The sequence below is a fragment of the Podarcis raffonei genome, chromosome 8 (assembly GCF_027172205.1).
Source record: "Podarcis raffonei isolate rPodRaf1 chromosome 8, rPodRaf1.pri, whole genome shotgun sequence".
Classification (NCBI taxonomy): domain Eukaryota; kingdom Metazoa; phylum Chordata; class Lepidosauria; order Squamata; family Lacertidae; genus Podarcis; species Podarcis raffonei.
This window is the reverse complement of record NC_070609.1, coordinates 39,311,150-39,422,475: the sequence shown is the minus strand read 5'-3', so window position 1 is coordinate 39,422,475 and position 111,326 is coordinate 39,311,150. Positions and strand designations below refer to the sequence as shown.

The 111,326-nt window shown below is 43.6% G+C and overlaps 4 protein-coding genes and 1 long non-coding RNA gene across 7 annotated transcripts; 2 read left to right on the top strand and 3 right to left on the bottom strand.

Moving 5' to 3' along the window:
• The first annotated feature begins 1,309 nt into the window (after window positions 1-1,309).
• On the top strand, window positions 1,310-1,937 carry LOC128419116 (uncharacterized). The gene is made up of 2 exons (XR_008331810.1): window positions 1,310-1,366; window positions 1,678-1,937. It is a non-coding gene; the product is annotated as an uncharacterized LOC128419116 (long non-coding RNA).
• On the bottom strand, window positions 1,859-36,642 carry AMFR (autocrine motility factor receptor). 2 transcript variants are annotated; one of them, XM_053399460.1, is made up of 14 exons: window positions 35,934-36,638; window positions 21,953-22,045; window positions 20,606-20,770; window positions 19,777-19,929; window positions 18,424-18,464; window positions 15,890-16,022; window positions 14,805-14,938; window positions 13,455-13,565; window positions 10,973-11,163; window positions 10,153-10,256; window positions 9,492-9,626; window positions 8,024-8,107; window positions 5,277-5,461; window positions 1,859-4,087 (listed from the first exon to the last, which is right to left on the bottom strand). In XM_053399460.1, the coding sequence occupies exons 1-14, from the start codon at window positions 36,204-36,206 to the stop codon at window positions 3,943-3,945; spliced, it is 1,947 nt and encodes a 648-aa protein (XP_053255435.1). In that variant the 5' UTR covers window positions 36,207-36,638; the 3' UTR covers window positions 1,859-3,942. The 2 variants fall into 2 exon arrangements, with proteins under 2 accessions (XP_053255435.1, XP_053255436.1); XM_053399461.1 differs by lacking the exon at window positions 8,024-8,107 and having other exon boundaries at window positions 35,934-36,642.
• A 4,195-nt stretch (window positions 36,643-40,837) lies between these two features.
• On the bottom strand, window positions 40,838-51,466 carry NUDT21 (nudix hydrolase 21). 2 transcript variants are annotated; one of them, XM_053399458.1, is made up of 7 exons: window positions 51,151-51,466; window positions 49,747-49,947; window positions 48,031-48,094; window positions 45,327-45,416; window positions 43,714-43,789; window positions 43,006-43,132; window positions 40,838-41,102 (listed from the first exon to the last, which is right to left on the bottom strand). In XM_053399458.1, exons 1-6 carry the CDS (start codon window positions 51,264-51,266, stop codon window positions 43,014-43,016), a joined length of 666 nt encoding a protein of 221 aa, XP_053255433.1. In that variant the 5' UTR covers window positions 51,267-51,466; the 3' UTR covers window positions 40,838-41,102; window positions 43,006-43,013. The 2 variants fall into 2 exon arrangements, with proteins under 2 accessions (XP_053255433.1, XP_053255432.1); XM_053399457.1 differs by having other exon boundaries at window positions 43,018-43,132; window positions 51,151-51,462.
• A 144-nt stretch (window positions 51,467-51,610) lies between these two features.
• On the top strand, window positions 51,611-66,792 carry OGFOD1 (2-oxoglutarate and iron dependent oxygenase domain containing 1). Its single transcript, XM_053399459.1, has 13 exons — window positions 51,611-51,972; window positions 53,784-53,929; window positions 54,685-54,731; window positions 55,514-55,614; window positions 55,803-55,919; window positions 57,525-57,616; window positions 58,328-58,456; window positions 58,900-59,013; window positions 59,829-59,908; window positions 62,331-62,620; window positions 63,542-63,664; window positions 65,375-65,433; window positions 65,885-66,792. Exons 1-13 carry the CDS (start codon window positions 51,771-51,773, stop codon window positions 66,044-66,046), a joined length of 1,662 nt encoding a protein of 553 aa, XP_053255434.1. The 5' UTR covers window positions 51,611-51,770; the 3' UTR covers window positions 66,047-66,792.
• Window positions 66,793-67,348: 556 nt separating this feature from the next.
• On the bottom strand, window positions 67,349-91,937 carry BBS2 (Bardet-Biedl syndrome 2). The gene is made up of 17 exons (XM_053399456.1): window positions 91,750-91,937; window positions 87,687-87,914; window positions 86,534-86,659; window positions 85,197-85,259; window positions 84,295-84,372; window positions 82,802-82,906; window positions 81,816-81,902; window positions 80,996-81,131; window positions 80,023-80,162; window positions 78,093-78,240; window positions 76,372-76,543; window positions 74,847-74,976; window positions 72,741-72,872; window positions 71,660-71,797; window positions 70,773-70,885; window positions 69,815-69,963; window positions 67,349-67,869 (listed from the first exon to the last, which is right to left on the bottom strand). The coding sequence occupies exons 1-17, from the start codon at window positions 91,864-91,866 to the stop codon at window positions 67,727-67,729; spliced, it is 2,205 nt and encodes a 734-aa protein (XP_053255431.1). The 5' UTR covers window positions 91,867-91,937; the 3' UTR covers window positions 67,349-67,726.
• Between the last annotated feature and the right edge of the window lie 19,389 nt (window positions 91,938-111,326).

Sequence of the window (111,326 nt, the reverse complement as noted above, 5' to 3'; positions counted from 1 at the left end):
TCCTTGATTCATCTTCACTTGTATAGCAGCCAAAGGTAGGGGCCACTTTGAAAAGCCTTTGAGGTGGTATGAAAACTCTCTTTTGGGAATTAATTAGTTACTGTCTTACTCAGACTTGGAAGTCTTCTCTTGCTGTTGCAGCTTTCAAGTGTGATTCAGGTGGGTGACAATGGAACCGTTCAGTCCTCTGAAAGTGGCAGGTGCAGGCATTTCCGTTCCCTAACAGAAACACAGTAAGAACTTTTGCTCTTACTCTCAAATCTATCCATATAGAACCCTAAGACTCTGTGAACATTCACCCTTGTCCCTGGGATGATTCACTTCCTCTGACTCGTGAAACAGTTTACTGCGTCTTTGCAAAGAACGAAGTGTCCATAGGCCCTAGCTGGTTTTGTGTGTTGCTGCTTGAGCCTTTGGATTATTACTAGATGTAGATAAGCTTTATTGTACTAGACAAAGGCCATGACAAAGCTATTATAAACACTATCAAAGAAATAAGGAACTATAAATCTAGATATCTAGATAAAGTCTATATAAAAACAGAAGGATTATTACTAAGTATCACTGAATTCAGAGTTTTTTAAGCGTTGGTTTTCACAGCAGCTCATGAACCAGATTTTTTATGGGAGGCTCCAGTTGGATGACAGCTGCAAGAGGCAAGCAGTAGAATCGCCTTCCAGCTCTCAGGGGAAACTTCAACATTGCTTGGCTACTCTCTCTTTATGGCTAGGCCTTGTTTTTCAGGGAGCAGAGAAGGAATAAGGTGAGCAGGTGCACTGAGTGCAACACAAGACTTATGCTTTGTTTTCCCCCACTCCCCTTCTCATTTCAGAATCCACACACAACTTCCCACACTCGTTTCAATAATTTAAGCCAGAAATGCAGATCTAGTCCGAGAAAAGGACTTCTTCCAGGATATCCCCGTGCAACCACCTCACAGCTGGTGACAGAAACCGAACAGCTTACACCTAAGCTGGTTGTGTGAATAGGTTACAAAGCAGACTTGAGCTTGAGCTTCCAGCATACACTGGGGCATAAATGACAGAATGAGCACACCCATGTCCCTCCTGAAAGTGCAGCCAGAAAGTAAAAAATACAAAAGCCTCACTTTGCTTCATCCAAAAGAATTGATCTAAAGTTGAGTAAAATTCCCAGTCCCTTTATGTTTCACTCTCATTTTCACCCTTCCGATAACTGAAGTGGGTCAGTCAGATGAAGAATCCAAATATAAAGACTGCCACCATGTGGGTAACGGAGGTGGCATTGATGGAAGGGAGTAAGCAGAGAACGGCTTTTCTACTTTGATGTCTTCAAAGCAATTTGAGGAAGAGCTTTCAGATCAAGTGTCCAAATAGTGAACCCATAGGTCACGGGTGTCAAACACAAGGCCCGCGGGCCGAATCCGGCCCGCCAGACCTCGTCATGTGGCCCGTGTAGCCGCCGCCGACCACCAGCCTTCACCTTTCATTCTCACTTTTTTTTTTTTGACACAAGAAAGCCGCCTCTTCAGCGCATGCGCGACAGCCTATAAGCCAGAGAACGTCTGCCCTCTAGCGGCGCCGGCCGTTGTACACAGGAAACCTCCACTTTACACATAGTCCTACAACCGGCCCTTTGAGGGTGACCAAACTGCTGATGCGGCCCCCGATGAATTTGAGTTTGACACCCCTGCCATAGGTGATCTACCACACATCGGCAACTGTTGTGTAATAACATTACTTCTGGTAGGATGATACAGACCCTCCTCCAGGGTAAGAGAGCTCGTAGTTTGACAAACTCTCTGTATGGATTCACTGATACTTGAGAGTGGTGGGGAGAGAAAATGTGGAAAGTGTTCAAAAAAGAAGTTTGTTAAATATTTCCAACACTGATCAAGAATTTTATTTCCTTTTTTAAAAACAATAAAAACAAAGAGCTGCGCTCTAAGCAAAACTGAATCACAAGAATCTTTTCTTTCTTCTTCCATAGTTTACTAACAGCATTGCAAGGTAAGGCTTCCCAAAGGGGGTTACTGAAATAAGTTATCTTCACTTAACACTTACACAATTCAGTTTTCTTATAGTCACCTTCAAATATTCTAAAAACGGGCTGTGCACGGACTGCCCTCCATCTGCCCTATAGCTCCCAGATTGAGCCAATTCATCTGTACTGCCCACTCCACCCTGGATCTGTCCCCAAAGTAATGGGGGGGGGGCTAAGGGTTTTTTAAACCTTATTTTAAAAAAATAGTCAAGTGGTGGCAGGATCGTAACAGCTGTTGAGCTGTTAAGGAGAAACTGATCCTGCATGATGCTGCTCCTTTAAAAGCAGCTTCCCTGCATCAAATGGGAGCCACACACAAAGGAGCAGCATTGCACAAGATGGGATCCTCCTGCCTAAAAGTCATTACACAGGATTATCCAATCCTACGCAATGTATTTCAGGTGGCAGAATGGAAAAGAGGCAGTGGTGAGAATAAGGAACGGCCTGGCAGGAAAGACCCCCCACTATCTCCCACAAAGATGCAGCTGGCTGGCAGGCCTCTCCTGTTTGCCATTTCTCAGACTTCTTCTCACTCGCGCTGCCCCTTCTTGCCTGCCTGATGCCCCACCCCAGCAGCCCTGGATGGCTGTGGGTCATTCAACCCAACCTGTGGTGATCCGATGCTATTTCAACCTGACTTGAGTGAAGCCAGGATTCCTCCAAATAGGCTTGATTTGACTTGGGATTCAGACCTTGGCCAAATCTGGTACACAGCCCTACTAAAAACCTGCTGTAAAAAGATAATTTGCAATATATTTTTTAAAATACTGGGCGCCTTCTGAAGGATAGCGATACTCGCCAAACACTTAAAAATTACTTGGCTGCCATCATAAAACCCATTTACGGACCTAAGACCAGAGATTTCTAATACAGCTACCAGAGTTTTACAATACCAAAGAAAAAAGTTTGAGCACACCTAGCCTAAGATCTAGTAGCCCTCAATTCTCTCAATTCTGATTAAGCTAATGGGCATATGGAGTATTGCCAGATGCGAGATTACAAAAATAAAGATACTTTTGCGCGCTCCCTTGCCTCTCAAATAGCAGCCAACTTCCATTCCTGAATGGAGCCTTCTCTGCAGATGGCCTCTGAGACCAAACTATGAGACCATCCCAGTTTGCCTGCTTACTGAAATGCTGAATCAAGATGCCGAATATAGCTGGGGGCTCACGCCCCTTTTTCCAGTGCTTCTCCCTTGGCCACATGTCTGTTACTAGCAATGAAATGCATTAAAAACCAAACCAGCCTCCTGGTAGAAAAATAATCCAGGAATGTTCACACTGTCTGTCTGGGGGCCACTGTTCTAAAACTTAGCTCAACATTTTCCACTCTTTAAGATGTCTCCTCCTGTTGGTGCACTCCACTTCCATGCTCCAACACTTAGAAATGCCAGTTTTGTCCAAAAGACTCTGCAAAAGCATCCAAAATGTATTTCTTTTATTTTAAGCATGTCGTTCTCGAGACATGCAATGACTCGGCAGTGATGCTTGCTTACTTAGGAGAGTGCTTTTGTCATTCCTTGTTCAGTTTCCACTTTAAAGAGCTTAAATGGGACATGCCAGCAAGCTCAGTGCACAGAAGCAGCAAATGGACCTGGTGCTTCTCAGCCACTGTCCCTCTGCAACTCACATTAAGCAGCACACCATGCCCAGGGCTTTAAAGACTGCATTTTTTGTTCGCAAAGGGGGTGGGGGAAAGGAAAATGTGTGTCACTCAAAAAAAGTACCCAAGAAAGGTTAATTTGTCAGCTGTCCAAACACTTATTAGATATCACATGCTTTATACAGTGAAGATGCAGCCAGATCAGTCATCCTCGGCACATTTGCTGAGTTCTGAAGAGACCCTCCTTGTGGGCAGGGAGAGTGTAGGATGGCATAAACATTGCTTGTGTGGAAAAAGAACAGGAGGAGACAGGAAGTGTTAAGAGGGATCCTGCTTCTGAAGTCTTCGCTCTGCTGCAGCGGCCAGCATCCTCCGGCGCAGGGTGATAGGGTCTGAAGTCGCTCCTTCGGCCTGCAAGTAGTCATCTGAGCTAGGATCATCAGAGGTTTTGTTGAGGTAACGCCTGGAGGGAGAAAAACTAGATGGCTGAAGGCAAAGTAACATAAAGTTCACTCTGAATATAAAGGTTGCCTAGTTTGCATTCAACCTTTCCAAGCAGGAGGGGAAAGGTCTTAACACACATTTCAAAAAAATGCACCAAGAAAAGCTGGATCTTGTGGCCTGTGTGGATTTTGCAAATTGTGAATATGTGCTTATTATGTTGACCACTTTATTCTGGTTTTGCTGGTTTGATTGATGTCAAAAGCTCTGAAGCTTCATCCTGAACAACTGGAAATGTTGAGCCACACCTCTGGCATCCAATACTTCAGGAGGTAATGCTAAGACATTTGAAAATGTTTTCAGCCATAAAAAGCTCTGTACATTTTATCGTTAATGAAAGCTGATATTCTGAGAGAATAGAATCCTGTGCTCAGTATCATGTTCAGACCATTCATGGTGGCATAAGCACAGCCCTACATGAGCAGCTGATAGTGACCATGAGACCTACAGAATTATTGAATGCTATCAGATAATGCTCTGCTCCTACACAAAGACAGATCTGTGTTGTTATTCTCAGATCCCCTTCTGTTCCCCAGTCCAGTTCCCACCTTCGGCCTCACCTGCTTGCTATGCCTGGGAGAGCCACCCAGCCGGCTCCTTCTGCCTTAGTGACTCGGATTCTGATAGCATTCAAAAGGCCATCCAGTCCAACTCCCAGTCATATGGCCAGCACTATTCAGCTACTCAGTGGCAGACTTTGGGGTCTCAATTTTCAGCACCGCCCTCACCTCTCGCACTCTGTTCTACAGCGTTGTTGTGCTGCCCCCTGCAGCACAGCACCTAGTGCCGCCACACCGGTTGCACCACTCCAAAACTGCCTCTGAGCCACTAGGGGGGGGGGGAATCTATGGCCCTCCACATGCTGCTTGACTGTAACTCTCCTCACCTGTGACCACTAGCCAAGGTGGTGGGAACTAATAGAAGCTGTTGGACTTCGGAGAGTCAAAGTCACAGGTTCAACATCCCTGCCCTTGGGCAACACAAAACAGGCTACTGCATCACGAACAAGGAGAAGTTGCATCAGTGAGAGGTAGCCAGATAGCTATGCAAAAGATCTCTGAATGACTTTCCCTTAAGCACCTCCTCAAATCCTCCTCCTGGGCTATTCCACATTAAACATTTTGTAACTGGAACCCACAAAACATACACACCTGCGAGCTTGTTGCAAAAGGTCTTCCTTCCGCTGTACTAACATCCTCTGTCTTTCGTCAGCTGACTTGGAAAACCGGCTCCCTCTCACTTCAAAGTCTTCTGTCTCAATGGATTCTGCTTCTGCCTCATTGAACTCTGCCACGTCTTCCAACCATGAGTTGAGTTCCAGTGAGTCTCTCTCCGTCTTTCATACAAAAGGAAATTGGGGAAAGCGCATTAATACAGATCTCCATAATCTAATACAACATTACCAGAAGAACTGGGGAGGTCCAAACTAAGCTCATCTTATTGAGGTGATAGGGTGTGCAAACACTGCCAAAGGAAATGGAAAGGCTGCCTCTCTCCCAAAAATATATGCCACAGTGGTGGTGGTGGTGTTTTGGGGGGAGGAGGTTGTCTTCACATTAGCCAGGGGCAAGGAAACTTTTTCAACCTAAGGGCCACTTTCCATGATGAGCAACCTTCAGGGGCTACATGCTAGTGGTGAGTGGAGGCCAGAGGCAAAAAGCAGGCAGGGCAATAGATGTGACTCTTTTTATAGTAGCCTTTGTTCCAGCCAAGAAAAAGTCAGTCAAACATACAGCTCCTTCCTCCATCCAGGTAAGCAGGAAGCACTGTCACAGTATAAAGAGACATTCCAGCCAGGCAAGAGTGCTAAAGGAAGGCATGGAGGACAGCCAGAAACAGGTGTGTCAGACTTAGGAAGGGGTGTGGCACAGACCAAGTCCCAAGGGCCAGAGAGGCCTGGAGGGCCTGGGGTTTCATACCACTGAGATAGGTAATCCAAGACTGGATGGCTGGGGCCAAGGGGAGACTTCTCATGCCCATGGATCATTGTCACTCAATTCTACAATGGAGGCAGCTATTCAGTTGGCCAAAGACTAACTTAAGCAACACACAAAATATTTTCCTATTAACTAACTCCTGTTACACAAGAAGCAGCAAGAAAAAGAGAAGCATCATGTACAACATGTGGAAGGGTAAGCATGCATTTAACACAGATGAAACCAGGAAAGCTTACACCAGAGCTTTCCAAACTGTGTGTCACAACACATTAGTGTGCTGGCTGCAGTTTGCAGGTGTGTCGCGCAAACACTCCCCGCACTCCTCCCGGGACTAGAAAGGGGTTATTTTAACCTCCAGCTTGCTAGTAAAACTGAATTACTGTGTCGCAAAATGATGCATGTCTAAAAAGTGTGTCACCAATGTGAAAAGTTAGGAAAGCTCTGGCCTACACCCACACCCAAAGACTCCGGGTCAAAGCCAATTCTTTTCTGTGCTGGAACATGGGTTTTCCAAGGCCTGACACATGTGAACAAATTACCCACATCATCGCTACCTTGGCTGGCTCTGCTATCCAAACTTTTGCATGTCTGACAGGAGGTGTTGAAGTGAGATATCTGATGAACATGTGGAGGCTGGCTTGGGGTGGCAGAACCAGGAGAGCAATCAAGATGGGGCTAGAAAGTGCAGTCCTGCTCTCCCTGTCCCAATTTATGAATGTGTGGAAGGAAATAAGTGAAGGCACTATTCTTTAGCACATTTGGGGTAGAGATTCAGGTGACAGCCAGGCAGAGACAGTTATCCTTTCACACATGTTATTTTGAATAATACTGTGAAGAATGCACACTGAAAACAAAAGCATAAACTACTAAAGAAGAAAAAGAACACTTCGCCCTCCACATAGACTTTTTCTAGAAACAACTGGACTAATAGATGATAACAGGACATCTGATATTATGGTTACATTATGATGATGTGGAAGGTTTTCTGAAAAGGACTGTTAACATTGATCTGGAGTTACTTATGGCCACTACATATGTATATTGTCCTACGGGAAAAAGCAAGAGAAACCAGAAGGATTTAAGGGTCTCTGGCAAATAACACTTGGGTAAAAATCATTTTACTTTATGAGGAATTGCACTGAACTACAAACACACATTTACTTACAAGTATCTGTAATGGACTGGAACAATATGTAAAACAGTCTTGTCCTTATGTCTTCCCTATGTTAAAACTAATCTACATCTTACTATTTAAGACACTCCGGGGAGAGTGGGAAATCCCATTGTACAAGCAGAAGGTGTTGCACAAGTATCATGACTTTGTTAGGTATAACTTTCTTCTGTGTCCTTTTAAACTTTTGTACCAAATTATTAATATTTTTTTCAAAAATAAATGAGGGAAAGGCAAAAGCTGGAGAAGCTCAAATCCTCCTTATGGTCAGTAGACCACCACTTGAGGAACAAAGACCTCCATGTATCCCCTTTAATAGCCATTAGCTTAACTCAGGAATAGCCAATGCAGCGCCCTCCAGATATTGCTGGACTACAGTTTCCATCATTTGTTAGCATTGACCATGCTGGATGGGGAGCAGGAGAATTGCAGTTCAACTACATCTGAAGGCACCACATTGGCTATCCCTGACTTAACTGCTTGAGGCCTTTGAATTACAAAAAGCACTATTCCCTTTTCTCCAGATCCCTTCCCCATCAAAACACAAGAGAAATGCAAGTAGGACTCCATAGTCAGACCCAGAACAATTATGCTTACAAATGGCAACCTACTTGCACCTTTAAGACAGAAGTTCTTTGCAATGAAGTCTCCAAATGCACTAAGTGACAAAGTTACAGAAGGATATCTACCAGGAGTTCTTGTGAGGACTTTGTGCCAAGGTTTGTGGACATTTAACTATCAAATTTCCCTCTGTTGTGATGCACTTTTTTTTTTCCTTTGCCAAGTTTACCTGAGTAACCTCTTCTGTGTCCTCCTGATCAGTGTTGTGTCTTTCCAGGGGACTGTTCAATGCAGGTCTGATGCTATCTGAACGCTGTAAGCATAAATAAAACTGACAAAACTGATATGAATTGAAAAGAAAACCCCCACAAACAATCTTGCTGAAGAATTTAAGCTGCAGGTCACGTTGGTGGACCCATGTTCAAAACCTAGCTGTCACAGGGGTTTTCTGTGCAAGCCTCTTTCAGCCATATGCTGAAATTAAAAATGCAGCATAAAACTCAAATAAGGTGAAATAAATATGATTTAATATGCACATTTATGAAACACTAATGGGACGGTGTAACCTCAACATTTGTAAGATTTGTGGTCTTGTCCATGAATTCTGTAATGCTCTATATGTATGTTGTGTTTATCTACTTTAAAAAATAAATTACAAATACCAAATGAATTAATAATTTAACTACTTATTTTTATCATTGTGTAAGCTGCTTTTCCTGCTTTTAATTGTATGATTATGTTGTTGTAGCCAACCCTGGGACCCTATGGTGAATTGCAGGTAATAAATGCCATAATAAAAATAAAATAAAGACACAAAAGCCTACTAGTAAGAACTACACTTCATTTAAAATCCTATCAATAAAACGAAAATAGACCAATCCATAAAATCATCTTATTTTCAACAGACTATCCTGCAGCAATCTAGCAACTAGGCTTCACCTGTCTATCTTTGACAGCACATCAATATCTGATTCCTTAAAAACTGTGATCTCATGCATGAAATGGGAACAAGCTACTTTTTGCAGGGCTTTTGACTTGCATATGGGTTTGAGAAGGACTTTGCATATTAAAAATGCTACAGAAAAGCTGTGGTCATTTAAGATTGATGAGTTCATGAAATGACAACAAGATCACAACTCAAGTACAGAAGATACAGAGGTGCATTTTTATCCATTCATCCTCAGGGACAAAATAATTACCAACATGCAAACACCAAATGTAACCAATATGCAGAGGCTGCCATATATACAATTTCACAGTAGACAAAAGAATAATGAGGAAGTCTGGGCTTTTTTTATCCATTCCTTGTTACTGACAGAAGTTTGAAAACTAGACAAAGTAAACTTAAAAACAAAACCAAGACTTTTCTGGTGGCACCTTATAAAGTTGTGACATAAGCTTGTTAGTCTTTGAAGTACCACAAGAAATTTCTGGAGGCCTTTTTGGCTACGACAGACCTCTTTGTTCATATTTTACAATGCAGCAAAAGCTATATAAAATCATTTTTTCAATTTTCATGACCATTAAGTCCATAGAACAATGTTACTTGACGTAACATTGACTTACACGTGAAACACACCTTTAAACATCAGGATAACCATTTCACAATGTTAATGTTGCAAAATAAACACAGCAGGTCTGCTGCTGATGGGTTGCTACTGGAAATATGCCGACTGCCTCAGTAACGTTTGACCAACCTGTGTTGGGAAAGGCACTTGAATACGCCCCTCTAAAATGTTGTCCGTTGTTATTTCTACAGAACGCGTCATCTGCAGATCCTGCAGAATTAGGTGGTAAGGAACCTGAGGAAACATCTCCTGAATCTGATGTGCCTAAAAAAGAAAATGTATCCACTGTTAGCATCTGGGGACCCAACTGTGGCACACTAAATACCTTATAAAAATTTAAAGTAAACCAAAGCCTTTAAAATCTCAAAAGGTCAGGCTTTTGCTACTAGAGCACAAAAGAATCCAGAATGGTGCTTTCATTCCATTCATGTTCACTGATCATCTAAGCACAGTTTATTAAGACAGTGTATGTTTGAAACAGTGTGTGCTTCTTTTTTCAAATCTCTCTTCAAAACTCACTTCTTCCACAATGTCTTTGACTAAACACTTAGTTCTCCATTCTCAGTGAAAATGGGTCTGAAGTACATGTAACTGCATTTGCTCATTTTCATCCCTAGTTGCCTTTTTCTCTTCTTTTCCTTGTCTTCACCACCACACTGATGAAGTTTTGTTTTTATGTTCCTTGGGACTGGGAAAATTTTTTGCACTTACTCTCTAAAGCAGCACACACACTGGTGGTGACATATAAATGAATAAACAGAGCAGCGTGCAAAATAGTAATAGGAATTACCATGGCATTGAGCTGAGAGTTGCTTGCTTGTGCAATACCAAGAATACTGGTGGTATGCATCACCTCCACTGAGAAGCTGGGCAGCCAGCTAGCGATGCGAGAACCTGGAAAAGAGAAAGCAACAGTTAAGGTGTGTGAAATGTGCTTTTGAGTAATTACCCCAATCACCTATGGTTCTGTCTATATTTTTAATGATTCCTCAGTTCTTAATTATTATTACAAGGTTCAATAGATGTCATGAGCATTATCAATTCTCTCCTCCCCTTTATTTTCCTTTCTTGAAAAGCCACTGTTATATATGATTAAACATAATCTGCACATAGTATAAAAATAAAACTTTTGAAAATACTACAGGGATAAAGTGAGTGTTCTTGGTAACATTTCAGGCGCCCAGCACACAGAGCCGGCTTGTGCTTCAAACTTGCTCATTAAATCTCTCTATCTCTTTCACACACAGAGACAGTTTCTTACTCTTACTCCTCCTCATCACACTAAGGCGGATTTCAGGAAGCCTGCTACTGGAGCCAATCTATGGCTTCTTCTTTTTTAAGGTGAAGTATGAAAGTATTTCCAGCAGGGGCGACAGTGTACAGGGAAGGATTAACTCTTCCCCGCATCTGTGACTCATCCTTCCCATCCATGGAAGAGAAAGCAATTATCGTGAAAGAAACCAAAAAGGCTGTTCCTGCTGCACACAGGGACTATTTCATCTACTCATGGGGGAAGGTACGGCTTAAAAGAGAAGAGAAGAGAAGAGAAGAATCCTACAGTTACAAAGATGTTCTGGCCAAGTCAACTAGTAAAAGGCAAATAAACCAACCATCAAAGTGGAAGAAGTGATTGTGTTGGTTCAGGTGAGGTCTGCCTTCAGCTACTGCCACAGGAGCCAAATTTTCATCCAGGTTCTCCCTTTGATGATCTTCCCTGGCACGGTGATTGTCGGTGATATTCAGGGACATTCTACAGGTAGGGCAGGAAGTGTCTTGTTCAAGCCAGGAGCGCAGGCATGAGCTACCAATAAATGAGAGGTTTAAGTAAATTTCTTGGGAAGAAGTTACAAAACGTTCATCTGCTCTCAGGAGAAGAAAAAGAATATGCAGTAATTTAGAATAGAGTCATAGAATTGTAGAATTGGCAGGGACCCCAAGGATCATCTAGTCCAACTCCCTGCAATGCAGGAATCCCAGCTAAAGCATCCCTGACAGATGGCCACCTGACCTCTGCTCAAAAACCTCCAGTGAAAGGAGGGTCCACCACCTTCCGAGGGAGTCTGTTCCAGTGCTGAACGGTTTTTACCCTCAGAAAGTTCTTCCTGATGCTGAAACAGAATCTCTTTCTTGTAACTTGAAGCCATTGGGTTCAAGTCCTGCCCTCTGGAGCAGGAGAAAACAAGCTTGATCCCTCTTCCATGTGTCAGCCCTTTAGATATTTGAAGGTAGCCATAATATCACCTTTCAGTCTCCTCCAGGCTAAACATAATTATAATTATAATTATTATGGTACCCCTGGAAAACCAACAAACTTAAGGTGGTGCAACCTTTTAGGGTAGTTGTTTTGGAGACTTATTGCTGCACTAGTAGTTTCCCATTAATAACATTCTTAAATTTGACTTGCCACCTACAATGCAAATAATTGTTTAATAGGTTATTCTAGACTCCTATGCACTGTGCACTGCAGATAAGATATGCTACCTACCACATTCTCTCAAAAGAGGAGTAACCAAGGCCAAAATGTGTGGGCTCCCATGGATAAGGAAAAGGGTTAACTAGCATTTTTCTCATATTATAACCAGCATGCTACCCCACTCTCAAGGCATATTGGGACTTAAGGCAACCAAAATCACTAGTTTCATTATACTAGAACCCAATAATTTGAAGCATAAGCTGGCTTCATAGAAAAGCAATGCTACCTTTTCAGGTATGTGGAAAAGCAGCTCTGAAGGGGTGTGGCTCAAGTTTCTCAGAGGAGTAGATGTGTCTGCTGGTAGTGGCTAATTATCTTATTAGAGGCTCCTTGAAACGTTGACAAATACTTTTGACACAGCTTGTAATGAATGACAACAAACTGGTCCCTGGTCTATTCTCCTCCAGTTTGTTACTGATGACATAAGTAGAAGCAACTGCCAAAAGATGCCAACCCAAATGACACACCTATAAAGGAATACTTTATATATTGCATAAGACATGTCATGTTGGATAAGACTCAATGTTTACCCAGTCCAGCAACCTGCCTCCAAGACTGCCCAGACAAAGGCTTCCACAAAGCCCACCAGCAAGGTATGATGGCAAGAGCCTGCCATTAAGTTTGCCCCTCCAGCAAGAGGCATTCAGCAGAACCTGGCCAAGAACCACTATCCTTCATGAATGTGGCTAATAAATCAGTTTTTAAAAATCTAATACTGCAGTCCTAACTTCACTTACCTGGAGGTAAGACCCATCTAATGCAATAGGAATTACTCCTGAGCAGACAAGGTTAGGATTGCACTGTAAACCAGAAGGGTGTGTGTATGTCCTTGGTAAACAGAGTTATTCCAGTATCCAAATGTACTGGGGGACAGGTGGGAATACATTGCATGAAATGGTACACAGGATAACCAACAGAATGTTAAGCCCTTTTGAAATCCCAATATTTCATGAATACCAAATCAAGCAACATGCTCTCTCCTTACATGCAGACATAGAATGATCTGATATGAGATCAGGTAAGGTTTCAATCATTAATTTGCTGGTTTTGTTATTAAGTGTGGCTGAGCAGCTACATTGGTTGACTGCTGTAAACCACCTTGTGAGGGTTACAAGGTAGAATGGACTATGTGCAGCCATCCAGAGTCTTTAAAATTGTATCTCCGACCTGAAGTTATTGACAATGTTGAAAATCTGGGCTGCAAGTATTTAGGCGCTGGAGATGTGCCACGTTGGAGACCACTTGTACTATGTAAGATGTAGAGGGAAAAATGTGCATTTTTTAAAGTACTGAGAAGATTGCACTATCAATGTTGGCTTCTGTACATTAAACAATTTTTTGCAGTCCTGGATAAGTATATAAAAATTCTGTCCCGCAAATTTTGTTAGAAGACTACATTCCTATGTCACAGTCTACACTGGGTACAGCCAGAACAGGACAGGCAAATCCTCCATGACTTTTAACAAGGAAAACCAGTATATATACTGTTGAATTGGTTTTCTTAAAAAAAAAGAAAAGATGAAAATGACAAAATAAGTGTCTAGTGAGATTCAACCATTAACTACAGACAATTAGAGCACACTACTTGTTCTACCCTGGTTTGCTCCCCAGGTGCGTACTTATGGAAAAGATGCCCACAAGGGAGTTTACGTGCAGCTTGCATGGAATCCCAGCAGATGGCACAGTCGTCATTGTTGGTTGCCAGCTCTTCAGGTGTTGCCACCGCAAACCTAGAAGAGAAGTGAAGATTATGGTTATGATTGATAATAATAATAGTATTTCTAAACCACTTTATAAAGAAAAAAACCTCACAGCAGTTTACTAGACATTAAAACCTCAGATAAAACATTACTGAAGAAAGTCAAATACTGTAAAAAGTATACATTCAAAGCAATGTAATTAACTGGAAACTAATGTATTATCATAAAGATTTCAAAATAAAAGGAGGGCAACTACAGAATGCACATTTAACACAGCAAAGTTAACAAAAATAATTATCTTTAATGTTTCATAAGTAGAAATTACTAAAGGAAGTTAAACATAAAATGTGCATTTAAAACAGCATAATTAACAAGAGAATAAGATATTATCGTAAGCATAGAACATTGCTTCTGCTGACAATCCTGCCAATGGTGGTTCATGACAGGTGATGGTTTGATGACCTGGGTCTGGCACAAAGAGACAGCCAAGATGGTCACACCACCATCAACATATGGCTCTTTATGGTATCTAGCTAGACCAAAATGCCATCTGAGCAAAGATATCCAGCTGCGACTCAAAGAGGATGCCTTTTCAGTGCCTAGTTATGGTGGAACTGGGAGAATCAAAATACAGGTACCTGCTCAGCTAGTTCACCAAGGGCCTCTTCAGAAATAACACCAGGCCATAGCTGGTCATTACCACAGACCCCGAGGAGCTTCAGGCTCCCACTCTGCCACCCCCAATTGATTTGAAAACAATTAAGACTCATGAAATGAATCATCCAAGGTTAAGTTCATCCAGTGACAGCCTTGAAAGAAACACTGATAAGGAAAAATAATAATAATAAGCCTATCCTCGTTATCAACTACACAACTTTCTGAAGACATCTGAAGGCAGCCCTGTATTGGGAAGATTTTTAATGTTTGACATTCTGCTGTGCTTTTATTATGCTGGAAGCTGCCCAGAGTGGCTGGGGCAACCCAGTCAGTTGGGCGTGGTATAAGTAATAAATTACCATATCATCACTGGAACTGTGAAGATCAGCAATGTTACTCCTCGCAAACCAGTTTTGTAACAGTCAGACGGCAAGGAAATTAAGGGTTGTCTCCAACTAAGTTTTACTTGGAACAGACCTACTGAAATTAATGGGCCTAAGTTAGTCATGTTTCAATGCATCTACTCTGAGCATGACTAACACTGGGTACAACCTAAAAGAGAAGACTGTGAGAATGGACTCCCTCCTAGTCCTGCTAGAGGAACTTGCTCACCTTGCTTCCATATTTCCAACCACACGGAGATAGTTCTTGTGGCGGCGAAGTCTGCGCTGAACCTCATGGAACAGGTAACGGAGCTGCATAAAGATCACCAGGCTGGCCATCGACAACCAGATATTGCCAAACAGCTTCCAAACAAATGTTTAAAGGAGCATTAAGTAATCCAGCAGCACATAAGAGAAGGTGTGGGTGGACAGGGAGAGAAAGAAGAGAATGGCATGAATGGCATGCAAACACACCAGGCAATTAAAAAACAATGCCAGAAATTAGTCTACTGTGCATATAGCTCTCTCTTTGAAGTCCCAATGCAGCCACATCCTAAAAGCTGCCACAGCACTCTTTCTGAATTTACTAGAAACAAGCTGCTCATGGAGTTCTCATTCAGAGTGTTGCTTAGTTTGGGCTTCCAAACAGGAAACCCCCCCCCCCCCGTATTAAAGAAGGAGGAGAAAGACCTAACTGGAGTGACAACAGCATAGAAACACGGAATTGTAGGGCTGAAAGTGACACAATGGGTCATTTAGATAGAAGGTAAAAATGGGTCCCATGTTTCAGGCTGGTTTTAAAGGTAGGCCCAAATAAAGATTATGGCCACTGCAGGCCCCCGCAGTTTACAGAGAAAGTATTTTTGAGCCAGTTATTGATTGTAAAATTTGAACCCTATTTTCATCTCTGGGCTATAACAAGGTGGGCTGCCACTAAATGTTTTATGATATCAATTGTATGTCACTTTGGGAAAACTTTTAATTTTCAAAAGCAGCAGTGTTATCCATAAATAGAGCTACGCTTGCTGTTTTAACCATAGCAGGTCCCACAATCAGAGAGTCCAGAAGAGAAAGTGGCTCTTCTCTTCTACAGCAGGAAATACTGCAGCAAAAATAGCAATCAAAGCCGAAGTTCTCTCCCACACAGTTCTCTCCCCACATGCTCACAACCCTTCTTTAGTATGGCTTAAGGATGCAGGACGTAACAAGCCATAAATAGTAACAATAAAGGTGTTTTTAAACACTTCTATAAAAGCCAGTTCTATATTATTCCCATCCTATACAGGCCATGATTTATCAGTTAACAATGCATACCAGCATGTGAATGTGATGCATCAGATCCAGTGACAAAAGCATTAGCTCCATGATGAAGTCTGTGTAATAAACGTACGTTCCCTTGCTTTCCCAGGTACCTTCATGGTTGAGATCCCAGAGATGAATGACATACCTAAGTGAGGGAAGGAGTGAACACTGTATTATTTGAAAAACATTTTGCCAGTTTTAGAAATATCAACATTAACGAAAGACTCATTATTAACACAAATATGGTATAACCCTTCTTTACAGATGTGCTTTAGGTGAGAAGGTATGCACTAAAGCACATCTGTAAAGAAGGGTTATACCATATTTTTCACTCTATAAGACACACCCGACCATAAGACACACCTAGTTTTTAGGAGGAAAACAAGAAAAGCCAGCAAGAGTCGCAGACACGCTCGCTCGGCACGGCTCTTTAAAGATAGAGCGGCTCTTGCTGACTTTTCCGGGAGGTGGGAGAAGGGACTGACGGGCTGCCCTCCGTCCCTTCTCCCACCTCCCTGAAAAGCCAGAGCAAGTTGCGCAGCTATCGCTGAAGCCAGCAGAACAAGAGCTAGAGCTGCGCAGTGGCTCTTGCTCTGCTGGCTTCCCAGTGAAGCGGGATGAGGGACGGAAGGGGCTCCGTAAGGGCTCCCTTCCATCCCTCGTCCTGCTTCACTAAAGAGGCGCTGCGCAGCTCTTGCTGTGCTGGCTTCAGCGATAGCTGCTGAGTGCCTCTTCAGCGAAGCAGGATGAGGGACGGAAAGGGCTCCGTAAGGGCTCCCTTCCGTTCCTCCTCCCACTTCGCTGGGAAGGCAGCAGAACCAGAGGCGCTGCGCAGCTCTCGCTCTCGCTCTGCTGGCTTCAGCAATAGCTGCGCAGCCTGCATTCACTCCATAAGACGCACACACATTTCCCCTTACTTTTTAGGAGGGAAAAAGTGCGTCTTGTGGAGCGAAAAATACGGTACATCATGTGGGCTCTATTCTCCCCTCTCCCCTTACTTGGCCAGGCTAGGAATGACAAAGGCAGGTGCAATCAAAGCTCAGAGACCTGAATGTCTTTATTTGAGGTAAATAATGTGATCTCAGTATATTACACCAATCCTGGTCTGGAAGGTGGCAAGAGGAGAACAGGCCTTTTCTGCAGTGGCTCCCCACTTATGGAATGCTCTCCCCAGGAGGCTCACCAGGTGCCTTCATTACATATCATTAGGCACCAGGAGAAGACATTTCTCTATAACTAGGCCTTTGGTTGATTAAACAAGCTATGGCCTTTTATATGTGCTTGGGGAAGTGGGGTTATTGGTTTGTGTTTGTTTTTGTTATCTACTATGTTCTCATTTTGTATTTTTATGTTGTGATCTTTGGATGATGGGCAATATACAAATTTAATAAAATAATTGTGGCTAACAATCTAAGTAAATATTTTCAGCTCACACAAGAAGATATACAAGAATCCACTGTATCATGTGTGTAATGCCAGCCCACCATTCCTGATTCAGTCTTTTACATATATATATTTTAAACTCATGTGTTTCACAGAGATTCATATTAAGATGGAAGAGATTATGAGTGAATAGACATGTTTATATTAAACATTTTGATTCAGTTTTGATTTTAAACCCTAGCACTTATTGACAGTTTTTAAATATGAATCTAAATTTTAACACTTTCATTTAAATTAAAAATATCCATTTGGGGAAAAAATAGCCTCCGAAACACATACTGCACCAGAGATATGATCAAAGGAACCTATATAAATTCCATAAACCACTCTGATTTAACTGCATATTTTTTCTACAGAAGTTTAAAGTCCTTAAAGTTACAAAGAAAAAATAGAAAATATTGAGGCAAACAATCTAAGATGTCAAAGGAGGCGGGGAAGGACTCAAGTGCATTATATTTTTCAATTTTAATGTTGATAAAATCAGACATCTTCTTAAGACTGACTCATTTAACTCATTTGCTGAATAAGTAAGAATATAAGAACAGGTGCACCAGCCAGACTGAAGCGGTCACTATACCATTAGAAGAAGAGAGTACTAGTTTTTTTTTAAGTTTAATGTGAAAATCAGATGTGGTCTTCTATCTCATGATAGTCACTCTGAAGTGGCCCTTGGTGTTGATCAATCTGTACATCCGAGTCCTACTGCATGCCTTTTTAAATACTATAATTTAACCCAAAGTTTCAGAATAACACCATTATACTTTAATATACTAATGTTTTATTCTATGCTTTTTACATAAAACAAATCATACCATCCTGCACTTCAGAGGTAACCCAGATATTGGCCTCCAACTCTCATCAGCCCCAGTCAGTAGGGTCAAGGGTCAGGAATGCTGGGAGTTGAAGTCCAGCTACTTCTGGAGGGCCAAAGGTTGCCCAATCCCCTTCAATAATTTATTGAAAATAATTGCATGGGTAAATAAAAAACAGAAAAGGAAGAACAGTTTGACAACTGAAGCATGCTCCTCACAACAAACATGCTTTGTATGTGAAATCAAACACATGCCCTTTGTTACCTACCTAAACCCCAATCTCTTACTTACCGTAAAATCACATGCACAGTTCTCACAGTAACAAGTAGGGACTGTAGGGAACAAAAAGAGGAAACAATTCACTGGAATTGTTTGAAATCTGATAAGAGAACTAGAAACCTGAGGCAGAGAACTAGAAAAACAAGAAAACTGATTTTCCAGACAGACAGGACAAAATGTGCTTCTTAAATTTCAGTATTAAACTTTTGCTAACAAGTCTATGCTGTCTTCCTGCATATGCCCAAGATGCGAAGGAATAAGCTCCAGGAATTAGAAAGGCTCCTTCAGAAAGGAACAGAATGGCACCATACAATAGATGGTCTGTAAACCCTTCCCCTTGGAAGACTGATCAGGGCGGGAAGGGAGCTTCTTGCAAATGGTTCTCATTGTTCTAGGGAACAAGCTTAAGAATGGTTAGAGATGGAAGTGAAAATTGATATAATCATTTGTCATAAGACATAAGAGGATTATATTTCTTTCAGATTTCCATTTATTTTTTAAAAGGTCAGAGCCACAAGTAGTAGCTTGTTGTATAAGAAAATAAGAAAATAATAAGCCACGTATAAAAAGAGATGTCCTTGATGGCTGAATTTGGTACAACTCTGGTGGTGGTGGTGTTAATTAATTAAATTTTCATTTTAAAAACATTGTCTGGTGTCTTTTTTCAGTAATTCCTCCTCTGCTCACCAAAACTGCTACTACAGGCATTATTGGGCAACTTGCCTCCTCACAAGTTATGGGAGGAGAGCATTTGCATGTGCTACTGTATTTTCAAATAAGCATAATTCCATTGGTTATGATGGTTGAGACTGATGGGAGTTGTAGCCCAAAACACCTGAAAGGCACTAGCTTGTAGAAGATTGCTCTTGCAACCATTATTTCCTTTTCTATACAACTGGTTATTCATTTAAATTTAGATTGTTCTCTTTCCTTTCCTGCTCTTATACTCATTTAGTTTAGGAGACTCCTGGAGATCAAAGGGCTCACAAACTCAGTTATGAATGAATGCTGTAAATCATCCTGAATTAAAATATATTTTAGAACCCTTAAGCATATTAGCACTTAATACAGATGGCAATTATTTCAAACAGGCTACATTCACCAATTTTTCATATAGTGGCTTGAGTTTTCCTAAGCCCAGACAACAGAATGTTAACTGCTCACACTGCTTTCTGCAAAAAATATTCATAATCTTGAGCATAAAAATGCAGTAAGCCCTATTCAGTGGATACTCTATGAATCAAAAATATATTCTGATATATTCTGCTAGAGAATTAGAGCATACACAAACAAGGTTGCACAAATAAAACAAGGCTAACCAGAAAAAGTTGAGCACATTAATCTCACACTAACAAGAAATCTCACCTCTGCTGCCATGAAAGATAATGTGTGCATTCCATGGGTATAGCCAATAATACCACACACAACTGCTAGTCCACAGCAGGAAAGAAGCATAGCTACTAGCAGGGTCAGGACTCTGATGTGGCTGTTCATTGGTGTGGTGGGTGAAAAGGAGAGCTGAAATATACAAATGAAGGCATTGGAAAACATCAGTTGCGCCTATTTACTTCCAAAACACAATGAATTCCTGCAGAGCCAAAGTATGTTAAAGAACTTAAAAAAAAGCACAGACTGAACTCTCAAGCGCAACTTGAACAGAAGGTATATGCTGAAAAGCCTTCCAGTATTTATTTGTTCTTTACCATAGATCGACAAGCTGAGGTGATCGACAAGCTCAAGCAAAAATAAACAACTCAAACTGATTTCCATCATTTAATCTACGTATCAACTTTAGATTTCTTTGGCAAGAGAATAATAAAGGTAAAGGGACTCCTGACCATTAGGTCCAGTCGTGGCCAACTCTGGGGTTGCGGCGCTCATCTCGCTTTTCTGGCCAAGGGAGCCGGCATACAGCTTCCGGGTCATGTGGCCAGCATGACTAAGCCACTTCTGGCAAAACAGAGCAGCGCACGGAAACGCCATTTACCTTTCTGCTTTTATCTACTTGCACTTTGACGTGCTTTCAAACTGCTAGGTTGGCAGGAGCAGGGACCGAGCAACAGGAGCTCACCCCGTCACGGGGATTCGAACCGCCAACCTTCCGATCAGCAAGCCCTAGGCTCAGTGGTTTAGACATACACTCCTGTATAAAAGAACTCTCATCCTCAACTTCAAACCACCAGCCAAAACTTACATATTCAAACCTATCCTTGCAGAGCTGAACCATAAGATGCAGAAACACGAGCCCGGAGAACCAAAGGCACCACATGACCACTTCTTCCACCGTCTGAACATTTAGTACACCAAAAATAAAGATGAACTTGTAGAAGATGAAGTTCCAAAATTTATCCTTGAGATGCTGAAAGAGATTTGTACATGTAGTTAAAAAGAATTCTTCAAGAATGGAGCTACTGACACAAACATGAAAACAGCTGTTAAAGTTATTATGCTGAGGGGTTATCCCCACATTCTTAGCTAAGAATCTACATTAAATGTGGAGCGTTGTCATCTAACCCTCAAAGCCATTGATTCTTTAAAATGCAAGAGGTCCTTACTAGCAAGTAAGAGATAGAAAAATATGGTGCAGGCTATACTCTTAAGACAGGGTTAGTCAAAGTGTTGCCTTCCAGATTGTGTGGACTACAACTCCCATCAACCCCAGATAGCTTGGCCAATGGTTACAGATAATGATAGTTGTAAGCTACAAATTCTGGAGGATACTACAAAAATGGTGGATTATTTAAAAAATCAGTCAAAAACCTGGTCTACACAAACCCCACAAGGGTACGTATTGCTACTCAGATTGCACATGTACATGCTGCAAGTTCAAGAACTATTGAGAAATTGGGTGTTTTCCTCCGTAATCAGGATGTTGGTGCTTGTTAGGCTGTTTGAAAAATCTAGTCTATGGCTTAATGAGGGTGGCCAAAGTCTCTTAGGTTTCATTTTCAAACCCAGAATTCATTTTAGAGTACATAAGCATAACTCTTCTTCCTCCAGTAACATTATTTTTTAAAAAAATATATTTATATACCATCCTTCATCAAAATATCTCAGCAGCAATTTCTAATACAAGGATGGTGAGCCTGTGGTCCTCCAGATGTTCTTAGATTACAACTCCCATCAGTCCCAACCAGTGTGGATAGTGGTCAGGGATGATGAGAGCTCTAGTGCAACAACATCTGGAGAGCCACAACATCTGGAGAACCACAGATTCCCCATCTGTTCTCTAATCTAGTATAATCAAAGGCCTCTCAACTTTGGAGCTGAGCCAGTACCTCTCTAAGCAACACAGCCTACGTTTTGAATCTCTGTACTATCTATAATTACCTGAATTGATCTGCATACCATGGTCAGATCAAGATATACCTGTAAGCAAGACTTTATTTTCTATATATATAGTGAATAAGGAGGAAGGTTACGTACGAACATATGCCTGGAAGTTAAATATTCCCAGATGAAAAATGAAAATCACAAATCCACCTATCACAAAGTTCTTTGTTAAGTCTACCCACCAGCAAGACCTACAGGCCTTTCTTACCTGTCTTTCACTAACACGGAGGGGACCAAACACAACACCCTGTATTAGTTTAGCAATCAGCATCAAAATACAGCAAGCCGTATTCACCAGTACCTGGAACAAAAAATAAAATATATTTCTATGTTATGCCTATCCTGTCTTGAGTCTCAACATGAATTCTCTCCCATTAAAACTCACTGGTTTGGGACCCCCTGGCCAATTTGCCCAACTGATCAAGAACCATGTTTCTCCCAATTGTTATTCGCCTTTGCCTCCTTCAAGTGTTTAGCGGTGTAAAATGGTGGTTATTAGGTTCTCTCCCTCCTAAGCAGATTGAAGAATGTTAATTGCTCAGATAAGCCTTGGCGTCCAGCCCGCTTCGGCTGCGCAGTTCTGCTAGGCCTCCGGACTTCAAAGGCCACATTCCAAAGGCTCTGAGCAAACGCAGAGTTTAACGCAGCGGTCAGAGAAAGCTGCAAGCTCCAATGCGTTCTTCAGTGTGCTTAAATAAAATCCACTCAGGATATTAGCAGCTAGAAGCAGTTTTTATTGAATGCTGCTCAACGTTCCCAGCTGAGCAGACCTCAAGACTCAAGGCTGTGGTTTGTAACCCAGATAGCGCAATGTGAACAATAGTACAATGCATTTCCAAAATGTCCAATTCTGAAAGCAAAGAGCTATGTTTCTTAAAAATTGTGCAACCAAATTTCTACATTTAAAAATACAGTCACACTTACCAGCAAGATGTGTATATAACTAAGTTTACTGCTTCATTCATAATAGCAGAATTAAACAAGATTTTACATCAATTAAACAAGATTTTACAACAGCCTACAGCTTTCTCAGTCAGTCTCGGGGGGGGGGTCATGGGGTAATGCAGCAAGCAGAGAGGAAAGGCTCCAACTCTCTCATCCATCTGCAGTTTGACCCTTGCTCACTGACTGCATTAGTGCATCATTATAGCCAGTGTTGCCAACTAATCATGTGTTCTCATGCACAATGTCCAGTTCCTTCTGGTGTGAGCAGGAGAAACAAGTCAGAAAGCTGCATTTAAGTTCTGCTTCCCACGATATCTAACTAGGGATTGTGGTCTGTTGCTCACTAACAAACCAGGGTCACTAGCTGACCTCCAACCATGGTTTGCTGTCCTGGCTTGTTTTTAAGAAATAAACCATGATCCTGGGGAATTTGAATTTCAAGGGAAGCCAAGCTGAATTACAGCTTATTGGTTGGCTTTGCCAGTGGAGGAGCAAATGGGAGCAATCAGGCTGTGTGCAGATTTCTGCCTGTGCAAAATAAACCACAAAAATTCAGCAACCCTGGTTTGTCATAATGTTACAACATGACCAATTTCTATTGCAAAGATGAAACACAAGACTCCCTTTGCAAGACATAGTAGACGCTGAGATATCTTTGTCAAAGTTATCCTACTATTGTTATTTATGTCGCAATTCATATTTATGACTATTCATAAACATTGAAAAATGTTTAGGAGTTATAGTATTTAAAGTAAATGGTGAGAAAAAGAAAAACATTTTTGCTATAACTTTTTCTTAAAAGACTCTTGATACTCCCCTTTTGATGCAGGGGAGGAGGGGGGAAAGGATTTGAACGGTATTTCCCTGCTAAAAGAGAGTGTAAGAGCAGTTGAATCCCGCTGCTCAAGTCCCTGAGACCGGCTCCTAGTGAACAGTAAAAAAGCCGTATTGGGAAACGTGCTGTTGCTGAAAGTACTTTCTCTTTTGACAGTTAACTCTGCGTCTGAGGATACAATTAAGATACAATATTACTGACTGATTTCTCCTGATTTCAAAGTATCAGGAAATAATTGGAAACAGAAACTGTTGTCCTTCTGAGATACTGGGGGATGAAAGGGAAAAAGTAAGCTACTTTAAGATATTATTGACTGTTGCTGCTACTGTGTCCCCCTAGACGAACTTTGAAATTCTTGCAACTGCAGCTGGACTAAGGGGAATTTTCCATTTCAAAACAAACTCTGACTCTGAGTGTGTGACCGGCCTTGATAGACTCTGACTCTGACTTTGAGTGTGTGACTGACCTTGACTTTTATCTGGAGGGTTATGGCAGATGGGAAAGACAAGTTAGAGTCTCTACAAGCAACCAGATCTGGCAAAGTACTTCGCACAGATGGTGGGCTCCAAAGGAGAGGGTCGACACCCGGCCCTGCTGGCTTGCCAATAACAACCCCATTGGCACAATCTAAACCTAAAGGTATGGCTGCTGACGATGCCCTGACCCAGGCACTTAGTAAAATAAATGAATCTTTGGATAAAATAAGCAAACAAGTAGCCGAGGCATCGAGTAAAATTGACCAGAACACCACAAGTATTAATCAAACTACAACAAGCATTAATAATCTGGGTCAGAAGGTAAACACTAATACTGAGATTATTCAGAAATTACTACAGGAATAAACATTGATACGAAAGACAGCTGATGAGGCAAAAGAAATTGGAACCACCACAGCCACCGTTGTAGAAGAGAAGATACCACCGATACACAAAGAACTACAAGACCATAGATCGATATTGTCTATGATCGAGTTGAGGGAGAAACAAGCAAATTTAAGGGTCAGAGCAGTTCCAGAATTGGAGAAAAATAATTTGATTGAATTTCTTACACAGGAATTTGCAGACTTTTGGAATCCAGATTTGGAGAAGGACAGCTTCAAGATAGTGAGTGCTTTTAGACTTGGACAAGGAGGAAGAAAGAACAGAGTGAGAGACTGTTTGATCACCCTCCGATCAAAAGAGGAGAGAGACAAAATCTTGAGTCTGCATTTCCAGAAGACTTTGGTGATACATCAGTCAAGAGTGGAAATATTTAAGGATATTCCGAAACATCTTTTGGACCTTAGGTCCAATTACAGAGATTTGACTGCATTGCTGAGAAGTAACGGAATCTTTTTCAGGTGGGAATTCCCCCAAGGCCTGTCTTTTAGTTATAAAGGCAAGAAGATAAAAATAAGATCAGAGGACGACAAACTTACATTTTGGAGAGACCACGGAGAAGACCTGCAGAAGAAAGCTGAAGGAGAGTTAAGCGCACTTGTAAGTGAAACTTTGAATATACCAGATCTACCTCCTGAATTAAAAGACCGCCTGAAGAAGGTGATACCACCAACAGAACAGGAACAGGCACTGGGTGCTGTTGGAGGAGAAGCATAGTAAATACATCATGGCTCTGCAACTATTAAGTTGGAACTGCAACGGTTTGAACTCCCCTCAGCGAAGGAGATCTGTGTTTCATTTATTAAAAAAGGAACAATTGGACTTGATTTGTTTACAAGAAACACATATAACAAGGCTACACAGGAAATTATTGATTAATAAAAGACTTGGTCAGGAGTTCATTTCATCGGACAAGGTAAAAAAAAGAGTTGTGATTTATGCAAAAGAGAGATTACAACCAAAATTTATCTTTAAAGATGACCAAGGAAGATTTGTGGCAGTTGAAATTCAAATACAGGGAGAAAATTTTTTGATAGTAGGTATTTATGCACCAAATGAGGGGAAATCTGATTTTTTTAAAAAGTTGCATGAGATCCTGATGGACTATTTGGATTACAATGTAATTTTGTTGGGAGACATGAATGGAGTGGTATCTACACATATGGACAAGGCACAAAGACAGGTAGTCACCAAGGATGGTAGACTACCAAAAACTTTTTTTGAGATGACAGACAACTTGGATTTAGTTGATATTTGGAGAACAAAGAACCCCTTGGCTAAGGAGGGAACCTTCTTTTCTGAAGCCAAAATGACATGGACTAGAATGGACCAAATATGGGTAACTAGAGGAATGGCACCAAAGATTAGAAAAGTGGAAATCTGCCCAAAAACCTGCTCCGACCATAACGCTGTCAAGACGGAAATGAAACTAATACCAACTGGTTCCTTCAGATGGAGGATGAATGACACCTTATTTAGAGATGAAGAAGTGTTAAAGAAGGCCCCAAAAACCTTGAGAGACTACTTTGAGATAAATATGAACACCAATGTGGAAAAAAGAGTAATCTGGGACGCTAGCAAGGCTGTTATGAGAGGGTTCTTGATACAACAGAACGCATTAAAAAAGAGAATCCAGAATGAGAAGGATAAAATTTTGGAGAAAATAAAGGAAGGTGAAAAAAAATTGAGAGCAAAACCCAAGTCGCAGGAGATTCTGAGAGAAATAAAGTTATATCAAGTACAATTGATGAAAATGATGAATCAAGAGATTGAATGGAAAATTAAACAAATGAGACAAAAGACATTTGAGTCGGCTAATAAATGTGGGAAACTGTTGGCTTGGCAAATGAAAAAAAGACAAAAACTAAATACAATCACTAACTTAGAAGTGGAAGGAAGGAACATACAGAACCCAGCTGAGATCAGAAATTGCTTCCAGAGGTACTTCAAACAACTATATACACAAGGGCCACAGAGAGAAATCGAGGTAGATCGATTTTTGAAAAAAAAATGGACTACAAAAAATCTCTCAAGAAAATAAATCAATGTTGAGCTATAAAATAACTGAACAAGAGATAGAAGGTGCCATTCAGAATATGCAATTGGGTAAATCTCCAGGACCGGATGGACTGACTTCTAGATACTACAGATCTATAAAGGAATGGTTAGTACAACCTTTGAAAGAGGTCTGTAATGAAATAATTGAGGGGGAAAAGGCACCAGAGTCGTGGAAAGAAGCATATATCACACTGGTACCGAAAATAGAGACTGAAAAGACGCAGCTCAAGAACTACCTTCCCATATCACTGCTTAATGTGGATTACAAAATTTTTGCAGATATTTTGGCTAAAAGACTAAAAAGAGTGTTAGTGGAAGAGATACATAAAGACCAAGCAGGCTTTCTCCCAGGAAGACATTTATCTGACAATGTGAGAAACATAATTAATATTTTAGAGAAACTACAAGTGAATATAAACACTAAGGCAGTTTTAATATTCGTGGATGTGGAGAAAGCGTTTGACAACATTTCTTGGACTTTTATGAAAAAGAATTTACGGGGTATGGGGGTAGGCCAAGGTTTTGAAAACGGTATAAGTGCAATATATTCAGAGCAAAAGGCTAAATTAATTGTAAATAATGTGGTGACGGAAGAATTTAAGATAGAAAAAGGGACAAGACAAGGTTGCCCAATCTCCCCATTGCTTTTTATATCGGTCCTAGAGGTTTTGCTGAATATGATCAGAAGGAACCAGTTGGTTAAAAGTATACAGGTCGGAGCCAAACAGTACAAATTGAGAGCATTTGCAGATGATTTAGTATTGACGTTACAGGAGCCAGAATCTAGTACGAAAAGGGTCTTAGAACTGATTCAAGAATTTGGTCAGGTTGCAGGGTTTAAACTGAATAAGTCAAAAACCAAGGTTTTAGAGAAAAATTTAACACCAATAGAGAGAGAGAGGTTTCAGAATATGACAGGTTTAACAGTGGTTAAGAAAGTTAAATACTTGGGGATTAACATGACAGCAAAAAATGGGAATTTATTTAAAGACAACTATGAAAAATGCTGGGTTGAAGTGAAAAAAGATTTAGAAATATGGTCAAATTTGAAGCTTTCATTGCTGGGCCGTATCGCTGCTATAAAAATGAATGTATTGCCTAGAATGTTGTTTTTGTTTCAGGCATTGCAAATTGTGGACAAGGTGGACCGTTTCAAGAAGTGGCAGAGAGATATTTCAAGATTTGTCTGGCAGGGCAAGAAGCCTAGAATAAAATTTAAAATATTAACAGATGCAAAGGAAAGAGGTGGATTTGCCCTGCCAGATTTTAAACTTTATTATGAATCAGCAGCTTTTTGCTGGTTGAAAGAATGGCTACTTCTTGAAAACACAGATATTTTGGATTTGGAAGGTTTTAACAATGTATTTGGATGGCATGCATATTTGTGGTATGATAAGGTTAAAGCGCATAAAGGATTTAAAAACCATATTGTTAGAAAAGCATTGTTTAACGTTTGGATAAGATATAAGGATTTATTGGAAAATAAAACCCCAAGGTGGCTGTCACCGAAAGCTCAGAAAAAGCTCAATATGGAGGTTAAATGGCCAAAATATTGGGAAATTTTGGAACAAGATGGAGACAGACTAAAACTGCAGAGTTTTGAGAAACTAAAGAACAAAGTGTGAGACTGGCTTCATTATTATCAGATAATGGAGGCATATAATTTGGACAAGAAAATTGGCTTCCAGGTGGAAAAATCAAAATTAGAAACAGAACTGTTAGAACCCAAAACTAAGACTTTGTCAAGGATGTATAACTTGCTGTTGAAATGGAATACTCAGGACGAAACGGTGAAATCCGTTATGATTAAATGGGCACAAGATATTGGACACAATATTATGTTTGCTGACTGGGAACAGTTATGGACCACAGGTATGAAGTTTACGGCATGCAATGCCCTAAGAGAGAATATTATGAAAATGATATACAGGTGGTACATGACCCCAGTCAAGCTAGCAAAAATCTACCATTTGCCCGATAATAAATGTTGGAAATGTAAAGAAACTGAAGGTACATTCTTTCACCTTTGGTGGACATGCCCAAGGATTAAGGCTTTCTGGGAGACGATATATAATGAATTGAAAAAGGTATTTAAATATACCTTCTTGAAGAAACCAGAGGCTTTTCTCCTGGGCATAGTTGACCAATCGGTGTTAAAGAAGGATAGAACTTTCTTTATGTATGCTACAACAGCAGCAAGAATACTTATTGCAAAGTATTGGAAGACACAAGATTTACCCACTCTGGAAGAATGGCAGATGAAGGTGATGGACTACATGGAATTGGCGGAAATGAATGGCAGGATCCGAGACCAGGGAGAAGAGTCAGTGGAAGAAGACTGGAAGAAATTTAAAGACTATTTACAGAGACATTGTAAAATTAATGAATGTTAGAATGATGTTGGATTGAAATTAAGTGGTTTCTAGCTGAAATGGTATAAAAGAATATGAAAAAATGTTTTTTTATAAGTACAAATTTAAGGCTATAATAATTTAAGATTAAAGATCTGGGTAGAATAAAGAGGGAAAGAAACTGCTGAGCTAATAAATTGAACTGGAATACAAAAAAGGGAGGTATGAGGAGGTCCGAGAACCAAGTAAATGAAAAATAATGTGATGAAAAGATTGATTGTTCTTAACTATTTTTATTTTGTATTTCTTCTTTTTTCTTTTTCTATTTTGTAATGTAAAAATCTTAATAAAAATTTTATTTTAAAAAAAAAGACTCTTGATACTGTTAATACTGGGGCAGCTCACAGTTTTAAACAAGTGATGAGAAATAAATAAATGATGAAAATCTCACTGAACACTGCAGACTTCCCCAGAGGCTGTGAGAAAGGAAAGAGTTTGAATGACACAATTGTAAGGATGCGGGTAATCCTGGTGAGTGATTAATGTCTTCAATTAGCAATTGTTTACAGAATCACCACTGTTCAAATATCAGACAATGATCACATGTGGCTCCTGCTGCGCAAGAATACATGCCACTGTTGCAGGCTGGCCAAAGGCACCTGGCATTTCAGGTGTTCATAGAACTCTGCTGAATAATATTGAAGACTAACAAGACTAAGTCACCTCCCCGGGATAATACATGTTGCATCTGAAATACCCCCAAAAGACTCATGTGCAAGCTTGCCTCTCCACAATGATTAACGTCTTTTTAACTTGCTTATACAGTTTTTAAAATATGCTTTTGTGTTTTATTGCTGTAAACCACTGTGATTATTTTAATTACATAGCAGTATATAAATATTTTATAAATAAATAAATATATGAAGTGCAGGATATTCAAGGCTTACAAACTGTTTCAAAAACTGAAATAACTGAAGTGTTCTATCCCTTTATCAGTTAAGTGATATTTTGGGTCAAGTGTGTAATTTCAATTCAGCAAACATTACAGCACAAAATAATCAGATTGAAATAGCTATACAACGTGAATGGGTCTTCAGTCCTAACCAAGGCAAAGTCAGAATGTTTTGTTACTAGACAGGGGCAGTGATGAGGTTAGATCAGGCTTCCTCAACCTCGGCCCTCCAGATGTTTTGAGACTCCAGTTCCCACCTTCCTTGACCACTGGTCCTGCTAGCTAGGTATCATGGGAGCTGCAGGTCAAAAACATCTGGAGGGCAGAGATTGAGGAAGCCTGGGTTAGACCCTGAACCTAATGGTCATAGGCCCCCTCGATGGTAATGTGTATTACTTCAAATGTGATCAGCCAGTCTTGCTGCATATTGTGGCCCTAGATTTCTGGCCCCAGATCCTGCCATGACACCACAAATGGACACAGGAGCCTAAGCAAAAGCAATGGATGCAACTCTTAACTTTGTACAGCAAGGCCATTACAGACAGAATTCTGCAAATGTTAGAATTCTGTGTGTGTGTGTGTGTGTGTGCGCGCACACACACACACACACACTTATCTCTCTATCCAGACAAGGAAGTGGCATTATCACAGTTCAAAGACACATTCCAGAAAGGAAAAATCACTTGAGAATGTTGCAGACTAGGCCTGGTGAGTGTGTGGCATAGAGAAAGTCCCAAGGGCCAGGCAGAGTGGCCTGGAGGACCACATTCAGACCCCAGGCATGAGGTTCTCCACCTCTGATGTACAGAATTGAACTCTAACTGAACTGAACTCTACCTGCTGTTTTGGCATGAGTTTTTATAGGCAATTATCAAATGCATCGAGTTCGCTGTCTTATTTCACTTACAAAATCAGGTAAAGCAGATTAGAACTGATGTGTACAATTTCTGAATGTTAGCTTCGGAATGCAGGCAGCAAAATCTAAGTAACCCCTGTGTATTTCTCCACACACTCTGGGCAAACATGAAATACATAGCTCAAGCATAATCTTAGCCTGTAGCAATAGGACTGAGGCCACTGATCAGGTTGCATAAGCATTAACAACAACCCCAAGGCAATGACCTTGCTCTACAAGTTTAAAACTGGCCAGAGAATGTTCTGGAAGGCAGATCACTTCATTGACACCAAGGAACTAGCCTGCTCATACCATGCTTGAGGTGTACGTAAGATATATTTCCTGTGTCACAAATTGCCAACACTGAACTTGTGTAAGAGCTGTGGGAGATTATGCTGGGGAGATCTAGGAAGCACTGAGTAGGACAAAACTCTATGACCTATGACTCAGGGGCCAAAGTCATTTTATGCAGCTGTTGCTACCTCCTGAAGCAGACTTTACTGCCTCCATTGCATCTTCAATGTGCCATCTGGCAGAGCTTTTGCAGGTGTGTGTCGGGCCCCTTACAGTCTGGTCCAAATGAGGTGGGAGAACTGACAGTAGCTTGCTGTGACTTGTTTGCAAAGCATTTGAGGATAAAATCACTTGCATCCACTGGGATCTTGACTCTGCTGTTACATCAGATGAATCTCAAGGAATGTCCAGAGCACTGTCTAGTCCTAGTGTTGGATGTGTTTCGGTTAGTAAGGCTCAAGGATGTGGACAAAATGCTTGAATCGGTCAGGGCAACCACTTGCGCTCTGGACCCTTGCTCCTCTTGGCTGATAACAATGACCATGACAGTCTTCTAGAACAGCTTTCCGATTTAGGGCTGGGTGGCACTGTTTTGCAGTGGTTCCAGTTCAACTTGGATTATTATTTCCAGAGGGTGATACTTGGGGAGGCCCTGTAAAGCATTCAATTTGGGGCTCTATTTTATCCCCTGTGCTGTTTAATCCCCACTCAGTGGTTTCTACATGAAAGCACTGAATGGGGTTATCCAGAGTTTTGAAGTATGTCATCAGCAATATGCTGGTGACACACAGCATTACTTCACCTTTAGATTTACGAGTGTGGCAATGGATGTGCTGGACTGTTGCCTTGTCTCAGTAATGAAATGGATGAGAGCCAACAAACTGAAGCTCAATCCAGGTAACACTAAGTAACTGTTAGTGGGTGGTTTCCTAGATTGCATGGAAGGGAGGTTGCATGCTCATGATGGGGTTACAATCCCTCTGAAGTACATAGCCTGGTGGTCAGGTATCCTCAGTAGTGCAGAGTGTCTTCAATAAGCTTTGGCTGGGGGCCCAATTGCATCCTTATATGAACAGGGATAGCCTCAGGTCTGGTATCTATGCTCTGCTAACCTCTAGCTTAGATTACTGCAACATGTTATATGTAAGGTTGCCTCAGAAGACAGGAAAATTCAGCTGGTGCAGAATTCAGCAGCCAGGTTGCTCACTGGGGCAAGTTGGTTTGAGCATATACAGTAACGCCAATCCTGGCCTGACTGCACTGGCTGCCAATCAGTTTCCGGACCCAATTCAAAGTGCTGCTTCTGACCTATAAAGACTTAAATGGCTCAAGACCGCATTACCTCAAGAACCATCTATCCCCATATGAACCAACTTGGACCCTGCAATCATCTTCTTAGGCCCTTGTGTGCTTCCTCCACAAGAGGTCTGGAGGGTAGCAACACAAGAATGGGCTTTTTCTGCGGTGGCTCCTCATTTGTGGGATGCTCTCCCTAGCAAAAATCACCTGATGCCTTCATTACATATCTTTAGGTGCCAGGCAAAAACATTTCTCTATAACCAGGCCTCTAGCTGATTAACATTCTATGGCATTATCATCATCAATGTCTGGGCCCAATTCCTCCCTGTGGAACATCCTCCCTTCAAATGTCAAGGAGATAAAGAATTACACAACTTTTAGAAGACATCTGAAAGCAACCCTGTATCAGGAAATTTTTATGCTTGACTTTTTATTATGTTTTTAGATATGCTGTAAGCCACCTAGAGTGGCTGGGGAAACCCAACTAGATGGGTGAGGTATAAATAATAAAATTATTAATTCCTAAATGGTTTAACCTGCAAAGTCCTAAATGGTTCAAGACTGTATCATCTAAAATGAAGCCTGCTCTCATATGACTCTACCTGTAAATTTAAGAACTGTGTCTGAGGTCCTCCTTGTGTGTCTGTTGGTGAAATTATTATTATTATTGTTAGCTGCCCAACTGACTGGGGCTGGATCTAGACACATCAAAGAAGCGTTTCAGTTTAAAGTGTTGTAAATTTAAACAGGGAAAACAGAGAAAAATGAGACTCCAGCTTGCCATCTGGTGGTACAATGTTATATCGCACATAGTAAAAGGTAAAGGGACCCCTGACCATTAGGTCCAGTCATGACCAACTCTGGGGTTGCGGCGCTCATCTTGCTTTTACAATGCATATAAATCACTTTTTCTTTTCCAGTCTAGCTGAGTCCTAGGTTGCCCCAGCCACTCTGGGCAGGAAATCAATTAGGGTGCTGAGCACACAACACAGGATCTTTTCAATAGGGTTCTGTAGTTGGAGAACTGTCTTCGACTTACCGTATTTTTCGTCCCATAGGACGCTCCGTCCCATAGGACGCACCTAGTTTTCTTGGGGGGAAATAAAGGGAAAAAAAATTTCCTTTATTTCCCCCCCAAAACCAGGTCGGGGAAACCGAACCAGGTCGGGGAACAGCGGGGTGGTGGCGCTGCGCCTCCCTGCTGTCCCCCGAGCTTGTGGGGCTGGCCGATGTCTGCCCGGCGCGCTGGGCGCTCTGCTTCAGGGCGCCTCTCGCCCCGGGTGGCAGGCTGCTATCCGCAGCGTGGGGAGCCCTGCGGGGAACTCATGCAGGGCTCCCCACGCTGCGGATGTCTGCCCGGCGCGAGGGGCGCTCTGCTTCAGGGCGCCCCTCGCGCCGGACGGCAGGCTGCTCTGCTTCAGGGCGCTCTTCGCGCTGGGCGGCAGGCTGCTATCCGCAGCGAGGGGAGCCCTGCGGGGACTCCCGCAGGGCTGCCTAGGCTGCGGATGTGTTCCCAAAGCGCCGGGTGCTCTGCTTTCAGCGCGCCCGGCGCTCCAGGAAGCAGGCTGCTATCCGCAGCCTAGACAGCCCTGCGGGAGTTCCCGCAGGGCTGCCTAGGCTGCGGGTGTCTTCCTGAAGCTTGGAGAGCGAGAGAGGTTGGTGCGCACCGACCCCTCTTGCTCTCCACGCTTTAGCGAAAGCCTGCATTCGCCCCATAGGACGCACCCAGATTTCCCCTTCATTTTGGAGGGGGAAAAGTGTGTCCTATAGGGCGAAAAATACGGTAATATTTGCTTTGGCCCCTTAAGTTCTGACATTCAGGAAAGCCATCAACTTATATTTTTACTACTGCCTTTCCTTAAGAGAATTTTGGTATCTCCAATACATCAATTTGTCTGCATCCTCTCAATGCTTCATATTCTGCCTGAGGTTCTATTGTATTTCTTTCTCTCTGTCATTTTGTGAGGACTTGGTCCTGAAAAGCAATTCACAAATAGCCGAAATAAAATTAAAGTCCTGAAGTACCTTGCAAATCCCCTGAACCAGACAACTATGGAGTCAAGATGCTTTGAAATTAGGGATACCCCTTCAGAACAAGGCAAGAAAGAGAATACAAGGCAACCAGACAATGTTGGAATCAACATTAAATGAATTCTCTTCATTAGCACCATCACGTTCTAGTTACTACACTGCCCCCTTATTCTTCTAGGTGCTGTCTATCATGTATCCCCAAAACTCCTAGGCCAGCATCCCTCGCTTCCCTAGCTACTCCTTAAAGAATCAAAACCACTTCCAGCAACTACTTTTTTCCACTAAATATTTACTTAGGGACAATGAGTAACCCTTAGTACTCCCTAATCTGCTACTCTGTCCCCACACTTTTTGACCCTTAACGATCTTTACATTTGCCTTTCAGATGCCTTCTCCTTCTGCCAGCTTTATCACTCTGCCAAAAAATGCTCCCCCCACCTACGCAGATGTGCAAATAGGAACAGAATGTCAGGGAGCAGTGGGTGACTAGCACCCTCTTCCCCAAACAAGCACATGTAATCCCTGCACTGATCCTTAGGCATACATACCCTATTCCCTGTCATTATACCCACACCATGCCATGCAGAGTTACTCTCATCACCCTGATGCTACCTTGAACATCCCCTACAACACACACATCCCATAACGTGGGGGAAAGAGAAATCTATATCCTCTTTCCTAATATTTTCACCAGTGTGTCCCACTATGTCGCTACACCTTGCAAGACCCAACCCTCTGGGCCCATCCCACAAGGACCACATTTCTTTGGGCCTCTTTGAGAGGGAGGAGCATATTGGCCAGGGAATTACTGCTGTGAAGGGTGTCTATGGAGAATAAGATGGGAGATACACCCTACTCCATGGGTAGGCAAACTAAGGCCCGGGGGCTAGATCTGGCCCAATCACCTTCTAAATCCAGTCCGTGGACGGTCCGGGAATCAGTGTGTTTTTACATGAGTAGAATGTGTCCTTTTATTTAAAATGCACCTCTGGGTTATTTGTGGGGCATAGGAAGTCCTTCATTCCCCCCCAAAAAAAATATATGTATATAGTCCGGCCCCCCACAAGGTCTGAGGGACAGTGGACCAGCCCCCTGCTGGAAAAGTTTGCTGGCCCCTGCCCTACTCCCTCCAAACATCAGGTGCCCACTCCCCACAATACCCTCCTCTCCTGCAGGCACCTTCTCTTCCTTAAAAAAATAAACAAACTCACCAATGGGGCTGGATCCAGACTCAGACATGCTTAAGTATTAGCGATTTCAGTGGGCCTAGTCCCACAACCTTGCACCCATTAATTTCACTGGGTCTACTCCGAGGACAACTTCGTGGGATCCAGCCCACCGACCTGAGTGGGGTTGTTGGCTCCCACCCCACGTTGCCCAGAGGTGTTCCTCCTTCACAGGTGGGCCACTTGTGCCCCATGACTTCTCTCCTTCTCCCCCAAATCAGGCGCCCCTTCCTGCCCCCTCTCCTAATTCGCCCTCAGCAGCTCCGTCCTCCTCGCACCTTTCTTCGAAGTGATCCCCCTCGCACACCCCACCCGGGGCCTATTCCCCAGGCCGTCTATCTCCCCCTGACCCCGGGGATCACGCCTCCCCACCTCCAAGGAATCCCCTCAGGCCCCGCTTCGCCTTCCCTTCCCGGGCGGCTCACCCAAACGCAAAGGCTGTCGGAGAGCAAGTAATAGGCGACGTCCAGGGCGGCCGGCCCGGTCCGCGGCGACAGGTCGCCCTCCTCTCCTTCTCCTCCTCCTTCTCCTCCGGTCTCCTGCTGCAGCCGCACCCCGGGGGGCTCTTCCGTGCGCTCGGCGGCCTGGCTGAGGGCGCGGTAGGCGCTGAGGCTGCTGCCCAGCAAGGCCAGGGCGCTGAGCGCCGTGTAAGTGCGCAAGCTGGGCCAAGGGAAGCGCTCCAAGAAGAGCAGCGGCATCGCGGAGGCCTGGCGGGCTCCAGCCCGGGCTCGCTAGCGCGGTCCGCGGGGTCTCCCGGCAACGGCCTAGCGCCCGCAGGGAGAGGCCTACTCCCGCTGACTCCGGCCCACACGCACGGAACTCGGGAGCGAAAGCCGCGCAGTCGCCCGCCCGCTGCTGGCCGCCCCGGCGCCTCTTCCCGAGCGAATGAGCGCCTCCCTCAGGAGCCCGCCCGCTCCGTCGCGGCAAGCGGAGCGAATCCAGCCCACTGACTCGGAGGCGGAGGCCTCTCCGGCCAGGGGCGAAGGAGACGCTCAGCTTCGGGCTGCGAGAGAAGGCGGACGGCGCTGACTTGGGGGTGGAGGGACGAGACAGGCCGCCCAGCTGAGCCTTCCCCTCCCCGGCAGTGACCGGCGGGCGCGGAAATATGGAAGGGGAAATACAGAAAGGGGACGGACAGAGGGAAAGGTGGGTGGATTTGTGGGGAACAGGCCGCGCGGGGCGGGTTTCTTGTCGGAATAAGCTGACACATCTAACACAACACACCCCCTACATATATTTTAGACACCTAGACACAGGCAAACACGCACGCTCTGTGCTGTGTGCATATATTACCCACACAAAATATTATTTTAGACACACAATATGTTAGACACACACACTACGGACAGTATACGCACGCTTTATTATTATCATCAGGCATAATCTATGCCAAAAGTTATACTTCTAATTAAAGTGTATTAATTATATACGCAATGTGGGTAATGCATGCTTGGGTGTATAATGCTTAGTTTGTTTAAATGTTTAAAATACAGCTTTAGATTTTAACATTGTAACCTTGGTGGTGTCTTGTAAACATGAAGAGCAGGCAAATTTAAATAAATATATTGTGTGTGAGACATGGGTTTGTATGTATATGACACAATATATTCAAACACATTTCTTGCAAACAGTTCAGAATACAGTAGTCCAATTTTCTCTGCCCATCTTATTAAAATATAGTGCATACCTGTTGACCAATAGTTAGGTTTTTAAAAATTGAGGTTTCTTTCTATTGCCAACTAATCCCCTGCCTTGTAACACAATCTTTTACATTTCCAGTCCTTTGTAAAACTCCCCTGGCCTCATCACGACAGATGAAACTATGGGTTTTTTAAAAAATAATAAAATTAGCAGGCACCAAACACAATAGAGAGGTGGTTGTCTAATATTAATGAGGAAGGAGTTCCAAAGGGCTGGTGCTTCCACCTTGAAGAAGCAATTCCTTGCAAGTGCAGAACGATTGTAAAAGAGCCAGTTGTGCAGATCAAAGTTGGGTGGGTACAGCACATACTGTATCTCCTGGAAGATATCACCATGCACATCTTCCATCTGTTGACATCAGGGTTGGAGCCCTCTGCAAGCTTTATGAATAATAAAATTCCCATAGCATGGACACATTTTGCATATTTCAGTTCCACCCCCGCCCCCACATTTTTCAAATACTGTCAAAAGAACTTGCATCAGTATACGCCACAGTTGCGACGAGAATTTTAATGGCCCAAAAATGGAAGTTACAGGAGGTACCTACGATTGTGGAGTGGCAGGTGAAGATGATGGACTTTGCAGAATTGGCCAGACCGACCTGCAGGATTCGAGACCAGGACCATCAAAAATTTCAAAGGGATTGGAGTAAATTTATTGTATATTTGAATAACAATTGCAAAAATGTGAAGACACTAGCAGGATTGAAATAAATCCTACAATGTGGACAATGGAAGTTAAAGAACTAAATTGCGAGACAGGACTTGAAAGTGGAAAACCTGCTGAAGGGAAGGAGGGGAGTCATGTGCTCAGCAGAGCAAAAAGTTTTTGTGTTATTGTATTATCGAAAATATTGTTTAAGGAGGAAAATAATAAAAATATATTTTTTAAAAAAAGAACTTGCGTCAGTATGGACTATTTATTATTACATTTACATCCCACACTCCCTCAATAAAGCATCTAAAATAAATTTAAGAACTTCTGTAACCAATTCATGTGTCTGGATTGTCCCACCAAAACAGAAAGGTTTTTCTGATCCCTCCCTCACAAGTCGTGTTGTAGGTCTGCATTTGTTTATAAACAGCAAATAGCAAACACTATCATAGGCCCTAATTACGTCAGCCGCAATGTTATGAGTTTGTTTGCCTGCTCATCTCCCAATGTGGAGGCCAATCTCCTTGCAAGAGAGAGGTTATTGTTTTTGTTTTGTTACTATGTTATGTATTCTGGTGTTCGTGTATTGTAAAATTTCCTGTGATCCTTGGATGAAAGGTGGTATAAATATTGAATAGATAAATCCATAAATTAAATTAATAAAATGGACACAGGGCAGAAATGACAATACTGTATCCAGAAACTAGCAGAACGGGTGGGGCCAAACTTTGAGGTGGTCGAGACCAGCAATGTAGTGGCATTTGCCAGCACCCAGAACAGGTGCACACATGCCAGGCGGGGTGGGGGGCACCCCAGCCCTCACCGCAGATGCTGCTGGAGGGACCCCACCAGAGCAAAGCAGGGCTGTGCTGAGCTGCCTGTCCACACAGTGGGGAGCCCAGCCAGTCGACGCAGCCCATAGGGGGTGGAGAGGAGCGCCAGGCTGTGCTGGGCTTGCCTGCATGGGGGCACCTGGTTCATGCCACCTCAAAAATTGTGCGCCTGGAGCCCTGGCACCCCTCACACTACGCCCGTTTGGGACAACCAGCCTGTCAATCAGCTATTCTCAGCACCACCTCACATGACTGACTAGTGCAGAGCTTTCCAAATCGGAGTTACCGTATTTTTCGCTCTATAACACGCACCTGGCCATAACACACACGTAGTTTTTAGAGGAGGAAAACAAGAAAAAAAATATTCTAAACGAAACAGTGGATGTATGATTTTTGTGGTTCATGCTGTGGCCACAGACGTGATCTGACGGTGAGTTTGGGGTAGCCCAATGCAAAAATCCTGAGGATCCATGTGGGTCCATGCTTTGTAACCACGTTTTTGCGTCATTGCAGTCCCATGAAACAGTGGGTGCGTGTGTGTTTTTTTGGTGCAGGCTGTAGCCATGGATATGCTATGTGATCTAATGGTGAACTTGGGGTGACCCAGTGCAAAAATCCTGAGGATCCATCTGGATCCGTGCTTTGTAACCACATTTTAAGTGGGGAGGGAAGGAAAAGCATTCAAGGGACAAGGAGCACGCATGGGGTGTGTGGAGAAGGATGCTGCTAATAATGCAGAAGAGGGGTTTAAGGGAAGAAGGAACACGTGTGGGGTGTGTAGAGAAGGATGCTGCTAATAATGCAGGAGAGGGGTTTAAGGGGAGAAGGAACACGCGTGGGGTGTGTGGAGCAGGATGCGGCTAATGATGCAGGAGAGGGGTTTAAGGGGAGAAGGAACACGTGTGGGGTGTGTGGAGCAGGATGCGGCTAATGATGCAGGCGAGGGGTCTATGGAGAGAAGGAACACGCGTGGGGTGTGTAGAGAAGGATGCTGCTAATGATGCAGGAGAGGGGTTTAAGGGGAGAAGGAGCTCGCGTGGGGTGTGTGGAAAAGGAGCTTTTCGGCGAGCTGAGCGGGGAGGGGGGAGGGAAAGAGCACTATTGCTTTAAAGGAGCCAACCGGACAGCAGCCACTTACAGCAGTGTAAGCAGCTCCTTTCCTCTCCCGCTTTGCTCCTTCTCTCCCTCTTTGCTGCTGTACACAAGTCCTGCTCAAGTCCTGCTCAGCGGATCAGCTGAGACGCTGGGAGAATCGTAATTTCCCCCTCTCCCTCATCCCGTGCCCTCCTGTCCCCAGCAGCCTTTTTAAAAACTTTTTTACTGGTTTTCACTGCGCTCGTGGCTCAGAGCCCTCCTGTGCCTTGCCGTCCCTCTGCAGCCTCATTGCTCCGTTTAGAGAGCGCACGGACCTTTGCTAGCTGAGGCTGCAGCAGCTGTTGCTGGCTACGCGGCGCTTTTTCCGGCTTGCTATGGCTCCCGTCTGTCCCTCCTCGCGTGTAAGCGGCTGCTGGCCGCTTTGCTGCCATGGCTCTCCTTCCCTCCCTCCTCCTCAGCTCCTCCCCCTCCTCCTGGCTGTAAAGCAAGCAAAGCTAGAGCCGTGCAAAGCCCTGCAAGCGGCTCCCGCTTTGCTTGACTGGCAGCCATGGCTCCGGTCGAGTGCATTCACTCCGTAACACGCACAGGCATTTCCCCTTACTTTCTAGGAGCAAAAAAGTGCGTGTTTTGGAGCGAAAATTACGGTATTCCTCTTGCTGATAAGAGTAGCAAGCAAACTAAAACTGGGAACTTTTATGTGACAAGGCAGCATCACCTGAAACACTGCCCTTTTATTGTTCAGACACTTCCTTGCTAGCCTAGCTTAGTTCCCTCCTTCAGGCTGCACTGAGTGATAGAACAAGTTATCAATTCCCTCCATCTGTTTCAAGACCTGCTGTCAACCTGAGTTCCAACACCTGCTATGTTTCCTGTGCACAAAAGACCTTGCTTTTAGTTAGTTAACAACTAGCCTACATTTCCAAAGGTATATTTAGATGGATGAAGATAGTACTCTTTCATTCTCACATGCAATGCTGTGGTATCAATCAGTGGGCAGGTATCTCTCATCAAGTCCCATTGGGAAAAGGAACACACAAAAACAGAAAGGAGATCATTTTGTTTTAATGTTATTTTAAAAAAAAGTCAAGTGACTATTACAACATAGGTGATTAAAATGCAAATACACTCATCATTCCACTATCTAAACAGTCAAGATTCACTTTCCTATTCAGATGGTAGAGAGTTTGGGAAAGGGGGAGACATAAAAAAAAAATCTTTGTGTCAGGTTCTCTCTTCTACATTTTAAAGCTGTTCTCACAGAGACGGCTTCTACCACATACTTCAGGAATTCAGTTGTAAATAAAATTGAACCTGGCAGAGGGGGAAAAGAAGTAATGATTACTCACACTGAAGATCATGAACTACACACTTAATCGGCTGGATAACAGATCTGCTTTCTATGAATTGCAAAAGATGCTCCAGCAGGTTATAGGTACACACTTGGATCACTGGCCAGAGGTCCTCCTGCAATGGTAGGCAACCTCTGGCCCATGGATTTTACTAGGCTTACTGGGACTCTCCATTTGGACCCTGAGGTCATTTTGGTCAAATCACATCCACCTGTCCATCATGTGACATCAATCCCAGTTACCTTGGCAAATTCAGAGCAATTGGCTCGTATGCAAGCCACTGCTTGGGAATTGCTCTCTTGACATGAGGCAGGCATTTTATTAAATAAAATACTGACCTGCTTTTGAATTTGCTATGATCTAGGAAGGAGGAAGCTGCTGTTGTGTTGCTGCTTACAACACTGGCCTGTTTAGGAAGCAGCAAGGAGTTGCTGCTTCTAAGGATGTTGCTAATAGCCTGAAATTGCCACCCACCTTTGACTCACAGTATGCAGAAGCTGTGCACCTGCTTCCAGCTCCTCCTTCACCTGGCTTAACAATCTCAAGGGGTGCAGAAAGGAACAGGAAGCCCACCTCCACACCCCCTGCCACATCCAGTGGGGAACTTGGTTTTCTGTTTGATCATAGCTTTGTTGAGGTGCTGGTGGCTGTGTGTGTGCTTTGCTCCCCCCACCTTTTCCCATTGTGTTGATTTCCAATACAGTGGTACCTCAGGTTAAGTACTTAATTCATTCTGGAGGTCCGTTCTTAACCTGAAACTGTTCTTAACCTGAAGCACCACTTTAGCTAATGGGGCCTCCTGCTGCTGCCGCGCCGCCAGAGCACCATTTCTGTTCTCATTCTGAAGCAAAGTTCTTAACCCGATGTACTATTTCTGGGTTAGCAGAGTCTGTAACCTGAAGCGCATGTAACCTCAAGCATATGTAACCCAAGGTACCACTGTATGTTTGAAGATGGGTGGCTAGGGGACAAGTGGTTTTTCTTTATTTGGGTTTCTGCCCCACCTACCATTGGAATGTGCACCCTGGAAGTTTGACTAGTTTTAATCCACCCCACGGGCTGATGGTTTTTTCTTCTTCTACTCTACTGAGCCTAGCATTGCCCTACATAAGGGTAGCCAATGTGGTGCTCTCCAGACTACAAATCCCAGCCTCAGCCAACATGACTCCCATCAGGGATGACAGGAATTATAGTCCAAAATCTCGAGGGGACCACATTGACTACCCCTGCTCTACATGCACCCAGACAGTGCTTACTAGAACTTTAGTTTTCTAAGAACACAGCTTGAAAAACAGCCAGCCAGCACATAATACATCAACTGGAAGCCCAGCAAGCAAGCAAAGTTCAAGAAAGTACATCAAGCCTGATTCTCCTGAGGTAATGTACTCATACGATAAGGCAGGCAATGACTATAGCAACAGAAGGAAATTTTTGTAGGGTGCCTTCTGTTGGCTTTTGATAAGCAAGGAAAAGTGAAAGGGAACATATAAGGAATGTGAAGTACTGTTTGTAATTCAAAACTAATTTAAAGTACTCTGCTGAATGATATGATATAAATACAGTGTCTTGAATCCTAAGATAAATTAAGGAAGTTTGTAGAATTTCCTCCTGGCAACCCAACATACATTTTCAGGAGGCCCAACCCATCAGGGGCACCTTTCAGGCAGCTGTATGGAGGATGGAAACCTTCCTTTTGTGGTTTTCCTTAAGTCAATTTATCCTATGATCCAAGCCAATGTGGATACATAAGCACCACAATCCTCAGAGCACTCAGTCAGCTATTCCCTACAGAAGCAAGTGAAAGAGCTAAAGAAAGCTTTTCTGTAGCAGCTGCAGCAGTATGAAACCACAACATGGAAACTCACAGCATACTCTACCTGCTCAAAAGCTGGGGGAGGCTTGAAATGATAGGCCCATAACCTGGTGCATTGTCATAGAGCTCAAACAATGGAGCAGCTACCAGCTTGTAATTTTTGGGGACCGCAAACAAAGCTAGAACAAATCAAGAGAGATCAAATCAAATAAAAATCTGCTTCAAGCAAGGACAAGACAAATATTGAGTGAAGCTTAGTTTTCTTAATTCCTAGGTTGCATCATATGAAGAATAGTAATATTTAGAACTTTGGTTTGCACAGTCTTTGGTTTCCCCAGCCACTCTGGGCAGCTCACAGCATATATCAGAACATACTAAAAGATCAAACATTAAAAACTTCCCGATACAGGGCTGCCTTCAGATGTCTTCTAAAAGTCAGATAGTTGTTTATTCCCTTGCCATCTGATGGGAGGGCGTTCCACAGGGAGGGCGCCACTACCAAGAAGGCCCTCTGCCTGGTTCCCTGTAACCTCGCTTCTCACAACAACTCTGGCTTGTTTCATCCATGGCACAGGAGTGGGGGAGGAGCACCACTGGAGCTGTTGAGCAGCATATAAACCACTACAGTGGAAATAAGTTTTCAGAATTTTCTTTTAAGTTTAGATAGTACAAACGACCTTGCCCAGGATTTTGTTGCCATCTCTCAATAAAACCTATATGAAAACCTATATGAAAATTAAAGATGTGACAGAATGCCTACCCTTTTCCTGAAGCTGAACCAAAAAGAGCTTCTTGTGCTCTTTTGGTTTCGTAATGTGAGCTGGAATATACGGATACTGTGGGAAACAATAAAAAATAATGATTAGTTCGTGTCTGTGTACAGCTTTCCTGAAATTGAAGTACTTAACACGTTATGAGAGTTCATGGGGTTGAACCAGGACAGTTAGAATCTACTTGCTTTGAATCATATCCACAGCCAGAGCACTTCAGTTATTTTCCAAATATATTTCAAATGCAAAATATACGTAGATTCTAACACAGGTCAAGGGCCAAACTAGACATGATGCCAATCATGCCACTGGATCATGCACAATTGCTTTTTTTAAAAAGTCAGATTCAAAACACTTGCTTTCAAATTCTAGGTTGCAAATTCTAGAAATGTGCTTGTATCTATACCACCTATATATAAAACTAAATCATTTACAGCTAAAGAAAAATATATTACAAAAATGTACACTAATAATACCAGTTACTAAAGATTGCAATAAACAGTACAGGTGCAATAAAGCATTACAATGTGCAAAACAACAGGATCCATCTTTAACAAATTAGGTAAAGCCGGGGGGGGCGGGGATGAGGTATTCAAAAGATTTCTAAAGCTAGTAAGCAGTGATGCTTCCTGCATGGCAGGGTGAAGACTGTTTTAGAGAACTGAAGTGACAGCAGAAAATGCACCTTTGTGGGTCCCCACCATGGTCTGCAATATGAGGTGCCACTGATACGAGTTCCCCGGGTTATATGCCAGGACTCCATGGGGGCTAGCAGTCTTTCACAGGTTCAAAGCTGTTCAGGGTTTGGCACAGAAATTTCACATAGCTACAATTTGTGCATTAAAAAAAGTTAAGGCTCTGTGGTAAAATAAGGGCCAGGACTAAAAGGCTGTATGCGTGAACATGCACACAGTAGGTCATTTTCCGTTCATGTTTTGCAGTAGAATGCAATGTTGCTAGCCAGGGAGGAATGGCACAGGGAGAATCAGCAACCTTTCCATGCATGGACAGAAGTGGCACCAACATTGGACACAACACTTATATTTCAATGTTGTAATTTCAGAACAGCATAATGAATCAATTGATGAAAAAAATAAGTCTAACTTTAGTATGAATTGACAAACCAAATATTTGAACAAAAAGCCAAAGATCTGCAGAAAAAAGGAAGCATGCAACATTGGCTGTTTAACTATCAACACCCTGAGGAGAGAACAGCTGAGGCAGTCTCTTCTCTTACATTCCCTGGGGCTGCTTAAGAAAGGCCTGCATACCGTGAAAGAAGGCAAAAGAAAGAAAATTCAAGGGCAAGTGCCATCTGCTCCTGAAAAGGCCATCAGTTGTTCTTGGAGGAGAATGCCATTGCTCCTTATTTAATGCACTTTTTTGTTTTTGTATTTCAAAACCTCTCATCCTGTTCAAAGAAACTATGCTGCTCCTAAGTGACTTAATTCTATTTCTCTGACTTACAGAAGCCTGAGCCTGCCAGTCTTCTACCAGCAATAGAGTTGTGTAGTAGGATGATTAATTAGTTCTTGGGAGGGGTTTTGTTGTAAGCCCAAAAAATAAATCAAATGAAAATGCTAGTGGCAACTTCAATTCTCACCTGTGGGGGCTCAAAATTCGGTCGCCACCAGTTACCAATGCAGTCATCAATGACCCAGTCTTGCTGCACTCCATCCTGGCGACCCAGGATCTGCCAAAATTGAAATGCAAGGAAAATCCTGACATGCTCTATGCCAGTGCTTCACAATAGCAGAATGTCATATATTAAGAATGCTAGCCCAACAGTATAGTCTAAATTCTTAAATTTCTTTAATCAATATAGAAGTGCAAACAAATACTGTTAATTGAATGATCTGATTCATATACAGTCATACCTCGGGTTACAGATGTTTAAGGATGCGTTTTTTTGGGTTACGGACCACCGGGTTTCGGCGGTCGCGCACGCGCAGAAGTGCTAAATCACGCCTTGTGCACGCGCAGAAGCACTGACGTGCTGCTGCAGGTTGTGCGCAGACGTGCTGCTGCAGGTTGTGAACGCTGCGGGTTGTGATCGTGCATCCCACACAGATCACGTTCACAACCCGAGCGTCCACTGTATGACACAAAGCCATGGTTTATTAAACTATGATTTAAGTCATAGTTTGTTTGATCATTCAAACCCTGCCCAGTGATTTAACTACTATTTGTTTTTTGTCAAACCACAATTGTTGTTTGCTTATGAACTTTGGTTTGTTTTAGCATTATGTGAGAACCCAGCCCCCTTCCTTAACTATGGCTTCTTTGACCACCCCCACCCCAGACACTCATCAAGCAACAAAGGAACAAGGGTGGAAAACAAAACAAGCTTGGAGGAGCAAGCTGTTAAAAAAATAGTCTGTGGGACAACTCATGGTTAATCTATGGTTTCATTAAACAAACCATGATTTAGCATTAAATGCAAACCAGGCCATTAATTTACAGTGTATCATTTACAGTATGACGCTAAGAAAATGCTATTTATAAAGTGGTGTATTTAAAAAAAAGTAATAGGTTTCGATTAACTTTTTCACTAGTTCACAAAAGAGTAAGTACAGAAATATAAGCAATGGTGCTGTTACTTAAAAGATTGTTAGACTAAGAAAAAGTATAACAAACAAACAAACAAAAAAAGATGCATTCTTTAGTGCTAGCCATACTTTGTTTACAGAACATTATGCAACAAATATTTCTCCCCAACAACTGGTATTCAAAGGTATAGTCCCTCTTTAAGTGGATAATCTCAAGAACTGTAGCTAAGAACGACCTTGCTCAGGCAGATTAAGGATTCCTATGTTCGAGTAGCCTGCTCGTAACAATGGCCAAGTATTGCTTTTGAGGAGCTCACTAGCTTAGCTTCACCTGTGTCTCCTGCAACACTCGGCATTCATCTGCTTCTCTTTGTGTAATGGAATCTGAAATGACTTTTGGACCAGGGAGTGAGATGGGGAGAGAAGAGAAGGAAGTTAAGAAAGACAAAGTGGCATTAAAGGAGCAAAGCTGCAGCTGCTGCCACGTTTGCCTGCATGCACCTTCCCAGCATTGGTCAATGCCAAGTACATGAGCTCCTGTCTCCTAACCCTCCCACTCCCTTCCCAGTATCAACTGATACTGCTGAGTATGCAAATATCTATCAAAGGGTGCAAAATTTTCAATATAGCTGGTGCCCAGCATGCAAATCTCCACTGTTCAATGCCACCCCCGCCCCATGGGAATACTAAGACAGTTTATATGCTGTCTTTCCATTTCCAAAAAAACCAGTTAAGTGGTTTGCATAACTAAAATAATAAACAAGCTGAGCACCAGCTGTGCAGGAAAGGTGGAGGCAGATGAAGCTCACACACAGTGAAGGGAAAAGAAAGAGAGAGCTGAATGAAAAGAATCCAAAACAAAACATAGTTAAGGAAAATGCAACTAGCGCCCAGTGTTCCAAGGAGAAAGACAGTGAGCTGAGAGGCATGGAGCTGTCATGACCCACTTCTTCAGGAGGTGAAACTGATGACTCTGAGTCAGAAGCGGAATTGCATCAAAGGTCAGACCCAGGAACAACTGGTGAGCACATTAGTCTGAAGAATATTCCATTGTCATCCATTACAGAAGTCTCCATTACAGAAGCCCCAGAGCCTTCCCTGCTTCACTTATGGAGAAGGCTGGGCCCCTTTAACTGAAGAGGCACTTTTCAGTAAACACAGAGTTTACAACTAAGATAGAATTAGTGCTCCTATGTAAGGATCAGTCAAAAGAAGCAACAGATGTTTGCACCTTACCCAAAGCCTAAACTCTACACAAGCCTCAGATGAGGCCAGCACCAGTACCAAATACTGGGAAAGAGAGGCGCTGGGTGCCTTACAAGCTTGCTGAAAAGAACAGGAAATGAAATATTAATATGACATGATGTTCTGCTTGGCAAGGTGATTGACGGGTGAGCAGCTCTGACCACCAGTCAAATTTGGCTCTCCATGAGTGGGGAGAGAAGGATCTTGCCAGCTAGCTAGAAAAGGTTCGCCACAGCTGCCTTAGAGTGAAGGTCTCTTAACTTTCATATGGAAAACCAGAAAAACTCAGAACTCAAATACATACTCACTGGACTTTTTCATGGATTGGCAAAACTGCAAACATACTTCCGCACCTAAGAGTTTATTAAAAATTAAGGTGTTTTAATTCCTGAATTTACCTTACAGGTGTGTTGAACGCTATTCACCTTTGTTCATGTGAATGCAACCATAAAAGGCTTATTGTTATCCATCCTAAAGTCTCAGGATAAAAATGCAAATAATTGTGACATCTACCTCTGTCATTAAACGTTTGAGACCTTCTACCTCATCTTCTCCCGGATTAAGTTCACCACCTGGCCTGTGGAAAAGAAATTCATGATAAAGGATGTGTTTTAGGTACAGTCATAATTAAAATATTTTTAAAAGTAACACTGCAGTAAATGTCCAAAAAGCTGTTTTGAGAATGTTTTACTACCTCAGCCAAATTTCACCTTCTCAGGATAGTAAAATGTGTCGAAGCAAATCTGGACCAGGTCCCGTCCCCCCATTAAGTGGAAGGGCCACAGCTCTGCTCTGTTGCAGGGTCAGCTAATATGAGGAGAGACAGTCCTTGAGGTATTGTAGTTTACTACTGTGGAGGTGACAATATCCTAGAAGAACTATGGTGTTGCTTTACTTCTGTGCAAATTCTGCAATCAAAAAAATGGACCCAGAAATTTTGTTCCAGAATTAGTTGGCTGAGGGCATTAGAAATGGCTTACCTATTAACTTCAGAAACTTGTGAAACTATTCCCAAGAATTTAGACTAGCTAATGCTGCAAAGAGATTAGAAGAGTCATGTGTGGTGCAGTAGGATCACCATCACCTTTTAGTTTTCTAACAGAAGCAGGAGGAAGGTAATGAGCAATATTCAGAAAGGACAGATGAAAAAACGCAGCATTTTGTTTATTTCAACCATTTATATACTGCTTTACATTGTAATTTGTAGAGGGAATAAAGCTGAAGTAACCCAAATTACCTGAAAGCCCCACTGGAGTTGACTACTTGACCAACAACAATCTATTTAAAATGGAAGACCATGGTCTGTAGCTAAGTATTACTCAGACAGACCCATTGAAATCAATGGACCTCAGTTAGGTATGATTTACCCTCTTCAGATTTCCCCAGTAGGCTGCAGTCTAAAGCTACTATTATGGCCAGCTACAAACACAGTTAGTTGCCTAAACTGTGTGTGAACTCCCCAGAACTGGAACTGGGAATCAGCATGCTACAGAAAATACACAGGAATAGTGGCTACATTTTTGTATCAGTTTGGACTGTATTTGGCCATCTAGGCTAGTACTGTCTACTCTGACTAGCAGTAGCTCTCCAGGGTCTCAGGTAGAATTCTCTCATGCTACTTATTACCTGAGCCTTTTAAGGATCTGGCAAAGTTGCTTTTTACATTCCTCCATATTTACTTGAAACACTGATACTTTGTTTTTCCGGTTGAAACACTTGAGGTGGTTCACAATTTAAGAAAAATTATGTACAAACAAAGAGAAATGCAAGAAAAATAAGCAAGTTCTAGATAGGAGCAACTCTTTCAAACCCTAACAATAAGGAGAAATGGTACTGTAGAAAGCAGTTCTGGGAGGGTAGGAGCCAAAGAACATTGGTTGCAACACAAGGCTGAAGGACAGACTTCACTTTCTCACCTCTCCCTGATAGAATGAAAGGGGGAGAGTGGTGCTTCCCAGGCCCAGCTGCTTCTCCGTTCCAAATTCCCCCTCCACAGTGATGGACCAGGGCTCTCAAATTGCAGTGGTGCTCTGTGCAACGTTAAAATCCCACACACACCCGTCTCTCACTCAGTTTTACAGCATTGTTATGGCGCTCGCTGCAGTGCAGCCACACTGGTTGAGCTACCCTAAAACTGCCCTTGCCCTCCATGCACAAGTCATTTACTTTCTCTGTGGAGCTTCAAACATGTATCATTACACATTGCTTGGTTTGGTAAAGCTCACTTACAGTTTGAAGAAAGTTGTGCCCAACTGCAAAAGCAACACATGAGGCAGCCTGTGTTCGTGCACAATGAGGACCCCCTCGACAGTCCGCCTCATTCCAATCTTGTCAAATTCCTCCCTCATGCGCTGGAACCGGGCAGCCACTGAACTGTCCTTTTCATATAGGGGTTCCTTGGTCCCAAAAGTGTAATTTGTGAGTGGATACCTAAAAGGAATTACACCTTAAATACAGTATTTTAATGCAAACTGACAATCTAGTTCAAACATTGAACACAGAGCACGGTATGGACAGTGACTGTGAGCTGTGTTACACGGTCCGTTTCCACTGTATGCTTTGGAGCTGCAGCCCCCCGTGCACAAAACAACGTGCACAAAACAGACAGTTGCCCTACACTGAACCAAGACAGTTGCTGCATCTAGCTCAGTCTAGTCTACAAAATGACTGGCAGAACCTCTACAGGGTTTCAGACAGGGGATCTACTCCGGCTGGCAGTGCTTCTCCGGGGTTTCAGTGAAGAGTATTTCGCAGCCCTACCTGGAGTCATACATTTAATATATTTTCTGTTTTCCCCCCTGCCCCGCCTTACGTATCGGCTGGAGGTCAAGATCTTTTTCCTCCTGTCCTGCACGTACTGAAATATATACAGTATTCAAATGACAATGCCACATATAGACTCAATGTAAAAGGAAATCATTGGGTCTATTTTCTTACTCAGTTGCTTATATTTGTAATTTTGTGTTACTAGAAGTTTACAAAAAGCTCCTTAGCTGGCACAGGGATCCAGACTGCCCTCCCCCGCCCCATACGATTTTACTACTGAAAATCCCCCAAGTGATACATGCAGAAAAGAAATGCATCAGTAAACAGATATTCATCCTTTAATAAAAAGTGGGGGGTGGAGAGAGAATGTGGTCTGCAAGCTGCAAAACCCTTTGGGTGGAGGCAGATTAAGGTGTCCCCGAGAGCGGAAGTGTGGGCGACTGAGGAACCTAGGGATCTACCTTAAAGCAAAGTCAGACCTCATCTAGTTCACGGTCGCCTATACTGTTTGGCAGCGACTCTCCAGGGTTCCCAGGCAGCAAGTATTCCCAGTCCGACATGCAACGGCAAACAGCTACTCTACCGTTGAACTACGACACATGCACAAAGGAACCAGGTGCCGATAATAACCAAGCGCAAGGAAACCGCGCGAATCATGCACGTGTGAATGGGACCTCGACTTTCTTTTTATCGCGCGTGGAGGGGAGCAAGACAAAGTGCTGGGAAACGGCGGGAGAGGATGCTGGGGGGGACGACAACCCTATTATAGTAAAGACGCGGGAGAAAGGGGCGGAGGAGGCGTGGCGCTGTGGCTCTCCGCTGCTCATGGGAGGGGAGGAAGGAGGGGGGACACCGAGCGCCACTCACAGGTTGATGGTCCGCTCGAGCGTGAGGGGTTTGCTTTGCTGGATGTATTTGTTACCGAACTGGTTGACCCCACGGGGCCAGCCGGTCTGGGAGCGGTTGGGCGGCACGACGGACATGGCGAAAGCGGAAAGCGGCTCAGAAGGCCACGAGCATTCCCCGGCCGCGCTGAACCTCCGCTCCGTCCCGCACACCTCTCGCCTCACACCCGCCGAATCCCACACCGGAACCAGTAGGCCACACTTCCGGGAACCATAGAGACGAAGGTGGAATGAAGCCGAGTCCGCCCATCTGTGTCAAACGCTCCTGAGGAAACCGTACCGGCCCCTCTGGGCGGGCCTAAGCACCATAGAGAAAGCAAACATGACTCGAGAGCGAATGAGAAACGCCACAGCCAATGAAAACATCCCGCGGCAGCCCCGCCTCTCAACTAACCATCCTAGCAGTTGGTGCGTAAGAGTACGTATCCTATCTCTGCGTGGTTTTCTTCACCCTTTCTCGCTCGTTCGCGCTCATTCCCGCTCTCGCCTCGCGCCCACCGCTACGATTGGCTAGACCAGGAATAAGGCCCGCCTTTAAGCGTGAAGTATGACGGGAGACGTAGTTTCTTGCGTAGTGTGCACATGCGTGCGGGGAAGATGAGTGGAAGGCGCAGCAGGAGCCACTCGGCTCGTGTGGAAAACTCTGGTTCTCCCGTCAACGGAGAAGCGGCCAAGAAGCGAGTCAAGCAAGAGGTTCGCGCGGAGTTTTCTGCAGCCCTGAGAGAGCCGGCCCTGAAGGAGAAGGTGACCGCGGCTTGGGCCTGCCAGAAAGCGCTTGACCACGGTAGGCTCACGGGGCTTGGAGGCGAGGGAGGCGAGCAAGTAGCGAGGGAGGCGGGACCGGGGCGGGGCTCTCCGTCTTCGGACCCCTTTTCCATGGGCGCCTCCAAGACTCTAGTCCTCATGGAAGTAGGAAGCCAGTGCCTGCGTTGTGCTGCCCCAGACTGGAAGTGCGGGACTGGGCGCGCCGACAGAACCGGTTTCACGAGGTGGTGTGGTGGGTTGGGGCAGAAAGTTGCGCTTGGACCCGAGTTCCAACCCCCCGCTCGGCCGTAGACCTCGCTAGGTGGATATTCGGCTGGTACCTGTCTCAGCATCACATACCTTAAAGGGCTGTTGTGAGGGAAAAATATCGGAGAACGGTCGAGAACTCTGAATTTGTAAAAGAACAGCCCTTTGCCTATCAGAAGCCAAATTACTGTGTTTATGCCTTGCTGTCGGCTGCCTTATAATTAATAGCCAAATTGGGTTTAATAACTTTTGGTACGATCTGTATCAAGGGTCTCTAGCAGCTCCTTATGGGAAAGGCTGCAACACGTGGGATTTGTTAGCTTAGAAAAAGGGTGGGTAATGTGTACAGTACAGTGGTACCTCGGGTTAAGTACTTAATTCATTCCAGAGGTCCGTACTTTACCTGAAACTGTTCTTAACCTGAAGCACCACTTTAGCTGCCGCACCGCCGGAGCCCGATTTCTGTTCTCATCCTGAAGCAAAGTTCTTAACCTGAAGCACTATTTCTGGGTTAGCGGAGTCTTTAACCTGAAGCGTATGTAACCTGAGGTACCACTGTATTTCTAAAATTACACATGTGGAGCGAGGGAGACAGCAGGTTTTTTCCCTTCCTCATAATACTAGAACTCAGGGCCAAGCTGAGATTCAGGACAAACTAGAGGATATACCTATTCACGCAGACCAGATTTAACTGTGAATTTCACCACTACAAAATGTGATGGTGGCTGCCAACTTGGATAGCTTTAAAAGAGGATAAGACCAATCCATGGAAGTTAAGGCTATCAGTTGCTAGTGGTTGTGATGCCTGCATACTACTTTTTGGATCAGAGGTAGTGTGCAGTTGCTGGGAGTCATGATTGGAGTGTTCTATGGGCGCATGCTTTTTTGTGGGCTTCCCATAGTTTGGCAGGTGTGGGAATATAATGCAGAACTAGATGGGCCTTTGGCTTGATCCAGCAGGGCCTTCCATATGTTCACAAATTGATGTGGGAAGAGTCATCTGATGGTACAGTGTTCAAAAACTGTTTGAGACTGCAGGGACAAATGCTGTCCTTGAAAGCAAGCTCTGGGACTCAGCCAGACTCTCATTAATCCCTGAAGTTGTCAGTGTGAAAATAGTTGACAAAGCCCTACAAATTGGCCTGAAAGGAGGATATGCAGCATTCCCTGAGCCAGCGATAATGTATGTGGGGTTAAGGGATGCCTTGCATTCCTAAACTGAATGCCACTTGGCCCCCAACTAATGAACTTCATTATTTATTACATTCATACCCCACCTTTCCTCCTAGCACCTCAGGTGGTGTTCTCTCCCCCTACGCTATTTTTTTATCTTCACAGCAACCCCGTGTGAGGTAGGTTAGACTGAGAGACTCACTGACCCAAGGTCACCCATGAGAGTTATTTGCAAGGTAACTATAATCTAATATGCTGTCTACAATTTGGTTTAAGTATCAGAACTGAAGATGAAAAGGCCAACTTTGTCAGGATTAAGATTTACATGCCTGCAGCTAGATAGCACAGTAAAATGTATACAGGGCTGTGTTATGTGTTTCAGGAAACTGTTGTCTGTTTTGTTTTCTCCAGAGGCCATTGTCTTAGATCCTGTTCCTTTCCATCACTGTGTCATCCCAAACTTCTTCCAGAATGAGGACTTTTCAGAAGGTCTGCAAAAGGAACTTTTGAGCCTGGATTTCCATGAAAAGTGCAATGACTTGTACAAATTCAAGCAGGTGCTTTATTTGGCATATTTATTTTTTAAAAGTTTTTTGTTTGTTTTTTACTCTGCTCTAGCCAAAGAAGGTTGCTAAAGCATCTTAGAATGATCAACAATCCTTACCCTCCAGGCTTAGAAGACATGGCACCAAAAGAAAAGGGAATGGAAGAGTGGAAGAAAAAGCAAACTCTGGCACTAGTTATTTAGTTACAAAACTCCCTACTTTGGATGGATTCTTATGGTCATTTTCCTATAGGGCATGACTATCGGATTCATACATCTATTGTTCAGAAGCAATGTCAGTGGTGGTAATGATCGAGAGCTCAGATCAGTTTTATGCACAACCTGTCAGGCTGGTTGAGCTTTCTTTACAGCAGCTGCAGCCACTGCCCAACCTCTCCACTAAGAATGTTGATGGGAGACCAGGATGGCCTCAAGTTCTGTTCATGTGTTTGGGTTCTCCTTTCCATACTTTTTGGGGGGGGGGAAATCAGAAGGAAATACTACTAGCTGTTGTATAGTTGTGGGGGTTTTTTGAGTGACCATACCGAGGAGGGCAAAGCTTACTTGGTCAGCTCCCTCTTCACAGGGGACTCTTCACTCTCCTTGCACACCTTTTAGATGACATGCGGTGGGAGTTGGGGACTGGATTTGGCAAGCTGTTTTAGCGAGATCATCCAGATATAAATGAAATTTGCTGTTACCATAAAAACCATTTGGAGTGTAGGGTAAAAGTTGTAACTCTTGTTGCTTCTTGTTGCCTATGCATAGTCTGATGACCTGAAGAACAGAGGAGGGCCTTACATCGCTGCTTTAAGGTAAAATTCTGCTTTGTAATGTGCCAAAGACTACTGTGGATTATGATGGCCAAGTCAAAGATGCAGGGGTGTTCTTGTGTATGCTGAGAACAACAGCAACTGCTGCGACCTAATTTTCCGTGATACTTAAAAAGATAGTGGCAATTTGGCCTGCTTGCTTGTGTTATGCTAGTTATATCCCCTCAGTTCTAAAGCAATCATACTTACTTGGAAGTAAGCCCATCTAATTTCTTTGGGACTTATTTCTGGGTCCGCGATCATAAGCCATGCTTCAGTGTTGGATTTTGAGCACTAGGCATGTCCATCTTAATTGTTTTTCCTTTTAAATGTGAAGATAACTCCAGTATTGGAGGCAGTATGTCTCTGAATACCCATTGCTAAAGAGCACAAGAGGGGAGGGTTCTGTTGCTCTCATGTCCTGTTTATGAGCTTTATAGAGGCATCTGGTTGGCCACTGTGAGAGCAGAGTGCTGGATCAAATGGACCTTTGGTCTGATCTAACAGGTTTCTGTGCTTAAGACAAGATTTGGGGTGGGGGTGGGCTGAAGAATGTGTGGGTTGACTGAGATATGTGCTGACTGGACTTCTACTAATTGGCCCCCACACCCTACTCAACCTTTGCTTGCTTTTTAACATGTATTGGGAGTATATGGAGACCTTTCAGGTGGATTCTGGTCTTTTTATCAGTAAAGATAGATGCCAAAAGGTCAGGTTTTATTCCACATGCAACATAAATGGTTGAAGTTTAGCAGCCTCACGTTCCATGTTGTTCCTCTTTTTAGAAAAGTTCTCTTTGAAGAGTTCCAGTCTTGGCTTTCTGATGTAACCCAAGTGGAGCTGGAGCCAACCATTGATCTGTCCTGTGCCAAATATGAATATACAGGTAAGCAACCTACCTGCAGGACCTGTTGCAGAGACGAGTTCACTGTACTGGTAGGAGGGTCTGGGAACAGTATCTGATGGGTCCTGTTGACCTAGGGTTGGGGCAAAAGAATGAAGCCTGGTAGTTTATCTGGAACATCCAGTACACTCAGCACTGATCTTGCTCAACTAAATCATATGCTGTTGCAGATGCCTTGCTCTGTCACGATGACGAGTTGGAGGGACGGCGAATTGCTTTCATCCTTTACCTTGTACCACCGTGGGGTAAAAGTGATGGAGGTACCCTGGATCTGTTCAGCACAGATGGTAGGTGCAATACAGTAATCCAGTTCCGCCTGCAGTATTTACTGTTGTGGGTTCTAAGCAAGCAAGCTATAAAAGTAAAGTTTCCATGCTACTTTTAGCTGGTTCTTTTGAATAGCAGTATTGCTATCTTAACTCTGCATTAGAGTGCTGCCAAAATAGTGCTTGTAAGGTTTTCCTTTTCTGTGACAAACCATATTTTCTGTGAGAAACATAATTTTAATGCTCCTCACCTCTCCAGCGTTTCCCTGTAACCCCCTCCCCCATGCTTGGTATCCTGAGAACCACCTACCACTTCTCATGAATACCACACAATCCAGGTTAGCCTTAAGCTCTCTGTGATTCTCCCCTCACTGCCGCTCTAACTCAAGGGATCTGATTCCATCATAGCAGTTGCACTGATTGCCAACCCTGGTTGATCACAAGTTAGAGTGTATGTGAACATTCCTTGATATTGCAGCATCTGGATGGCCAGCAGACCGCACAAGGGACAAGCAGCCATCTAGGCATTTTTAAAGCCTGGTATTACAAAAAAAAGATAAAAATTCACAACCATAATTTAAAACATACAGAAAGTAAAAACCACAATAGACTAAAACAAATTAACTCATACAAATCTTCTAAATATCTGGGTAAAAAGGTAAAGGTAAAGGTACCCCTGCCCATACGGGCCAGTCGTGTCCGACTCTAGGGTTGTGCGCCCATCTCACTTAAGAGGCCGGGGGCCAGCGCTGACCGCAGACACTTCCGGGTCACGTGGCCAGCGTGACGAAGCTGCAGCTGGCGAGCCAGCACCAGCGCAGCACACGGAAACGCTGTTTACCTTCCTGCTATAAAGTGGTACCTATTTATCTACTTGCACTTAGGAGTGCTTTCGAACTGCTAGGTGGGCAGGAGCTGGGACCGAAAGATGGGAGCTCACCCCGCCGCGGGGATTCGAACCGCCGACCATACGATCGGCAAGTCCTAGGCGCTAAGGTTTTACCCACAGCGCCACCCGCGTCCCGTAAACATCTGGGTAGGCGTGTCTAAATAAGAATGTCTTCAGCAGGTGCCAAAAAGGATATAGTGAAGGCGCCTGCCTGATATCAATAGGCAGGGAGTTCCAAAGCGTCAGTGCTGCCACGCTAAACAATCAAGTTCTTAACAGATGTGGTACGAATATTATGTGGTGCCTGTAAAAATACTGCAGTATCTCCTCACCTGCGAAATACTGCCAGGCGAAACAGCCATTATGCTCTGGCCCTCTTACTGGTCCTGGCGATGTTTTGATACATCGCCCAGGCCTAGTTGCTAATAGGTCACGGTCTGTAGCTTCAGGGCAACACTTGAGTCTTGGAAGCCTGATCGTTCCATCTCTTTCAATACTTTGGATTGGATGCCATCTACCTCAGTGGGTCATGAATGCTGTCCATAGTGAGAGTCTGCACAAACACAGATGTTGGTTAATGGCCTGTAGGAGCAGGAGGTAAAATATTGGTTCAAAACTGGCAATTTCTCCTGGCTTTGTGGTTGATCTGGAGATGTTGTGGTAGAAATGTGACTGCAGTATGGTGCTAGAACTGCATACTCAATGGTGTATGTTGTGTGATACTTTCCCCCCGGCAGATAACTTCCAACCTTTGGAGATTGTCAAGTCTGTGGTCCCTTCATGGAACTCGCTCACTTTCTTTGAAGTATCACCAGTCTCTTTCCATCAGGCAAGGAACTTCTCTCTTTGTTCTTTACATCCTCTGTGCATGTGTCCATAATACTCCTCCACATTCTTCTCCTAGCGTCTGATATACCCTATGTTCCAGGAAACTCGGCCTTGCAGTTTACTTGAGGCCCACCCTCTTCCTGTGATTTGTGGGCCTGGAGGTAGACCTTCAAGCCAAACTCATTGTGAGCCCAGCTTTTAGGCTTCTGTCTTGACTCTCCAAACCTAAATTTTCAGCTCCTCGTTCTGCTTTGACAGCTGCCTTTGGCGTAAGCCTGACAGTCCATAGGTAGCCTTCTCCCTGTGCTTTGTGGTAGGTTTGCCTTTCATCAAGAGCACCTGGGAGCGGGAGGCAAATAGGAATACCAGACAGACTCAGTGCCCTAGCCAGATCCTCTAGTGCCAGGGGTGCTCAAGATCTCCGCGGCCTCAGCTGCATATAATAGTTTAGTCACCCCACAGACATGTTTTATTTATTTGGTTTGGAACTTGAGTTAATCTGGCTCGGTGAAGCTTTGACCTATGACATTTCATTTAGCTGATGCTTCATAATTGATGCTAGATTTATTTTCAAATCCTGCTATGGCCCAGTCTTCAGGATGGTGTAAGACACAATTCTAAATCAGTAGGAGTCCCTTTGTGATTTCTCTTTGGTCCCTGTGCCAAAGACAAAAGTGCTAATAGCATGTCCTTTTGATTTCTCCCATTCCAGGTGGCTGAAGTTATTTCCGAAGGGAAGTGCCGCTTGTCTGTGAGCGGCTGGTTTCACGGTCCCTCGGTGGCAAGGCCAGTGCGCTATGTGGAACCACTTTTGCCACGGAGCCCTCACCTCCCTCGTGATGTAAATAAATGTTGCTCATTCTATGACCTAATTCAACAGTATATTCACCACTCAGTTGCTGCATGGGACAGGGGAGCACAAACACCTACTTTTCAGATTCCACACTGGTCTCTGCTTTTCTTCTGCCACTAGGTTGCCACACAAGAGAGAATCCTTTGGGGCTGAAGTTTAATTCCACTCAAGTGGGGGCAGGAAATTCTGTGCCTGTAACGGGCCAAATGAGGGGACACCAGTTTTATCTTTCCTGGCATCCATGCCAAATTTTTCATCAAATTTTAGCTCAGAGTAAAGGGGAGGGCACGTTTTTCAGATATAGAGTCCACACAGTAAAATTATTCCAGATTCTTGTCCTAAAGGGGGTTCCTGGTGAGGGAGATTTCTTCATAATGGATATTTTGTTGGATTTTTCTTTCTTAGCCTTTCCTTGTTTCATTTTTCCCTAGCACGAAATTTTATATGATTGGATCAATCCAGTTTATCTAGACATGGATTCCCAGGCCCAGATCCAAGAGGAGTTTGAAGATCGGTCTGAGACCCTGCTAAAGGATTTTCTCAAGGTGGGTTTTGGAAAGTCATTTCCTACCTTACAATGTTGTTCAGTACAATGGGGTGAGCAGAAGGACGGTTTAAAAAGGGAAAGAGAAAAGTTGAAAATGCCATGGAGATGCCTGCTTAATAATGTGTTGGGAGTTCCCGAGAGGAGGAGGTATCTCAATTCTTGCAAATGAGATACAAATATTACATGACACTTGTCAAAGTGCCAGTTCTGCAGATTGACATGGTCAAGTGGGGATATATGGAATAAGATCCTAATCTGTTAAGGGTGTGATATACTAATAGTAATGCCTTGAATTTGGCTTGGTGACAAATCACAGCCAGTGCACATCTGAGCAGAGATATTATACTCTGACAGGGTCTCACTCCTGTCGGTTATCGTACTGCAGCACCTGTGTGTAAAAACCTGTGACTTTTGTGTGGCTGGAATGTAGCCTGTGGTATAAAGGTAGTGCAGGTCAATTTTTGTCCCCATTTTGCTTCTTGCCCCTCAACCACTAAGGCATGGTCCAGAAGGTTGCCCATAAGATGGTGCAGTCCTTGGGCTGAGTAAGGTTCCTCACTGCTGGGAATGCCATTACTTTGGTGCAATTAATCAGATGGAGGCCCAAGGATCAGCTACGTGAGGCATTCCCCTGCAAGAAAACGAAAAACCATGTGTGATTTAACTAAATCCCATTTGGACCAACTCGCTTTCTCTAGTTTTCTAGAGAGAGCCTGGCATGCAGCACTCAAACTGAAGCAGAATGGCTAGTACTGCTTAGGCAGAAATGTGGGACTTGCTTCAAAAGCTGTTTGAATGTGCCTTGGTTCCTAGAGAGAGAAATTTCAGCTCATCTGTGAGGCTCTGAAGAAGGACGGACTCAAATGGAGCAGCAGGGGGCCCCCTAACAAAAGGTAGGACCAATTCAGGCTGCTTCTGTCTATATTGCATCTTGCTTCTTATGGTCAACTGTGTTCATGCCATCTCACTCATGCTGTGTGTTTTGAACTCATTTTGTTCTGCGATTGTAATTTGACTTGCTGAGAACTTCAGTAAATCCATTTGGTAATCTTTATGTTTACAAGAGAGTGCCTTCTATATTTTAACGCTGCATAAAATCCCTGAAGACAGATTGGGCTGAGCAGGACTCCTTTAGATTTGGATCTAGGGCTTCAGCATCCTGCCTTGTTTCATGTCCCTCACCCCTGGTAACGTTGGAGGCAGAGAACATAAAAGTGTATTCCAGTTGAACCGTTCTCCCACTCTTTCTCCCCCACCCCTTTATATGTAATTCATGAAGGATGGTGCTGTCAGTGGCTACTAGCCACAATGACTATGCTTTGCCTCCATTGTTGGAGGCAGTAATGCTTGTGATTGCTGGTTGCTGGAAACCACAGGAGGGGAGACTGCTCTTGTGCTCAGGTCGTGCTTGCAGGTTTCCCACAGGCGTTCTGGTTAGCCACTGAGAACAGGACGCTGGACTAGATGAGAATTTGGCCTGATGCAACAGGCTCTTCATATGTTCTTATCTGATGCCAGCTCCTCTCCAGTAAGGCTGGTTGTTTTGGTTTCGTTTGAGGGCATATGGTTCTTGGTTAACCTTTTTTTTTTGTATTAAAAAAAAGTTATTAGACATTTTGAGGACTCCAGTGAAAAAGTGGGATGGAAATCTACAGATACAATAGTTTTGCTTTTCCCAATGGGGGGATTACTAGGCTGGGGGGGGGGCAGAACTGAATGCTAAGTGCAGGCTGCTGCAAAAAAAGTCTTCCTGCACCCCACTCACTTTTCCTGTGTTGTGATGTCATTGTCCAGGGAAAACTCACCCATGGCAGCCAGTGATGTGGAGCAGAGACAGGGGAAGCATACAAAGCAAAGATGTCCTGGCACAAGTAGCTTTGCCTACAGGTTATGGGCAGAGTCCAAAGAACAACTGTTTTTGTGGCAGATCCATGCCACACATAATGCATAATTCAGCCCTTTTGACCAGGAAGTTTTGCATTCAAATCCCTTCTGAGCCATGAAACATTCTGGGTGACCTTGAGCCAGTCACCTTCTCTCAGCCCTAACCGACTTCCATAGGGTTACCAGGAGGATAAGTAGAACAGAAGCCCACATACTCCTCCCTGAGCTCCTCAGAAATAAGGCAGGATACAAGTATGAAAGTCTCCTCTCCCCATGATCTGTGCTTTGAAAACCTGCATCATAAAGTGGAATCAACGTCACAAATGAGCCACCATGTGCTTTATTTGCATAATGTAATCTCTTTGTATAACTGGGGTTGCCTTAGTTCAGAATTTGAACAAGCTATCTTTGAGGTGTGCAGAATGATGTAGCCCCTCTTAAGAATGCTGCTTGTCGTTTATTTATTTTTTATAAAGATATTTATTAAGTTTCCAATTTTATACAAACAAAAAGAAAAAAGCAAAAAAAGACACATACAGTTCTCAATACTTAATTTTCAATGACATATTTCCCTGACCTCCTCATACCTCCCCTTCTTGTATTCCAATTCAAATTATTTACTCAGCAAATCCTTATCTCAAAACATTACAGCTGGAAACCCCTTAATTTCAATCCAACATCATTCAACATTCTTTAATTTTACAATATTTCTGTAAATAGTCCTTAAATTTCTTCCAATCTTCTTCCGCCGACTCTTCTCCCTGGTCACGGATTCTGCCAGTCATTTCTGCCAATCCCATACAGTCGATCATCTTCATCTACCATTCTTCCAGAGTGGGTAAATCTTGCGTCTTCCAACTTTGCAATAAGTATTCTTGCTGCTGTTGTATAAAAAACGTTTCCTCAATCTGTATACAGCTTCCCTATTTTGCATAGTTCCTTCTGATTTTGCTAGTCAAATCATCAGGAGGGGCAGAAAAAACGTTCTGTCCTTCTTTGGCACCAATTGGCCAACCATGCCCAAGAGAAAGGCCTCTGGTTTCTTCAAGAAGGTATATTTAAATACCTTTTTCAATTCATTATATATCATTTCCCAGAAAGCCTTAATCCTAGGGCACGTCCACCAAAGGTGAAAGAATGTACCTTCGTTTTCCTTACATTTCCAACATTTATTATCGGGCAAATGATAGATTTTTGCAAGCTTGACTGGGGTCATGTACCACCTGTATATCATTTTCATAATATTCTCTCTTAAGGCATTACATGCCGTAAACGTCATACCTGTGGTCCATAACTGTTCCCAGTCAGCAAACATAATATTATGTCCAACGTCTTGTGCCCATTTAATCATTGCAGATTTAACCGTCTCATCCTGAGTATTCCATTTCAACAGCAAATTATACATTTTTGACAAAGTCTTGTCATTTTTAGGCATTATGACAAAGCTGAAGAGGAGAGCCTGCCGGACATTTTGAAAAATTGCATGGAGCTATTCCGCTCAGAAGCCTTCTTCCTGCTCCTTTCCAACTTCACAGGCTTGAAGCTGCACTTTCTAGCTCCTGGGGAAGAAGACGATGAAAAGGAAGGGGAAGGAGAAATTGCTGCAGGCGGGGATTCTTCCAGATGCACACAAGGAGAAAGCAGCCAAGAGGAAACTGGCAGTCAGGAGTACACAGAGGCACATGGGAGCATCTCGGACAACAAGGTCAACAGAGTGTGTGGTGTGTAAATCACTGCTATCTAGTTGCAATGACACCTTATTTTTCAACATAGCCACTGCTTTATGGTATGCCTTAACGATGAAGTGCTCAGGGCCCCGTTCCTAGACAATTCAAACCACAGTTGTTACATTCTACTTTGGCTGGGTTAATATTCTTGGGTTCATTTGTCGTCACCAGACTAGCTTCTGCTAATCAATATTCTGAAAGTTGTGAGTTCCTAAGAGGAAATTTGGCCAAAAACTATTAAGTCCTGCATATTAGAGGGTCTTTGTGGGGTTTTTTAAATATGTTACTATTAAGAGTAGACAATGAGTATGATTCCTTGGGAGTACACAGATTTAATATTTATAACCTAGTTTGTATCCCTTAAAGTTGCCTGGATATGTTTGAAGCTGCCTAGGCAACAGCTGCTGGAATCTCCAAAGACAGAAGTGTGACTGGATGTCCCAGATAACTTCCTGCCCCTCCTGATGATTTGACTAGCAAAATCAGAAGGAACTATGCAAAATAGGGAAGCTGTATACAGATTGAGGAAATTTTTGCACTTCATTGTGGAATTGAGCTTTCCTTGGTACCGCAATTGAATTGCCTGGGCAAAAATAGTAGTTTGTGTTACCTTGGAGTATGTTGAAAGGGACTCTTCAGAGCTCGCATCCATTTCTTTGTTGCCTTCATGCATGTGGGGAGCAAAAGTGCACATAACTGGAGAGGTTTTTTCCCAAAGCCTCTGGCTATTCTTACTAGATCTGGAGAGGGTTAGAGTGTGTTTTGCCTGTCATTTAGCTTGGAGGAAAGCTGCTGGGGTGCACAGTTGAATGGGGAATCCTTGGGATCTGAAGCTATGCTAGGCTCTATATAGGAGACTTGTGGGGTCTGTCACCTGCTCACCAGTCATGTCCTTTTGGCTATCTTCCCCCTCAGACTCAAGTGTCCCTCTGTGTACTGGAGAGCTGAGGCATTGGACCAAAGGTTGCTACACTCTAGTCCATGATGCTGAAACAACAGAGTTCTCCCTAGATCTGCTGCTCTTCTGTGGGTGTGAAGGTTAGTTTGGTTTTAAGCTAACAAAACAAAAGCAGAAATATATCTTGAAGATGCCAATTTTTATTGTTCAATACGCTCAATGAATTTTGGCAAGAATGTCTGAAGGGCTTATGTGCAAAGATAATGCTGTAAAGATTCTAAGCTACATAAAATAAAACTTTTATAAATACTTTAAAATGTGACAATATATAATACAAACCTGTATGCAAGTCAAACGGCCAATAAGTTATGGCCCATATATAAACACACTCACTTGTATTTCTTAGTGAACCCAATCGCAGAACCTTCTGTTATAAAAGAACTTGGGCAAAATCTTATGGGAGGCCCACCTCAGATTGCACAATTAAATAGGTGTCTTTCTTTCCTTCATTAAAAAAGAAAAGGGATCACCACTAAACTGTTTGGTGTTTGATGCATTCAGCAAATGTTTCTAGAAGGCCACCTTTTTTCAGCTTCAAGATCCATGTATTTATTTTCTAAGTAATGTTTTTTTCTTCTGCCTGATGAATTTGTTTCACTGTCCACTGTCCTGTAGTTATATCATTAAATTTAAGATAAGACCTTCTTAAAGGCATTCTTCCTCAAATGCATTGGTGTGCTTTCTTTTGGTTTTAAGCTGCCTTGAGCATTTATGTGAAGCTGGGTAGAGACCCATAAATAGCGCAAGATGGGTCTGTTCCAGACTTGCATCTCCCACAGTGTTTCTTGAAGTATGCCCAGAGGGAGCAATCCAAGATGTCATAGCACACAACTTTCAGCACAACCCAGGTAGGGACAGGTGTCCTTTTCCTGTGGGTGCATCTGTGCTTGAGCACAAAAGTCAGCCGGCAAACAGCTCAGCTGAGCTAGTCTCATTCAGCCAACGTGTGTATTGTGGGGACTGGAAGCAAGAATGGTCTATTGGCATTTCCCAGAACTCTGGTCCTCTTGCTTTGTCTCTTAGTAAACAGGGTTTTTCTTATATTAAAAGGAAGACAACGAATAGGAAATACTTGCTTAGCTGCCTGAGACAGAGGAGAGTAATGAAACTTCCTTCAGACATCCAGGAAGCACCACCCCCTAAAGCAACCCTTGCCAACCAGACGTTCCTTAGAAGTTTTGGACTACAACTTTCAGCCAGAGCCAGGCTGTAGTCCAATACATTGGGAGGGCACGTGGTTGGCAAAGGCCGCCCTAAACATAATGAAAAGTTAAAAGGCAAGCTGTGAAACCTTTGTTCCATCATTTTAATGCTAAGACTTGGATTTGGGCTTTTTATACTGCTGCATTTCTTTATGTAGCCCATGAATATGAGTACAGTCATACCTTGGGTTAAATGTGCTTCAGGTTGAGCATTTTCAGGTTATGCTCTGCGGCGACCCAGAAGTTAACAGAGCACATTACTTCCGGATTTCGTCGCTCATGCAGATGCTCAAAATGACATCACGCGGAAGCGGCGAATCGCGACCCACAGACACGGGTTGCGTTCGCTTCAGGATGCGAACGGGGCTCTGGAACAGATCCTGCTCACATCCAGAGGTACCACTGTATTTGTGTTAGAAACCATAAGCTGCCCCTAGAATGTTCTTTTGAGGTAAATTTGACAAAATCTACATCTAAAACAAGTCATATGCTTGGCATACAACTTTTCTTAATAGTTCAGTGGGAGTGAGCAGTGACTTTGGAAAACTTTACAAAACAAATGACAACTGCTCATTTCTTTTTTTCAAGATTGGGACGTGGAGTATGGTGGCTTTACTTCATACCTTGCAAAAGATGAAGATGAAGAGGTAAGCAGTTGTCTCTACCCCTCTTGTGCTTTATCAGACCATTTTGAAAGCAGTTTACTCCATGCTCCCCACGCCCCATACATAAGTTTGGGACATGCACAGGGCAACTGTGCTGAAGTGAATTGCTGAAGTGTCAGCAATTCACGTTGCCCATTTCTTTTTTCTTATAGCAAAACAGATTGGCTTAAGCTTGGGGAGGGGGGGCAGTACAGTGGTCTTCTTGCTCACACCTCTAATTTGGAGGGCTGTGTAGTGTTGCTGTTTTCAAGGAATCTGCATTGAAACCTTTCCCAATTTAACTGGAGCAGGAATTTGATTCACTTATTCTACACGTGTACAGAGTAAGTTGTTTAACCTGACCCTGATACCAGAATGTCTCCTCTCTGTCTTCTGCAGAAGTAAATTGTATCAGCTTGTTTCCTTAACACTTCCTTTGGTTTTTTTCTTCAAGCTGCTGCTGATCACTCCAGAGATGAACTGTTTGGCCTTGGTTTATAGAGACCCAGAGTCGCTGAAATTTGTGAAGTATATCAACCACCGTTGTTTGAAGCAAACAGGCAGAGAGACAGAGCAAACTAGATTCTGGGACATTTGCTTTGTTTACTATGAATGACAGTTGCCACATGGACTCAAAGAGTTGTATAGTTGGGTCCCGAGGGTCATCCAGTCCGATCCTCTGCAATGCAGGAATCTCAACTATGACAGATGGCCATCCAACCTCTGCTTAAAAGCCTCTAAGGAAGGAGAGACCACCACCTCTCATGGGAGTCTGTTCCACTGTCAAACAGCTCTTGCAGTCAGAAAGATCTTCCTGAAGTTGAGTGGGAATCTCCTTTGAAGACATTGGTTCAGGTCCTAGCCTTTGGAGGAGAAAACAAGCTTGCTCCATGTGACAGCTCTTTAGATATGGCTATTGCATAATACCCACCTCCCTCAGCTGTTCCTCAGCAGGCCTGGCTTCCAAACTGCTGATTGTCTTGATCATCCCCTTCTGCACATGTTCCAGCTTGTCAATATCCTTTGTAAATTGTGGCACCCAGAACTGGACAGAGGACTCTTGGTGCAGCTGGTTCTTCCCAAAGAGAGGTAGGAATGCTGCTGGTCTACCTGCACTCCGTAAACAAATGTGGTATTGGAGGAACCTAGGACAGTACCCCTGAGCAACTTCAACGTTTACATTAAGGCTGCATCAAGTTCTCACCAGTCCAATACATAGGATAGGGAGCAAAACCTGCACCTCATCTTTGCTGCAAGTGGAGAGGGTGGTCTGAATGAGCTCTGCTGTCAGAAATCAAGTTTGCAAGCTGAAACCGTATAGGGAAACCAAGATTATGAAAAGAGGGCTTCATTTTCATCTAATTACTGGTGATTTGGAATGTGTATTTCATTCTCTGTACCATTACCTCATCCTATGCAAGGGCTGCAAACGCATTCTTCTCAGTGGTGGGAGGGGCAGGGTGTCCCTCCTGTCATTGCGTACCACTGTGTCATCCTTTTTGGCAAGTGTGGTTACTGTTGTATGGAAGCCCAAGACACTTTTTTCTGGGAAGAGGGTCAGCCAGTTTCTGCTGCTGTGGTGCTTGGGGGTTGTGGGTTGTTGCATGGAAGGGCAATGCATAATTGTTACATCAGGCAAGATAAGAGTGATTTTTAAAATAGAACTTAGGGACGTGTCCTAGCAACTTAAAACAAGAGGGTCACAATAAAAAGCTGTAGTGTTGGGATTTCATTATATAACCGACCTTGAGACTGAATGGGGGCTTAAAGGTAATTTTAAAAAGGGAAGTACCAGTATATTTTATTTTATACGTGAAAATCAAATATACTTCCTTTTCTGCTATTTACAAGGGTGGATTAGGGCTCAAGTATCACAAGAATATCAAATAATGATATTTAGTCATCACAAATTTCTCAAGAGCACAGAGAAGAGGGAGCTTGAGGTCTGTCTGTTTTATTGAAGATTATCGATCTTAAGTGCTGCAACATACTATTGCTTTCATCAATAAAAATACTATACATGGCTATATAAGATTCATAAATAACCAACATTCCCTTTTCAGACTTTGGTCCTCTCTGACAGTGTAGAACAGTCAGTTGTTTCTCTGTTCTCTTCCCACTACTATAGACTTCAGCTCCTGGCTAACAGTTTCATAGTAATATTTCTATACAGGAGCACTATATGTGCATCCTATTCTGCTGGACTTCCTTTACCCAAGCAGGCTCCAGGGTGTGTGGTACGTCAGCTGCTACACCACTTTGCCCATCTCACTGAGCTGACTGCCTTTTAAAACGTTCATCCCACCGCAGTCTCTGTCAGTCTTTTCTTTAATAAAGAGGAAGTGACTCCCACACGCATTATCTTGATGAGTGCATTAACGTCGTTGTGCTTAATAGCCTCACGGCATGCAGCAATCACCTGTGTCTTGGGCCTACCAACTGCAGGATGGAAAGAAAAATAATAATTAAGACTGTTCTAAGCACTTGGTAGTACATAATGAACTGTGCAACCTTCAACAAGAATAATGTGAGTAGGTTGAATGTGCATAATAATTTTTGATGCAGCAGTCACCATTTCCTCAAAGCTCTGTTCTGCAGTATGGCCTAGTAACAGTCAAAGTCCTTTGATCTTGTTACAAAAGGGATGAAGACATATAAAGGGAAACAATCATCACACTGCCATTTTGCCCTAAGTCCTGATAAAATCAGGTATTTTCTTTAGCACCTGAAAAACTCAATTCTTTCTCAAATTGCAAAGTGACTGCAACAAGTTCAAGAATCCCGTTAACCAGCTTCTGCAATACCACTGAAATGTGTTCAAGAACAGAGACCATCCACTGACATTTTCCCATAAAGAACAGGGACAGCTTATTTAGAAATACCTGCTCTCATCCATTTTGCTACTTCATGATTTTTCTATAAATTCTAACTGCCCTCTTTGACCAATTCTATCTGGGAAGAATGCTGAACCGGCACTTGTGTGCAAGTATCTCTCCCCCCCCCCCGGAGGAATCCAGGATGCTAGGAAAGGGCCACTGGTAATGCAGAAGAGGCCAAGGATTAGGGGGTTTACATCATGCAACAGAAAACCAAAGCCCTGCCTAAAGGCAAGGGAAAAGACCCTCAAGACTCCATACAAAATAAATGGAGTAAAGGAGCATTTCAGTGTCATAGCATTTGCAACTCTGACAAATGTATCGCAGGACTAGACTAATATACTGTGCCAATAACAATTTTTTGTACCAGCTATATTCTATGCCCCTCCCACACATACACAATGGTTTAACCCTTGCAGAAAGCATACCCCATTCAGCTGCTGGGGAGGAGGGGATAGCCCAACATTTGCCTCATAGTGCTATGTATAGCAATGCCAATCATTCTGCCAAGAGGGAAGATATAGAAGACACTGCGATCAGTAGCATGGTATGGGGAGCAAAATCAGATCTTCCCCTAACCTTTGCAACAGAAGGAGCAGATTGCCCTCTGCCTTTCAACTGTCTTAGAGTGGCTACTGCAGCTGCTTTAAGAAAGATGAACCACAGGTACAGGCAATGTCCAGAAGAAACCAGATCCTTCTCTTTGCAAGTGCTTTGTTTCTAGTACAGCACTGTTCTTTCAGAGAAACAACTTCACACTTCCCAAAATGTTACCCTCACTGCAAAGCAGAAGCTCTGCAAAAAAAATATTCAGCAAATTTCCCTGCTCTTACCGCATGACAAACTAACACAGATTTAATTGCCAGTAGAAAGGAAATGCCAGTATGCCCTTCCCTCAAGCAGCTTGGTGAGTAAGTGCTCTACCTTTTTCCTTCCTACATCCTTTCAAGATACAGTGGTACCTCCGGTTACAAACTTAATTCGTTCCGGAGGTCCGTTCTTAACCCAAAACCATTCTTAACATGAGGCGTGCTTTCACTAATGGGGCCTCCCGCCAGCACGCAACTTCCGCTCACATTCCAGGGCAAAGTTCACAACCGGGAGCATCTACTTCCAGGTTAGCGGAGCTCATTACCCGAAGCGTTCGTAAGGAAGACTGTACGTAACCCGAGGTTCCACTGTATTTCAAACTGCCATCCCATACTCTAATCCTCCTTTTTCACATTCCTTTTGCATAATTTGGGAACACCTCTGTGTTGGAAGAAGTCTGAAGTCTGTTTGAACTACAAATAAATACATCTCTGGAAAAGAAGGCATGTAGTGGGGCAAGATAGTGGACCTTTGGCTATTTTCCCAACTGAGTATCCACTTCCAAAACCTGTGGCTTGCCAAGCTGAGATAAAAAGTAGCCATTGCCTGAAAACACCCTCATTTTTTCATCTTTCCAGCAAGCAGGACATGAGCACAAGGAAAATGCTGGTTCACCCCACCCCTTCTCAAGCACATACCGCGCAAGCGTCCTGCTCTTTGGATAGCCTGGTTTACTGCCTTGAGGTTATTTAGAAGTTCTGCGTGATTGCTGCAGCGAATATTGTACTGGGACTGCAAATCCCTGTTGAGATAATATAGGTCTTTGTATCGCTTCTTCATATTTTTCCTGTGGGAATAAACACAAAGAGTGTAACTTACAGGCCTTGGAAATCAATCACTGCCCAGAACCAATCCCATTCAGTTGTTACAGGGAATGTGACTAAGATGACAAATATATGATGAAAGAATAAAAAAATGGGCTCCCAAATGCATGTTTGGGTTAAAAGTGGGTCCTGGCTCTGAGATGTGTGTGTTACAGTAACCATTTATTCACACTGGCCAGGATGCTCTCCAAGAACAGCTTCTGCTGACCTAGGAATTTCAGTACCAAAAACCTCAGCAGATTTCAAGACTCCTCAATCTTCCCACCCACTTGATCTGTATCCACCTTCAGTCTTCCTGGAGGTAATAGGTTAGAGCTACATCATCACCCTACCCCTGGCATACATAACGGGTCTGCTAAGGAGCAGAACAAGCAAACTTGAGCCAAGGCCGCATGAAGAGGAAATTGTCGTGTTTTCTGAAGAAGCTAAACAAGCAAGTGGGACAGCCAATAGCACTGGAAAATGCTTGGTACTCAAAGCACTCTTGTTTCTTACATTTATTATGATTGTTGTTTTAAATTTTGCACACTGCTTTAGTAAATTTTGTGAATTAGATAAGAGAATTGTTTGCATAGTATTATTATTAACAAACAATAATGTGATTTATTACCTGCCGTTCACCAGAAAATCCCAGGGTGGCTCGCAACAATACAGTATTTAAAACAGTTTAAACAAGTTACAGTCACAAAAATAGGCTGTGCACCCTGGAGCCAGAAAAACAATAGCTAGTCAGAAATATTTATGGAGGGGAAATGACACAAAGCCAACTTGCATGTCTCCCATGAGGCGTGAATCTTCTGCTCGAACCAACATGCTGCGAATGAGATTGAAGTGCTCCGCCATGTCAGCTGTGAGCTTCTGAGAGAATGTGTGAGAATTATCCACCTACAAAGGAGCATCAGTCACATGTTAGGGCAACTAAGGTACACATCAGGTAGACTCACAAGATTCAAACAATTTTTTTCTATGGAACCCCTGCTAAATCAAGGGTAAAAATACCCTGCGAAAACACCCGGAAATAAACTCTGTTTCAGCAGGGAATTGCAATGCAAATCCCTTCCTGATTCTGGAAGAGGTTTGCATGGGATCTGCTGATGAGCAGGAGTGAAATTTTGTTCTGTTTGCTTGCATGCTGCTATTCACTGCTGGCAACAGGGACACACAGCAAGTGCAGGATTTAAACCAACCCTAGCACCCACTAGTTGGCATCATGAGTGATGTCAGCTGATGGGCAAGTGGGAATGAGTTGGGGAAAATGGCCTCATGAGCTGACAGGCCAGAGGTTCCTCAACCATGTTAGAAACTTGTTCTCTTGTTAAAAGCAGGTCTCAAATTAGACAGAAACTCTCCAAACAGAAGGCATGGATCTGAATAGCCTGGCTACTGTGAGAGAAGCATTCGATTCCAAAACATTGGGGGAAACTAGAGCACGGTGCTGTTTCACCTACTATCTAGATAGACCAGTTCCCCATTTCAGATCGCCCAGTTTTAGGCAAAAGGATAAACAACATATTCTGCATGCAATTCCTCAAAAACATCCCTTGCACAAGGCCTACTGAAACCAAGGATGTGCTTAGCTCCTATCCATTCCAACTTGTGTAAGTTTATTTCCAGGGTATTGTATCCCTCAGCAGCATTTGAAAACTCTTTCTCACTTACGACAACTAGGGCCTTTCGCATCTCTTCAAAATATGCTGGGAAATCTGCTTCAACCTGCAAGTCTTCAATTGCCCAAAAGGCAGCCATTGACTGAATAATGTCACCAGCCAAGTCAATGTTGTCGGTGTTAATGGAGATCTAACAGGCCAGAAAAAGAACAAGAGACATGTCGGATTTGAACCACTCTCCAGTGCTTCAAAGGATAGTATGCAAATAAATAATTCCGCAAGCACAAGGGTTACTGATAGTACAATAGGACTTCTGCCACTACATCCTGCTGCAGGCCCTATACTGTCCCAAAATCAGCTCTGGAGATTTGGGGGGGGGCAGAAGAGGGGGAGAACATTCTGCTGCACAAGGAAAAATTCTCACACCAACAGAGCCTTGATGCCATGCTGAATGAACCCAAACACTTCACAACACTAGGGATAAGTGGATTCTCTTGATCCTGAGACTGAATCATTGCTGAGAGCTGATGTAGCCCTAAGCATTCAATTGGGTGGGAGAGTATTGACAGACCCATGTAACAGCAGCAGAGTTTAAAGGGGAGGAGGGAGAAAGGCAGTGGTTAAACAGCCTTTCATTAAGAGGACCCCACAAAAAGCACCATCCTTGTTTGGGACAAACCTCTTTGTCCACTTCAACCCTTATGTCTAGTTGTCCACTGTGAGGCTTCCAACACATTACTTAAGAATCAACACCAAATAGATGAAGAGGCAGCAGAAAAACACTGCCTGGCCCATTTGAGCAGATCTCCCCATCACTTTCTCTGTCACCAACTCCGGTGCTCACCTGAGAATCTTGCCACATAGTTCCAATAATGCAGTATGGCAGAAAATCTTTTGGGGGAGGGCAGAATTTCCCTTCCTCTGCAAGTAAGTCCACCAAAGTAATTAACCAAAAATGTTTTTTACTAGCCTACTAGTCATTTGTGGTACACAAAAGAAAAAAGAAAAGAGCTATATTTGCTTTAACTAACATTTCCCTGCTTGGGCACCTTAGGTGAGATTTTGCATTGCCCTAAGACCAAGCCAGTGCCTATTAACAAGACTAATTGCAACACCACAAAGCAAAATGTTACCTCCCCACTGGGCTTCATTTTGATGCACAGCTGCCCCGCGTCACGCAGGGAGGTAAAACAGACTTCAAAGGACTCATTGTGGATCGCCATGTCCTCTGGTAACAGGAAATTTTGTTTCAGCCACATGATGACCTTGGAAACATAAATTCACAACATGAGTAATCTACAAAGGCTTCAAAGCTCTTTTGATGTGGTACGTATACACCACGCCTGGCACAAGGAGCCAGAATGTGCAGCTTTCCATGTCCTGCAAACTGTGAATGCCAGCCTAAGGCAGAACATGCAGCTGCATTCATTCTAAATAGAGAGCATATGAGGAATCTCAAGCGTTTTACCTACCAGGGCATCATTAAGGATTCAGGCTGTATTGCCCCTACCAACACCATCAATGCCTGGCCTTTTCTCAGATTATGCTATGCTCTGGATACAGTGGGATGGAGCCTTAGCTCCTAGTGAGGGCTCCTAGTGAGTGGGTAGGGCTATTGGAAAAGGGAGAGGAGCAAGAGGAACAATAGCTCCTTTTATGTTGATGAGAGGAGCATCAGTGGCAGATGTGGCACCAGGATCAATGGATCCAGGACCAACTCCTTGCACTCTCACCACTGGCTGTCAAGTGCCACACTCAGACTAGATATTTTATGTTTATCTAATAACCTGCTCTGAGTCTTGCAGGTCAATGACAGGAATGAAAATTTTGCAGTTTAGGCAGCATTGCTGCAATGATCACCTGCTCCTCCAGACTGCCTTGTACCTCTGGGGTGATGCTAGGAATGAGCTTATGATACCAGGTTTCAGCTCTCAGCCTGACCTACCTAAACTGCTTTGTATTCCTGCTCCCAAAAGCTGCACCTGGTCACCCTGATACATCTCCAACCAGGTTTGTGGTACAAGGTGTGCATCTGACCTACACCAGTGTCCTGGGCACTCCCCTCTCTCTCTTTTGAATTATCCTCAATGGGCAAGAGTGCTGCTATCTGCTGCCACCCCTTTTTGCCTCTTTTATAAAACAGGCTATGCCGTTTCCTCAAGCAGGAAGAAGCAGAAGAGTTTGGATTTGATATCCCGCTTTATCACTACCCTAAGGAGTCTCAAAGCGGCTAACAATCTCCTTTTCCCTTCCTCCCCCACAACAAACACTCTGTGAGGTGAGTGAGGCTGAGAGACTTCAGAGAAGTGTGACTAGCCCATGGTCACCCAGCAGCTGCAGGTGGAGGAGCGAGGAATCGAACCCGGTTCACCAGGTTACGAGTCCACCGCTCTTAACCACTACACCACACTGGCTCATAAACTGGAGGCAGATAAACGGTAGAGCAGGAATGCCCTTGCCCAGAATGAAATCTTCCATTTGGTCCAGAGACAGGGACTTCCCCATTCTCCCAATTGTCTCTCTTCCCCCGCAGCAAAGTATTAGCACCTACCAATCAGGTCCTTTCCCAGTGCCACAAAACAGGAGGCAAAATTAACAGGAAGACATTTAAAGAACCAGAGAAAAGGTTAAATTCATAACATTTGTATATCGCACTGAGTGAACAGATATGAACATATGAAGCTGCCTAACACCACTGGCCTACTGTCTACTTGGGCACGGTACTGTATCTGCTACCCAAGAACTAAATGTAGCTTGAGATGCCAGTAACACAATATTCACACCATGCATATAAAGCACTATGATACCACTTCAAACCAAAGAATTCTGAAGCTGTAAGGGTGCTGAGAATTGTTAAGACAACCCTTTTTCCTCTCAGAGCTAAAATTCTCAGAGTTCAACTGGGAATTGTAACTCTGTGATGAGAACAGGGATCTAAATAAGAGCTTTATTCTAAAAAAAAAAAATCCCAGTTAATCTCTGCCTTGGATTGGAACTGATTTTATGTATATGCTACTGTTGTTTCAAAGTGTTCTAATATTTATAATTGTTTTTTAAACTGATGTTATATATGCAACTGTTTTAACTTTCCACATATGAAACTATTTATATATATATGTTACTGTAAATCCCTTTGGGGTGCCTGATGGGAAGTGATTCATAAAAGAAGTAAAATAATTAATAAATACACATTTAAAGTATTAACTACATCGGGGTTGAGAAAGGAATTGAAGACTTACTGTTTGCACCCTCTCACTGATTGTGAATCGTACAAAGCTTAAAGGACCAGGAGCAGAGTCTGGACTACTCAGAATATACATTGAGAAGCGAGGGAGTTGCCTTGACAGCTCAAAGACATGGAATTGCATGCTGGAAAGACACACAACAGAACAATCAAGAGGACTCAGCTGGTATCACATGGTTTCTGGCATAAAAATGCACCTAAATAATTCATGATCCCTGCTACAGAATTCTCCAAAGCCCCAGTTCCTGCACTGGCTAGCATCACAAAAAGTTGATCTGGAAATGAAAACAATGATGAGCTCCAGCTTATTTTTCTTTTATTCTAAGTTACATGCTAGTATCCACTTTCATGTTAGTATCCACAACAGTTTGCCCAATCATGCACTCTACAACAGAAGTATACAGAACTACTTAACAAAGTTGACCAGGTAGAATACAGAGTAATGATTTAATAGAAACTATTGCAGAGTCTCTAATATGTATCAAAGTCCTGGAAACCTGAGCTTTTGTTTTTTTAAAAAAGAGCAAGTTTCTAGACCTCAGGGATACACAGATATATTTTAAGGGGTGATGGGAGTATGTGTTCAAGATTCTGAGGCAAGCAGGGGTTCTCACTGGTCAAAGAGAGAATTCTGTTTTGCTCTTTACAACTCATTATCCCTTCCTTCTCCCCATGTGCCCACAAACCGATTCCAACTTCTATAATCCTTACTGCTTCCTAATGTGTGATTATGTCCATTTCCTTCCTGTACTGTCAGGATTGTATATACCTGGCACTAAAAACCCAAGCCACACCCAGGCAATGCAAAGCAGCAGCAGAACAGAGTGCTTTATACCTCACAGATCTGACTTTTCTGTATCAAAGAAAGTAGGATTAGAGCCAATTTGCTTCTGTGTTAAAGATGCTGATAAGTCAGTATCTCATATGAGACTGCTATGGCAGAACATCCAAATGAGGGGGGAGGGGCTGTTGCACTTTACTGATGCACACATTATTTCCAAAACTTTCATTTGGATTTGTACCAAATTTAGAATATTTTGGAAAAGACAAGACAAACGAAGGGGCAAGGGAGAGATAGACACAAGGATGTTCAGGACAGAAGCCTTCTCAGACTACTGTAAGCCATGACCAAAGCTTCCTTTGAATCCTAATTGTCAAGCAAATAGATTCCACAAGATCATGAGCATGACTTTGCAGCAGGGGGAAAGGTTGCTTTGACTTCTTTAACACCAAAAGAATGAAAAGATCCAATATACATAATCCAGTTCTGTACTGATTAATTGTTCAAAACCTTCCCCATTAAAATATGCATATAAATTGAAAATGCTGAAGCTGGTATTTGTGGGCTCAAAGGACTAAGCACCCACATGATTTAGACTGTACTGTTCCCCAAGCAGAGAGCATGAGTGAAGATGCACCCCATCAAAGTGATAGTGAACAGGCAGCTCAAGCAAATGTGTCAAACACACACACAGCTAGATAAAGCCTCTTTTGTATCTACCTGCCAGCATCACCCTTACCTATTCTTGTAGCCGACAAAGGCCTTGATGTTCAGCTCCACTGGAACATCTTTGGGAGGGGTGAGGGGAATTTTAATGCGGCTCGAGAGGTTCTGAAGACTAGGGTGGATCACATGACTCTCACCTTCAAATATTCCTTCAGCAAAGATCAGCACCGCTCGGATGATTGTGTCTTAAAAGGGAGAAAAGACCTGACCAATTAGTGGCTTTTCTTTGGCATGGCTTTGAAAATTAAGCAAGGGGGAGGGGGGTACTATAATGTAGATTTAATGGTGCACCATATTGTGCCAAACTCTGCTGCATAGTTAAAGACAATGAAAGCAACACAGTAACTGACAACTATGAAGGAATCCTATAAAAGTACAATAGGAGCCACTGTTATTGGAATCCTTCATAATTACCAATTATTTTCTCTTCTTTCTCCAATACCTTCCAATCTTTGGGCTTGCAATAAATATACTAGCGCTTAGGTGATGAGGGTGTGTATGACCCAGATATTATTAACCTTCATAAAACAGACACCATATGAACACACTCCCCTTCAGGGTGCAATTCACAGCATCTAAGATTCACTGAAACTCTCCAGTGAGTATCAGAAAGACAGCAATAGCTATTTATTTAGAGTGCTGAGTGATTTTAAACATCCCTCTCCCAAGGCCTGAAGAGCTTCTCTAGGACAGGGCAGAAACAATTAAAGGGAACCAAAAGAGAAGCAGGGTCACTTTCTGCTTTTTTAGAGTGCTGCTGTCCAAACATTTGCAGAGAAAAGAAAAAAGCAGGGCTATTCCAAGCCTTATGCCTCGTGCCATTTATGCCTTTTACCTTATGGCATATATGCCTTATATGCCTTGTGCCTTTTATGCCATATATGCCCCTTATGCCACCTAGTGCTAACCATATATCTTTGCAACGTGGGATGCCTCCCAAACAATCTTGCTTCTTGCCAAAGAGTAGTTCAGTGTAGTAAGGTTTCAGAACCCTGTATCTTCGAACACAAAAGGATGCTAAAAGCTTAAAATAGTGAGCATTCTTCAGACCAAGTAGCCCAAATATATGTACCGTATTTTTCGCCCTGTAGGACGCACTTTTTCCCCTCCAAAAATGAAGGGGAAATGTGTGTGCGTCCTATGGGGTGAATGCAGGCTTTCGCTGAAGCCTGGAGAGCGAGAGGGGTCGGTGCGCACCGACCCCTCTCACTCTCCAGGCTTCAGGAAGCTCGCCGCAAGCCGTGGGAGAGCTGCGCGACTTCGCACAGCTCTCCCACGGCTTGCGGAGAGATGCCTGCACCCAGAAGCCTGGGGCACGCTGAGCTCAGCGCCCCCCAGGCTTCGGGCTTCGCGCAGCTCTCCCACGGCTTGCGGAGAGCAGCCTGTTCTGGGGACTGGGGTCGGGGGAAGCTCGGGCTTCCCTCGCCCCAGCCCCACGCCTGGGGGGGAAATAATTTTTTTTCTTTATTTCCCCCCCAAAAAACTAGGTGCGCCCTATGGGCCGGTGCGCCCTATAGGGCGAAAAATACGATATATTCCATGTATGGATAGCTGAGAAAGCTTAAAGGCTGAAAAGCTGCTCTTCCATGTATCATGGAGGCCTCCTGCATGCCAATCTGAGAAATGATCCAAACAGAAGGAAATATGCACCTCAGGACTGGAAAGAGCTGAAACAAGAGCTAGAAAGCATAGGTTAACCTATGGAAATAAGCTTTTGGACTAAGCCTTTCTCACCATTGGACGTGGAAATACATAATTCAACGTGAGCAGATTCACTATCTGAGCCCAGATTGACCGAGAGTGCTGTTTGGAGTTGAGTGTTTGCAGGAATCACACCCCTTTGTCCATCCATCTCATTCACTTGGGTGTTCAGTTCCACTTGCTGTAAAACATGATTCCAAATTCAACCATTTCAAAAGCTGGATTATTTGCGAGTGTAATTTCAGAAGTGATTAAACAAAACACATCCAAAACTGGATTATGTGTCCTGGAAAGGCATTGAATTGCAACAGCTTTCATTAGTATTCACAGAATATTTTAGCTTTGCTTCTATTTCTTTTACTGAGGCATATAGCTCTAACATCAGGGTTGGATGGTTATTAAAGCTGCCTTCTGGAGTTCCCCAAAGGAAATGTGAACCCAGGAAATGTAAACCCAGTCAATACTACCAAAAGTTGCTGCTTCTGATCTGTTGTTCTGCATCAACAACCCTTGTTTAGATGGCCAGAAATTCCACATTTCTTTTTGGTGTTGGAATACTGGTCAATTGACCACCTGTTTATCTGACTGCAGACAAATACAGTCATACCATGAATACACTTCGGGTTAGGCAAATTCGGGCTGCACTCCGCAGCGACCCAGAAGTAACGGAGCACATTACTTCCGGGTTTCGCGGCGCACGCATGTGCAGACCATCAAAATGACATCACGCGCATGCGCAGAAGCGCCAAAACGTGACCCGTGCACGCGCAGATGCACGGACACAGGTTACGTTCGCTTCGGGATGCGAATGGGGCTCCGGAACGGATCCCGTTCGCATCCCGAGGTACCACTGTACTCCATGAAGTCACAAATACCCTTGTGAAAGCAGCTGCCTGTTTCCTGGTGCATCATGAGGTGCATCATGTGGTCACTGGACAGCAACAGCAAGAATGCCCAGACCCAACCAGTAAGTGATATCCTCTCTCTCTTCTCCACACACCCCCAACTCTCCATTAGGAGAAAGCACTCCTGTTCTGCAACTGTCAGCAGAGAGCTTCTTCTGTCATCTCCTCTCCCCATTAAGCCATAAAAACCAACTTCTTCTTCTGACCTGACTATAACTGAAGTATCTCTGAATAGAGACAAGACCACAGAAAAGTTCAGGAGGAAGAATGAAGCAAAAGGACACGAGAGCCATTACAAGGACACAGGTCACCCAGTGTGTGTGGAAGGTAGGACTACTATCATAGTGTTCACTGCATTTGAGGTGGAGAGGAAGGCCTCCATGTGACCTGTAATAATGCTCTGTAATGTTTATGGGAGCCGCTGAGCACTGTCATTTTCTAGAATATGGCAGGTTTTGTTTATGTAATCATCAAATTCTGTTGTTGTTTTTTTGTTTTGTTTTTTACTTTCTAAGAAAATAGTGCTAACATTCTATTTTTGACAACAACCCTGTTCACATCTAGTGGTAAGCCACAGTCAAAAACAAACAATAGGTTACCCAGAACATGTACTGCTCAAATTGTGCCCACCCTGCTCCACTTTGTGGGGAGACAACAAAGGACAGCACTAGTTTAACGTTATGTGCAAATGAGGGTTTGTAGTTTGTTTCTGTCCAAACATATGACCATGTTTTACTCTGCATTGAAATGCTAAGTCAAGTTTAAACTGCTTATTAACCTCAGTTTAGCACTGGACTTGTGAGGTCTTAATTCACCTCCCTGATCAGCTAAATTTAATCAGTTGTTCTAGATGTTTTATCACTCATTCTCCAGTCCCTCTCTACAAAATGGGAAGAACGTCTAAATAAAGTAAGAGGCAGGGTCGTCTCTACTGTTGGAATACAGTAGATGATTAGTCGGTTCTCTTTTAAGTTGTACCCAACTGCTTGTGCTAGGGATAGTCAGGTTTTACTCTGAACTGCGATCAGAATCAGACCCTCCCACTCACTCAGTAATACCTTTGTGTTTTCTTCATAATTTCTTAACTCAAGCAGGAGATTTTGTTTCTTTTGACTAAGCTCTCTAATCAGGTCCTGGTCCACACTGGTGTCCATCAGTTTCCCCTTCATCTCTTGGCTAGCTGGCAGGTAGCCTCGCACTGCACAAAAGCAAAGCAAAAATATTTGCCGGGCTCCCTAGAGGGGCTCTTGACAGAGAAAAGTTGTCACTACACAAGAACAACTCATTAGAAAAAAAGGAAAACTAAAACAACTCCTTCTGAAGTACAGAATTCATGGAAGTCAATGTATCAGTCCAAAGAACACCATCATAAAGCAAGCCCCTGTTCCAAAAAGGTAGCAGGCTGCAGACTTCATTTCCAACCCATTAAGTTCCTGCCCACTGCCACAATCACTCTGCAGTATGACAAGACCTGGTCCAAGGCCTCCCTCCCACACATGCAGAAAGTGAGAGACTCCAGTTAAAGAGCAGAATCAAAGTAAATAACATACAACTGCGTGGTATCCCCAAGTATCTTATGTATAATGTTTGCCTGCATAAACACAACCAGACTGTCAGCTAAATTTAGGTGTCACATGAACCAATGGAGAAAGTTAATGGTGAGTTAATCTGTCCCATTGATTTCAATGGGAGCTAAGTGCAAGTGCATCCAACTTGTGGGGTTTTTTTTTTCTCTCTACATGCTAAAGCATACAACTTGCAGCTGTGCACCAATGTTCCACACAGAAAACACAGGGATGAGTGCTTGCATGAAACAGCTGCATGCTGCAAGATCCAGTGTAAATTCTATCCAATTTCATCCCTAGTCCTCTGTACTCCCTAAGACTTAGAAAACTGGTTTTGGCAGGCTAGACAACATATCTGGTTGCTCTGGGAGCAACAAAACATTTCTAATTTAATACAAACAGTCACACAGTTCAACTCATATTAGACAAAAGGCCTTAAACCTGCAAAGGAGATTGATGCTCTTACCTTCACCATCAACCGAACAGCAGATTAACTCTGTATTGCCATCCTTTCGATAATCACCCTGCACAATTCCTGCAATTGAGGAAGCAAAATTATCCTTGAAGATGACCTCTCCAGTTCTGTCACTACGTGCATCAACCTGTAACACAAAGCATTCCCCAAGTCAGGATTAAAAGAAAATGAGGGGGTGAATTAACCATGTTAATTCTATCCAGAAGTAAGTCCTACCGGGTATAAATGAGACTCTAAGGCTTAGGACTGGAGCCTAAAATATCTGGAGCCTTAATATCAAGGCTGCATGACTACCACAAAACATTGCCTGTAATAAAGAGCCTGAGAACCCCAAGTTTTAATGTATTTTTAAAAACCTCTAATTCACATTGTTATAGAGGAAAGGCTTTTTTAAAATGGGAAATTTCTGTTCAAAACTACATGTTTTACAGGGTTTCTAGGTGTACAGGGTTTCTAGGTATACAAAACTTCAATCAGTTCACATCAAAATCATTCCTGAGGGTCATTTGCCCTTCTGCATATGTACTTCAACAACTTTCCTCTTCATAATCTTTAACAAAAAATAGTCACTTTTTTTTGTAGGGGGGAAGCAGCCAAAAGAAAAAAATCCATTTAAAAAGTCTATGAAGATTTGCCTACTACATATTCTAACTGCAGGAGATGATTTATCTAGCTACAAAATTCCAAACAATGCCAGCAGTATCTTGTAGTGGTCTCTGGATAAGGCCTGGTGACATCTAGCTGGAAGGAAGTATCACACTCGTAAAAGGGAGGGAGAATTGCATAAATGACAACTGTTGCATAAGCTCACCTTCCCGCTGGACCAGCCAGTGATCAGCTCACACACCCCGTCAGAGTTGATATCATATGCATGTATACTCATTGCCTGATTTTTAGACTGGAGGGAGGGGAAAATAAAACTATTAAGTCAAGCAAGTTCCTGGAACTAACTTTAAGCTTTTCACACATCTAATGGTGGGGAGCTGCTAATGTAGCATAGCAGCCAAGGCCAAGAGAAATCCTAGGTTCAAATTTCGCCAACTACCACAAGCTCACTGGGTAGCTCCAGACAAGCAGCACACATGCGCTCTCCTCCCCACCAACCAGACAGAGTGCTACTATCCTGCCCCACAGAGTTGACGCATGGATGACTGAGGTAACATATATAAAGTGCCTTGAACATTCAGAAAGGACTATACAAATGCACTGATAAATTATATAGCACTTCTCAAGTGTTCAAGTGCTCCATATGCATCATTTCATTTATCCCTGCTGCAACCCTGTGGGGTAAGTCAGAACTGCTGTGGTTACACTAACAGATATGCAAAGCTAAACTATTAATGTGTACAGTCATACCTCGGGTTGAAGTAGCTTCGGGTTGAGCGTTTTTGGGTTGCGCTCCACAGCGACCCGGAAGTAACAGAACGTGTTACTTCCGGGTTTCGCCGCTCGCGTGTAGATGCTCAAAATGACGTCACACGCATGTGCAGAAGCGGCAAATCGCGACCCACGCAGACATGGGTTGCGTTCGCTTCAGGATGCGAACAGGGCTCCGGAACGGATCCTGTTCGCATCCAGAGGTAGCACTGTATAAGCTAGATGGTTTCTTTAGTTACTTCACAAGATTTATATACCACTTGATTGTAATAAAAGTGTTATAATCCAACATAACATTTTCATGATGAACTTGACAAGCAGGCCTCAATAGCATTCATTCATTGCAACTGGATGCCCCCAAATGCCCCCCCTCCCATTTCTGACTTTACCCCTTCTTGTTTTCAGTGTGATCATACTAACTTTAATTCTCCAGTAGCGGGCTGTCCGATTATAAATGCCAACTGTTCCATTAGAAAGGGCATAGCCAAAATGACTGCTGCACATCGGGGTTAGCGCAGTAACAGTCTGGGAAAGGAAGGGAACAGTTTAGCAACACCTGCTAAGGCAAAACAGAAAATAGTTGGAAAAGCCAAACCACTTCTATCAAGCAGATACCCTTCAGCTAAATTTGTAGGATATTGGCGCTATTCACATTCATTAACTATGCTGTTTCAACAAGCCTATCACAGCAAGATTCAGTTTGCAAATGCCAACAGTACATTCAAAATGCATTCTGCTAAGGCTAATTCTGCCAGGGGTGGGCAACCTTTTCTTTTCCTGTCAAGAGCCACAGGCCCTCAGAGGTAGGAAAATATAGTGAGTCCACTGGGTCCCTAGGTCCACCTAGCTCAGCGTTGTCTACACTGACTGATAGAAGCTCTGCAGGATTTCAGGCAGGGGACATTCCCATCACTACCTGGAGATGCCAGGAATCAAACCTGGGACCTTCTATTTGGAAAGCAGTTGCTCTATCACAGATCCACAGCTTCTCCCCATGTAATCTGTTGGAGGTCATATGCCAACTGTATGCAGGGCCCAAGCCAAAAGTGGACAGGGACATTCCATTCCTCACCTGCTCCCCCCTCCTCCTCCCTTTCTCTCAATCTTCCCTCCATCTTTCTCCCTGCCTAGTTGGCTGCTGGGGAAGAGACAGACTGCTCTTGCCATAAGTCTGATGGCTTGCAGCTCTTGAAACTAGACTACCCGTTTTGTATTCTGCTGAGTTTGTTCTTTTTTTCAACCCCTATTTTAAATTGACCGAAAGCAGTTGTATTAGAATCATCTGAGTCAGACTCCAAGGTGAGGGCCAACCCACTTGGGCTTGAAAGAAAAGACATATTGAATAAGGATCAGCTGCCAGTGGTTCCTGGTCAAATCCCGCCCCTCACTCCATCCTGATTACCAACTGAGATGCAATGATTTGCCTGGGGGTAGGGGTGTGAGAAGAACTGAGCCATGAATCTTCCTCCAAAAAGGACAAGATTGCACCAAGCCACTTTGTAGTACAATGTCTTCCTAGGATGAAAGCTACATATCTAAACTCTCAAAGTAATACCTGCTCAGATCAGGCAAGTTTCCCACTTTGTTACCAGCCTTGGGAGAGGGAACCAATCAAAGTAATGATGGGAATTTCCACCCCAAATCCCTTATTACTTTCCTCCAATAAGACCTCAGGCAAAGCAACTACCTGAAGGAGGTAGCATCAAAGGAGCCTGTTGAGGCAGGAATGATTACCATGGAAGTAATAAATAAAATAAGAATCTTAAAACACTTCTCATCTGTTTGAAGAAACTGTTCTAGAGTCAAAAATTGTGTGGCCATCTTGCAATACCACATCCACATATTTCTCTTATTTTCCTATTCATATTAAATCCTTTGGCACATTTTTTTCCCAATTTACTATTTCCCTTTACCTCAGTCTCTGACATTTCTGCCACAATCTCATCTTCTTTAAAAACCCTAATGTCAAAATCCTCAGATCCAACGAGCAGCTAAACAAAAAAAAAAGAACAACAAACATTTAATACATGGTATCACCTTCCCACAAGAACCAGTCTCCCTGGCAAACCAACCCAGTCTTAGAAACCCAAGTCCAGAAATCTGAGCCCACTTTCTCTGCAACTTTAAGAGCCTGTGTGTGCTACCTCATTTTACTCACATTTTTACTCTATTTTACTCAAAAGGACTGTCTACTCACATGGCTAATGTAATATGTGAGCTGGGATCTTCTAGATCATAGCTTCAGCAACTTCTTAAAACATTTAGGCTCTGAAATATATCCCTGATCTTGGCTGCAGCAACTGCTGGAAGTGGTCAGCTCAACATGAGGTTCATTACATCCATGAATGAAAATGCAGTGCAAAGTAACTCATAACCAGACTTAAGGTATTTAGGGAACCAATTTCTGGACAGAATTCTTCACTGACCCTGAACCTTAAGTATTACAACCAATTATTAAAATACATGTCAGATCAGGAATGTCAGTTCTAACTACCAAACTGCACAGCACAGGAATAAGTATAACTTAGTGCATGAAAAATGTGGCTTTAGATTACAAGGATACACTCCCTTTGCCTAGGGAGAGATCAGTGGGGTGCTCTGCCCTCACATGCATGGCTCTTCCAGCAAGTCTGCTTGCATTCCTGCCCTGGGAAGGGGATAGGCTGGGAAAGTTGTTGAGACACACAGTTCAAAACATTACCACTAGGGGCGCCTCAGCAGGTCACATAAAGCAAGGGCCATAGATGCAAAATCTGCTTCTTCAAGAAAAGATATAAGCAAGTTCCTGCAACACACACAAAACAAAACCACTAACCTCTTTCTTTCCATCACCATCAAAGTCACACAGTGCCAGTGAGCGGACATTGTCACCAGTGACCTATAATCAAAAAAATTAAAATGCCAGTGTCTCTACTTATTTAGCCTCACACTAATTCTTGTATTAACAACATTTTAAATGCTGCTAGCTAGTATCTTGGACTGAGTAAGGGTTGAACATCCAGCAACAGTGTCTCTGCCCAATACAAGTACAGTGGTACCTCGGGTTACAGATGCCTCAGGTTACAGATGCTTCAGGTTACAGACTCTGCTAACCCAGAAATAGTACCTCGGGTTAAGAACTTTGTTTCAGGATGAGAACAGAAATTGCACAGCAGCGGCACGGCAGCAGTGGGAGGCCCCATTAGCTAAAGTGGTGCTTCAGGTTAAGAACAGTTTCAGGTTAAGAACAGACCTCCAGAACTAATTCAGTTCTTAACCCGAGGTACCATTGTATAGGCAAAGTCTTCTTCCCCAAAAGGGGTATAGGCAGAGCTTCCCCTTATTATACACAGCTACACACTCCAAGATACAGACAAAAGAGGTATTTAATCTCCACAAACCCCGTTCCCCCCCCCTCTCTCTCTCACACACACACACAGATTAACAGCCACAGAGACTATGTGCAGGTTCCCCTCTTCAACATTTCAGCCAGCTAATTTTCATGAGCACTAAGATGCATGGTGAAGTTTCCAGTAGTCTCCAGTAGCTATTCTTGGGAGGGGGTGAGAGAGTATAAAGAGCCGACTGCCAATGTCTCTACTTCATGGGTAGGCAAACTAAGGTCCAGGGGACGGATCTGGCCCAATCGCCTTCTAAATCCAGCCCGCAGATGGTCCAGGAATCAGCGTGTTTTTACATGAGTAGAATGTGTGCTTTTATTTAAAATGCATCTCTGGGTTATTCGTGGGGCATAGGAATTAATTAATTCATTTATTTTTTTCAGAATATAGTCCGCCCCCGCCCCCCGCAGGTCTGAGGGACAGTGTACCAGTCCCCTGCTGAAAAAGTTTGCTGACTCCTGCTCTACTTGGCCAGGTGAAAGTAGCTAAGATGCATAATAAGGGAGAGTGGGCCACTTGGGGGGAGAGGCTGGTGAAAAGCCCCAATGGGCTGGAAAAGAAGCCGCTAATGGAAAGGAGCTGCCATCTCCGTGCACAGGTTCTCTTACTGACTGGGCTGAGATGGGCTAAGGCCACTCCCCCTCAGAGAGGCCTTCAGTTCCGCCAGAGGCAGTTTTAGGGTAGTGTGACTGGTTTGGCCACACTGGATGCTGTGTTGCATTAAGTGAAATTTAAATATTGTCCAATACCGAAAACATAAAACTGCCCTCACCGTCCAGAAAAGGTCTTTTCCTTCATGATTAAAGCCTTGCAAGGAACAGTTCCCACCAATAATAGCAAGAGGTGAAGAAATATCTCCTAAGGTTCCAAGCACTATCGTGTTTGCTCCATCAGGTACCTTCAAAGAAAAAAATATAGAAATATAGTAACTCTGCCCCCTCTGCAAACAATGCACAGAGAAGCATATTATGTAAACGAGAATGTTCAGAACCAGGCAATTTCAGGTTTCAAAAGAAAACAGTAAAATCTATGTTATATTAAATGATACATGGTAAAAAGGGAATCTTTAGGTACCGCAGCCTTAAGAGTGACTGTGAGTGACCATGTCATGCCCATGTTCTTGGGCTTAAACTCTCTGACTCCAGAGCGACAGCACAGCAATCCCAATTAAACTGTGTTTCAGAGGATTCCTAGGATCCCTTTGAAGTTTTTAGAGGGTTCCTAAGACAGACAATCAGTAATAGTGGACATTCTTCCCTGAAAACCTTATGCCCATAGCGACTAATATTATTTTTCAATGTACAACTACAGGGAGTGTACTGGATGTGTTGGGTGTGCGCTCAGTTCACACAGAGCAGCAGTGAGGCCCAAAGGGCCAGACTAGTGTTTTCTTTGAATGTATGCCTTAGATCAATGGTAGGGGAACATTTCTGGGGACCACGTACTAGTGGTGGGCAGAGCAAAAGGCAAGAAGCAGGCAGAAGAGGTACAACTCTTACCTTTGTATTGTGGGAACATCCCAGCCACACAAGAGGCTTCTACACACACCTTCCTCCATCCAGGCAAGCAAGAGGCATTGTAAAGGTTCAATAACACATTCCAGCCAAAAATACTTAAAGGCACAGCTCAGGACTAGTTAAGAGTGTGACCTTGAGAGAGTCTTAAGGGCTGGAGGGTCACAACTGGCCCCTGGGACTGAAATTCCTTACTCCTGCCTTAAACAATGTCTCCACAGTCTGTGCAACAAGTTGGAGTTTCTCAGCATACAAGTCAATGTGCAAAGTGTAGCCCAAAGACTGATTAAGTTTGAAAAACACTGGTCCAGTCCCACTGCATTCTATGAATAAATTCAAGTATTCAAACTTCTTAAACACTGAGGGCGGGAGGGCAGGGGGGGAAAGGACAAACAAGAGGAATTAACTTACCCCTGCATAAAACAAGTCAGCATTGTTGTGCACATCATATGCCAACAAACTGGTCCGTGTGCCAATGAGAAGGGAATCGCAGCCAAGGTCGGGGTTCAGTTGTCCTGCAGTTAAACAGCTGACTGCCTCATTAATGTTCAGAAGAGAAATATCAGCATCCTGGGCACTGGGCACTAAACGGTTTGCACCAATACGCTGGCCACGTGCATGAGGATTGTGAATAAAAACCTGGGGGTGGGGAGACAGAAATTTGAAAACAGTAAACAATGGTGTTGTTTTTTCATGATGCAAGAAGAGCCCCTCTGGTTTTTTTATATATATATATAAAATATTTATTAGGGTTTTACAAAAAACAGAAATTTACAGAATAAAAAATAAGAAAAAGAACAAGAAAAAGAAAGAAAAAGAAAAATACAAAAAATACAAAAATACATAGAAAGAAAATACAAAATACAAAAAACAAATAAGTAAAAAAAAGTTAAAAACAAATCCATTTTTTTAGGATCTTTAAGCTCGTTTGCTTGTTTCCTTGACCTCCTCACACCTCCCTTTTTTGTATTCCCATTCACATAGTCAGTTCAGCAAATCCTTACCCTCTTTCATTTATATTAACTCTATATCTTAACATATTATAACTATATATTTTCATCCATTATCAATCCATTTTTACATATTCTTATTAGCCTTTTTGCTAATACCACTTAATTTCAATCCAACATCATTTTAACATTCATTAATTGTACAATATTTCTGCAAATATTCTTTAAATTTCTTCCAATCTTCTTCCACCAACTCTTCTCCCTGGTCTCGGATTCTGCCAGTCATTTCCGCCAGTTCCATATAGTCCATCACCTTCATCTGCCACTCTTCCAGGGTGGGTAGATCTTGTGTCTTCCAATACTTTGCAATGAGTATTCTTGCTGCTGTTGTAGCATACATAAAGAAGGTTCTATCCTTCTTTGGCACCAATTGGCCGACTATGCCCAGGAGAAAGGCCTCTGGTTTCTTCAAGAAGGTATATTTAAATACCTTTTTCATTTCATTATAGATCATCTCCCAGAAAGCCTTAATCTTTGGGCACGTCCACCAAAGGTGAAAGAATGTACCTTCATTTTCTTTACATTTCCAACATTTATTATCGGGCAAATGATAGATTTTTGCAAGCTTGACTGGTGTCATGTACCACCTGTATACCATTTTCATAATATTCTCTCTTAGGGCATTACATGCCGTAAATTTCATACCTGTGGTCCACAACTGTTCCCAGTCAGCAAACATAATGTTATGTCCAACATCTTGTGCCCATTTAATCATAGCAGATTTCACCGTTTCATCCTGAGTATTCCATTTCAACAGCAAGTTATACATTCTTGAAAGTATCTTAGTTTTGGGATCTAACAGTTCTGTTTCCAATTTTGATTTTTCCACCTGGAAGCCATTTTTTTTGTCCAAATTATAAGCCTCCCTTATTTGATAATAGTGAAGCCAGTCTCGCACTTTGTCTTTTAATTTCTCAAAACTCTGCAATTTCAATTTGTCTCCTTCTTGCTCCAAAATTTCCCAATATTTCGGCCATTTGGCCTCCATATTGAGCTTTTTCTGAGCCTTTGCTTCCATTGGTGACAACCACCGTGGGGTTTTATTTTCAAGTAAGTCTTTATATCTTATCCAGACATTAAACAATGCTTTCCTGACAATATGGTTTTTAAATGCTTTATGTGCTTTAACCTTGTCGTACCACAAATATGCATGCCACCCAAAAACGTTATTAAAACCTTCTAGATCCAAAATGTCTGTGTTCTCAAGAAGCAGCCATTCTTTCAACCAGCAGAATGCTGCTGATTCATAATAAAGTTTAAGGTCTGGCAGGGCAAATCCACCTCTTTCCTTTGCATCAGTTAGTATTTTAAATTTTATTCTGGGTTTCTTGCCCTGCCAGACAAATCTAGAAATGTCTCTCTGCCACTTCTTGAAACAGTCCGTTTTGTCCAAAATTTGCAATGATTGAAACAAAAATAACATTCTTGGCAATACATTCATCTTTATAACAGCAATTCGACCCAACAAGGAAAGCTTCAAATTTGACCATATTTCTAAGTCCTTTTTCACTTCTAACCAACATTTCTCATAGTTGTCTTTAAATAAGTTTAAGTTCTTAGCAGTCATGTTAACCCCCAGGTATTTTACTTTCTTAACCAATGTTAAACCTGTCTCCTTCTGAAACCTCTCTTTCTCAATCGGTGTTAAATTTTTCTCAAGAACTTTAGTTTTTAACTTGTTCAACTTGAATCCTGCCACATGACCAAATTCTTGAATCAGTTCTAATACTCTTTTAGTACTAGATTCTGGCTCCAAGAAGAGCCCCTCTGGATCAGACCAAAGGCCTGTCTAGTCCAACATTCTGTTTTCCACAAATGCCAAGCAGATACACTGATGGGAAGCCCATGTGCACGGAAATGAGGCAATAGCCCTCTCCAGCTGTTATTCCCCAGCAAGTGGCATTCAGAGACATACCTGGAAACAGCTTACAGACATCATTAGTTAATGGCAAAAATAAGGCACTCTAAATGTGCTCAGAGGTACCCACACCTTGTAGAGTCACTTCATTGGGGACAGAAATAACCCCAATAGAAAGTTCCTTCTTCAAAACTGAACTCCCTTCCTAGCATCTCTGGGGCAGGGATAGGGAACACGTGGTCCTCCAGATGCTGTTAAGACTCCATCAGTCTCAAGCAGAGTGGTCAGTGGTTTGGGACGGAAGCTGTAGTTCAGCAATATCTGAAAGATCACAGCCTCTAGCATACATCTCTGTAAATGAATGTACATGAACACCAAGGCACAATAGTACATATCCTTAACACATTTGACAAATTACAGCTGCTAAGGTGCATTTTGAAGTGCTTGGCAATTATGCTTTGGGGATGCATCTTTAACCTAAACAACATAAGATCTCGTTGGTTTTAAACAGGGCCACACAGGTGGTTGCCAAGTAAATAAAAACAGCAGCACCAGGGAGACCTTGACAACGTGTAGCAGTTAAAAGAGATGGCATTCCTAAGTGATCTGTGGGATGATGTCAAGGCACTGTAGAGTAGTGGTTATACAGTGCTGGTCTAAGACTGGGGAGAAGCAGTTTCAATTCTCTCACTTGGCATGCTGATCACTGGCAAAGACTACTGTTAGTGATTTCACAGCACTTCCAGAACAGGGGCATAATAGCATACAACAGGTTGTTGAGAATTACAAATGGGATGCTGGCAACAGGTCTTTTTTCCTTACTGGATTTTGTTCAGAAAGGATAAACTCAAAATAATTTGAGGGTTGCGGGGGAGCGGGAATGACAAGGATGTTTTGGGAAGGAACATAATTCAGTGGTAAAGCATCTATCTGACGTGCATGCAAAAAAGCCCAGATTCAACCCCAGGCATCTATAGGTAGGGAAAAGGAACACTTCTGCCCGAAACCGAGAGTGACTGCCACTCAGCAGATACAAGACTGAGTTAGATGTACACAAAAGGTCTGACTCACATAAGACTGCGTCCCACGTTCCTTTGTGGACACTATAAAATAAATATAGAAAGGTATGCTTAAGGAGCACCGATCCCTTAATGAACACTTGCCTGGAAGCCCAGGGACTCTAAATTCCATGACCTTAAAGCTACCCCCACACTTGAAAAGGGATAAGCTAGCCCTGCTGCATTTGGGACTCTCTTGCTCATCCTGCTGCGTGAGGCTCATGACTTCTGCCTCTGGCCCAAGTCCTGCCCACGGCCACCTAACAGGGTTGTTGCAGGAGGAAAATGGAAGGGAGGAATTGCATTCTGCCTTGCATTCCTCGAAACTGCACACACAGGATACACATATATCAAGTACACGCTTTGCATTTTCTTCTGTGAAACAGCCGCGGGGCGGGGGGAGGTGGGCGTTTTTGCAGAATATGAGCCCACTTCACAGGCTTTCCAAAGGAAAAGGGCCATCCGAAACGGAGGAGCCTCGGCCGGGGGAAGTTAAGCCCCGCAGCCCGCACCACCCACCAGGCGGGGGGCGCCGGTCCTCGCGTTACCTTGCCGGCCTGCGTGGCCGCCGTCAGACACGGGTGGGTGCCGTCGTACTTGCCCACCGCCACCATGCGCGGCAGGATCTTGTGGTTCAGCTTGAGCGTGAAGACGGGCACCAGCATGGCCGCAGCGAAGGCAGGCCGAGCCGACCCAGACAAGAAGAGGGGCCGCCGCTGACAGGCCCGGTCGCGCTTGGCCGTAACGTCACGACGTCTACGTGGCGGCCATGTTGGGCCGTTGCTATGGAAACAGCGGTCGCGAGCGAGAAGGGTGTGGGCGAGGCCCAGCTGACTCGTGGGTGGGGAGGGGGGCGCGCCTGGGCAGAAGGGCGAGGAGGTGGGGCTCCTCCTGCCGAGATCACAAAACCCTTATGCTAATCCATGGCGTCATCGCATATGGAATACCGTTTGCGGCCTCGAAAAGGATGTTGTTCACAAGTGACGCTGACACTAAACCCCACACGTACACTAAGTAGAAAAATAGAAGCGTTGCCGCCGCACCACATGCACCATCCCCACACCGTCCCCCTTTCCTTCCCAGCCTAATACTGCATGCAACACTAAATGTCTCACAACAAATGTAGCTGATCTGTAGAAAACACAACTTGGGGGAAAAAGAGAGACAGTGCGGGAATTTTTGAAAGCTAAGAAAGCTTTAATAAAAAATATTTTTAGAAAATAAAAAAGGATATTAGTTATTGTGAAACTGGAAAAGCCTCAGAAAAGTTCAACCAAAATACCGGTTATCGGGGGAACGGGTGGGGGTAGAGCAACTTTCCTGTAATGGAAGTTAGAAGCGTTTAGGACTTTATAGTTTAAAAGCCGAACAAGAAGTGAGACAGTAGGAGTTTATGATGCATGGGCTGGAGAAAGAGGACAGATAAAAGTCTTTCTCCTAACAGTAGAGATCCTGGACATCCAACGAGGAGGAAGCATATGAAATTCAAGACAGAGAAAAAGTACTTTTTCACACAGCACATAGTTAATACAGTGGTACCTCGGGTTACATACGCTTCAGGTTACATACGCTTCAGGTTACAGACTCCGCTAACCCAGAAATAGTGCTTCAGGTTAAGAACTTTGCTTCAGGATAAGAACAGAAATCGTGCTCCGGTGGCGTGGCAGCAGCAGGAGGCCCCATTAGCTAAAGTGGTGCTTCAGGTTAAGAACAGTTTCAGGTTAAGAACGGACCTCTAGAATGAATTAAGTACTTGACCCAAGGTACCACTGTACTATGGAACTCTCTGCCACAGGCGGAAGTAAAGGCTACCAACTTAAAGGGCTTTGGAAGAGGATTATAGTTTACCCCTTGCAGAATGGCCTTTCTCAGACCCTGGAAAACTACAGTTCCCAAAATTATTGTGGCATGGTGGTGGCAATGTGCAGGGCCGGATTTAGGTTTGATGAGGCCCTGAGCTACTGAAGGCAATGGGGCCCTTTATATGTCCAGCTGTCCTTTGTCAACAACAAATTGTTGCTGTTTTTTGGTGAATATATGGTATATGGTAATTTATGGGCATCCTATATTTAGAAATGAGCAAACCGGTGATATTTTAGGGAGCAGGCTAGCAGGCAGGGCCCATTATCTTACATCATAGGAGCCTACATAACACAAAACACTGTTGCTGTATGTAGGTTTTATTTTATTTGTTTTTTGTGTTATATTTTGGAAATGTAAATCCAGTTTGTTTGTTTTTTGTTCCTTCAAAAAAAATGGAGGGGGGGCAAGAGAGTGGGGCCCTAAGCTATTGCTTGTTTAGCTTATACGTAAATCTGCCACTGGTAATGTGCATTAAATATATGGTGCAATAGATTCTAGTTCAAAGAAGCTGTGCACATAAAAAGGTGAACAGTAATGTGTGTGTGTGTGTGTATCTATATCTATAGCTAAAAGGTAAGTGACCCCTGGACAGTTAGATCCAGTCAAAGGCGACTATGGTCATCTTGCTTCAGGCTGCGGGAGCTGGCTTTTGTCCGCAGACAGTCTCCTCACGCCTGGCCTATACTGACCGGCAGCGACTCTCCAGATTTCAGGCAGGGTCTCTCTCAGTCCTGCCTGGAGATGCCCTTCTGCATGCAAACCATGTGTTTTACAAAGGAGCTACAGCCATTCTCATGTGAGTTCAATGGGGTTTCCTCCAAAATAAGTGTGCACAGGATCGCAGACTTACATTGTAGTCCCATGCATATTTGTTCAGAAGCAAGATCAAACACATTCAATAATGCTTACTCCCTAGTATGTTTATAATTGAAACCATACATTGCATTTCTAAATATCTTTACTCAGAAGTAAGTACTGATTTTAGTGGGGTTTATACTCTCAGACTTAGGAATGGAGCTTTAGCCACTGTGCTACCTCAACTGCTGCATCACACAAAAGTGAATTACATTCTGGTTACAACAAACAAATCAAAATCAGTTTCATTCACCAGTTATGTTAATCTAGTTTAAAACATAAATAATAATCATAGATCATAAGCTACAAGTAATGTGTCATTTGCTATTCACATTCAACCTTTTCAACAGGCAATCTTCCTCATACTGTCTGCATTTGCTTAACTTAGTACATGCATAAGGCATTTATCTTGATTTTTAATAGCAATTTCTTAGGAGACAAACAGGTAGCAACCTGAGTTTCCTCAGATTGGCAATAGCAGGTCTTCCTGTTCCTCTTGTCTGCAACAACTATTGCACTACTAATAACATCAGTTGTAGCTTCAAGGATTTATTCCACCTGCTCATTCTCCTCCCAGCGTGGTATGCTACCACCTGCCAACAGTGTCTGTCTGCTGTCTACCTAGGAGAAGACACTTCAGATTAAATGGGCATAAATCTGATATGAAAAATGGCACCATCCAAACACCCGTGGGAGAACATTTCAGTCTCCCAGGATACTTCAGCAGCTGAAAGTCAAAGTAACAATACTTCAACGAAAGGACTTTGAAAGGAAACTTATTCCAACAGAACTCACATTAATCAGCAAATTTTCTTCCATTCAGTTTGGACTTAATCAGAACTCTTTTCCATCGCGTGTATTAAATTTATATAGCATAGCTAGAAATATAACTCCTGTTGAGAATGGGTCAGTTTGCTCTTATATACATTTGAAGTCTGCACAGAAATGGCATTGACCTACTATTGCCCCCTACATATCATATCTCTGGGATTCCTGCCCCCAAGATGACCATGGGCACCACTGCACCCTCAGACACCCCCTTGACATTCACCAAAACTCCCTGCCCTCCTCAATTGTTTTTAATCAAGGTTTTTTCTTAACCTTGGGTAGGGGTTGTTTAATGAGAGTGATGCCTGAGGTTTGTTTCTTTATTGGCTTTTGTGGGTTGTTGCCAACTTTTTTGTCTCTGTTTTACAGTGGTGCCTCTGTAAGGGAAACCGTGCCTCGCAAGACGAAATTAATTCGTTCCACAAGTTTTTTCTTCTTGCGAGTTTTTCGTCTTGCGAAGCACGGTTTCCCATAGGAATGCATTGAAAATCAATCAATGTGTTCCTATGGAAACCGCCTTCAGACCAGGTCCGGGGACAGTCTGTCCCCCGACCTCTTCTGAAGGCTGGGGGGGGGGACAAGGGCTTTTCTTCCCACCGCCAGCCTTCAGAAGGCTGTTCTGAAGGCTGGCGGTTGGAAGAAAAGCCCTTCTCCCCACCTCCCACCCCGCAAGCTCCGGGGACAGGAGGACTTTCCTCCCGACTGCCAGCATTTTAAAAGCCCCCAGGACAGCGGATTCTCCGCTGTCCTGGGGGCTTTTAAAATGTTGGCGGGCGGCAGCGCAGCGTTCGCTGCCGCCCGCCAGCATTTTCAGATCGCAGCCATCCGACGGCTGCCGGTGGGGCGGAGAGACCTCCTCCCGCCGCCAGCCTTCGGAGCAGCCTTCCGAAGGCTGGCGGCGGGAGGAGGTCTCTCCACCCCCCGCCTGCCTTCGGAGCTGCCTTCCGAAAGCTGGCGGCGGGAGGAGGTCTCTCCGCCCCCCCGCCTGCCTTCGGAGCAGCCTTCCGAAGGCTGGTGGCGGGAGAAGGTCTCTCCGCCCCCCCCCCGCCTGCCTTCGGAGCAGCCTTCCGAAGGCTGGCGGCGGGAGGAGGTCTCTCCGCCCCGCCGCCAGCCTTCGGAGGAGGTCCGAGGACAGTGGGGAAGAAGCGCTGCGCTTCCCCGCTGTCCCGGAGATTTCCCTATGGGCTTTCGTCTTGCGAAGGAAGCCCATAGGGAAATTCGTTTTGCGAAGCGCCTCCAAAACGGAAAACCCTTTCGTCTAGCGGGTTTTTCGTCTTGCGAGGCGTTCGTCTTGCGGGGCACCACTGTATTTGTTTTGGGGTGGGTACAGTTGTTTTGCCCTTTTACAGTGGGGTTCCTCTGTGCACCACCAGTTTTTCTTTTGTGAAATGGGTATTTTGTGGTGTTCACAACAGTTTTTTTAAAGTTCCAAATATATCCTCAAGCCCAGAAAGGCCGATGGGGCTGTCATAACCTTTTCTTTCTACTTTTTATAAACACACAACTTTCTGTATCATGTCCATGTGTCATGTTGAGGGCCACACTCCATGGATGAGAAACAGCACCTTCAGGGACAGACAGAAGCCAGAAGTGGGACAGGCAATTTTGGGCAGGAAATTGCCATAAGACATGCCTTGGATTGGCGCCCCATTGCCAAGTAAATAAATAAACTAAAAGTAGCCAATTTAATCAGGCTTTCATAAAAGCATGAACAGACCTACCCATAGCTCCATAATGTCCATAACCTGTCATTCCACAGGACTCATGAAGTACACACTTCCCCAGGCCAATTACAATGCAGCAGAATAGCCAAATCTCATATTGCAGCAAAGCCCTTGTAAGCTCTATAAAGTTTCAAAAGTGAGGCTACCTACATCTGTGTGAGCATGACAAGTAAACTGGCACTGAGCCAAATCCAGGCAATCACTATTTTGTGGGTGAGATTCAATAACATACTGGCAAATTCAGGCTGCACAGTCAAAATGGATTTCACTCTTGAGCAACAAAGCCACTTTCAAATATCAAGCTTTTTGTGGTAAGGAAAGGGACATACCGGTAAGATTGCACTTGAAAAGGTGGTGTAACTTGACCCACCCACCCACAAACAAATCAGAACAAATGCTTAATACACATTAGATGCCGTATAAACTTCCTGCAAATTCTTGTCCAAAACGAAACAGGATGAATTATCAAAAAACAGGTTGTCTGGAAGATGATGGTCACACAGGGCATTAGGTTAATGGGGCCTACCCAACCCATTAATCTTCATAGGACCAACCCACTTGGAAGGCTTCATAAAAACACAGTTTCTTGGCCAGAAATTACTAGGAAGAAGAAATATATGTAGTGCAAAGTAATGGGTAATTGACGCAAAGAGTTACCTTGTGTCAAGCAGCAAAGGAGTGTGAGCCCCTCCTCCCATGAGATTTAGGATTTCAGTGTTTGGTGATGTAAACTGGGAGGGGGAGGTTGCGAGGGTAACAGAAGGTGTGATGTCACCACAGGCAAAACGGTGTCCTTTTAAAACAGAGGTTTGGAGGAAGTGAGGAGAACTCCATGTGGAGCTCACTGTGAGAGGTTGCACACAGAGGCCAAGGAGCATGGCTGGTATTCACTGTGGACCCAAGCTTGCTGAAGCTATGAGGGGAGCAACAAGAGACACCCTTGGGGTGTAATGCTCTGTACGCCATTAAAACCTCAGTCGAAACAAAATAAAAAAATTCCTTCTAGTAGCACCTTAGAGACCAACTAAGTTTGTTATTAGTATGAGCTTTCGTGCACATACACACTTCTTCAAATACATAAAAACCTCAGGTGTAAATATGTATAAATAAACCTTTTTTAAAAAAGAAACTACAGTCTCTGTCATGCAGCACTCCAAAGGAACAAAAACCCTGGTTAAGTGCCAAGAACCCTGGAATCTTGTGCACTTCTCAGCAGAAATTAGGGTGGCCAGTAACAATATAATCAATTATTTTACTTGTAAAACAATAATTAGTCATGTTGGAAAATTCCCTCTTCATCCTTCACCACCACCCCTCTTTTGTGCCATTTTGGCTTTTAGATTGTAAACTTGCAGGCAAATCTTGTTTAAGCCACTCTGGGGACCTTTAAATTGTGTTAGAAAAATCAGGGGGTTGCTAAGCTGTGGCACTCCAAATCCCATCAGGCTGTAGACCAGGGATTGTCAACCTGGTCCCTATCGCCCACTAGTGGGCATTTTAGGATTCTAGGTAGGGGGTTCTACGGTACAAGCTGAGTCCTTCTTCCATCAAGCACTGGTGGGCGGTAAGGAAATTTTACCATCAGGAAAGATGCACTAGTGGGCAGTAGGTATAAAAAGGTTGACTACCCCTACTGTAGACTCTGTAGCAGTATGTGATCAGACAAAGTTGCCCTCCTGACACCACTGTTGGTGCTACTTGCCTAGATGGGGCTGCGATGGGGCACTGGCAACGTCAAAGGCCACACAGTTACACCAAGGAGACCCCCCTCTGCCAATCTAGTGCTGGTGCCAGTGCCAACCATGTGACTCCCAACCCCAGCAGCCTGCCCCACCCATATAAACAGCAATCCTGGTGATGTCAGGAGTTCAGCTCTGCCCCACCAGGTGCACCAATAGTGGTTGCAATCCACAAACATTAACGCAGATTAGCAACCTGTGAAATAAATGAAGGGTAGTGCAATTTTATACAGTTAACTCAGGCAAAGGACTGATAGCCCTCCATACACTTCAGGGCACCCCAGCAGGATTAGGACACAATATCTTAAACAAGTAATCATATCTTACCTACTTCCGTAGAATGAGATTTACTGATGTTATTCGCATTTTTACTAGCATTCTGTTTTCCTTACTAAATAGATTTTCAAACAAAGCTAAAGAACCTATAAAAACAAATAACATATTTTAAAACCACTCAGTAGTCTGGGGGAAAAGCAACTTCAAAGCTGTTTTTGCGTACATGCAGCTTTTTGTGATGAACCTATTTAGTCAGTTTTTACAGAACTATTCTTTCCCCCAGATGTCAAGGGACATGCTGCAAATCCAGAACACGTATGCAGAGAGCATGCATATCCTATGATGTAACACTGGTGAATGCTCCTACTGTGCATACTTGATTGGACCTGCCATCCGTCTACTGCAGCATTCATGTTCCACTCTTGCCAATGCCAGATGGTGCAGGAGACAGTTCTGTAAGAGAGCACTGCTGTATCTTTGGGCACCTCTAGAATGATTGTATTCTGCAGCATGCCATTCACACAAAAGCAGTGCATTAGTAGTGGATCTATAATGCACCACCCACCCGTCATTCCATCTTATTAGTTGTTCTGTGATGCTTCTGCAATGTTAATGCATTGTTGCTATCTGAAGCAGCGCTCCTGTAGCCATAGTGCAACAGAAGCAGGAACATTTGTGCTGTGAAAAGTTACAAGGTTTTAGCAGGCAGGCAGTTATGCGCTTGTCGCAAATGAAACAGTATGACCACCTTGAAATGTTTGCAGGCAGAAATAGTATTGAAAGCATGATCACGCATAACTGCCCCAATAACATCAAGGGTAGTCATTGGACAGGAGTAGGAGGGTATAATCATAATCAATTATACCAGAGGTTGCCATTCGCATGCCTTCATTGGCACCCCCAGCAGGGGCCTCAGACTCTTAACCTTTCATTATTATTATTTTTAAAGTAAGTCTCTAGTCTTCCTAGGAAAGAAGTTACAAAGCAAAATGTGCAGGTACCTTTCCAAGCAATTTCTGTGACATTAGACAGCCCAGCTGCTCCCACCTATCAATGTTTTCAGAAAATGTCAACCTATAGACTTATTTTTCCTTTTCCTATATAGTTAACAAATGCAATATTATTATTTTGCAAAGTTTTATTATCTGCCAACACAGATCTACTGCATCCTAAGTTGCTCATCCTGGTGGACTTTTTCACAGGTGTGCCCCCAAAGCCAATTATTGGCACCATGCCATCAACCATAGCATCATAGAATTGTAGAGTTGGAAGGGACTCTGAGGATCATCTAGTGCAATCTTCTGCAATGCTGGAATATGCAGCTGTCTCATATGGGGATCAAACCTGCAACCTTGGTGTTATCAAAACAATGCTCTAGCCATCAAAGCTATCCAGGCCTCTATGTAGGGCATATTACAGAGTTTCACAGAAAGAGACAGGTGTCTGCCCTCAAGAAGCTTACAGTCTGAAAGACAAATCAGACAAGCGGAATAGACATATGTTATTGCTTTCAGAAGAAAGATTATATAATTATGTGTTCATATACCTAGTAATTAGATATGTTCCTTAGTTTAATTATCAGTAACTTCAACTCTGGTACAGTTTGGAAAAGTGTGTGAGAACAGTACAACCCTGTAAAAGGTTGAAGGCAGTTTTGAACAGAAAGTTTAAATGAATTCTAATATAATTTAAAGTAAAGACCATAAACACAGGGAATAATGTCCCTATGGGAAATGTGATCATATTGAAAGAAAGTGCAGAAGCAGCCACTGAAGTTCAGTTGTAAATTGGCAACTTCATTATTGTTGAGTTTGAGACTGGGAAACATAAAATAAAATTTGTTGGCCAGGTGATGCAATATTTTATTCATTAGTATGAAATCTTTTTGTTTTTTTTAAAGCAGGACTTCTGTGACATTTGTCTTCCCTGCAAATGATAAATCATTAGGGTGTTGCCACAGTTAAGTAAAAATTCCCATGGGCATTACAACCTTCTGTATGGACTTAATGCCAACCTGCAACTTATGAAGGCATAGTAAAGTGTAATGTGCTCAGGACCTTGCTTTGGAGGCATATATTTGTGCATGTCTGTCAACGATTTGACACATATTACAACGATCATGTTAGATTGGTCACAGCTCATGTGCCAGAAACTTTCCCCCCAGTTTATTACTAATTTATTATTAAATTTGACAATTGCTCATGATACACAAGCTGCTTATGGCCACAGATGAGGGAAATGATTTATACTTTTAGAGAAAACATTTATTCAAGTTACAAATTCTTGAGGTTGCAAAACTGTTACATTAGACATGTATTTTGAAACACACTGCGGGGAGGAAGTATTCCATCTTACTGTGGTATATTTCTTGATTGTTTTTGTAGGGAAGATCAATCCAGTTAACAAACAAATTGTTCAGTGTTAAATGGAGTTCAAATAATACTAACTAAAACACAAAATATGTAAAGAAACTTACAAATGTTGCATTGGTCACTATGGAATTATCCTGAAGTCAGAGCTGTAACTGGTGAGTTTGGGCACCAGGCAGTAGGAATCCCATTCTCTCAAATCCAAGAATGCTTTACGATCTGAGACATGGTGGGTGGGTGGGGTGCAATCAAAGATTGATAGAACACAGCCCTGCAAAGTGTTATGCCTGTTAGATAATGCACCATGTGTCATCCCATTAACTTCAGATGTTCTCCACAAGCAGAAAAACTTGTAGCTAGAGCTTTGTTGGGCCTGTCTGCATACTCTACACCTACAAACTCATTCAGATCAACTGCTGAGTAAACATGCATAGAATTCAACTGTTTGTTATTTGGAGAACTGGAAAGACATAACAGTTACAAGCATAATAAGATGAAGTGGCTTTCAGAAAAGAAAAAAACCTCATTCAGAAAGAGTTATGAGGGGAGAGCTGTGTTTTGCTTAACACATGACAAGAATAATAAAATCTGTGCAGCATTGTACTGCAAGATTTGAATCAACAGAACCTTCACTGTTCAGAATTCCAATTGTATGGTCTCAAAGGAAGCATTCAGAGAGAAGTTGGGGAGATGGGGTGAGCGGAAACAGAGTAATAGGTTCGGCTTCAGTCCCCTGGCCTAATTAAGAATATCAGGATGCCAATGTTGACATAAAGGTGGATGGGAATTTTTAAAAATAAAAATAAGAACAAGCTACCTTGATTTTGGAACCTCATATCTTTTAATAATGCTGTTTGGTGGTGGCGTTTTGTTGTGGGTAGATGCAAGTTTGGTCTGACAAGCCGTAACTGGGACTTCTCTTCACGTGATTGAGGGAAGTCTTATGTAACAGAGTGCCTGGGCACAATGCCAGTCCACACATAAAAACATTGGCAAGTTTCTAGAGTCGAGAAACTACTACAGGCTTCTCAGACATCAGCATAGCAAAAAGATGAGCCCAAGACGTAGCAACTGGGAGTTCTGTTTTTCAGATTTGAAGCACACAGTGTGAGATAAATGAAATCTATGGAAGGAAATGTGACACTCATAAAATTGTAAAAGTGCCAAAGCTCACAGAAACCAAAAAACAAATATCTTCCTGATACTCTGCTACCAATGTACCTCACTCACGTCTCACACTTGTACGAGGTGGCCTCTTCTCAGATCACAACTTTGCTTTTTCATCTTGTTTGCATCTAGCACAAGCTCTCTGTCTTTGCCTTTGAATTATTGCCTGCGCATAAATGCATAAATGACTTCTTGTAAATCTCCATTCTTGGGATAGCTAACCTCCAGTTTGGGGGCCTGATCTGGCTCACCCCAAAAATATTTTTTCTGCCCATCTCCAGGCAATTTGCATGGTGCTGTGGTTGTCCAAATAAGTGAGCCGTGCTGTTCTTCCCAGTTTGTGGGCAGGGAAACGGTGTGGTGGGTGGGGACCATTTCACTGAACTTCTTTTGAGAGGAGGATAATCTCCAACAGTTTCTCAAGGATGGGACTCACCATTAGCAGTGCCAAAAGTTTACTGGTTTGGGGGTTGCTGTTTTTTTACTACAGCTGCCACTCTTTTAGCAGCAGGGCTACCATTTTGCATCCTTTGCCATTCCCCAGATCTAGCACTGTGGGGGAGAGGCAAGGAATAGTGGCCACTGCAGGGATGGATGGATGGTAGCAGAGAATATTATGTGCACACAGAAAATAGCAAGCGTTCAATGGCATGACAAAAAGAGAACCAATCTCAAGAAGCTTAAGAAAGATTAATGCATTAAAAAAAATCATGCTCATTATTAGAAGAAAATAATGGTGGCATGCCCCTGAACGCCAAGAAACACAGGTAAGGAAAAGGTTGTTGCAGCAGGCATCAAGAAGCTTGAGGGTTTCCAACAGGCATCTGCTTGGCCACTGAGAGGAGGGTGGACTAAATGGGCCACTGACCCGATGCAGCAGAGCTCTTCTTATGTTCTTAAAATTGTTCAAGGTGGCCTTCTTTTTCTAGGATGTGTGAAAAAGAAGACTTCTCAGAAAATGTCTGTGAAATTCCAGCCCTAACACTGCTCCCCACCCACCCCAACCAAAAAGAAAATCATGAATGTCTTACAGTAAGGAATGTGATAGGAATTGTGCATAGCTAAACTACAGAACTTGTGCCTGCAGGAGGCAGTGATGGTCATCAACTTGGCCAAGAGGATTGGACAAATGGAGGATATGGCTATGCTCTGCTTCCACAGAGGTCGAAATGGTTCTGGATACTAGTTGTGGGAAGCACCTGCTTTCTAATTTCCCACAGGCATCTGGTTGGACACTGTGAGTAACACCATGCTGGACTATACAAACCATTGGTCTGACCCAGCAGATTCTTATGTTCTTAGGAAAATGCACTGGAAAGTGTTGGACAACAATTGCTTGGCACAGCAATGTCTTCCCATAAATGGTAAATGGGGATTGTTGCTCAATAAATAGGTTGTCTAGACGTTACCTAGGTCAAACTGATCTCTCCAAGTTTAACATTTCTCAGAGGGTTGTTGTGCTGATAAAATGAGATAACTTGACACACCCAGAGCCATTTAAAGGGAAAAGTGAGGCAAAAACAGATACATTAAACAGCTATCCCTAGGTAAATGTTTTGTGACAATTCCATTCCTTTTTTAAAATCTTTACCTAGCTTTTCTCATGATCAGTGCATTAAGATATTACTGCAGATCTTGTAAATCGGGTGCCAATATATATGAAATACCGAAGTGGTTGGATGTTACAAGCCCAGACAAGCATCTCCTTAGCATCACTGGCTTTCTTGAAAGCTTCCCTTTAATTCTGAAAATTAGTAAGCAACAAAAACTTAAATACCTTTCTCCAAGGCTTGACGATGCTTAGGGCCAACGTCAGCCAAGAGGAAGGTTTAATGGGTTTCTTTTTACTCACGCTACGAGTAATGACAGCAAGGTCTCTAAGGAAATGGTTTGAAAAATCACGAGACTGCTGCAGCTAGCAGGAGTGGTCAGCAGGCTAGCTTAAGGAGAGGGCAAGTGACACACATAGCCCTGTCCTCCATGTCACTGCCACACCTCAGCATCTCGTGCCTGAGGGAGTGGCTTCACTTTGCCCAGTGGTAGTGCCATGCTACCGAAGAATAGCAATACTGTTGCATGCCACGCCAGTCTCCAAGCCATGCAAGATTCAAGGCTTCCAGGTGCTTGCCCAGGGTTCAGTTTCCTTGGAATGAGGGACAGCAGAGACTGTGGCATCTTTAGGATACAGTATATGGTTTATTTACACCTGAGCCTACAATGGAGAGGCTCACAGCAGTAACACCCCAAGAGGGTCTGGCTTCTCTCATAGCCACAGCCTTGGATTCCAACAAAAATCAGGCATGGCTCTGGCTCCTAGCCTACAGCCCACCCATTTGGTATCTAGCACAGAGCTACTTCCTTTGTTACCTTAATGGCCTGTACTTAGAAGACCATTACCTAACCAGAAAGCTAGCCTGACTATTCCAGGAACTGAATCCGTGCTACATGAATTAGAAGGATACATGAATTAGAAGGCGGCTCAGGCATACAGCCTACCCCTCCAACTCACATCAACACATTTTTGACTCAAAAGCACTTGCTGGTATTCATTTTGCATTTCCCAGCCTGAACTGGGAAGTCAGGGGAAGGGCACTTTCCCCATGTTGTTGGATATTAACCTGTTAGATCTTATCTGGAGGCTGATGGTCATCCTGTCAGAATCCATGCCTGCTAAGAACAGAAGTGCCAGGGGATTAGTGGGAACATGGTGGTCACAAGATGAAGCAAGGTAAATTCTAGGTATACTTTGTCAACTCCAGCCCTTCCTAGCTCTGAGGTTCCTCCTTCCCAGATTACTCAGAGAAGCTGGAAGGGAGACAACGGTTGGTTCCCCCCCCCCCATGTCTTATGATCATGTTGTACCTTCTATTAACATTTATAGAAGTTACCGATGTACATCAAAGGGAAACAAACTCCTTTCATCTTTCAGACAGGCCCAAACACACATCGGCACATTCAAAGACATACCAATTCCTACTAGAATTATAGCCAGAGGGCATCACCCCACCAAATTCATCTTCGTGTGAGCTCAATAAAGGGAATGCTAACCCAGTTTGTTGGCCTTATGAGACGATAGGAGACCTATAGGCACCTGAAGTTTTGGGGTGGGACAAGTTGTTGTTTTTTAAGTGAAACTGCATGTTCGAGTGCCAAATATCCAATTTCATAGTTCTTCAAAATGCCTAATTTCAAGGGTGGAGGCACTTAGGCTCTCACATATGTCAGTCTCTGACGTGATGTACCTGCACCACTCACTCCTGTCTCCTCTGAGCAATACTGGGTGCTTGCAGGTCCCTCCATGCAGGCGTTTTTTTGGCAACAGGTTCCTGACACAATAACTATTTATTGATGGAAGATTCATTCTGCTTCCCCATTGCGATCATAATCTTGCTGTCCAGGCAGGCTCTAACACTAAAAAGCAGGACAAAAAAAAGAAAAAAACTACTGAAATTATGGAATAACTAAGAAATTATGGCATGTCAGCAGGAAGCTACAGGGCATTGTGCACTGACTGTAAGTGCAATAGTATGACTGCCCCAAAACTGTCGCAGGCACAAAAAATAATGAAAGGAGGATCGCATACAGCTGCCCCAAGAGTATCATGACCAATAATCACCATGAATGTGGGACTCCTCCCACCCCAGTGTGTTTTTGACATTGATAAAATCAACAGTTGTGATCTGTTCATGCTGGCTATTGTGTCAAAGGCACACACAGACATGCATACACACCACCTTGGGGCGTAATGACACCTCTGGAGCAAGCTCAAATCTTGCTTTTACAGATGTAAACAGCACTAAGCAGGTAGTAATAATCTGGCCAGGGGGCTACTTGCTGGTGTTGGTTTGGGTCTTATTTGAAGAAGATGGGTTATAAATGTAATAAATAAAAGAGTTCTCCTTTTTTCTTTTCCCTTTGACTGCCTAGGATTACTGAGCATGCTCAGTCCTCATGGGCTTTTGGTTAAGGGAATTGCCCCTTTCAGAGTTGTGGTTTTAAATTACTTATATAGGCTTCAGATTTCCCTCAAGGATACTAATACTGTCCTCTTCTTTTGTAGGGATTCTGCTTTAGCTCCAGGCCTGTCAGCACTCAGCACCTAAGCTGACGCAGGTTTGCAGTCGATACTCAAATGAAGAGCTAAGAAATCATTGGTTCATTGGTTTGGGGCTGGATCCACTAGGAGCCAGGCTTCAAGGGAGCATGTCTCTGGGTCCCAGGAAGGGCTGTCTGTCCAATCCAGTGGGCCTAGAAGCGAGCTGTCATGAAATCCCAGTTAGCTCCCCAAAGTGGCAACCAAGCATAGAATCATAGAGTTGGAAGAGACCACAAGGGCCATCGAGTCCAACCCCCTGCCAAGCAGGAAACACCATCAGAGCACTCCTGACATATGGTGGTCAAGCCTCTGCTTAAAGACCTCCAAAGAAGGAGACTCCACCACACTCCTTGGCAGCAAATTCCACTGTCAAACAGCTCTTACTGTCAGGAAGTTCTTCCTAATTATGGTATCAGGAGGCCTAGAATAAAAAGAGAATACTTGATGTTTGTGATTTCAAATGTTCAAAGCAATGCACACATACATAATCTGGTCATAAATTGGGGTGGGAAATGCAGTCTTCAGCCTAATTTCATGCAGCGGGGAGCCTGGAGGGAGAGAAGGGGGGCATGGGAAAATGGAGAAAAGCCAAGACAGATTGGCTGAAGCAGAAAGAAAAGGGAAGCACCCTGCAAGCAATCAGGCCTGGCAAGAGGTATCTGTCCCTCTTCTGGCAGCTCATGGAGTGGAAAAGATGAGGGAGATGTGTTAGAAAGAGAGTGAGAAGGGGTGTCAGAAAGAAAGGATGGGAGAGTAGGAGAAAGGGAAATGGGGGAGAAAGGGAAGCCAGTTTGCATCCCCCCAAAAATGTATATAACAGTGTATACATCAGGGAGAAGTGTGCATATAAATGCATATAGTAGTGGAAATAACACAAAAATGTATTAGAAAAAGAATTCCTCACATAAATTTGTGCAGTAGTCAAAATTGCATACAAAAATGTTCATATTAAGAGCAATGTGTACTAAGATACTGGTTTATTTTCATGAAGAGTTTTACCAAATGCAAACTGATGCAGAAATGCGGAGAACAGGACTTAAGGCTGGGAAAGTGAGAAACTTAAGAGAAGTCCAAATTTACAGATTCATCTATCCCTGTTAAAAAAACTGAATTACCACAAGCTAATTGCCCTACATAACAGTGTTGCCTTTTCTGGCAGTACCCAAGGTAGATGAGTCAGCAACTGGGATTGGTTATATAAATCTGAACATCAATCAGAAAATAATTTATTGGTGATATTGGAGTGAGGATGTGCCAATGATGCCTGCTTGTTTATTAGTTTGTAGAGATAATATATATATAGGTAGGCATGAGAACAGATGAATTCATGGAAACTGGCTATTCATAATATGAGAAATATCTCACAGAAAATTTCCCTTAACAGTGTATGCAGTGTTCTGCAGAAATAGTAAAGGTAAAGGGACCCCTGACCATTAGGTCCAGTCGTGACCGACTCTGGGGTTGTGGCGCGCATCTCGCTTTACTGGCCGAGGGAGCCGGCGTACAGCTTCCGGGTCACGTGGCCAGCATGACTAAGCCGCTTCTGGCGAACCAGAGCAGAACACGGAAACGCCGTTTACATACCCACCAGAACGGTACCTATTTATCTACTTGCACTTTGACGTGCTTTCGAACTGCTAGGTTGGCAGGAGCTGGGACTGAGCAATGGGAGCTCACCCCGCTGTGGGGATTTGAACCACTGACCTTCTGATCGGCAAGTCCTAGGCTCTGTGGTTTAACCCACAGCACCACCTGCGTCCCTGCAGAAATAGTAAATCTGGATTAAATCATGGTGGGGTGATACAGGATGTCATTTGAGGATAATGTCTTATGTGGATGTGGCACCAAACTTTCACACATGCACAGCACTAAGCCCACAATAGCCCTGCTGTGCAGAAGCAACCAGCATCTAAGCATCACTTGTCTCACATCCATCTTCTACATGGTAATGCAGCATTGGCTAAACTGGCACCCTTCAGATGTTACTAGACTGAAATTCCCATTAGCCCCAGCCAGCGCTCTATGACTATTAGCACCCATAGACTATTGTTTTCAATATCTAATCTGCTAGTTTCCAGAGCACACTGATGAAGTCAACAATATCTAATCTTCTGGGGCACCCAACCTAGGGATCAGGAGTATGTATTCCCGTTGTTCATTGGGTGGAGGTGTTGTATGTGTTTTGTGAGGCACCCTCCCTAGCAGATAAGAAACTGGAAACTCAGCTACCGTAAAGCCTTGCCTCAGCCTTGCCCGGCATGGAGTCCACTAGATGCCTTTGATTACAACACCCATTAGCCTCAGCAGGGGGAACCTGTGGTCTGCAACTCCCATCATCCCCAGCCATGTTGGCTAGGCCTGATAGGAGTTGTAGTGCAAAACATCTGGAAGGTGCTAGGTCAGGGAAGGATGTTCAAGTAACAGAGATGGGAAGCATTTCCCACCTCTGTGGTGTAGTGGTTAAGAGCGGTAGTCTCGTAATCTGGTGAACCGGGCTCGCGTCTCTGCTCCTCCACATGCAGCTGCTGGGTGACCTTGGGCTAGTCACACTTCTCTGAAGTCACTCGCCTCACAGAGTGTTTGTTGTGGGGGAGGAAGGGAAAGGAGAATGTTAACCGCTTTGAGACTCCTTCAGATAGTGATAAAGCGGGATATCAAATCCAAACTCTTCTTCTCTTGTCTGAGACTCCTGCTAAGCCATTTTGAGTCTGACTACGGCATATGGCAGCCTTGAACCTGTAGTTTCTGTGAAGGAGTTTCTCCCATCTTCATTTTTCCTTTCGTTTGGTGGCCTGCATGGGTAAGGAAAACAAAAGCACTTTCATCATTCTTCCAGCTTGCAAAAGAGTTTCACATCTCCTTGCCCACTAGGTGCTAAATTATAAGGCGTGCAAGTGCTAATGTGCAATTTTCAGGGATTGGCAATAAATGCAGATGTCTTACCCACAGCCTGCCAGCTGAGCCACCACAAAGTGAAAGGCGTGCACTCCGCCTAATTTAGGTTTTACAAGGCACAGTGGTCTGGAGGCAACAGCTAGGGAAATAGAAAATACACATCACAGGTGCCGGTTTGACCACTCATTTGCTCTGTGGCTTGGGAAGACAAGTTGTTTAAAGCACTATGTCCAAATTAGAGCAAGTGGTAAAGGCTTCTACTTCTATACTTAGCTCTCTCTCTCTGACCTAGTTTTAAAGTATGTTGAGCACAAAGGCTTTACTTTAAATTGAAAAATTGCAAGCACTAACAGGCCTAGGCATGAAATCACTATGTTGCCTCTCCTTGCCTTGAGGTCTGCATCTGTAAAATGGGCATAGGGACAACTCCATTTGTTCTGTACAATTCATTAAAAATAAGCTGTTGGGTAAATTTCAATTATTAAATTAGATTACGATTTATTTAACAGATTTTTATCCTGACTTTCTTCCAAAAAACTCAGGTGCAGATACAAGGTTCGTCCCACTCCTAGTGTTATCCTTACAACAACCCTGTGAGGTGGGCTAGGATGAGAGATAGTAAGTGGCCTGAGATTGCCCAGTGAACTTCATGGCTGAGCAAAGAATCTATTTTATATTTCATCTTTCATATGCAAGAATCCTCCAGGAGTTCATTCGACAGTTTCACCCCAATTTGTGGGCTTGTGAACATTTGTTAGAGAGGGGTGATTCAGGAAACCATTCCACCAGCACCCCCACCCAAAGGGTTGTAGTCACCACACTGTGGGAATGAAGTAGAACTAAGTTGGCTGAAGGATGTTCAGTATGCAAAGTTATTGGCAGCCACACAATGCTCTGGACAAGCTGGCAAGCCCTTTGACACTGTGGTGGTCCAGCATGGTACAATTTGTACCACAAATTGGTATGTGGCTCAGGAAAGAGGAAAAAATGCTTCTCTGCATCTGGGCTGCTTTCAGACGGAGCTATTTCCAGGTGGGATTCAATAAAGTACAGTCAAATTCAGGGTGTGCAATTAAAGATGACCTGGCACTGTTGCACAACCTACCTGCTCCACCTTACATGTCAAAAGAACAATTTGAGGATGAAAAGGAGAGTGCAAAATAACAATTGCTTGGCACAACATCAGGGGCTTCCTTGCCTGTTTATTGAGCATTAACTATGATTTGTTTGCAGAGTGTTTAGACGACGTTGCATCAAGCAAACGCCCCCCCCCTTTCCTGCGCACTTTGCCATCACTTTCTTTATGCTAACAGTCGGCGGGGCTGGGAAATGGGGGTATGTCTGTTGCGCAAGATTGTCCAATTGCGCACTTTGCATTCGCTGACAATCTGGAAGCACTGGATGTCCTCCAAACTTTGGGTAAACAAATCACGATGGATGCTCAGTTGAAAGGTCTTCTGGAAGGGACCACGGTGACAACAGCTTTTTAACCCCCCCCCAAAGTAAATCCAAATTATATGGGGGGAGCCCTTTTGATGCCGGGAAACTTTTGCACGCATCACCAAGACAACCCGCCCCCCCAAGCCGCTCTCTGCAAGCACCCACCGCTTTGGAGGATGGCCGCACCCCTCCCACCTGGGCTGCACACGGCCATGAGAACCCTCCGGTGCGCAAAGCGAGGCGTGTCCGCGCCCGCCAGCCCACTGATCATCCCGCATCGCTCCGCCACGCAGGCGAGCGCCCGACCAGCCGGTTTGTCGGCGGGGGGCGGAGCCGCAGGGAGAGCGCCGTGCGCACGGGACGCGGGCAGAGGCGGAGCCCGGCCGCTTTGCACGCGGTGCCGGCGGGAAATAAAAAGCAAGCGGGCGGACGGCACTGCGGAGCTCAGCTGCTAACCGATCACCCGAACGTCGTCTTAGCTGCTGGAGAGATCGAGCCCAGGAGATATGGATTCTCAAGACTGTCCCTGTTCTAGTGGTGAGGAAACCTTCCTTCCTCTTTCTATTCATTCCGCTTGTTCATCCTTCTCTCCTTACATCTGGATCCCACCCGCTTTCCCTTCCGATCTGCCTCTCTCCCTCTTTCCCCTGCTTCTGCTGCTTCGGGCCACGTGGAGCGCTCTGTTTTTGACTTGGATTCTCTGCGTCCCTATCAACGAGGGACGCTCTTTCCTCTTTCTGACTCGGGGGCGAATAAGGCCGGTTGTGTTACAGGCGAGGGGAGGAGACTGACTTAAGATGATGTCCGCTGTTGCCAGAATGAGTTTGGGTCAGCCTTGTCTACCACCCTCACACACACGTGGCTTGGACTACA

Coding starts and splice junctions, on each gene's coding strand:
- AMFR (XM_053399460.1), bottom strand. CDS start 36,206: ATGCCGCTGCTCTTCTTGGAGCGCTTCCCTTGGCCCAGCTTGCGCACT. Junction 13,566..14,804: donor GTTGGAAATATGGAAGCAAG/GTGAGCAAGTTC, acceptor CTTCTCTTCTAG/GTTTGCGGTGGCAACACCTG. Junction 11,164..13,454: donor TGTGGGCATCTTTTCCATAA/GTACGCACCTGG, acceptor ATTTATTGGTAG/CTCATGCCTGCGCTCCTGGC.
- NUDT21 (XM_053399457.1), bottom strand. CDS start 51,266: ATGTCCGTCGTGCCGCCCAACCGCTCCCAGACCGGCTGGCCCCGTGGG. Junction 49,948..51,150: donor CTCGAGCGGACCATCAACCT/GTGAGTGGCGCT, acceptor AATTCCTTTTAG/GTATCCACTCACAAATTACA. Junction 41,103..43,017: donor CTCCCCCAGCTTTTGAGCAG/GTAGAGTATGCT, acceptor CCCCTCTGCCAG/GTTCAATTTTATTTACAACT.
- OGFOD1 (XM_053399459.1), top strand. CDS start 51,771: ATGCGTGCGGGGAAGATGAGTGGAAGGCGCAGCAGGAGCCACTCGGCT. Junction 55,920..57,524: donor GGATCTGTTCAGCACAGATG/GTAGGTGCAATA, acceptor TCCCCCCGGCAG/ATAACTTCCAACCTTTGGAG. Junction 65,434..65,884: donor CAAAAGATGAAGATGAAGAG/GTAAGCAGTTGT, acceptor TTTTTCTTCAAG/CTGCTGCTGATCACTCCAGA.
- BBS2 (XM_053399456.1), bottom strand. CDS start 91,866: ATGCTGGTGCCCGTCTTCACGCTCAAGCTGAACCACAAGATCCTGCCG. Junction 80,163..80,995: donor CTGTTCGGTTGATGGTGAAG/GTAAGAGCATCA, acceptor GCTTTTGTGCAG/TGCGAGGCTACCTGCCAGCT. Junction 70,886..71,659: donor TGCGAAAGGCCCTAGTTGTC/GTAAGTGAGAAA, acceptor GCTCCTTTGTAG/GTGGATAATTCTCACACATT.